The sequence below is a fragment of the Plectropomus leopardus genome, chromosome 16 (assembly GCF_026936395.1).
Source record: "Plectropomus leopardus strain MGB_pleo_1.0 chromosome 16, ASM2693639v1, whole genome shotgun sequence".
NCBI lineage: Eukaryota > Metazoa > Chordata > Actinopteri > Perciformes > Serranidae > Plectropomus > Plectropomus leopardus.
Window position 1 is genome coordinate 16,802,372 of NC_142191.1, and position 140,826 is coordinate 16,943,197.

Below are 140,826 nucleotides of genomic sequence, written 5' to 3' on the forward strand. Positions count from 1 at the left end.
ATCTAAGCAAGCCACAACATGTATGGTGAATTCTGGAAGCTCAGCCTCTAAATCTATGCCAACCAATACTGGTAATTATCAGTTATGCAATAACTCAACAACATGTTATCAAACCTCATCTTTGCTTCACCTGTTGCACACCCTGAGTTGGTGTTGGAGGAGTCACTCTGAGTGCTACCACTTTCTCCCCAAGCAAGGAAATGCAAAGATGCTCTCTCTGGGTTTTCTGCTGCTCCACTGGATAGAGATCAAGCTAAAAGTCTTCCCACTTCTGACACCAAGCAAACTACTGTGTATAAATCATCACTCACCGATGACACGCTGACTTTTGTCCATGGTTTCAGCAGCTTTATTACCTACAGCAAGTTTACACCAGACTGCTCGGATATACATTTAATAGTTAAGAAATGCTTTTTAGCGCTTGGAGGAAGAAAATTCATACACACAACTGAAAAAACCACAAGAGAACTCTCCATTTTAACACAGACAGAACCGTATTTCAATACTCAGTTCAGAAAAAAACAGGTAAGAGACATACAGGACACACCACTAGATATCTGCTCTGTTGTTAACGTAAATCATATAAGGTATTTATCTACTGAGCGCCAGAACAAAAACACTGACACATCACCAGCAGTATGATAATAACATCCAAATCACAGTTTTCACTCTCAATGGTTTCTGGACAAGGAGAAATAAAGTCACGCAATGCCACTGTTTCTATGATTTCAACATGGATCTGTTGGTCTCAGTGGGGCCTTTTTGGGGAAAGTAATAGGTTGTATCACCAGAATGCATCTATTAAGTTTACTGTTGTTGTTTACTTTTAAAGCATCGGGGACGCAGGACACGTACCATCACTGATGTAAAATGCAGGCATTATTCAGTGTACCGTTTGACTACTTTGTGTGAGAGACAAAACAACAATGCAATCTGTTCTTTAAAAATAAAAAAATATATACATTCACATTCTTTCAGGTGTTCTGTCTTTTCCTTGGCACAATGTTTTAGTCACACAACTATCCTTTGCAAACTCTAACAGTGTGTTGACAAATGTATGTTCTACCTGAAATGGATTTCAGCACATTCTGCAGAGGATCAGGTTCACATCCTTGGGCTGCAAGACAAGAGAGGAAACATCTTTGTCAAAACACAGTTGTCTTATAATATTGTACGTCTTCACTGGTTTTGCCCACCATTTATTGCTTCTTTAAAATTTATACAATAGGCTTATGTTTTGCATTTTATTAAATACTGCAAGAAGATTTGCTGAGATCCAAAAAATACATTTAAGTGAATTTATTAATGAAAATGAATCAACTTATTGTAACATGCACAAACTTTGAATGAAAATAATCACAGCAGTCAAAAGAAAGTGCAATCAACAAAATAAACATCAACCCATTTCACCCTCTTTCCTATCAACTGAACACAGGTGAAAACCAGATACTCATATAGATTATGAATGTCTGGGCCCATATTCATGTGGCACAATTCGCACAATAAACATAATCATGAAACTAATTAATAATATTACCCCAAACCCTAACAAAAAACAAGTAAACCAAAATATAAACTCACCCAAATCGTAGTTACAAAATCCTCTCCTTAATAAATTAATTAATGGCTCCTATACTATGTTTAAAACCACAAAAAAGAAACATCACAATATTAATGCTGAATATTACCATTTCTGTGTCCCTTCATCACAGCCCCCTTTTTATGGTGCAGTGATGTTAATGATATCACACGAGACACAAATTAGGGTTAACTTACCGTGCAAACTTTGTCACCATAGCGTGAGCACTAACACACAGTGCAGATGATAACCACAAAGTTTTTAGTCAAAAATCATGTAATTTGTATTTTAACTCGCAATGTCACAGTAAATTCGCAACAAAGTGCCACGGGGCAGGATACGAGGATGTAACGTTAGAGATGCTGTGGTTTTGCTAGCATGACACAACACACATAAACTAGCCTAACCAAAAACTGCAAGTAACACCACTGTACCTTTACCTCCTGATATCACAAAACTTTCAACCACCGAAAAACTGAAAGTGTAAATCTTACTTTCTAGATTACAGCTTCTGAGGGCACCACGCAGATGCGGTGTGTGTGTGTCATGTTTTGGGTGAAGCCATGGACGTATTATGGTGACATGATGCACGCGCTCACTGTCTGCCAAAACAATGATTACGCAAAAAAACTGCGACAGCAACACCTTGGCGATGCGTCGCTGTATTTGGATATAGGACTGCAGCTTAGCCACTAAGATTTAATCTTAAAACCTACATACTTCTTTCTTTTTAGGTGTTTAAGCACTACAGAAGACAGCAGTGTCGTAATTTTGCATCTTTAGTAAGTGAAAAAGAGGCGACACGAGACACATCCGAGAGGCTTTACAGGAAAAATACGGTACTGCAGCACACCCCGAGAAACTTACACAAAAGTGTTGTTTATACACAAAGAAAGAAAGAAATAACTCAGGGTATTACATGTGCCGAATTTACAAGAGGTGACTAATAACTGAGAATTTGTCATAGACAGTGTTTCGCAAACTATATAAAGGTCCCTTGACTCAACAAATCACAAAAGTCAGCAATTTTTTTACGGAGTCTGGTACTTTCTCCCCTGGTAGGCTACTCTTTAGATTTAACCCAATGACTGATTGTACCACAAACACATCGGTCCCCTGCGCAGTAATATTAATCTGAGTTGGGGAGAGGAGTAGAGGTGTAAAGTAGCATAAAATATAATTATCTGAGTAAAGTACAAGTACCACAATTGTATGTAAGTAGAACTACAGTACTTAATTAAAGTATGTAGTTACATTATTCCACAACTGTTAACATAAATACATTTGACTGTCTTTTCAACCTAAGTCAAATGTTCAATGATATTAGTTGTGAAGTATCCTCCTTATGTTTTCTCTTAACCCTTTAAAACCAGAGCATGTTAGTTTGACTTCTTTCAAAAACATAGGGAGAAGAAAAAATAGGAACTTAACAAGTTATAGTGCAAAAAATTGCAAGAAATTAGTAAAAAGTTACAAAAAATTTGACCTGAAAATTATTTTTTAAAAAAAACGTTAAAAACACAAACAAACAAGAAAACGACCCCAAAAAGTGCCGAAAATAAAAAAAGTGGATGCCTTTTTTGTATAATTGTATGTATTATCATAATTATTCATGATTTAGACAGTAATGCAAAAATATAATTAGTATAGTTTTATAGACATTTTTCTAGTTTTTGCTAATTTTCTAATAATTCTCCCTTCTTTTAAAAAAACAATTTGTCAGTTCATTTTCTCCATCACCTTTTACTAATTTCTTGCAATTTATGGGACATTTCTTGCCGACCTGGTCGTTTTGCGCATGTTTTTGAAACATATCAAACTAATTTGCTAAGGTTTCAAAGGGTTAATATTTTGCCCACCACTTTAATAAAGACATTTAATCATAAACGTAATATTATTACCTTCATGAATGGTAGGATTAGTTATATATCTGTTGTCTGTGACTGTAGTAGTTTTAGCTAGGTGCACCTAATAAATTGGCAGCTGTTAAAGTCAAATGAAGCATAGTGTCCACACGGGATATTTAGGCCCAGAATATCCCTCATCAATGGCAATATTAAAATAATTTGTCATCATTTTTGGTGCAAATGTATACCGTAAATCTTTATTTATTCACTGATGTTTGTCAGCTTTTTTTTTCTATTTTGCCCTGATGTGAAAATATGACTCATGGTTGTTTATCACCTCTCCTTTTACTTTATCTGTATTTCAGTCAGAAGAACCTTATTCCAGTAGTTATGACACCTTCTGCATCAACAAGACTTTATCAGCACAATTATAAAGGTGAGTAGGGCTGCAGCTTACTATTATTTTCAGTCAATTATTTTTTTGATGAACTGATTAATTGTTTGGTCTATAAAATGTCAGAAAATGGTGAAAAAATGTCGATTATTGTTTGTTGAATATAATATGATAAGTGTGTTTCCTTTGGTGTACAATCACCAGAAAATAAGTATTATTGTGTTTTTGGTACCTCAGAATGAGCTGTTTACATCTACATAGGGTGTGGACCCTCGTCCATGAGGTCTGCCGTGTTGCATTGCCATGTTTCTATAGTAGCCCAGAACGGACAATACAGGTGATTAAGATAGGGTCATTTCTGTTTTTGCATCTGCCACCATAGTAAGTAATCCCTCTGCAATGAGGGTGTTGAAACAAAATGAGATTTTTTTTTTTACATGAAAGGGAAGCACACATTAGCAGGTGCTGGATGAGCAGCGTGTCTCTGATGATCTGCACAGCGAAACATTGTGAAACTGCATTAAGAGTTTTTATTGCTTTTAATCACCAGTTCTGTGTTGGAGAGGGAGAGACCTCTGCAGTTAATTCGGCTCCCAGTGGAAACCTCCTGAATGTCTGGATCTGAAGTTATCAGCGAAAATAGGTAAGCATACATAAGCAGGTTCAAGGTGAGCAGATAGTCTCTGACAAAATGCAATCAGGGCTTATTGATTTTGGGATGCCTTGTATGTTAAGTTCAATGTTGGAGAGTAACTAGTTTCATGTAACAGAGTTCTGTTAAAATAAAATTACAAAATAAATGAAATTGTAATTTGTTACCGTAAAGGTACATTTATACTCCCTTTATGTGTGAAAAAATTGTAATTCTAAATGTTGTAAACGTCACAGCCCTCATACGTCTTCATCCCATAGATGGCACTAGAGGGCAGAGTCAGGAGTTTCACACAACAAAAAAACGTTGGTAGAGGAGGTCGTGATAATGTATCTTTTGTCGGAGGCAGCGCTGTAGATGGTGTCTGTGTGGTCTGTGAGGTCATGAAATACATCGCTTCATGTGGACGAGAATCCTTTTCGCAGTATTACTGAATTGTTCCATTCAGCATTGTTTAATTGTCTTTTTTGCCTTCTGTGGTCGTATCTTGCTTAAACTACGCTACACTGCCCCCACAGTCTCTGTTGGTACTGCTCTGTTTCGTCCATATATGAAAGCAAAAACAGACAAAAGGACTGCAGAGTACAGCCCCATCTATGTCCTACACACATTTAATGCTGAGTATAAATGAGCCATTACTGAGAAAAAATGATGTGAATAATTACAGTTACTAATCAAAATGTCTGTGATATAAAAGGGGTTACATCCAATTATATTCTAAACTTATTCTTAAAGGTTCATATTTATCTAAAAGTGCATTTATTGATAACTTCCACTTAATCAGTCTCACTTTTCTGTTGATGTTGCTGACTTTTTCATTGTCAATTTTGCTTCTGCTTTATGCTTTTGCTTAATTGATTTTCTGCTTCACTTCTTTGAGTTTTTTGATATCATACGTCCTCATGAGTTTCGAGAACAATGACATCACATGTAATACATTGAACAATATTGATCTGATGTGTTCTCACTCATTTCCTTACACAACTGATCTACCGCAGTGCTTGAAGTGCAGCAGATGATCAGTTTAAAGGAAGAACTTTGACTGCAGTTCAGAGGTCCATCAGACAAAGAAACAGCTTTTTGATATGAAAATTTGACAAAAGTATCAAATGCAATTTTTTATTTCTTTTAAAGAATCCATTGTAAAATACTAGATAGTTTAATGTTTATTCAAAAAAAAAAACTTTTACAAGATATATGTATAAAAGAATGGATGACTTTTTTTCATTTGTGTCATGCAGATAATTGTGCTCAGCCCACATAGGCTTATAAGACATTTTAAAATCAAAAGGACTACAGTCCAATGTACATTTTTTCAGATATTAAGAAGAAAGCAAATCTTGCAAAGCAACAAAAGCATCCCACATAATCAGATCATCGTTGTGTAAGACAGAGTTCATGGATCACTCACAGTGACGTTTACTGTGTAGCACTGAAAAATCAAAATATGTATTAATTAAACAATCTATCTTACCTATTTTTTAAAACAAACTCGGCAAATATGATAACATCAGAATTAAACAACCATTCTAGTTTTTGGTCATCTGAGCACCAGAAAACGTCAGGGTTTAGTCGAGCCTTTTCATAGAACATTAAATTCACTTAAATCATCATAGTTTGTACAGTAGAAAAGAAAATAGGACTCCGTTTCCAAGATCTATGGATATTTAATATTATGTGATCACCTCTTTATCAGTTTTCTCTGATTTACATTAAAAATGCTTGTAATACATCACAATATTCCCTAAATATGAGCTCATTTTCTAACTGCTCTTTTAATTGTCCCACATTTTCTTTGTAATTGCAAAACGTTTAATCACAGCCATTTACTCCGGGCCCAGTGAGATATTTTACTGTAATCACTGTACTCAGTGCTGTTGTGACTCTTGTGCAATGTCAGACCGTCTTCTTCTGCCTGATTAACTTATCTTGAGTTCATCTCTGTTGTAACTGCGATCAAACAGCTGTCATAGACCTCTCTCAGCAGGTGAAAGGTTAACCAAGAACGTTAAGACAACAGTGATGAGACACCAGCTGTTTGATCAACAAAGTTTAACAGACAAAACTTCTACTGTAACATTAAATACACTGTTGAAGAAAATTGGCATACTGGAACTTTCCCATATCGTAAATCTAACATTATGGTACAGTGTCTTGGATGCTGTTTCTTATTAAGCCAAGCAAATACATATACAGTGTATATAAGTCTAAAAACAGTCATGTAGTTCCAGTTGTATTTAAAACTAGATTAAGCTATGAGGGATACAGGGTAAATGTCAAAAATGGTTTATAAGTCATGCACATCATTTTAGTCCAAAAGGCTTAAACTGTCCGATAGTAATGCTTTTTCAATGCACACAGAAACGAACAGCTAGCGGACCATGACGGGATATTTAGTGAATTTGGCAAAAACGTGTATTGGATAAGCATCAATGACTGCAACTGAAATATTAAAGCAGAATTTTACTCTTGTTGTTGGTAGATTTGGGGGTGATTGTCTGTTATTTTAGGAATGTCTTCCACTAATAATCAAATTGATTATGTGAATTAAACAAAGGAAAACAACATATCTACACATTTGAGAAGGTGAAGCCATGATATGTTTGGCAGTTTTGCACAAAAAACAACTTCAACAACAGATCAGTTATCAAAGCAGTTGCTGATATTATTTTTTTTTATAGTTAACCAGCAGATTAATATATTCATTTTTTTACAGTTACGGCTGAAAATGAGGATAGAAATAAACAAAGTCTGCAGATTTCACAAATCTCCACAATTGAAATAAATTGCCGGTTGTCTACCCGGAAGCGATTGCTGTCGTTAGTGTGACGTTACAGTGATTTGATTTACACCAGGGCATCGAAACAGGCACATCTAAATGGAATGCAGCCATTATTAGTGTTATCTGTTACACCTCTGCTTGTAATGCTGTAATAAAACATGATATTGTTTGTGCACAACATTTAAAATCTGATAATCAGCATGTCCTGAAACAACCTAAATAAGATCATGAAAGAGCCGATGCTATAGCTTTAAGAATTTCTATAATATGTGGTGATAAAACTCCAGCGAACGCAGTTAGTGACTCAGGTTTCGATTCAGCATGAACATGATTCATATTGTTCAGCAGTCATGGGGGCAAAGGCTTACTTTTGTATTTTTGTAAGAGGCCATCATGTTTTTGTGAATGTTCAAAATGACCCTTGTATAACCCTTTTCATTTTTATCTTTCAAGAGTCAAAAGTATACTAATCACTTATAATATAATAAACTTTATTTATATGGCACCTTTCAAAACACAGATACAATGTGCTTTACAATAAAACGAAACATATTTAAAACACAAGGAGAATGAAATTAACTTAAATGTCATAAAATGCCACCAAAGTAAAAGATCAAATAAGAAAAAGCCAAAAATAAAATCCAGATAATAAATGAGTTACGGGCAAAAAAGCAAGTGGAATTGGAAAAGTACGTAGCTTACTTTGCTGATGCTGCCAAATTAGTTTGTGTACTTTGAGCACGACAAACAAGCAATCAAAGTTAGTTGATAGGAGATATGAGCTATTAAATGACATTGATCTGATTAGATTTTTTTTTTCTTAGATAAAGATGTGTTACTAACATTAAATATGTTCATTTCTGCATAAAAAAAATGACCTCAGTATTGTCTCGAAAAAGCAACCCCGGACCATAAAACAAAGTACAAAGAGTTAATGTAACATAATCACACAGAGCGCCCCCACCCATTGCTGACATACAAGTCTTAGTTGGTGTTTCAACCTTTGGCCTGCCACAAGGACTGCTCAGACTTTGGAACCAGGGCAACACATTTGCAAGTCCTGCTGATCACTTACAGTTAAGACTGGAGAACTATAAAAGCAGAAGGAACAAAGCACAAGAATTAGTCTTCACAGAAAGAGGAGGACTCTTCTTACCTTAAGGGCTTACAGGAGCTTTTCTAAGCCCATCATGGGGGGTATCAAGCTCTGCCTTTTGCTGCTACTGGGCACCTACACACTTGCCCGTAAGTATTGTTTTTGCAGTTGACCAAATCGAAGGATGCAGTTCAATATTTGAAGTGTTTATCTATTTGAGAAAAAAGTTAGATGTTTATTGCTTGGTTTGTTAAAAAAAAATCTGTTAATATCTCTAAAATCTCTGATGTTTACTGATGTTACTGTTTTTAAATGATGCAAAAACATTAATCTAAGAGTGTGAGTGATACTCATTTTGTCATTCTTGTTGGGATGTTTTTTTTAAATCCTTTTCAAATAACTGACATGTGAAATGCAATATTTTGAGCTAAAAAAAAATAAAGATTAACCCCTTATAGTGGATTAAGTATACTTGTAAATGATGAGTTTGTATTTAAATTGCCCCACTTAACTTTTCGAGCAGGTTGTAGCTTTTGTCAAACAATTTGTTTTTCATCCTTTACAGAGCAAGATGTTGGAAATGTTGAGGAACAATCCCCTGCTTGCTTGTGTGAGTTGCTTTTTTTCTTTTATCTTTATATTTTTTCTATAATTGTCTATTCATGGCATTTATAAGATGTGATTTAAGTTGATAAATACACAACAATGAAAAAAATCACAAGTGGAAAAAGTATTTAGAAAACAGTCAGCATCAAAATATACTTTAAATACAAAAGGAAAAGTACTCATTATGCAGACTGGCAGCTGTTGTAGCTGTTAAAGTTGTAGCTAATTTTAATTACATTATATACTGCTGCGAAGCTTACAATATAATAATACATTGTAATTTATATTTTATTATACTTACAATGATTACAATGTTGTTGTTTATTATCAGTAACAAGTAACAAGCTTTAAAATAAATGAAGTGAAGTAAAAAGTACCATATTTGTCTTCAAAATGTGATGGAGTCTAAGTATAAAGTATCCTAATATGGAAATACCTCAGTTAAGTACATGTATTTCAAAATTGTACTTACGTATGGTACTTAGGTAAATTTATTTAGTTACTTTCCTCCAAAAAAAGTTAAAGTTCACCTTTGAATCCTTACTGATGAGCTCACTCATTTGTAATTATTAACAAGCAATCATCTGATTTGATTTTACTTAATTATCAGAAAAAATTCTGAATTTTGTTGTGCATCCCAGGACCTCAACTGTTTCACATAAATGTGCATATATACAAAAACACAAACAATATTTGACCAAACGATGAACCATCATAATGTTAAACTATCTTTTCAAAGTAAGTAAAGTAAAGTTATATAAAAATAACTTTGGTATGTAAGTGTCAGAAGATGAGCAGTGTATTACATATTAACATTACGGAGCTCTAATTGACTTTTCATGTACGTTTTAGTGGCCAAAAGATTCAAGAACTTCCGGCGCTTTGTGTACAACTACGAAGCTGAGACCTTTAACAGCGTGAATGGAGCCTCTGACAACAAGAGCGGCCCCAAAGTCTCCTGCAAAGTAAGTCCCCACAGCCCTGAACACTACTGCAAGCACAACGTGAATAGAAAACGGTGGTGCTAAAAAAATGTTTAATCTGCCTTACAGGTCGAGGTTGATGTGCCCCAGACCTGTAGCTTCATTCTCCGCACGACAGAGTGCTCTCTGAGCGAGATCTTCAGTGTGGATGAAGAAGGAAACCCAATGTACCGTCCTGCACCCGGTGCTCAGGCTTTCAAAGATGCCATGGCCAAGTAAGTTTACGCAAACATTTAATATTAAGCCGTGTTATTTAGTCCTAAAACTGACTGATCAAATAATGGTACTACTACTATAACAATGGTAGCTAAAATTGAAGGACTTAAAGGAAAGGGTAAATGTCTAAATGATCTGTCCACGTCAACAGGAACCCCTTGAAGATCACAGTCGAAGGACAGACTAGGGTAATTGTCTACCCTGAGGACGATGAGCCTGTCAACATCCTGAACATCAAGAGGGGAATCATCTCCACTCTCATGGTGCCAGTCATGGAAGAGGAGAAAAACAACCAAATGGTAGCTTCCCCTCTCTGATTTATTGACTTATTTTTGTTTTGTCAGTATTTGGCGCAGTCAGTTCAGGCCAGAGTCACTGCATGATTCTGTTTGCACTGCAGACTCATGCAAAGATAAACAAGTTGCTCAATGAGTAGATAAGCTGCCCCAGTCACAGGTGATACACTCCTGTAACATCATGTCCTCACAATGACAATCTTCAGCTGCAGGTCAAAGTCCTAGATAAGTTTATCTTGTTAATGGCATCACCTGCTCTCATAACGGGGGGCAATCTTTCAGATCAATTGATAATAACATTCAGAGAGATTGCTAAAGGACAGAGAGCACAGTTTACCACTTTGTTTTTACTGAACTGTTTCCAACTTCCTCAGTGCTAACGATGACTCTCATCATTTTCAGGCCACCGTGCACGGAGTGTGCCCCACCGACTTCACCGTCAACATCAGAGAGGACATCGCCACCGATGTGACTGTCAGCAGGGATCTCACCCAATGTGACGCTTTCCTTGCCCAGAAGCAGGTCACCAGTCCCCTGGCCCTCATCACTGGCATGGTGAGAGACTAAGTAACACATTGTCACCATCCCAAACTAAGGGCGAGACAACATGCGCTGGTCAATTTTGGGATTTTTGTTTATTTTGCTTCCATAACTTCTTTCAGACAAGTGGAAAGAAAAAGTCCGAAACACATATTTAAGTGTTTATTTAAGTTCAGATTTTTGTTCTGGAAGTGTATGTAAAAACAACACATTTAGTCAAGTAAGATAAAAAAAATTGATTTGTCATTAAACGTGTAATACAAAAAGTAATTGCCTTAATGTAAGAAATCAACTGGGGATGTTTTATGGAGATACCTATTTTGCCCTTTTCCCCTTATTGTAAAGCCAATTTTCTTTTTCTCTTTTTTTCTCATACCCTGAGCCAAAAATCTCCACTTCAGTAGCACCAGACTCTAAACTCTGCTGTAATACACATAACATGACCGAAAAGGAGCAGGGAGAGGAATATTTTACCTGTGCTCTTCTTTATAATATACGAAAAAACACTGGTGTTGTCTTTCTACCATTAGGAATACCCTCTGTCCAAGATGATCAGCAGCACCCAGACTTGCAACTACAAGTTTGACAACCAGAAGAAGCACATGACCAGTGGAACCTGCACAGAGAAACACATCTTCCTGCCCTTCTCCAGCCAGTAAGTTTTAAAACAATAAAGAATCTGCTGAATGATAAAGGAGTATCAATTTAACAAAATCTTTTAGACTTCAAAATTGTAGAGTGGGCAAAGGGCCATGCCTCCCAGTCTTGAGAGCGAAAATTGACAATGTGAATTGTAGATTTTATGCAGAGTTTAGAGAATTTCTTGACTTCTATATGTTTTAGAAAGAACTTTTGGTGATTGCTTTTCCCTGTTATTTCTTCTGCAAACAGGAATGAGTATGGAATCTCCACTCTGGTGAAGCAGACTGTGACTCTGAGAGAGACCGCCAAAATCAACGACAGAATCTTTGACACCAGCTGTAAGTGTTTCTGTCTTTAAAATAGCCTCTAAGATATCAACAGATGATCAAATGTGTCAATTTTTTCTGCATTTTCTTACTGTTTGTGGTATTATTCTCTACAGATCTTATGAACTATTTAGACCTGACCATGACTGTTGCTGAGGACAAGTCCCCTGTGCAGAGCAAGGAAGCTGTCATCAGTACCATGCAGGAGCTGAACACCCTGTCACAGACCACTCAGGGCAAGGAGCGCGCCAGCCTCTTCTACAAACTGGTGACTGAGCTGCGTGGCCTGAAGGTCGATGTCTTGGCAGCTGTTGCTCCTCAGATGATGGACATGTCCCAGTCTCTGACGTGGCAAGCTCTCGCCCAGTGTGGCACCCCAGAGTGCACCAGCGCCATGCTGAAGATCCTCAGGACCTTTGACGAGTCTGCTCTTGAGGTCGATGCTGTTGTGTACGCCCTGGGACTGCTGCCTAACCCCTCCCGTCTCATGGTACAGGACATGCTGGCAATGGCTCAGTACAAGCAGAGCAAACCCATCATGTATGCTCTGAGCAATGCAGTCAGGAAGTGAGTATCACCTTTTTTACATCTGAGGAAAGTCCTCCTCTGTAATGTAGTGGTGGTTTCTTTTTAAATCACTAATGTCTAAATTTTGTCACCAGACTGTATAAGGCTGAGGGCGTCACCCCCGAGATCACTGCTGTCTTTGAGTTCATGTCCTCCCTCCTGGGCGCAGACTGCGCTGGGGACAAGGAGCTGACCTTCCTGACCTTGAGGGTAGGTACCCAGCTATTAGCCAGAGCTGTTGTAGTTTTGTAATTTTCATTAGTTTTTAATACTATTTAATTTATAGTTTTTGTTTTCAGTTCAGTGTAGTTTTAGTTTCCAGATGTGTTTCAGTTCAGTTTTTATTGTTTAAAAATGTTTAGTTTACATTCAGTTTTCATAGGTTTCAGTATTAGCATTAGCTTTTTATTATAATATTTGGGGGTAAAACACAATTACCTGTCAGTTAGTTTTGTTTTTCAGTTACTCTATTTTTATTTTTTGATTTCCGGTAACTGAAAGGGTTTGTTTTTTTGTTGTTGTTTTTTTACAACTAATATTAGTTTTAGTTAGACTGCTTATAAACATACACATTTTGATTGAAACTTCTAATTTCATGTTTTTTTCTTTTCTTTTATTTTTTGTTTATTTTATTTTATTTTATTTTACTTTACTTGCCTAAATATTGCAATGTTTTAAATCCTGGTTTAGCCATGTAAAGCACTTAGTAACTTTGAAATGTGTTTTATAAAGTAAGTTCATTATTACCATTATTAATTGTCTGTTCTGTTTCATCCAGGTTATTGGTAACATGGGAGAAGCAATGGAGGCAGTTGATGCTGCCATTAAGACCACCCTGGTGAAGTGCATGAGACAGCCTGCAACCACACTGTCTGTGCAGCTGGCTGCCATCCAGGCTTTCAGACGCATGTCTGCAACAGATGAGGTAACTGTAACTAACAGCCCCCTCCACAGATAAACAGTGTCCAGTGTACCAAGCACTCTGATGAAACAAGTATGCTGTACAGATCATGTACTTTTTAGGATTATGGGTGTCATTCGTGTAAAATTTCCCATTTCCGTACTCCATACTGCTCAGCTGGGTAGCTTTGTTCAGTCTCTTACTCTTGTGATCAAAAATAATCTGAAGCTCTATCCTGAGGTTTTTCTGTAATAGTTTTCTAATACATTATAAATGTAACGACTTTTGATCAAACCATATCAAGAGTAGGTATAATAGCAGCTTCTGGTTTGGCCCTACCTATTTCAGCTAAACCACGACCACTTTAAACCCCGCCCATTCCCAGTACAGATACAGATACTGATAATTTAGTTGGTAGAATAGATACAGATTGAGATCACGGTGTATTGCTCATACCTATCAGACTCCCATTAGCATAGTGTGGAATTTCCACAATGACAAACATGTTAATTTTTTCCCCTCCAGGTTCGCTCCAACCTGCAGAGGGTCAGCCAGTACCCCAAGGGTGCTGTGCAGAAGCGTCTGGCAGCTTACCTGGTCCTGATGAGGAATCCCCAGGACAGTGACATTGAGATGGTGAAGAAGATTGTTAAGCAGGAACAGAACATGCAGGTCAAGGCCTTTGTGACCTCCCACATCTACAACATCATTTCCTCCACTGATCCAGAGACCCAGAAGTAAGAAAAGAGCACCTTTTATCTGTAATTTATGCTTTATTTCACAGCAATTCTGTAATTGAACTCAACTTCGTATATCCAGCTTATTGTTTTACATTTGATTACTACCTCAGGCTCGGTCAGAAGATAATGGATGCCCTGCAGGACACTGAGGTTGCCACACACAGCGACTACACCACAAAGTCCCGCAGCTACAAGCTGGGCATGGCAAATGAGGACATGCAGGCCGCCATTCAGGGCAACATTGTCTTTGATCCCAGCAGCCAGCTGCCAAGAGAAGTCATGCTGGAGACCACTCTGAAAGCTTTTGGTTTCAGCATGGATCTTTGGGAGGTATGTAATACTATAGTACACCTATATAATCAGTAATTCATTGATATTTTGAATTGTACTTTTACAGTTGCTAAAGACATTAGCAGCATGAATTAGATTTATACGTATCTTATCATTATTATTTTTGGACTTTTTTAGTCCTTGTATCTCGTATTTGGTCAACTTTCCCCATCTGCCTCTGAAATTTGAGGCAAATAACATTTGTAAAATAATTATTTAATTAGTTGAACACAATGAGCCCACATTGTTTTTTAATCTCATTGGGGTTTTTTTCTGATTTTCAGATTGGCATGGAAGGAAAGGGCTTCGAGCCAACCATTGACGCTTTGTTTGGAAAGAATGGCTTCTTCCCTGACACTTTCAGCAAGACTCTGTACTGGACATTGGACAAGATCCCACCACAGGTGAAAGAAGAGCTGGAGAAATGGGTTTCTCCCATGGACGTAGACAGACGAAAGGTATGTCTTGTGTGTTATAATTTCTGTTAAACACTTTTAGTCTGGTGTCATTTCCACTGATACCACAATTATTACAACTGTTTCCTTAGGTTCCCGAAAATCTTGTGAGAGAAATTGTTCGCAACTTCAACAAGCTGGTGAAGGATCTGCAGACTGTGGATTCCCCAGAGGCCATGGCCTACCTGAGGATCATGGGAACTGAGCTTGGCTATATCAAGGGCAACGAAATGAAGTACATTGCTGATAACGCTGTCATGTACGCAGATATTTTCATGAGGACCATCCCCACCCAGGTATTGTCCTGCACTCCTAATAACAATTCATAATGCCTTTTTCTCTACCACAACGACAGAAAATTCAATTTGACACTAATTCTTTTTATCAGATTGTGGCTAAACTGATGTCCGGCACTGACAACGAGATCTTTGCCCATTACATCTTCATGGACAACAAATTCGTCATGCCAACAGCAGCTGGCATGCCTCTGACATTTGCTCTGTCTGGCACCTTCACTCCTGGAGCAAAGGGAGGCCTTCGCATGACTCCAAACATGGTAAATTTTCCATCTTTTGTCCTAAATTTACCCTCAAAGCTCTGTCAAAAACGTCAGTTGTACTTTCATTATTATGCTTTTGCTATTTTTTGAAGTACTTCCTCAAATGTCCTGCAAAGTGTTTGAAAATTCCGTACAAATAGTTGAACAGACTATTATGGTAGCAGTGTAATTGTATATTTTTCATGCCTCTGCAACTTATTTAATGATCTTTTTTTCACAGAAGGAGCTGCTGTTCAAGCCCTCCATTGGAGTTGAGTTTGTGACTAAAATGGGAGTCCATGTCCCTGAACTTGTTGAGTCCGCTGTTGAGATGCACACCAACCTGTACCACGAGAGCATGCTCAATGCAAAGATCACCATGGAGCAGAACCAGGTCAAACTTTCCATCCCTGCTCCACAGGACACCACTAAGCTCTTGAGCATCAGGTAACAAGAAACATAAATAATATTTGATAAATGATATTTGTGCTTTAGCAGTGGATGGTGATCTTTATTACAGGATGTTCCACAAAGTTATTAGACGATGGAAACTGATTTTGCTGTTTTTTTCCTCTCTTTGAAATAGCAACAATGTGATGATTGTGGGTGCTGGTCAGACCACAGTGATCCCTCACACAGAGGGTGAAGCAAGCTGCAGCCCTCTCTTCTCTGGAATCAGATACTGCACCAAAACACTGCGTGCCAACACCGGAGACAAGACTGCTGTTCCTTACTTCCCCCTGAATGGAGAGACCAGGTAAGTTGTCCTTTGAAAAATCTGTGGTATTTATATTCATTTGGTTTTTCACAAATAACACAACAAATATACATAAAGGTCTGCACACAAATGCACAACACACAAAACCAAAGCAAAAACTGTTACTTTTATGTGGCTACTATGCTAAATGATATTACATTATGTTTATGCATTACAACATTTTCTTTCAATAATTCAGCAGACATGTTGGTAATTGACTTTCAAACTATTTAGTAAATTGTCCCCAAATTAAAAAAAAAAAAAAAAAAAAGCTCTATTATCCCCTTGGTACCATAAAGCAAAAACTGAGTGATTATCATTCTTTAAGTCTCAAAGACATGGTAACTTAATGGTGTCTGGCCTCTGTAATGTGACATAATTTCAGTTGTGTGCATGCACTGGTATACCATTCAGTAATGATATAAATACTGTTTTGTGAAAGTAGATAAAGTTTGATGATAATGTTAATAAAACTAAATTTATAGAGCACTTTTCATACAAATGATGTCGCTATAAGTACTTCTCAATAAAGATGCAACACATTAAAACAAAAGCAAAATTAGACAAAGGAAAAACAGCATTTGATAAAATATATAAGTGAAGATTTAAAAAGGACAAAAAACAATTAGGATAACAATAATTATTTTAAAAAAAGAAAAAGAAGAATGGAATTAATTAAAAGCCAATGTAATATGCCTTTTCTTCCTTGTTTTGGTTGTATGTCACAATTCTAAATATGTTGAAATTAGTGATAGAAAATGATTTCTTATTCTTTATGATTTTCTTGATATATAATACAATATCATAGACGATTTATCTGTGACAGACTTCAACTTTGTCTTTTCACCCAAGGTTTGACTTGGACATCAAGCCCTCTAAAGAGGTCTCTGAGTACACAGCTACCATTTCCTACAAACTCCTCAGTGAAGGAAAGGACGGCCGCCAGAAGGTTGATTCTTTGAAGTTTGCCCTGAGAACTGAAGGTACAAACATCATATCTTAGGAAAATTATATCATTGTTAGTTTTTTATATGTAACCCATTTTCATATTATAGGGTTACAAACGTAAGTAATCAAGTTATACTTCCTATAACTTTAGGTGCTCAGTCTACCGAGGCCACAGCCACCATGAAGTACAACAGGAACAGGAATGTCTTCACCACCCAAATTGAGGTACCTGACTTTGATGTTGAGGCCGGCGTTAAGGTTGGCATGACCGACAGCAATACCAAAGGCAAAGCCATTTCCCTGGAGATCTCCAACAAGAACGTGCCCCAGCTCTCTCTGACTGGCCGTGCCAAGTAAGTCAGCCCAGCTAAAATCTTCTATTTAAATGTACTATCGATTAATGATACATTTGACTTAGTCCTGTGTGCTTAAACATATCCAGCATTTCTTTTTGATGTGCAGGCATTGACTTGATCATGTTTTTTTTTTAATTAATTTCAGGCTTCAGGCTATGACTGATGGCATGCTGCAGGTTCAGCTGCTAGTCCCCTCAATCAAGACTGATGCTGCCATCACTGCTACCATGAGCAAAGCTGATGGACTCACCATGGAGATCAAAAGTGATGTCAAACTCCCACTGACCTCCTCCATTCAGGCAGTTGCATTCAAATATGGTACGTCTGGTTAAAAAATACTCCTAATGGACTTCAAAGATTGATAGTTTCAGTTTGTCTCAAACACTGTCTCAAATTTACAATGCTAAATGTTTTGTATCTCAGGTGAAGACCAGGCTGAGGTCCGGCTGATGTCCAATATGAACGCTGATACTAAGATCATGGTGCCTTACACTGTAGCCCTCCAGCGCTGGCTCAGGCAGTTTGTGGAGGATGTCATGGACCAGCAGGTTGTCAAGACTGACATGAAACTGCGTCATGTCTTTAACAAGGCAGTTGAGGTGAAAAGAATATAATCAATATAGAATATAATCATTCAAACTATTTTAGCAGACCTTGATGTAGCTATACTTTTTCCAGACTAAAGCATGTGGTGTTTTTTTCATCAGGCCAGTGATATCTGGATGGACAAGATCTCTGCTGATGTTCCTTATGTTGAGACTCTGAGGAATAGAATTGCCAGTATGGAAATGCCTGACATGCCTGAAAACATTTTCATGAACCTGTAAGTAAACCACACGTTTCATGATAATTTTTCACATTTACTTACCACTCGAATGTATGCTTTAAATGACCTTATAACAAATCTTCTGCTTTAATCCTTTCACCAGGGATAGCACCTTCACATACAAGTTCAACCAGGACCGTTTGACCATCACTGTCCCTCTACCTCTTGGTGGCAAGTCATCTGAGGAGTTGAGGATACCGCCAATGGTCAACTCCCCACGCATCTCAGTGCCTCAGCTGGGCATGGAGGTTGATTCACAGGAGATCTCAATCCCCACCTTTACCATCCCTGCTGAATACGATCTCACCCTGCCTCTGATGGGAATGGTTGAAGCATCTGCCAAGGTCAACAGCAACTTCTATGACTGGGAGGCAACCATGTCTGTTGGTAACAACACTGAAGACTCTCCAAGCTACTTGGCCAAGTTCACCATCATGGCTAAGAGTCCAATCCAACTTCTTTCCTTCTCAACTGAGGGTAATTTAAACTTTATTCTTGTTTTTAATTAGAAGAATTATGCATTTGTTGTTTAACATTAGATAAACAACAAAAATGTTATGCTTACTTATATTTTGTTTTGTCTTGTTTTAAAGGATCTTCAACAATCACCGACACACCAGAGAAAACAATGAAATTTACCGTTGATGGTTCCCTGAAACACATGCTCATGAACACAGGTTTTAATGTGCTCGAAACCATTGCTGTCACAGACAATGTAATGTCAACAGGAAGGTACAACATCCATGCTGATTCTCCCATGGGTCTTGACACTTCTTTGGCTGTTACCACCCAGCTCACCCTTGACTCAAACATACTGTCTGGAGATATCAACACAGATGGAAGTGTCACTGTTGGACCCATGTCTGCTAGTACCACTTACCTCCACACCTTCTCTGTTGAGCCAGCGAAGAAAGAAGCTAAACTGGAGAGCACACTGAGGGTGAACTCTGAAATCCTGAAGGTCGCCAACAAGATCAAGGCATCATATGCAAATGAGGAGCTTCTGATTGAGTCTAACACCAACATGAACACTGACCCCATCAAACACACCACCAAAATGAGCCTTAGCTACAAAGATGTCAAGCTTACCATCCAGTCTGACTCTGTGACCAAGGCCGATGAGCGAATGCTTCGTAGCCAGATGGAGTTCTCTGCCTTTGAAGGACAGGCCAGCCTCAGGATTGAGAATCAAGCTGATGATACAGTGAACCGTGCCTATTCTTTGCTCACTGGGTCCCTAAACCCCTCCGGCTTGGAGATCAATGGTGATGCTTCCTTGAACATCTTCTCACGTCTTGCCTCTCACAAGGCAACGTTGGCCCTGAACATGAATGGTCTGACCACCAGCTGTACAACAACTGCTCAGCTTAGCCCAATGACCTTCGAGAATGTTTTCCATGCCGGAGTTGACACCTCTGGTGCCACCATGTCTCTCACCACCAAGGGAGGCATTAAAGAAAACAAAGCCGAGCTCAACGTCGAGGGAAAGCTTGCAAGCACAGACATGTATCTGAATGGCATTTTTAAGGGTAACCTCTTTGACTTCAACACCAGAAACATTGTCAACTTCAGACTGAACGAAGATGGCTTGATCCTCTCCAACAACATTGTTGGATCTCTCAACAACGTGATGACCGATAGTACCAACTCACTTTCTCTCACCCTGAGATCTTTCACCCTCAGCTCCAAGACTAACAACTTCCTTACCAAGGGCAACACCTACAAGCATGACATCAGAGTTAACATGGAGCGTTTTACTGCTGTGGTTAATGTGGAAAGTGAACTGAAGATCATGGAGATTGACTTAGTGAATGATGTCCAATTCAAGGCAGAGCCCTACAACATGGAGCTGACTGGAACAATGATGGGAGGCCTCTTGGAGCAAGCAGTCAAGCACACTTATGAAGTCAGGTTTGTTGACATGGCCCTCTCTGCAAAGTGCAGAACCACTGGTAAACTACTGGGAACCCAAATAGCGCATGACACTGATTTGGAGGTTGCTGGCCTGACCATGAAGTTTAACCATGACACTAAATTCAACTCGCCAGTTCTTCAACTGGGCAGCACAGTCAAAACTGTTGCTGAACCCTTCACTCTGAACATCGATGCCATTTTCAACACAAATGGTGCAGGGTATCTGTATGGTGAGCAGAGCGGTGAACTTTACGGCAAATTCCTCTTGAAGGCAGAACCCATGCTGTTCACACAGTCATTTGAGTCCAGAGCCTCAACTACCCATCAACTGGAAGGCAGACCTGCTATCAAGACCAATATGGACAACAAGTTCAGCAGCATGCTAAGCCTCCAAGAGCAAAGTGTCACACTGAAGATGGCATCTGCAGTAAATGAGCATACTTTTGATCAAGAAATGAGTGCCTATAACAATAAAGAGAGAATGGGTATTGAGATGTCAAGCGCAGTTTCAACACCCCTCTTCAGTGAGAACAAACAAGATTACGCAGTCTCTGGATTTGTGAAATATGACAAGAGCAGTGACAGCCACTTCATCCAGATCCCATTCATGGAGCATCTGCCAGCAATTATTGAAAATGTTAAGACCACAGTGATGAGGCTGATGGACCAGAGCATGGAGATGCTGAATGACATCAACACCAAGTATGAGATCAGTACTAAGGTTCAGAAGAAAGTGTCAGAACTGAAGGAGGTCATTGACAACTTTGACTTCAACCTGTTTGTGCAAGACCTGAGAAAGTATCTCAATTCCATGGAAAACTTCATGATCAACCTGACATCCAAGTTTCCAACTGACAAAGTCATGAATGTGCTGAAAGCAATGAAGGAAGCTATCATGGACTGGATCAAGAAGTATAACATTGCCCACAACTTCAATGTGATTTATGCCAAAGTGGAGGAGATCCTCTCCGGCTATGAGGTTGAGAAGGTGATTGGTGCCATCATGGATGAGGTTGTTAAAATTATGAAGCAGTATCAGGTGAGGGAAAAGGTACAATCTGTGATTGCTACTCTCAAGTCTATTGACATCCAGCCTTTGCTCAAAAAAGTTATGGCACCTGTTCAGGAACTTGTGGATGAACTGTATTCATTCAACCTTAAACAGCTCATTGATGATATGAGTAACTATTTCATGAGGATGGTGCAGAAAATCAGATCTTTTGATTATGACACATTCACGATGGAATTGAAAGAGAAAGTTTCAGAAATGAGCATGATTCCCTGTTTTGGAAAACTCTATGGAGAGTTCAGAGTTACCTCCCCTCATTTCACACTTGGGACCACTGCTGACTTTGAGAACACTACAACTACATCAGAGACACCAGAGTTCAAAGTCAATTTCAATTCAAAGGCAACATCTACTTTGAAAGTCCTTGACTTCACAGTGGATGCCGGTGCTCACGTTGCTGCACCAAAGATGAGTCGTCTGTCATTCTCTGAGCGCATTAATGTTGACCAGTCATGTTTCACTCTTGACCACAAGGGATCAATGACTCTCTATGGCCTGTCAGCTCAAGCTTCTGCTGATACCACTGCAAAACTCAACACAGAGCTCTATGTTGCCGAGCTTGTCAATAATGCATTCTTCGCCCTGGAAGATGGAGTTTCTGCCACTGTGGAGACTAACTACAAACATGACCTCAACATGCCATTCCTCAACATCTTCAACGAGGCCTCAATGAATCAAAAGAACATTTTCCAGCTTGAGGCTGGCACTGCACGTCTCACCATTACCAATCTGGTCAATGATAAATATGCAGTTCAGGACTTCTCTGATGAGGCAACCCACAAGAGTGACATGGAGGTGGTCATGGATCTCCACACAGCCAAAGTGACCTTCACTGGAGCAACAGACAGCAAACAGTTCAAAATGAATCAAAATGTGGTTGCCGATATCTGCATTTTCCGCCACATAATCGTTGATGCCAAGTTTGAGACAGAAACACCTTTCATGAAGAGCAATGTTGTAGATATCAAGTTCCAGGTTAATGCCGGAGACATGAAAATGGATCTCACTGCCTCCCACAGTGCAGAGCTAACCGGACAGGTTGAGGGAACTCTCTCAAATTCTGTGCTTGCTTTGGTCACACCAAGTGATCTCATGTTTGACACAAAGAACAAGGGAAATGTCAAGGTTGTCCTTCCATTCAAGCTGTCTGGAAAGATGGATCTCCAGAATGACATCTCTTTGACCCTGACCTCTGACGTGCAGCAGGCTAGCTGGACAGGTCTGGCTAGATTCAACCAGTACAAGTACTCCCATTTCTTCAACATGGAAAATGGTGACAAAGAAGTTATCATAACTTCCCAGATGAATGGAGAAGCAAATCTAGATGTGCTAAGGGAGCCTATCACCATTCCTGAAATGACTGTGCCATTTGTTGGTATCAGGACACCAGTTGTGGAAGACTTCTCTCTGTGGGATGAAACTGGCCTGGACTATTTCTTGACCACCACTCAGCAGGCATTTGACATGAACTCCAAGCTGAAATATGTGAAGAGCCCTGAGATGATCACCATTGACATCAATATGGATCCAGTCATCAACTTTGTTAATAACAATGTTAAGACTCTGCACAAGCAAGTGCTTATGGGCAAAGATAAGGCCGCTGCCATCCTGGCTACATCTTACAACCAAGCAAAGGCAGAGTATGAAAAGTACAGCATTGAGCTGCCCAAAACCATCACTATCCCGGCCTACAAAGTTCCAGTGATGAATGTCGAGATGTCCACCTTCACCATTCCCCTGCCCGACGTTAGTCTCATCACAATGCCTACCATGCATGTTCCATCTGCCCTCAGCAAGCTGACTCTTCCAAAAATCACTCTGCCCAAAATTCAGAGCATCAGGATTCCAGTACTGGGTGATCTGATCTATGAGTTCTCCATGAAAACCGCAATGGTGACACTCAAAACCGATGCCAGCATCCTTAACCATGACAGCATTCTCATCAATCTTGATGCTTCCTCAACCTCTAAGTTCGAGGTTCTGACTGGAAAGATTGAGGGCAACGCCAACATGAACACAGTCAACGGATTAAAAATGGCCTCTGTCTTGTCTGTAAAACACCCAATGATTGAGGCAAACCATGACGGCACCATCACCATCAGCTATGAAAATGTGGATACCTCCATCACCAATTCAGCAAAGGTCAATCTGCCTGTCCTGACCATGGAAATCTATCAGGAGATCACTGGAAATCCAGAGGAAGGCCTTGTTGTCTCTATGTCCACTCCATCTGCCGGACTCCTGGCACTTCAAATGCAGACCAAGCGCCCAGCACAAGTGAGAGCAAGAGTCTACGGTCGCTACCCAGTAAGAGAACTTTTGCTTGTTTGTTTGCTTACTAATAACCTTTGATTATGATTTAAATGTTAATATTTTATTCGTTGTATATTTTAGTAATATTTATTCCATGTTTACTTTTTCCTCATAGTCTGAGCCCACAACAGATGTTGACATCCTGGGTCTGAAGATGTCCGTGATGAACTCTGAGAAGCTGAACCTTCATACAACTTGGAACATGGAGATGCCATATGAGATGATGCTGGGAATGAAGAAACAGGTGCCCACAGTCATGAAAATGGTGTCTGATCCTGCTGTCAGGACATATAACACAATCTATAGACAGGCCAGAAGCCTTGAGGGTCCTTTTGTACAGGCTAAAGAGCAGGGTAAAGTGATGCTCAGGGGAGCTGTTGACAGACTTGCAGCAGTGAATCCATCTGATGTTATGACAACGGTCACAGATAAGACCATCTTAATCCTCAAAGAGTACCAGAAGAAAGTTGAAATTGTTCTTGATGCTGTTGTTAAATTCCTGAGAGAGACACAGTTCCAGATCCCTGGGTATGAACAGAGGCTGTCTGGGCTTGAGGTTTACCAGAAATTTAGTGCTTTTGTTGCTGATGTAGCTGAGGAGGCTGTTCAAAAGGTTCCAGAGTACTTTGCCTCCATGTTTGCAGCAGTCCTTGAATATTTCCAAAACATTGAATTTGTCCTTCCTGGCTCTACCCACGTGGTCAGCGGAAGAGAGATTCTTGATGACTTGTTTGTAGCTTTGAGGAAAATTCAGGACCAAGTAATTATCGCTGTTAGAAAACTAGGCGAAATCGAGCTGGAAGATATCTTCAACAAATTCTCTGCATTTGTGCAGTTTACCACTGAACAAGGTGAGAAGTTTCTCCAAACCATTAAATCTCAGAATGTAGAGAAGCTCTCCACCTTCGTGAGTGATGTATGCTATGATGCCATCAACTCTCGTCTCGTGGCTGATGTTACCAAGCAGATGAAGGAGGCCCACAAAATTGTTGTAGAATATCTAAAAGCTGTGACAGCTAAGCTCCAGAGTATTTTGGCTGACATGTCCTTTGAACAGCTCCAAGCTGACATTCAGTCCTGGATTGACTTAATGGTTAAACGTTTAAATGCTTTCCAAAATAATATCATTAGAACACTTAAGGAGCAAAGCAGAAATGTTGAACCATATGTGAAAGTAGGTGACAGACAGATGACGGTTGACATTCCTTTCCCATTTGTTACTAAATCCAACTAAGTGACCATGGTTAACCAGGATGTTCCACAGTGTTTGTATTGACTGTGTCTGTTGTCGCACCATGATGCGTGTCTCTCTACACTGTTTTTGAAATTATTAATTTTTGTTTGTTATTTCACAGTAGACTACCAGTTGTTCTGTTCCTGCTTGTGTCTCATGCTATTTAAAAAAAATATGTGACCTTCAATAAAGACAGTTTGTACTGCATACTTTAAATCTATGTGCATTTTTTGTGTAAATTTGAATCTAAAAACCTAACTTCTCTGCAAGCTTATAAAAGTAAGAGTGTAGGAGTGTGTTCTGGAACATTTTTCTACAGATTTATTATTCCTCTTGAAGCATGAATTGGTATTTTCAGGACAGTAAACATTGAGTCAAAGTTGCTTCCCTCAAACTCACAGATACATACAGTAGCTACTGATTAAGAAAGAACATACAGAACACAGACACAATATGGTATACTTTTAAAATGCTCACTACACACTGCTGTCATAGTCACTTGTATCCTTAGATCTAAATTTAGCAAAGACACAAATAGCTTCTGTGACACACAGGCTCTCTTTTCATAAAACAATGAGAATATGTGAGTCACTTTGACAGTTGTTAACAATAGTAAAATGCCATGTCTTAAAATGGACTCACCACTTTGAATACATGAATTAATTTTCCCAATAATGGCTTTTGGCTATGTGTCATCATAAGCAGTGGTATTCAGATCTTGTGCTTTTGCAAAAGTTGCCGAACAAGGGTATACAATTACTCTATTGCAAGTAGTTTTAAAAATCGTATTCATGTAAAAATGCACAAGTATCAGCTAAATGCATGTGAAGTATCAAATGCAAAAGAACTCATAATACATGAAAATATAGCAGTATTTTAATGTTGTAGTTTGTTGGGGTGGCACTGTTCTGTCCTCCTGCGGGGGAGACTGGGTATGGTTGGCACAATTTTGCCTTTCTGACAAATTTCTCTGTCAATATTTATGCCAGAATATTCGAACTAGCAGCAAATAAAAGGCTGGAGTCTGATTAGATAGTTTCATTCATTTGCATTGTATAAATCTAAAGGCAACAGTATAAAACTATTAATGTAGCACTGCTCGGTGCGATAAGCTAAGGCAGTATCCTACGCCTTTTTGGTCAACAAAATTTGCTCTGGTTTGTCATTGCTTCAAAAGTAAGGACTTATTACTGTCAGTACTGTTTTGGCTTTCTTTCTTGTGTGAATTTGAGTTGTTTATGTTGGGAAATGACTTAAATAAACTAAACTACATCCCTTTAAGTACTGTTACAGTTACAACTGTTAGTTTTACCATTTGTTGGGCACATGCCACCCAACCCCCAAATTAGTTTTCCATCTCAACCTGCTCACGTTTGACACAACTTTGTGATGAAATTATGTTGGCCAGCGCCCATCACTCATCACAGACTTTCAAATCATGAATAAAAATGTAAGTTATTCTTTTGTCTACTAACCAGAAATAACACTTTTTAAATATCTCTAACACACTTTTATAATACATTTAGTCCTCAGGCCACTTTGTACTTTTGATACTATAAAACTAAAATGCCCCCCTCACCAAAAAGTTCATGACTTTCAGATGTTTTAATGTAGTACATGAGTGCATGTGAAGAAAGCAAACATTTTGATAGTGCTTTTTTGTTTGTATGGACGTAAAAGGACCAGAAAATAGCTGCATGCCAACCAACCCTAGTCTTCCCTACATTACCAATCAGCTGCTGGGTGGTGAATTCTATAACCATGCATCTATTTAATTTTATTAACTCATCATGTGTTGGATATGTAAAATATTAACCATCAAATGGTCTACTAACTGTTGCTCTCAGATAGATTTAATGGGCTAAAAAGCACAATATTAAGTATAAAGTATCATGACATGGAAATATTTCTATAAAGTAAAAGTAAGGCCTATTTCAAAACTGTACTTAGGTAGATGTACTTTTCCACTAATATAACCTAGTAACATTATGGATAAAAAATAAAAATATAAAAAAAAACAGGAAAGCAATAGATGATGTAATTCATAAAACAGAATTCATATAAATAAATACATTGGGTTTTTTTCTGAAGTATTTTGAAACTAATGGCAGCTGCAACACCACATTAAGTATTTGTGTTTAGTGTGCGAAAATGAGGCAAAACAATGGAAAAGCAGAGTTGGTGACACACACTGTTTTTTTTTATTGGCTTTCCCAAAACAGTACCGCTTATTCCCTTACATTCTGTATTGTTTTTCCTGACAAAAAAAATCCATTGTTCCATTTAGTCCCAGACATTATGTCATTACAATAATGTGGTCATAATTTAATAAACTCTTACAAACATGTTTGGCACATTGTCAGCATTTTTCCTCTCCATGGTTCCATAGTTTTATTGGTTCAAAAAAGTAAAATAAAGAAAAAGATGTTCTGCTCTTTCTGATCAGTGAATAATAACCTAACAACATTGGAAATCAGAGGCACATGAGGGGGGCCAGTGTGGGAAAATTAACCAGTCCAGCACAATGCATTCCTGTCCTGTAAGTCAGCAAAAAACCCAGCAACAGAAGGCAGGGAGGAATGTGACTTTTACACCATTGTTACTCTAGTGGGATTTACAAAAGATACTCTTTTTAAACTCTGATTTATCTTCACTATGTTGTTTCATGAACCACTGAAAAATGACATGTTTAAAGTGAAACTGAGCTTCTTTTTGTCACTAAAAGAAAGACTCACAGTGAATCCACCAGGGTTGTACCCTAAATTCCGAGTGTTGCAACACCCGCTGTAATTGATGTTCATAGCTGTCATTTGAACAAGCACTGCCACTATGAAGACAGAAACACTGCTGTGGAGAAACATATCAAACATGGCCTGAAATCATTACACAAGTATGGAAAATTTGCTCAAATTAGTTGATGTATGTTGCAAACTTCAAAGCTCCAACAACATAAATAAATCTGAGGTACATTCACAGTCAGAATGGAAGACATTAAGATTAAAAGTTTGTAATTTCTTTTTAAAATCATAATTCAGTTTTACTGCTATAAACTTTTTTCAGCTTCAGAAAACATCTTTACATTTTTAGTCAAAGAGATACCCTTTTGTTTAGGTCTGTATAAAGACTGTGGTTGTAATAACATATGATACAATTCCATCAAATACTTCTACTTGCCACACTCTCCCATAATCCAAAATGAGTGTGTGCTTCTGGCTCATAGAGCCCTAACATAGCCTGCTCCGCTTCTCTGGCACTTTCTAAGAAAACGATTCACTGAGCAAAGCACTCACATGCTAAATCATCTCACATGCTCAATCTTCCCTTGGAAATGTCACCCTCTTAATTGTAAATAAAGTTGCGGATAAGTAGAAAATGTCAAACAGGATATGCCAGCCTGTGAGACAGCTCAGAGACATGGTGAGACACTGTATGTGCTTGAAATGATTTGTTTCAGGTTTATAATTCATGTTCAAAAAGCACCTCATTCATAAATGTCCTTCCAAATCACAAGATTGTGGCCACCAGCAAAAGCATAACATGTGGGGTAGAAGCATGCCCAGCAAACTTTAAATATATATTTATGGTAAGTTTCTGCATAATTAACTTTAAGAAAACATCTGCTTGAAAACTTGCTAAACACTAGACAATATGGTTAGGCCTTTTCAAGGCTGACGTGTGGTCTTGACCTCCGATAGTATCGGGTCTGTTGCATAAACACTAGTAAACTAGGCATTTAAAAGTCTAGCATGTAGTATTTGGTGGGATCTAGAAGACATAACTTAAACTTCTTCATATGCCAAGCATGTAGGAGAACTACAGCAACCAACACAGAGACATGAAAAACACCCTATCTAGAGACAGTGTTTGATTTGTGCATTCTGGGCTACTGTAGAACAACATGGCGGACTTCATGGCAAAGGACCCGCTCCATATGTACACAAAACCAGCTCATTGTAAGGTAACAAAAACAAAAACTCTTCTATTCAGATGATTACAGATGAATAAAAACATAATTGTGAATACTTGGTATATACCATTTCAGCAAATAGATGGCCCTAAATCATACACGCTGTACCTTTAATACGGTGGAGTCCAAAACACACTTTTGGGAAGTTCCAACTAACAAACCTGAGACAACGGATTTCTTTAACTGTAAACTTAAGCTATGTCTATATTCAAAACGGTGTAAAACATATGAAGAAATACAGACCACCATGGACATCCTAGCACCAGCTCATACTTCTTATAAAACTCTCTGTGACTGACTGAAGTGTCCACACGCTGTGCAATTTCATAAACTATATACAGTCATTTTACAATACAAAGTGGACATGAATAACGAGTGCAATTTTTTAATCGCTTTGCTTAATACAAAGTATAACCTTGGCAGTAAGGCAGTGGCCTATGAAAACACTTTGAAACACAAAAAAAGTGAGCAACTGAAACCTTGGCCCGAAAGCTGGCCTTAGGCAAGGCCCACGTTAGATTAGAAGGTGGGTAAATAAGGCGTCCACTCACAAGTCCTTTTAACCCCTCCACCTGTCAGACTGGGATCATGTGACCCACAAACAACATGCTGTAACCAGTGCATTTCACACATACACACACACACACACTCACACACCGATTATCATATCATCAAGTGTGTCCAAAACAACTTGTTTGCAGTCATTTGCCTATACCCAGATCGTCTGATTACAAGGGAGTTTCCAAACCATGGTCACTGCCCGTGCATGTTCAGACACACATCCCAGCGTCTCGTCTGCGCGTCACGGCTCTCCAGACAATCGATCAGCGTCGACTCACATCAAAACACAGCATTTGAGGCAACCTCCTGATGGTGTTTTCCGTTTTTGCAAGGCTGCCCGTGTTGCAGTTTCGAACACCTCCCAGATGCCCTCCTTGGTTTTGGCAGAGCACTCCAAATAGTCATATGCGCCAATGCGCATGGCCATGGCCCGGCCATCCTCTGCCTTCACGGGCTCCAGCTTCAACCGGGACAGCTCGTTCTTTACGTTCTCGTCGTTGCGCAGATCTTTCTTGTTGGCCACTAATATTATGGGCACATTAGGACAAAAGTGTTTGACTTCAGGGACCCACTTTTCGGGGATGTTTTCCAGCGAGTCCGGGCTGTCCACGGAGAAGCACATCAGGATGACATCAGTGTCCGGGTAGGAGAGGGGGCGCAGCCGGTCGTAGTCCTCCTGCCCAGCTGTGTCCCACAGAGCCAGCTGGACTTGCTTGTTTTCCACCTCTATGTCCGCCACATATGTCTCAAACACAGTCGGGACATACACCTCGGGGAACTCGTCTTTGCTGAATACGATCAGCAGACATGTTTTCCCACATGCGCCATCCCCCACCACGACAAGTTTCTTTCGTATGTCGGCCATTCCTGCGTTTGTCATTCGCTTTAACGTGGCATCAAAAACACGGATGTCCCCGGTGTGCTCGCTCCCGCTGCTTATATACTCGAAATGAGCCTCGTCCCGTAAGCCGCTCCCGTCGCCCAACTCCCGAAAATTTACCAGTAACCGCTGCGATCTCTTTATAAAGCATAGGGTGGTTTCCTAAATATAGCAATCCAATCGGAAATAGGGAGGTGAGATCACAGTTTGTAAAGGAAGAGGTGATTGGATCTCATCGAGCTTCCTTATGTAGAGGAGGGTCATGGACCACGAGGACCCACCCGACCCAGGATCAGCCAAAACGGGCCTGCATGATGATATCACGCGATATTTTTTTTTTTGTAATTCTCTCTAGCGCGACTTTTTTAATGGGTTTCACGTCTTTCAATCATTTCCCATGCCCGAAATTTTGTCTCAACCTTTGTTTCTTTGTGACTGAGTCACACTTGTTCAACAACAAGCGTTCATTCAAACTAAGGGACTGTTTGTTATTTATCATTTTTTTTAAGCACTGGGGAGGGGCTTTTTTAAAATGTTGGCTTGGGAGGGGGATTCAACTTCAAATATATTATATTATATTATAATTTTATATTATATTATATTATATTATATGATATCATATTATATTATATATTTTATTGTTATTATGATTATTATTATGATTATTATTTACACATGGGCAGTATTTTGTTATTGTTTATTTAATGTTCGAAATAAAGTTTATTAAATTCAATTAAATGGCTGTATTTTGTATTTTTCACCAGAATTAAACAACTTACAATATCCAGAAACTGTAAAATTGGATCTTTACATGTTTGATGGTCCTAAAACACATTATGTGAGACAAAAACTGAGCTAACCCGAGCATAAAATAGTTTTAGAATTAGATATTTAATCTAAATCACATTATTCTAAATGTTTCATATAATATTTACTGTTTGTTTGCATTAACTAAGCTGAGGGGATGATTAAAAATTTTTTTTTTTTTTTTTTAAAAAGTCACACTCCAGCCATCCCTCCCACTGAGCAATTTACCATTGAAAAGACATTTGATAAATGTCTATAATACATCTGTTTGTCTTTAGACATTTAGATTTATTGTTATTCAAAGTTGAGTGTGAAAGAGAGGGTTTAGTAGATGTCTAGCCTTATGAAAGAGTATGTTTATATGACAAAAAGTCATAATGTGAAGGTAGGGGTATGCAGTCATTTTATTGATTTTTAAAAAATATATATATTTTTAATGTATTTATTGATTATTTTAAGAGACAATGTTTTAATTACTCTATTGCTCAGTGGACTCCTATGATAAATAAACAACAGTCCCTAAGACATGTTGTTCAGCAGTTATATGAAGGCGCTTTAGGGAAAGGTAAATTGCTAAAATGTTAGATGGTCGGTCGCTAAGCACATTAAATACACCTTACATACGTTGCCTTCACATAGTGTACAAAAGGTACACTGGAAAGCAAATGTACATTGACATTGTTATACGCATGTCTGCGTAGTTCACGTTATTTACAGGGAGGGGGCACTAGCGTAGGCAAACTCTTAGCTTTGACTATCAAGCCTTGCTAAATCACCGCTCTCTCCAAGGAAACAAAACAATATAGAATTGGGTTGACGGCGTGCAACAAGCATAGACCCTCTCTCGACACGACAACGCGTGAGTATCTCCTCTTTATTTGTTCACATCGAAAGCGATAGCTCTGCGAAGCGTCTGATTTTAAACGCGGCTGCCGTGGTGTGAGTATTTCCCCTTTTGTTTAGCGGTTAAGGCCCCTCTGTTTGGAACTTGAAGGGGGGCCATGTTGTTTAGCCACTGAGTGTTTGGTTGATGTTTTAGCTCACACAACACCAACTTGGAAATTAGCTAGCTCTTACACTAGTTCTTTTGGGTTTATTTGACGTGTTGCATTCAACCAGTGGGGTATTTTGAGGCAAACAAATAGGTCGTTGTCCGACTATCATGGAAACTCACTAGCTCACTGTAAAACAATGTTAAATTTACGAGTTTAACTTTGATGTGTAACCAATAGTAAATAGAGCAGGCCTGCTCCGGCTAGCTTGAAGCTAAGGAGGCTGCTAATGCTCACTCCGGTGAAGTAACATTAGCTATCACTAAATATGTTCGTTTTCCGTCAGTGCTAAATAAGAATTGGACGTCAATAAATAATCAATGATATGCTACATGGGTATGAATAGCGACATATTAATCATTCAACGCCATTATTTGCGTAAATTTTCAGTCAAAGCCGCTAAGTTAGCTTGCTTGCTAGCAGCGGACTTGCAGCTAGGTTAGCTACGTTAGCTTACCGAACGGCTTGTTGTCGGTTTACAACGTTTTTGGATATATCGGTGTAGCTAAAAACATAATATAAAAGCCAGTGAAACCTCTATTGTGGTTAACAAGTAAGCAATGTTATATGATATGCTGGAGTGATCTAGTTTGTATAATTTGTTACGTTACATCATTGGTAGCGTTGCGTTAGCCACCAGCTAACACTAGGCTAACGACAACGTTACCTAGCATTCTCGCTCTTGCAAGCCATCAACATGCTTGTCAGTTAGCAGTTTTGTTCTTGCATTATCCAAACGTAAATAAATAGACCGCCATATTTATCTAGATTTCCTATTTGACGCTAATTCCATTTTTTTTTAACAAGACAATAAAATAAATACGGTTGTACAGGGCAACATTTGCTAACATTTCAGTCTTCAACCGTGGAACAGTAATGGAAAGAAGCTAGCAACTCGGGAATTAGTCATATCCCGGCGAAGAAAATTCAAGTTGTACCTATTATATTTGTTACATTGTTGTCAGTGCATCATTTTGCCAACGTCTACTTGAAAAGTTCGTATATATCAAGCCTCACATAGAAGTTAGCAATAAAGACCACGAGTATATTACAGTTTTTATTACTTTAAAGGCTACCATAATACAGGAAACTAACTGTCACGTTAAAATGGGTGCTACATTGACTCAATAACGATGCAAAAAGTTAAAACTTGACCCATATATCGGACCAATATGTGTAAGGCAGCCTCTTTAGTAGATGAGAAGTCAATAATGTATTATTATACAGAACAGCGCAAAATGGTAATGAAACAAATCGGCATATCCAGTATGAGTGCAGCAATACATCAACCAGGATCAATATTTCACTGATAAATGATCCAACATCATTGATATAAGGTGAAAATAGGTTATGCTTTTATTCAGAAATTGCCATGGCACATTTGTAGCCCTTTTTATACAGAGATCATACTACAGGGTTGCTATGAAGTACCTTTTTATACCTCCTGTGGATTTTTAATCTGAACAAAACAATGGCAGCATTAATCCACTCCAGTATTTGATTTTAGGAAGCATGCCTGCACAGCAGAATCAGAAGAGGCATGATGGATGTGACACAACAGCGTTGGCCTTTAGTGTACCATATGTATCAGCAGTGATTTCTAAACTACAAAGACATAACATGGAAATAATGATCATATTCAGCCTCTGTTTAAAGGTGGCTGATTTCCTTCTCTGCTTGAAGGATATGGAGCTCCTGATTCTCATGTTTACCCAGTTGGCGGACATTTATGGTCACTGTTCTTCTTCTTTGAGTTAGCTGCTAACTGCTGCTAGTAACTTTTTAAATCACCTGCAGTCGGTCGCATGCATAACATGTCATTAAAGTAACACACCTGTGCTGCTAATGATTCTGTCTTGCAGGCTGTCCTGTTTATACAGACACCATTTAGGTGCTGTTACTATGTCCTGTTGTGGCTTAAAGGCGAGATCACTCTGTCCCCCATTCCATGATCGTACCTTATGGACAGTACAGTGAGGCAGCATAAGAGGGCTTTATTCCTGCCATGAACAGGCAGCATAGAAGGAGCTTGTGTGACCATTTCCATTTAAGCCTCCTGTAAAAACATTTAGACATTGCTCGTGGTGTAGCGCAAGGCAGACAATGGTAAGCAGCAAAGAAAAAGATGGAGGATAGTAACTGAGATCGTCTCGTATTGATTGCAGCCCCTTGAACTGTATCAAATCCAAATTGTATTGTCGCAGATTTTGTGATATCAGCAAATATTGTAATGCTGTCCAAAGAATCGATATATTGTATTGTGATGAAACTTGTGATTTAGACCCCTAATATTCATATTTTGTTTTGTTCAGGCTTTCCCGTGGAATGAGCGTTCCATGCAGCATCCTAGGTATGAATGACGTGGCCTGGCAGGAGACAAGAGGTGGGATGCTGCATGCAAATGGCGCTCCTGAGACTGGAGGTGTCAGAGTTCATGGCGGAGGGCCCCTAGCCACAGTTGGGGGAGCAGGACAGGCTCCTGGAGTCCCACATTTACAAGGCATGGACAGGGTTGTTAACCCCACCCCAGGTACCCCGCAGCCACCGCTGAGTGGACGGTCGCAGGATGACGCCACAGTTGGATACTTCTTCCAGAGGCAGCCTGGAGAGCAGCTTGGAGGTTGCACACCCAGTAAGCATCGCTGGCCAACTGGTGATGCCAATCATGTTGATCAGGTAAAGGGATTTGAAACACTGAACACTGTTTCAAAATAAAACAACATGTCGTTACCTATGGGTAATTCCAATTTTACCCTTTATCTGAGCACCTTTTTTCATGAAAAGTGCCCAGCATACATATGGTTTAGATGCGCCAACCACAGAAAGCAACACATGCAGAAAATGTGCATAAAGCTAAATACAAGAACTTGCATGTTAAACAAGTAAGTTCTGCTGTATAGGATGCATAATAAGGATGCATCCAAACAACAAGACCATACTAGTCACACTGGTCATGTATTTCACATTTTCAGTTAATCCATGATTATTTACACTAGATGCCAGCCATTCATCTATAAAAAGCCTTCTAGGCATGTCTTATTAAGTTTGATTAAATAGAAAATGTCAGTGGCTTTGGTTGGAGCTTAATGTTGTGAGTGGAAGCAGTAAAAGAATTTCACTGAAAATGTCTGTAAATACATTGATGACTTTATCTTCTAGAAAACAGTGTGTAAGATTTCTGGAGTAAAAACAAGTACTAATTTGATGTGAAAATGTAGGTTTGTGCACATTTCCATTTTTAAAAGCCAGTTTATGATGAGTGCAATGTATGAAAATAACTGAGGAAACAAGAAAAATAGCAGTCATTACAGCTTTATTTTTTTCTCCAAGTGTTTGTTTCTGAAAGAGCACATCCAAGAAAAAGTAGCATCTATAAAATGATAAAATTAATTCTTTTAATTCGTTTATCTAGATTAATTAGTATTAAGTGTTTCCCTAGTTGAATTTGAAAACAGATTCTAGACAAATGGAAATATTTGCTACAGCTGAGTTGAAGCTTTATTTGTGTACACCAAATATTTATTTCAACTTAATCAGCCTCCTCCTTCAAGGCAAAATTAGGATAATTGAGATATCTTCCATAAAAGCAAACCCATTCCAGTTCTGGGTCAGTCCACCCCCCATATTTGGTTATCCCAGCACACACTGGTTGAGAGTTGGGGTACACTCTGGACAGATCAACAGTCTGTCTCACACATGGGCCAGGTGTGCTGGGATGGCACAGAAGTGCTTTTTATAAAATGCAGCCTCCTCATTTGCAGCAGGCAAATTTTGTGAGACGAGTGCTTTGACACAGCAGGAGTCTGACTGTTGCTGTGATAACCAGCCAGACTTGTATTATCATGTCCTACAGTATTAAACTGTCATGCTGTGTTTTGGTATCAAAAAAGTCTTCGATTTCTGGATTTGTTACACAAACTGGACTTCCTGGTTTAGATTTGATCTTCTTTCTGGTGGTACCTACGTACTAGACCTGCAATGATGTTGGCAATGGTAAAGAAGGTAAAGAAACCAACATTGACATCAAAATGCTCTTTGATTTTTATGGTTTTAGGTGTATTAACCTCCCACAAAACTGGACTGGTTCCAGTGGCCCTGTCCCACACACACACACACACACATATATGCTACCAGTCAAATGTTTTAACAAAAAAAAAATTGCCTTACCATACTTTATTCAAAATTTTTAACTCATCAAAGTCGCTTAAACGCCAGCCAAATTATATTGGTACTACTGAATACCGACGTTGACGTTTATTCCGTTGGTGCCTGATGTTGGCACCTAAGAGCACATTTCATTAACGCAGGGTTCAGACAAGAGATGAAAGTGCAGCAAACCACCCAAAGTAAACTTGAAGTCAACCACAGAGCCACTGTTTTCAACTAATGACAGACAGCAGAAGCACTAAGTTGCCAGCCATGAAACTCCGTCGGCTGCTTCCAAGCGAGCCAAAAGTATCACTGCAGCGCTGATATGAAGCAATTGTTTTGGCCTCTGGTCTTTTTTCTTTACTTCATTTTTTTTAGTAATGGCCTATTATCACTGCTGAATGAGCAGACAAACGCACACGTACACTCATGCAAGCAGACAGAAGATTAGTGTTATGTGTGATTAGTAAAGACCATTAGTAAATTATCCAGACTTCTTATTTCGACCTCCGTGCTTAAAGCTGTTGTCCTGTGAGCTGTCTATCATGCAAGCTGTTAACTCTCAGAAACTGTTTCTCTGAATCTGTTGTGGCTTTGTGTCCTACAGACCTTTTCCTGTCAGTGTCCTCCAGTTTCTATTGTCCTTTTGACGTAAGACTGTACTAACACCTTGATTTTTGCTGCAATCTCAAAACGAACGATCAACACAATTTTTAGGGTCATTAGTTGCCTCTTTGTTACTATTATGAATGCAGTATACTACTTTTGGTAGTTCATTATTGTCCAAATAATGCTTCAATGGGTGTAGCAACACATTCTGTTCCAACACTATTTCCATACAGAGGGTTTGTAAGGAAGCAGTGAATGCTGGGACACATGTAGGAATTGTCTGCATCTATTTTGAGTGCTTAATTTGCCTCCATCTCTGCAGAACAAGTTGTGAATTGCTAACCCAGCATTTTTATAAAACAAAAATTTACACAATTTTTTAGTTTTTGGTCAGCTAAACTTTTGTTTTTAAAGCAAGATTATGCAGCTTTTAGTTGATAGTTGAGTCTCATTTCCTAGTCATCAAATTCTGATGCCTTTGGTTGATGGTCAGACCAAAGCACCAGCCCGAAACGTTGGTTTTTAACGACTTGGGAATGAGACTTAGTAATCAACTAAAAGTTGCATAATGTTTCCTTAACCTCTGGCAGTTTATTGCTTACCTTTTGTGCCATTTCAGGTTGCTTAGTGGACTTACACTTTTAAATTGAGCCTATTACTTGGATTCCCTAATGTATCACCTTATTGGTATACACTACTGGTCAAGTGTGTGCATTTGTGTATATTTGTCCTTTTACCAGTCCGCATTTAATTTATGCAAACTTACTCTAACTATTGAGACACGTGGCCTCTTAATCTCTGTCTCACTCTTTTGACTGTGCAGTGGTCCCTCTTCATTTTGTATATTGGGCCCACTTTTCCTATGCATGTCTGAGACCTTTGTTGAAAAGGCCCTCACGCATACTTACAGTGGGTGAGGCATGGGCTCTCACTCAGCCTAATGAAAAGGATGCTGTGACAGAGCCACCCTTCTTTAAAGTTTTTCTTTAAAAAATTTCGATGGTTTCACCTTTTTAGTGTTTTATGCGAAAGGTCTCCATTTGAGATGACAAAAAGCCCTCAAGCCAGAGTGACCTCTGGTATTTGACACCCATTCTTCTCACATGCACACAGGTCAGACTCAAGTTAAAGAAATTGGGTGCAGCACCACTGTTTTGTCTTGCTCTTTAGTGTAATGTTAAAATGATATGATTATAATCTTTAATGTGCTTGTAACTTAACATCAAAATTAGCTCGTCTTACTGCAGAAATAAATCATCCATTGTATGAAAATAATTGAAAACAGTTGTACTTTATTTATTAGCATAACTTATGAATAGCTTATTAGGCGTACACATTTCGAATTACACATTTGAGGCAAAAACTGTTTTCTTTCTTTTCATAGCAAAACAAAAGATGGTTGTATTGTGTTGATTATTGAGATATTCATGTTGATTGCCTCTGAGCTAAAGAGCTTTTTGCCTCCAGAGTGGCCCTTTAAAACGGTATCGAAAACCATATTTTTTGTTGGTGTGTTTTTTTTTTTTTGTTTTTTTTTTTTACATAATCAAATTGTTTTCAGAGTAACACCGAAAAAAAGGAAAACCCATGTTAGTTTATTCCACTCTACAGTGAGTGGAACAATTTCATATCTTTTTCAGTCTATTTTTGTGGCTTTCCATTTAGTGTCTTTAAATGTATGTTTACAGTCCTGTTTGTCTTTCTTTGTCTTAGGTCCGTGCTGTGGATGAAATGAACTATGACTTCCAAGCTCTTGCTTTGGAGTCAAGGGGCATGGGAGAGGTAAGGTCCTGACATTCATCTTTTTCTCCATTGTAGTAGAGCAATACATCAAAAATAAAAATCTGAATGAACAGTCACCCTGTCTTGGCTTCAAAGACAGCATTAAGACATCTGTGATTAACTCTTTAACACCGATCAGATAGAGCCAAACCAACTTGCACTTGTGTGTGCAATCATGGCAGCGTTGTAGGCTTGTACTGAGACAAAAGTAGGACATGTATAGTCATAGTTTGTAGTTGAGCATACACATGGGCATCAGAAGAGTGAATTATAGAGCATGGGGAATTAATCTATGTGATTATTTTTTAAAAAGCACTGTATATCAGCTCTGCAGTGGTTGCAATCATTAAAGGTATACTATGCAGGAATCATTAATTACAGTTTGTGAACACAACCTTCAGACTTTGCCCCTCCTTCGTACCGTGCTTGTAATGAACACTGCAAACTACTGTTACATTTGCTGCAATGGAAAGGCAGATACTCAAGCAAGTTAATGAAGTTAATCGTCAGCACCTACCTGTTCAAGGGAAAACAGGGAAACTCTATCGTTCTTCACCCCCATCCTGTCCTTAAGCGCTTGCCAGCAAAAATGAAAGTGAAAGTCAACCCCATGTACTCTTTGGTTTTACAACAACCTTGGTCAGCTTGGTATTCCATTAAGCTGCATTTTATGCTTTTATTTGACAAGGGGTCTGTGATTTATGTAGCTCCTTCTTGGTTGCATGCTACAATTACCTGGTAATTACCTTTTTACAAAATCCCAACCTCACTTGCATGCTGTTATTGGCTGAGGTCTGCACACCATTGTCTGATTGTTGCAGCCCAGAAATGTTCAAACCACTGCAAGAAATTATGAAAATACAGGTAGAGGGTGGAATCTCTGCAGGAAAATGCAATACGCCACCACAAAGTTTTAGTTTGTTTTAAAGGAAAATCCTGCATAGTATACATTTTTTTATGATTAAAAATGCAGTAAAGTGTTCTTTCTGAAAGAGCAAACTACCATCTCTACAGCCACCTCAAGTCTATAGCCATAAGGGTTCACTGTCTAAGGATTTTTTATGGAATATATAAGTGAGAAAGTGTTTGGCTGAGCAAGATTACAGTAAACACTTTGAAGTTCAAAATTGTAAACTAAACACTGTACAAGTTTTCAAAAATGCAATGGTTGTTGAAAGTGGTGTATTTTAAGTGTTACGTTGCAGTAGCAATAATCCTACAGATGCTTAGAAAATATGTACAATTTATTTGTAGCTTCTGCCAGCAAAAAAGCTCTGGGATTCTGACGAGTTGGCGAAGGATGGAAGGAAAGGGATGCTTCTTGGAGAGGAGTGGAGGGACAATGCATGGGGATCGTCTCGTGAGTGCCTCCATATCTTTGTGTATTGTATTTTATTCACACTTGGCTTTTCTTTCTTTAAGTTAAAGAATCAGTTAGAAGATTTGAGTGTGCAGAATTTATTCCAAGTCAAACAACATGATTGGATATGGCACATGCCCCACCGTGTGCCTTTGATTTTCAGTGTTGGCTAAATCTGAGTGGGTGTTTACCCAGCTATAGCTTATGTACACAACTATTTAGATATTTGATCACGGCTTTCCATTCAGATCATTCAGTGTCTCAGCCAATCATGGTGCAGCGGCGACCTGGCCAGAGTTTCCATGGGAATGGTGATGCCAATTCTGTGCTTTCACCTCGCTCAGAAGGTGGAGGCCTGGGGGTGAGCATGGTGGAGTACGTCCTGAGCTCTTCTCCCGGTGACAAGATGGATGGTCGCTACAGGAATGGAGGCTATGTAAGTTGAGCTTCTGTCGTTGTCTTTCTTAATGAACACTTATTGACTTGGCAGGCACATAGTTTTACCTATTATTTTTTATGAATACAGGGTGGAGGAGATGTTGACCAAGATGGGAGAGAGAAGAGTGATGTCCAAGAGAAAGTGTCCCCCTTTGAAGAGGACAAGAGCCCAGACTTGAAGGTGGGAGATGAAAATGATCCTGCTAAAGCCAACGGAAGAGGTCTACTAAACGGCATGGACAGAGACTGCAAAGATTTCAAGTATGTTTACTTTTTACATTACATTACAATACAAGGTAAAATGCTGCAAGTGTTGGGTGGTATGAACAAAAATGTATATCATGATATTTATTTTTTTATATGATTCTTGCAGTTTCACAGTATATCACAATATTTTACTTTAATTATTTTGCATGACCTGGCCTTTTATACGGTGGCTTAATCTGCTGTCAGGAGCACGTGGAATATAAAAACATACGAGTGTCATCATGTACAGCATTGAACACAGAAATTGTCCTTCACATGAAAATGCTTTTTAAAAAAAAAAAAAAAAAAGTTAAGTAACTGCTTCAAAAGCACTTTTACTATGTATATCCAGTAAATCTGTGCATCCCTACTTATAGGTGTTTGTAACAGGGTACACAGTAAGCACTTGACACAGCGTGTGCATACCGTGGTGAAGCCTTTTGAAGAGTTACAGAAATTTCAGCTATGCATCGGTTTAGCAGTTTATGAGTAATTTATATCACACGGAAAAGTAAAAAAAGGTACACAACCCAGCACTAATGGCTACCTATTGTTTAATGCTTTAACTAAGGTGTTTAAAATTGAGCTCTTGTTGTAGATAATCCTCCCATTTCAGAACACCAAAAGCTATTTTAACAGGTGATACTGAAGTTCTTCTAATGTTGAGCATTATAGTGAAGTGTACGCATAATTGAAATGTCCAAATATGTGACTGAACATACATGTACAGGCGTACAGTCTCATTAATGTTGCTAGGCTTCTTGTCTGAGGCAAAGTTTTGTATTAATATGCCATTATGCGCTTCTTTACATTACCAGTCCAACCCCAGGAAGCCGCCAAGCTTCCCCCACTGAGGCTGTGGAGAGAATGGGTCCCAGTCAGACAGGTTTGGAGATGATGGGACAGCACCACCAGCATGTTCTTCAACAGCACAACCCTGCCCAAAACAAGGCACCCGAGGACTTCCAGAACCAGGAGGCCCAGAATATGGGAGGCATGGAGCAGCAAGCCGGTGTAGAGTCCCTCCAGTTTGACTATGCTGGGAACCAGATTCAGGTGGACTCGTCAGGGACTCCAGTAGGATTGTTTGACTACAACTCACAGCAGCAGGTTTGTTTTAAAACAAAACGCAGATTTCAAGATCTAACTGTAAGTTTGCTCAACAGATTGTGATCCTTGTTATTTGTTTCTGTTTTTTTTCCCCAGTTGTTCCAGAGATCTAATCCCCTGACCGTTCAACAGCTCACTGCAGCTCAGCAACAACAATACGCCCTGGCTGCAGCCCAGCAGCAACATCTCGGTAAGTGGGGCTGTTTGTCTTACTCAGTGTGTAGTAGTGTGTTGTGTAATATAGTTAACTGCTTTTTGTCTCTAGAGATCTGTTCCTTACAGTTGCATACTCATTTGGATGAGATTTGATATGGAAATATGATTAACATGACTACTCCTCTTATTACCCAGCTGGCCTTGCTCCTGCATTTGTGCCAAACCCTTACATCATTAATGCTGGCCCCCCTGGAGCCGACCCGTACACTGCCGCTGGACTGGCAGCAGCAGCCACACTTGCAGGTGATCATGCAGCACAGTTTCACCCTCCAGCTCAAGCCTTCATTTAGAATAAAAAAGTACTTTTTTGATCAGTGGTGCAAGATGTATCTGCAACATAAAAATGTCTTTCTCAGGCCCCACAGTGGTTCCACCGCAGTACTATGGTGTTCCTTGGGGTGTTTACCCGGCCAACCTTTTCCAGCAACAGGCTGCATCAACTGCCAATCACTCAGCTAATCAGCAAGCATCCAATCAGGGACCAGGGCCAGGCCAGCCACAGGTAGGAAGTGACTTGCTCTTTTCATCTAAGAGGTGTTTCATAAAGATGGCTCTGAGAAGCAGGGGTCATCGTGAAAAGCCTGTCTCGACCGACCAATTCCACCAGGATTAAACTGGTTCATAAGCACATCCCAAAGTTAATGTGGGCCGACTTACGCAAGTCTGGTTTATTTCTTGACTTAACACTCATTGCATCATTTCACAGTGAAGAAAATGCCCACGTAAAGGCAAAACTATGATGTTCAGAGCCACAAAGCTGTGCATTTTAAAATGCGTAATATGGATAGTAGAATATTACAGTAAAACAAAAAAACCCTGCCACCATTTGAATGCATTCAGACTGACTGGCTCTCCCTCTTATGTAATTTGACAGATTTCTCGGTGTCTGTTTTTGTGACATTTAAACCCTGGTTAAATCAAATCAAACTTTTACTTATTTAGTGTTAAATATTTAATGTAATAAAAAAAGGACTTGAAACTTGAAATCAAGTTTTCAGGTGCTTTAAATGCAGAATATGTTTGAAAGCTTTGAATGCAGTATTATTTCTGCAGCCTGTGGGTGTGACAGTATCCTCCTTATCTTCTTCAGGTGATGCGCACAGGAACCAACCAGCGACCTCTCACACCTGGTCAAGGCCAACAGAGTCAGCAGGAATCTCTAGCTGCAGCAGCTGCTGCAAACCCTGCATTGGCTTATGCAGGAATGTCTGGTTGGTAGACCACTTTATACAACTACTTTATTGCCAAAAACAGCCAAGCACATTTATCTTTACTGCTTGTTATCATTTGAACTTAATATTAGATTAGATTTAGTCATTTTTAAAGTCTTTCATATGTCATAATGTATATTGCTGACTCCATTTTGGGCTCTTCATCTTTTCAGGTTATCAGGTGTTGGCACCTGCAGCCTATTATGACCAGACTGGGGCCCTGGTGATGGGCCCTGGTGCCCGAACTGGTCTAGGTGGGCCAGTTCGTCTAGTTCAGACCCCTCTCCTCATCAACCCAGCAGCAGCACAAGCTGGTAAGTACTAGTCCACCTCTTATTATAATGTTCGATATGTGGATCCACTCCTCTTTGTTACTTAATTGATACCACTAGTTCAGTGTATCACAAAAAAACATACAAATACAGGTACAGTTCATTAGACATCATGCAGACGTGATATAGGACACCATGATCAGAGTTCTGAAGACTGCAAATAGGGGCCCACACATTAAGCAGACAGTATGTTTACTACCACGTTGTCTAAATTTTAAAACACTGACCTCAGCTCTCCTTTCACCCCTCACACTCTCCTCTCTCCCCCTACCAGCAGCTGCGGTGTCAGCATCTGGCTCCGGTAACAACATGTCTGGTCCTCCAGCCAACGGGCTGTACCGCTCCATGCCTCAGCCTCAGCCCCAGCCGCAGCAGCAGCAGGCCCCCCCACCCAGCAGTGGCCTGCCCTCTAGCTCATTTTACGGCTCTGGATCAGTCCCCAACACTTCTCAGAGCAGCTCCCTTTTCTCACACACCTCTGCGGCGCCACCACAAAGCTCCTCCCTGGGCTTCAGCAGTACCGGTGGTTCCCTTGGCGTAGGCCTGGGCTCTGCTCTTGGAGGCTTCGGCTCTTCTGGTCAGTGACTTAGCCAAAACCACTTGACGATTAAATAAATGTATTTGTCCTTTTTTCTCACACTGGTTTTCCATTGTTTGTTTGTTTTTTGCAGTATCCAGCTCTACCAGTAGCAGCGTGTCTCGCAGGGACTCCCTGCTCGCAAGTTCTGATCTGTACAAACGCGGCGGCAGCAGTTTAACCCCCATCGGCCAGCCTTTTTACAACAGTCTGGGTTACTCCTCTTCACCCAGCCCCATCGGCCTCACACCAGGTCACTCCCCGCTCACTCCTCCACCTTCTCTGCCCTCCTCCCATGGATCCTCTTCCAGCCTTCACTTAGGTAAACCATATATTTATGGGAATAATGAATGATCTGTTCTGACATATTTGATCAAAGAGAACATTTAACACTCAGTAATGTTTTTTTTTTAAAACCTATTCAGTGTTAAATTACTTTCTAAGGTCAGTCACTGTCCAGCCCCTTAGACAAAGAACTATTTTTTGTGTTTAACATCAGTGTTTCCCACTGGTTCAGTCATGGGGTCCAGATTGCTCCTTAGTCAATAGTTCTACATCCACACGCAAGATATATGACCAAATATTCAATTATAGTTCACAAAATCGAAACACATCAGCCTACAACACAGTGAAATAAAACATATAGCGTAAGAATAAAGTGAAATTACTTAGAATTAAATAAATATATAGCACCGCAACCAAAAAAGTGCATATTATTGCTTCAAGACTGGTTATATAAAAATGCTGCAAAGGCAAATCATGTGAATAGGCCAAGTAATACCAAGAACAGGGCAATAAATAGTTGCTGTACTTGGAAAAAAACAGGTTGATGTGATAATTAAGGCCCTCAACAAAGTCAGTAGGTCTGTACTCTAATTAAGTGTTTTTACAAACTTGACTCATTCATGAGTCACTTGCGGGCACTGCGGGACCACGAACCACCAGTAGGGCACCACTGTTGTAAATGATCTGATTTGACTTCATTAACAGAATATTTTTCTGAAATGTGTCTTGTATCATAAGGTGCACAGTGTTATACGTACATAACAATTATGGTCAACTTTTGCCATCAATAGAGCTGTATCTTGTCACTCTGTAATCTTAGGTGGCCTGACAAATGGCAGCGGGCGTTACATTTCTGCAGCGCCTGGAGCTGAGGCCAAGTACCGGAGCACCGGAGGGACGTCCAGTCTCTTCAACTCCAGCAGCCAGCTGTTCCCTCCGTCTCGGCCCCGCTACAGTCGCTCTGATGTCATGCCGTCCGGACGCAGCCGCCTACTGGAAGACTTCAGGAACAACCGCTTCCCAAACCTCCAACTCCGTGACCTGCCAGGCCACATGGTGGAGTTCTCTCAAGACCAGCATGGATCCAGGTGGCTAAGATATACTGTCTAGCTTAAAAATACTGCTTTGTGTTGTTTTACTTTAAAACTTAACACGGATGCATTTCTCTTATGAACCAAGAGATTTTTTTTATCTTACATCTGTCCAGATTTATCCAGCAGAAGCTAGAGAGGGCCACCCCAGCTGAGAGGCAGATGGTGTTTGGAGAGATTTTGCAAGCAGCATACCAGCTGATGACTGATGTTTTTGGAAACTATGTCATCCAAAAGTTCTTTGAGGTTTGGATTGTTAAAAGTTGATCTTGGTGTCATTTCACTCACAGTAACAAGAACAAAGACGTTTTTTCTGTAGCATTTATGCAATGGAGTTTGTGTTTTGTGTGTTACAGTTTGGAAGTGCAGACCAGAAGCTGGCTTTGGCAACACGTATCCGTGGTCACGTCCTTCCCCTGGCCTTGCAGATGTACGGGTGCAGGGTCATTCAGAAAGCCCTGGAGTCCATTTCCTCAGACCAGCAGGTAATTGTAAGTGAGATTATATTTCTTTTTTAACAATGCATTATTGAGTTTTTTATTTTTTTAAATTAAGCCAACATATTGCAATCCTCAATTTCAACACAGTGACATCTGTTACAATTATCAACCGTCCTGTAATTTCTTCACTTTAGAGCGACATTGTCCGTGAGCTGGATGGCCATGTGTTGAAGTGCGTTAAGGACCAGAATGGCAACCATGTGGTGCAGAAGTGTATCGAGTGTGTCCAGCCTCAGGCCCTACAGTTCATCATTGATGCCTTCCAAGGACAGGTAAGTTTATTATCGTAAGCAGTGACTCAGCTGTTAGTCATTCCCCTTTTGTTATCCACATTCTGAGTTTGTGGAGATGGGAATATGAAATGTTTGAGAGTCCTGTACATGAATCCAGATGTTCCCTATTTGCTTTGACAAGTTATTTTTTTCATATATAAATGCAAGAATGTATTGTGAAGAAACAAACAGATTGCTGCAACATTATGCGACAGATCAGAGAATCATAAGAAACATTTATGCATCCATGTGATGGACAGGCAGGAGACACACACAGGCAGTGTGGCTGCTCTGGCTTGTTAACATGAGTGCTGAAGAGAAAAAACGGGTTAAGCAACGCTCATGTACTGCTCAGGCAGGGAGTGTGTTCCTGGTGTCAAATGATTAAATGCCAAGTAAGTGTGATGACAGGAATATTCTTACACTCAGGTAAAACATTGAGATGTAAAGTAATTGTAAGACAAAAGAAACCATGGTTTGTTGGATTAATCTATATATTTTTTGGAAACTGAGTTATTATATTACATTTTTTTGTACTTCCATTTGATAGCCATCATATGAATGGATTGATTTACAGTTTAGTCGTTCTTCCAAATGTTTTGGTTGCATTTCAGCATGCTGAGCTGCCAACTCAATAAAAACACCACATCCCAGACTGTATGGATTTTAGCTGATGTGGCAGTGGGCCAGTCACGCATTGAAATTGAAAAATTGCATTGAAGATTGCTTGCTGTGAATGGCTGCAAGCAAAATCACAGAAAGTCTTTTTTTGTCTTGATCTGTATACAAAAAGTCTAGTCTGTTTTATTTATAAAGCCTGTTTTCTTGAAGTACAATTTGCCTTAGAGGGCTTTACAGCATACGACATCCCTCTGTCCTTGGACCCTCACAGTGACTAAGGGAAAAAAAACGAGTTGAATGCAGGTATTGTTTTACTGGAGAAGTTTCAGTATGACTCGGTTCTGGGTGATAAGGAGTCAGGTAATGATACCCAGCCCAAATAGCAGTCATGCCATGTGTATACTTTGTGTATTTTGGTTTATTGATCAGTTCTTATTTTACTTCTTTCTGCAGGTGTTTGTTCTCTCCACACATCCCTACGGATGCAGAGTTATCCAAAGGATTTTGGAGCACTGCACTCAGGAGCAGACTCTGCCCATCCTGGAAGAGCTGCATCAGCACTCTGAACAGCTGGGCCAGGTGAGCACATCTGTCTCCAATCTGTCCCATTTCTAAGCTCACATTGTTTGCAGATGTTTGTTAGATGTGACGGACCTTTAATGTTGAGACGTGTGCTTGTGTTGTGTATTTGCATGTCTCCTTCATGTTTGAGCATTTCATATTTTCAGCTTGTCATTGTTCCTGTGTAGCTGTGGTCTGCTAAGTGTAAAGTGTAAGGATGAATGTATTTTCACTGTTAGCTGTCATTACATCTGACCTATGTGATTATTAAAACATCCACCCTGCCCCCTCACTTATTCCATCTAGAAATATCAAGGCGTATCATTGGAGATGACACCCAAAACATATTATACAGTGTCCCGCGATGCACTGTTCAAGGTCAGAGCAATTTGCCTCTCTCTCGCGGATGTCCCCGTGCTCCCTTCCTCTTTCCCTTTTTTTTTTTTTTTATCTTTTCTTGTGTAAAGAATCTAATTTAACATTTAGATAGTTCTCAAACTCCCAGTTTCCAACTACAGGCCTTCTCCTAACCCACTGAGCCGCCTCTTTCTCGCCTTTTCCCCTTTTCTTGCTTTATGCCACAGAGGATTCACATGGCACATGCTTCCCTGCTGTCTGATGATTCCTCTCTTTTGCCTACAGCATCTCCTGATCAATCTGTTTTTCTGTTTTCATTTTCTTGATGTCACTGTCAGGATTTGATCGAAGCTCCCCGAGACGAGAGTTTGGACATCTAAAGTGTTCACAAGTAGTGCTTAAATCACTTCACCTCGAGTACTTGACTCAAAGTCAAGTCCAGGAGCAAAATAATGCAGTTTTTTGTTAAAACAGATTGACAGGAAATGAATTTGATGGCAAATACTACCAAATTAAAGGTGGAGGTCATGCTACCGACCCAACAAGTTACTACTTTAACAATATCAAGTCAGAGTGGTGTTAATTTGTTGCTTGGTCAGGTGAGTTCCTGTCTCCATCTTGTCACACTAAAATTACGCCCATAACTGTCTATCACCCATTTCTGAAGGGGCAAAGATGCTATTGGTTGTGTTGTCTGGTCGTCAACACTCCAAACCAGCAGCATCTGTTTTGTCTGACCTTCCGCAGTGATGACGTAAGGGTATTTGTAAGACTACAAATGGGGGTGTCACTCATTCGTCTACCTATCATTGTAGAAATGCATGATTTTCTCACACCAATTAAGACCCATGGTGAAAAGTAGTGCATGAGTATCAATCAAAGTAAAGGGTGTCGCACGGATCCTTTTGTGATTGATCAGCATTGAAATGACTTTTTACCCCGAGCTCACACTTCCACACCCTCCTGCAGGATCAGTATGGAAACTACGTCATTCAGCATGTTTTGGAGCATGGAAGACCAGAAGATAAGAGCAAGATCGTCGCAGAGGTCCGTGGAAAGGTTCTCGTCCTCAGTCAGCATAAATTTGCAAGGTAAGCTATGTATTAATGTAGTGACGGGGATATAAAGACTTTGCTTTTGTCACCATAAGGCAGATCTCAGTAGTGTTTCCACCAGAAATTCTTGGACCTTTAATTGCCAGGAATTACTTTTCAAGGAAATGAAAAGTTTCCTTCAGAATCAGAATCAGAAAAAGATTTATTGCCAGGTATAGTTAACACAATACGAGGAATTTGTTCTGGTGGGTTTGTGCAACATAAATATAGAAAAAAAACCAGATAAAATAGAAGATAAAAATATAAAATATAAAAAATACGAGTCTAGCAGTGCAAAACAAAACAAGTAACACAAGTAACAGTGTAACAGTGCAAGAAACAGAACCATGGAATTAAAGTGTTATATACAAGAATGGTTGGAGTGCAAGATATATATTGATATTTACATTGAAATTCACATTTATACAGGTTTGAGTGCAACTTTATTACTTCAGCCCAGATTTCTAAAAAATGGCCGCTGATGAGTCTTTGCTGGGTGTACTTGACCAGTCACTCAAAGCTGAAAACCCCACTCCGAATGACCTGTACTTTAAGAAAGTAGTACCCCTCAATCAGGGATTTTCGGGTGTTAAAATAATGTCCTGAGAACTTAATTTAGACCGTGGTCCCTGTGGTCGAAACACAGTTAGTTCCTCAGAGGGCTTCTGGTTCCTGAGAAAAGTTCCTACAATCAAAAAGGTCCTAGAATGTTCAAGTTTTCACCATCAGACCTCAAATATCTCATAAAGCAGTCGACAGTTTAATTTATCTGAGCACAGTGCAGTGATCGAATCAAAATACATATCAGTACTTTTTTTACCATTAATGGAAAAAAATGATTTAATTTGAACTGTTTTATAATTCAATCATAGCTACTTGACCACTAGAAGACTGAAAATATGATCCACTAAATTATTATGTTCCATAACTGCTAAAAAATATTATTTTAACAGTGCTTCATGAAACTCCCACATTTAGTGACCATAGATCTTTTGGCCTGGTTCGATATGTCTGGTTTGGAGTCTGAGGTGCTTCCCTAATGGTCAGTCAGGGTGTCTGCACTGATGCTTATGTTGATCCAAAGCACCACCTGCAAGGGCACACTTAAAAAAATAAGAGAGCCTCTTCGCATCATGGAAAAGATTGCCAACCATAAAGCTTTATTCCAACCACATAGATATCAGAAAAGTTTGTTAGTGAGTGACAGGCTTTTAACGTTGACAATCGCAAATGTCAGTACACCACCCACTGTTTGAATTTCAAAACATTTATCCAACTGGTCTTTCATTATAAAATGTCACAAAGAAAATATAGTCCTAAAAAAAGAAACTGATTCAAACATTCAGCCTTCCAAATGTGGGCATAAAAAGCACCCACCACGACCGGCCAGTGCTGTAACTCTTCCAGCTCAGTTATAAATTTGTTAATTTTCTCTCTGTGTTTTTCCATCAGTAATGTCGTGGAGAAGTGTGTGATCCACTCTTCGCGTGCCGAGAGAGCTCTGCTGATTGATGAAGTGTGCTGCCAGAAGGACGGGCCCCACAGCGCCCTGTACACCATGATGAAGGACCAGTACGCCAACTATGTTGTCCAAAGAATGATTGACATGGCAGAACCTGCTCAGCGCAAAATCATCATGCACAAGGTTGGTAAACTAAGATTGTGTCATCATGGAGATATGGAGAGAGGGAGCTTATATGCCCAACTAGTAAGATAGTTCATATTATTTGGACAAAGTGCAAAAAGTCTGAACAAATTTTCCCGTCTTAATCCATAAGTGTAGCAATACTAATGGTTAAGTACAATGTCTTTGGTGACTTGGACTCTTAACATTAAAACGATTTGAACGTCTAAGCCAGTTGTGACAACAATATTCGCCATTCTTGTGTAACTTTTCTGCAAAAATTGACTATATATCATGATTATTTCCTCCCATGTTTGTTTGTGTTCTGACTAGATGAAATTATTTGTTTTTTGTTGATGGACCATTTTGTTAAAGAGAGAGATTATAATAAACCAGAAACTGCTTCAAAATAACCATTGCTAAAGCCACCAGCCTCTGTTTAAATAAACATAAATGTATCATCATAAAACACGCATCAACTCACAAAAAATGTCTTGGTTTGTCTTTCCACTGTTCCAACAATCAGCAACTCTAGTTTGGTTAAAATAAACCCTTAATTGACCCAGTTAGATGTGAAAATACGCCGGCTCTTTTCACACTAAAATGACTATTTAAATGTAGTCAGTCAGGTTTGGCGATAGCAATTTTGGGGCTATTTCTGGTTAAACAAAAAGGATCTTACTCATCAACTTAAAGATTTATTTCTGTCAGGTCCTTTTCACAATGTTGTCAGACACTTAGAATAATAATCTGAACCTGTTAATGGCAAAAAAAACACCTTTGTTGGGCGTAAATTGACGGTGCATAATCACCCTGAGTGGTGACACTGCAGCCTGTTTTGCGGCTGCCAGCTGCAGTACTCTCGCTCAATACTGGACCACTTTTAAAAATCATTGTTCCCCTTTGTCACTTAAACACAACAGCATGGGAAAAAAGGGTCTAGGTTGAAAATACAGAAGTTGCTCTTTATCGACGATAAGTCTGCCCATCGTTTTCTTAAATTGGTCAATTGATTGTTCATTTAGTGAAATGCAAGAAAACTGAGAAATGCCTTTCATTTAAGAGTCCAAGTTGTTCAAATGTCTTGTTTTCATCTAACCAACAAAATATTTAATGTCTAAGAAGACTAAGAAAACCAGTAAGTCACATTTTAGTATCTGGAGCCAGTGAGTCTTTGGGATTTTTGCGTGAAACTTTTTAGAAACGATTAGATTTGCTGACCTGTGCTGTCTCTCCCTCCTCAGATCCGGCCTCACATTGCAACTTTACGTAAGTACACCTACGGCAAGCACATTCTGGCCAAGCTGGAAAAGTACTACATGAAGAGCGGATCTGAACTGGGTCCAATTGGTGGCCCCACGAACGGCCTCATGTAGTCACATCGACACCATGAGTCCCCTGAAGAAGTGGAGGAGTAGGAGCCCCCCCCCCTTGTCCTGTGAGAGATGCTCCTTAGCCATAGGGGTTAGCCTTTGACACCCTCTGATATCCCATTTTTGGGGGAATTACCAAAAAAAAGAAAAAGAAATAGACAACTTCACCTAAGAACGCTGTGACAACTGAACCCTGCCACTCTGCCACCCCTGGTGCAGGTTCCCAGCGTGGCCCCCAGGGGACGCACAGTCAGCAGGCCGATAATTTTTTTTTTTTTTTCTGGGTAAAGCACAAACCCATTGTTAATGATGTAATTGATGTATTTGACTGGTTTTCATATTATCTTGTACATTTAGTTTTTTACCTTGTAAATTCTCTGTAGAAAGAAAAACTTATACACATTTGCTGAAATTTACAATTCCTACAATTAACACCAGCAAGTGATTTTATAAGGCTAAACTGAGTGATCCTTTTAAAAAAAAAAAAAAACAATTCCATTTGTTTTTGTAACCAGACTTAATATGTCAGCTGTTCAGATCAAGTCTAGGCAATTGAATATTATATTTGTATATTATTATCCCATGCACAGTTAAAGTGTTTTCCCATGCCAAAGCAGCTGATGGATTAGTTTTCAAATAGCACTGCATAGTACGGATGGATATTAACCCCTCCGTCCACAGGTGAGTACTATGTGTCCTGTGCCACAGTCACCCTGAGGTCTTCACGACCAGATTTGTGAGCTTGGCTTTGGGGATTGGTGCTTTAGGGTGGTGTGTTTCCAGCGGTGGCTTATTCTCGCCTCCTGTTTTTCCAGGCTAATAGGGGGTAATGTGTGTTTACCCCAGCAGCTTGTAGTCTGCCGGATGTAATTATCTGAACAGTTTTCGGTACTTAATATTACAGACTGACCAACCTGAGCTGCTGCATCCACTGAGCCCCATTTGAGCCGTCTGTCCCTCATCCAGGTGATCACTCGGGGTTTATGCAAAATATTAAAAAAAAAAAAAAGCTACCATTAACTTATAGAAGCAGAGCATGAGGTTTGGTTGTACAGTGGGTGTGTAACCTGGTATAATCTTAACATGAAATGACCGTAGTAGGGGCTTTTTTTGTGGGGATAGTGGGGTGGGAGCGGGGTATGTGTTGGCATGCTGTGACAGATTTTAATCCTTGGAATGATTTTTTTCTTTATCATGTTTTGTGTAACATCTTATCTGTCTTGTACTTTGAGATGAACACTGCCCTAGAGACGGTATCTTTATGTACTGAATAATCATCTCTTGCGTAGAAGTAGTTTAGCGATGTATAGCATCTTTATGTATGAGTAAATTGTTGCTTTTGGGTTTCGGGGGCTTGCAGCGATGATGGGACCCCCACCGCCTGAAGGTCAGAGTAGTCCAAAAAAAATTGTGAAGTGGAGCTTATCCCAGTTTTGTATATCTGAGGTGAAATGAACTAGAAGTAGCGGGGATAAGAAAGGGATGTTGAGAGAACCTTTTTTTAATGGTTCTGTTTTTGTTTTTTAATTTTTTTTTTTTTTTTCATTTGGTTGGGTATGCAAGTGCATTGGTGGAGGCCGGTGGGGCCATCAAAAGCTATACAATTCACCTGTAATGCTCGTAGTGATGGCTTCTTTGCTTCATATGAATAATTGTAGAATACATGTAGTATATGTGCAGTTAATAAGTGTAAGATTATTAGTTTAATTGAAAAAAAAAAATGTCTAGTCGTGGTGTTTGACAGGCCTTGCTCTAAATTTGTAGTGATGCTTTTATTTCGTCTGTACAGTTGTACATTTGTAAACGTTTATGCTGTAAATGGGATGTCTTTTACACTTTTTTGGGGAGAAAAAGGCAAAAATGTGCATTTTGATGTGTGTATATTCATCACTCCTTTCCCCTTGAATATAATGTATACAGTTTTATTTGATCAAGTGTTATTTTAAAGGAAAAAAAAACTTTATGGCTTCACAATCTGGCATGGTTTTTGTTTTTAATCTGTTGTGGGAAAGGCCAGCCTCTATTTGTACTGGAGCTGTAACATCAACTGTTGATAGTCTTTCTGAAGTGACAGTTTAAAAAGAAGAAGAAAAAAGAAAAAACACTCTGTACTAAAAACTGAGGCTGCATTTAGTCCTCTCTGCTACCATGGAAACTTCACAGGATATGACAAGAATTATTTTTGTACAGAAGAGTGCTGTATTTTGGAACAGCTTCTACCTTGTAAGCAAAAGCAATGTAAAATATTGTCAATTATATAAATATGAACATATGAGTTTTGTCACACTGTCAAAGTCATGTACATTTTCAGGTGGCCTTATGTACATTTCCAGATGTTAGATGAAGAAAACAAACTCATTTTTGGAAGCAGAATTGTGACTATGTATGATTAAACTGTTCTTCTAACATTTGACCAACATTGTGGTGGTTTTTCATGTTTGTTATTTTTAAAGCAGTATCAGCTCCTTTTTAATTTTCAGAAGCCTGAGATACTTAAAGTAATCTGTGTCCAAGATAATCTTCATCAGAGGTGTCCAAACCTTTTTGAATGCAGAGCCAGATGTGTGATGATACCTGAGGGCCAGCTGCTTCTCACAACAAAAATCCTGTAACAAATGAGACAAACTCAACTGCGTCATAATCAAAAAAGTCCATTTTTTTGCCCTTGCTGAATCCATTACACGTCTGTGACACAGGATTGTGTATTAGCAATAATCTAGGGATACGAAATGTGTCACAATACAAGGCACAATGTAGATTTATTAGTCATTTTTTAAAAGTTTTAAAAAATGAACTTAAATTTTTTCCTAAAAAAAACTAGGATAGGGTAGGGCTAGGATAAAATATATATTTTGATAGATTGCAATACTGTAAGTGAGGCTATAAATTCTATTATATTCATGTTGTTACGCTGGAATGGAAGGGGTCAGTTTGCATGAATACCAGTAATTAAAAATCAAAACTGTCTTTGAGAATAAAATTGCAGTATTGAAGTATCAACATTTTCATACACCCCTACTCTGCTGTGTGTATGGCTGCTACCTAACAGGAAACGTCTGTGGTGAGGTAACTGTTTGTTTTTTCACCCTCTGTTTAAAACACATTAGTTCTACCTGCGTAGTTCCAGCTCAGTGCATGTCTACAAACTGTGATCGTCCTTCCATCGTGACGTAAATGGAAAAAATGCAAAGTGATCTTGTTTGATTTACAAATATTGTTTGATGGGCCACATAAAGTGTATTTTTAACTACAAGCCGATGGCTGTTTAAAATTGGTCTGCGGGCCACGATTGGCCCCGAGGCCAGACTTTAGACATACCTGATCTACATCTTTGAACTTCTACTCACCTAAATTGTACTTCTACTCACCTAAATCAGGGGTGTCAGACTCATTTTACTTCATGGGCCACATAGAGCCCAATTTAATCTCCATTTTTAATATTTTATTGTGATGTGTACTGTAGTATGTAGAGTGCATATCATGGCTCTTCAGATGTTAACACACAAGCACATTATACAAGGGAGTAAAAAGTGTCAAACTAAAAAACACTCAACACAAATCATTTTAATACTGATGTTTTGGCACTCTGAATTTTGGAATGCCTTAATTTTAAAAGTAGAGGTGTGGACTCTCATGACTTGGACATGAGACTGATTTGAGTCACAAAATGACTTTTTATACGCAACAAAATAAAAGAAGACTTGGAAATAGACTTGGACTATACCACAAGTGACTCGTGACTCCACCCTGGACTTGAACCTTTTGACTAGAAAGCCTTGATACCTTCACACAAACACAAAGATTAAAAAGCGTGTGTTTTGTGTGCCACAAATCAGTTCATTTCCCTTCATTCCCTGAATCGGCTAAAGTTAACACGTCATCCCCAGCAAGCAGACACTTAATTCCTCAGATGGTTCACTTTGTTTGAACTGATCTGATCAAGATGCAGGTGAGAACCATGAACAGCTGACATAATGTTACTGAAACCCTTTTCCATCAAATTATCTCTGGTTCTTGAACCAGTTCTGTTCAGTATTCTCTGAACTTTGGTGTTATCTGGTGAACAAATCTACATTTCCAAATTTTTTGTACAGAACCATTGTAATCAAGTATGTATCATCAACTCAGGGCGTAGCACAGTGCACAATAGAAAGTGACTGATTGCATTGATAACCTCACATTTTTGTATTGTTATTAGATATTTGTTTTTTCAAAAAAAAAAAACACGTACTAGATCACTGAGTGCTCTTTTTTTCTGATGATTTCTTACTTAATGTCTCTATTGTTGCCTACTCCATCACCAACTGACATCTTCATTGTTCACTCTTCTGGTCGCACTATTTTTTGGTTCCAGCTGAGAACCAACTATTTGGATCCTCTGCTTCATAGAGCTTTTTTTTCCTGTATGACAGTTGTTTTTTCTATTGCTGATATAGACTTTCTATACATGGATGAAAGGTGTTTTTTTGTTTGTCTTAAGGAAAATAATAAAAGAGAGTTATGTTCAGGTTCCCTGTGTAAACCATAAATTGTAAATAAAGATTATATTATATATATATAATATTTATATACCTTCATCTAGTAGCATCTAAAGTTCACATCTGAGCGTGTTTTATTGGTGGGCGGGATTTCAGCTCGGCTGAGGCTGGAGCTTCAATCAAAATACCTGCGGAGGACCTGAGAGGAGGAAGAGGACAAAATAATCTGAACACCAGCTCCACCGAAACATGAGGATACATTTGACAGTCTTTTTACTTTTAATTTCGGGATCAATACATCCTATCATTGCGTGGGTAAGTCGTTTTCAGCCTGTTAGACACATTTTTACCAGCAGACGTTACGTCAGTCTCGTGCTCACCTTTCTCACTTCCTGAAGACAGTGGTTAGACTGTATCACTGTATGAAGGTGTTTTTGTTTTTACGAGTTTATTTTACGCAAAATCATGTTAGTTGTTGTCACAGGGATTATTTTATTACTGTTTATTATTGTTATTAATCATCAAAGCCAGTGTTTCAGCAGAGAACATCACATTTCCCATTTTGTGGATTTCACACCTAGTGCCACATGGCTTTCGGGGTGTTAAGTAGGAATTATTTATATTTATAGCGCAGAAAACTCTTTGCATATCTATGTTTCAGATATTTCCACCCATTAAATATTTTTTATTATAGCCCTATTGGCAATGGTAACAGTATTCAAAATAGAAACAGCAAAGTATAAAATGTACAAAGTCCAATATATTCCGTAAAAAAAGTACTGCATTCAAATTTATAGTTTGAAAGTAGTATACTGCTGTAACCTTACTGTCAAAACTACTAAAATGTAAAGTCAAAAGTACAATATTTCCAAAGATGGAAAAAGTGCTTAAGATAAAAAGTTAAAAAATATATAGGTAAAATAAATAATAATAATAATAAAAAAATAGAATAAATAAATGTAAAAATAAAAAAGTAGCACCGTAATTATAAAAAATACTCAGTAACAAAGTTCATCATCCAAAATCTTAAAAGGACATAATTGCACTTAAATTATCAAAAACAAAAACTATCCATTATGCAAAAAAAAAAAGAAAAAAAAGAAAGAAAAAGCACCCGTGTGCATGTTTTATTGCCATGTCGTGAATTTAAATTATTGTATGTTGAGTTTTTAATGTGTGAGCACTATTATAATGTGGCTGATCGAGGTGGAACTACTTTGCCAACATTATATAAGACTTTTTCACCAGGAACATTTCTACTTGTAGCTGCAAGAAAAGATGTTAGAAATAAAATGAATGATGACTGAATTCCATTCGTATCTGCATGTTGGCTTGCTCTCATTACCACAACACCATTGTTAGTGTCATTAGTAACACTTGTGCTTTCTGACAGGTCAAAATGTCTGCTGTGAAACACAAACCAATAAGAGGCATTTCTCACAAAAGAAAAATAGGAACTATGTTATATTTGGTAACAAGCTTGTGTGTGAGATTGCTCCACACTTTGCTGCTGCACCTGTTAAATCCAGAACTTTGAACTTGTCTTTCAGGATCAGAGTTAAGTTAAACACAAAGTTTACTGCATCTCTTTAAGCATTATTGCTGCCTGATAAATGTTTCCAGGAAGGGACATTTTGACTGCTGTCAGGGTTTTCGCAATATGACTGTTCAAATAGTTTTATGCTCACTGAGCCTGTAGGTTTGAGTCATCAGCAGTACAAACCCTTTTTATTCCTCCACCAGTCCCCACCCAACATAAGTATCACTTAATCCCTGCTGCAGGCAATAAAACTGCAAAACATTTGTAGTTTTTCTACTAACTATGCTTTAAGTAATGTATATTGGTTACAGTAGATACAGGCCAGTTAGTCCACATGAATGAGATTATCCATTCATTTTCATATATATGCCTCCTGTTTAAAAAGATATTATTATAAAGGATCAGTTACTTAAAACGAAATGTTTGTAAGAGCTTTTCATCATCATATTGACCTTTTACATGCACTGGCACCATAACAAAAGAAACAAACAAAAGATTATGTTCTTTTACTGCTTTGTCAAAATGGTAGAGTGACTTTACCATTTAATTAAAGCTGTATTCTCTACTCATTAAACTTTATTGGTGATTGGGTTTGTCAACTACAGTGTGCTTTTGAGATTGTTTTACGTCACTGGGACTTGGTATCCGTGACATGATTCATTTCCTTGTTGTCCTACTTAGAGAAGTACATTTATAGGCTTTATTAACCTTTTTTCTGTTTTTATATGTTTGACAATAAGACAGGAAACAGTATTTTAAATATCCTCTTCTCTTTTTCTCCATAAAATTCATTTATTTCCCTTCCTGAGGACTTGGAGGGATCAGGATATGACTTGGAGGGCTCTGGCTCTGGGGGTTGGTCAGAACAAGGTAATGCTGAGCACCAGAGGTATGGCCTTGAGTTACAAATTTGATGACTTTAGATTTAAATAGACAAAAAAAAGGACATGCATCCTGACTTTAAAATCAATGACTCATGACTTGAACTTGATTTTTTTGACTTGAAAATATTTGATACCTTCCCCAAAGCCCCAAAGACTTAAAAAGTATGTTATTTATAAAGTGTGTTATAGATCATGTCATTTCCCCTCATGCCCTATATCAGGTAATGCTGTTGCTTTTCTTTGACAGTAAGTTTAAAGTTACCATAATTCTCCAAAATCCACTTTGTTTGAACTCGTCTGACAGTATCCAAACAAGTTTCAGAAGAGGACCATGAAGAACTAATGTCATGTTACTGAGTGCCAGTTGGAAAATTTATACAAAGGATAACTCTGTTCACATAAAAAACTAAGCAGTGGTCAACAACAACGACAACAACAATAAAATGTTTTTGCAGTATTAAAGAGGTGGGGGTTTCAAATCATTAATGAAGATGCAACAATTTCCAACTTTGTTTGGCATTTTAAGTTGCACAAGAACAGTAAGGGGCTGTACTTCATCAGAGTAAGGGGTGGCTGCTATGTGACATTGTTTTTTTTTTTAATATCATGACCCTCCCTGCGTGACTGGAGTAAAATGCATGAAACTCCCTCCACTCCCACCATGAATAACCAGCATTTCATGTTTTAAGAAAAAATGCTTCTAAAACCAACTTGTTGGTTTTGGGCCTCTGATGATATTCAAAATTAATACAAAATTCAGCAATTTTTGCACCACCCCCTCCCCTCTCACACATAATAAACACTCCCTAAGTCAAAGTTAATATTAACAAAGCGAGTTAATGCTCAGCTTATGTTATTACCCTGTTGTTAGAATGGCATTACGTTTGGGAAGCGGGCATCACGACTTGTTTGGCACTTGATACAACATGTAGGACTTAGGACATGAATGCAAAGACCTCAGACCTGTGACTTGCAAAGCAATGACTGGATCCCACCTCTGCTAAGCACCACACACAAAGACTACAAAATGGGTATAATCAACCTCTGTTGTTCATGTCACTTTTATTTCGCAAACCACATAAAATATGTCATGCTCTTTGTGTCACCAGGTGAAACGAAACATACCAAGGATCACCCCAACACCAAAGATGTCACAGTTTTTCCAGCAAACACAGGAGGAGAAAATAAGAATACTTTCCATGTGCGGCTGCTTTCATGAGTCTCACCACTTCTTTTACTCATAATGCAGATGAAAGAGCAGGAAATGAAGTTGTGCAACTGTTTCTACTTTTGTCTTCAGGGTTCTTCAGTCCTGAACTTTGACAGTACGCATGGAGACAATGGATCAGGATTTATTGTTATGGCAAACAGCAAGAGTTTACTGGAAAGCAAAGAAATCATTGCTGGTACTGTATCAGCGCGGTGCACTGAGTATGACAGAGCGATTCACGGTGTGTTTGTGTTCTAACTCAGTCATCTGTGTTGACAGGTGTTATTGCAGGAGGCGTAACAGGAGCGGTTCTTGCAGCTACACTGGCAGCACTGTTAATCTACACATGGCAGAAGAAAGATAATGGAGGATACACTCTCGGCCACCAGAAGGCTTCAGACTGAGATTATCACAGAGCCAACAGGGAAGAGGTTGTTGTGTGACTTAAAACTTTAAAACTGGTGCTTTGGTTTCAAGGCAGTGGTTCCTAACCTTTTTCCTCAAGGGACCCATTTATTTATCATTGAGTAAATTTATGACCCCTGACTGAGTGACATATTTTATGGATATATCCAAATATATCAACTGCATTACAATAACAGTGCAGAATAGCTGATAAAGTGTATAATTAACACAAATAGTGAACAAGATGACAGGAAGTTTGGAAGGAAGTTTGTTTAAAATGAACAATTTGGATGATGATCAGAATATTGAAATCCTGATATATTTTTAGGATTTTTTTAAATTCTTAATTCAATTCCCGGTCAAGCATACACTCTTAATAGGCTTATTTGTTTTGACAAATTCAGTGACTACTTTTCCCCAATGCTTAGCCATTGCTCTACAAGATCTTTGGTTGTTGTAACTGCATACTTTTCTAACGCAGGATGAGTGAATAGCAGATAGTGAGTGCTCTGTGAATGTACAGCAGCTTGTGTACATATTATCTACGAGCTCTTTTTTAAAAAAAAATTCTATCTTTAAAAAATCTTGACTTTAAAAACTAACAATTTAAATGTTTTCTTCACTGAAGTGAATGAAATGCTGAAATGAGATACACAGGGTTCCACATTTAGCATAGATCATCTAATCTTTTCTTTTCAAAAGTGATATGTGACAGAAAATATTTGGGCAAAATAAAATTGTTCTTCTTCAGTTTTGATTATTAGAAAACTGCTCTAAACAAAATCTAAGTGGCATTCAAAAGTCTTAAATCTGTTTTGCAGATTTGCAGTAATCCTGGAGTTAAATTTTCATACACCCCTTAAAATCAAGAAGGCCTCTTGACCTCCCCTAAAGCTTTGGCGACCACTACGTTGGGAACCACTGTCCTAAGTTGAAGCGGCCAGGCATTGACTGGACCATGGAGCCTCTGTAAATGTATTCTTTTCTTATATTTTTGAGGGGAGGGTCGGGGTCCATTGGAAATGATCGTTATTCTTGCACTTTATGTAAATGCATCTGCAGGTGTTCATTGATAATTTATTTATATGTTTGAAAAAATATGAAGAATTGTCTTAATTGTCTTGTTTCAAAAAGATTTTAGTCGAGGTTTGTTGCACACAGGCCTGTAGTAGGTAACGCTCAGGTCACATCCTCTGTATTTTAAGGGATGTGGGGTATGTTACTGTTTAACCTTATTTTTTTTGTGGAAATCAGGTGGAGTCTGCAAAGATAATGATCAAAGACTTAATTGACTTTTAATTGAAATGTATATCTGGCTTCAGCAGGTGTGTATGATCCTTCATGACGTGTGATTGAATGAAGATGGTCACAGATGCAGTGTGTGATTATCAACCACGTATGATACACTTTGATGTGTATTGTTTTAAAGGGCAGCTTTATTTGCTTCCATGCACATATGTAGCATTTAAATTGAAAAAAAAAGACCTAATCACTTTATGACAACTGTTTTCCACAGAAAATGCTTGATAGCCCATTTCCATGGATGACATGTCACAGTAAGAAAAGCACAGATGTAAATAATATAAATAACAATGGCTGAATTCCATGTACTTTAGTTTCAGGTTCCTGGTATTGTGCATGCTGGCTCATTGTCATGTCTCACAGGGACACTTGGATAAAGCAGAGCCATGTTAATGTCATTAGTGACATCTGTGCTTTACTATGTCAAAATGTCTGCTGTGAGCACCCCTTGTCACACCCTGCAAGAATTAAATGTTGGCATTGTACGTTTCTGAAAAACCATGGATATCTTACTTTTGTATGTTTCATATGTATAATATCAACATTTTGAAGTGATGTAATTCAGATTATATGTATATGAAGTGAGTTTCTAATCAGCAGAAGGCGATGTCAGATGGTGTGACCTAGGTGAGAAGGCTGCCAAGCAGCAGACAACAACAATCACTATTCAAGACCAAAAAACAGAAATGGGTATTTTTAGCGACACAGAACATTTCCAGCCATGTTTGTGATGATCAAACTGTGAATTTTATTCCAAAACTTGTTCTCCTTACCCTAAGTAATAGATTTTTGTGCCTGAATCTAACCACATGTGAACACGGCATTGTCACATTAAAATTAAAAATTGAAAGTTTCAACAAATCTGCCACATGTGAAACATACAAAATTAACATATTTGTGGTTTGCAGAAATGCACTATGTCAACATTTATTCTTGCATTTGGATCCTAGGTGTACTGGGGTCTTTATAAGCTATATTTTAGGACTTATGACCTCAATATTTATAGAATCCTGTCTACTGCATTGGTGTACCAAAAATATTTGATCCACAGCGTGTTAAGTAGGGAAACCTCAGTGTTAGCCCTCATTAGAACTAGCGAAATTATTCATGTGATCTGAGATAAGAATGAGGAATCTGGGGAAAACTCACTTGAGGGTGTGTATTAAATGTAAATAACAATAATTCTGTAATAATAATAGGCTGCTATAATGTAGCACACGTTATCTCCTTGAGATGTGCCATAAAATGACATTTGCTATTTTTTTAAAAATTTCAGATTTGTTAATAAATGAGATTTATAACAACATTAATCCACCATGTGTTTTATGTTTATGAGTATATATGTAGAGTATATACATAGCCTGTTTAAACTTATGACAATGAGAAGATATTATGTACATGCTATTGCACGGTGTGTGTTATAGCCTACTATAATGCAGTGCAGCAAAATGAATGCGTTTTGTAAATTTATACTGTTTTCTAGGAATTGCTCTGACATCACATAGCTATTTAAGTGTTGATAAGTGATGGCATGCGGAAAGAGTGTATTATCCATATCTGTGTTAATTTACATGAGGCCCCAGGGCAGTAATGAGTGGTGGGCCCCCATCTAACCTAGCAACTGCTTCTTCCACTCTTTGTACATTATGTATGTATGAATAAGATAATTAATTGATCGGATCAGTAATGGAAAAGCTGCCTTATAATTTGCTTCAATTTGGCAGCATCATAGTGCAGAAAACTTTTTTTTAAAAATACAAATAATGAAATTACTACAAACTAAATGTCCCACTGTTTTTTATTTTGGCTTAGGGGAGGGGCATAAAAATTTAAATGGCTTTATTTTTTTTATGTATCTTTGCTGTGTCTGAGCAAAGCCAAAGCCAAATTTCAATTGAAGTGGACAATAAAGTCTGTCTATCTATCTATCAATCTATCTATCTATCTATCTATCTATCTATATTAAATGTGCCACACAAATAAAGCTACACTATATGGACAGAAGTATCATCACACTTACAGGAGCTTTTATGACATCCTATTCCAAATCCATTGACATTAATGTGGAGTTGCTCTCCCCTTTGCAGCTGTAACAGCTTCCACTAGTCTGGGAAGGCTTTCCACGAGATTTTGGAGTGTGTCTGTGGGAATTTTTGCCCATTCATCCAGTTTTTATACACCTGTGGCAATGGGACTGAATAAAACACCTGAATTGAATGATTAAGAGGTGTGGCCCAATACTTTTGGTCATATAGTGTACCTTGTCTTGGGAGTTAAAAGAAAAGTCACATCCAGCCACCCTCCTCTTGTGATAAATAAAGAACAGTCCCATAGATCCATCCATCCATCCATCCATTTTCTTCCGCTTATCCGGGGTCGGGTCGCGGGGGCAGCAGCCTAAGCAGGGAAACCCAGACTTCCCTCTCCCTGGCCACTTCATCCAGCTCTTCCCGGGGGACCCCGAGGCGTTCCCAGGCCAGCTGTGAGAAGTTGTCTCTCCAGCGTGTCCTGGGTCTTCCCCGGGGCCTCCTACCGGTGGGACGTGCCCTGAACACCTCACCAGGGAGGCGTCCTGGAGGCATCCTAATCAGATGCCCGAGCCACCTCATCTGGCTGAGATGAGTCCCATAGATGTTTTATTTATTGAAAAAAATCTAATTAACTTATCTCCAACATGGCCTGAAGGCTGGGAATTCCTTCACGGCCATTGGTTCAAACTCCTGTCAGTCAGAGCTAACCGGTCCCCGCCTCTTCCTGCCCGTCAGAGCGTTTGTTTTTATCCGCGGTGTCGTGCAGGTCGTCGTGGAAGAGGTGGGCGTTCCTCGGTGTCCGTTGACTGACTGTTGATGCTGAGAAGATTTATCTCGTCCTCGACCAGCTCTCCTGATGTTTCTTCCCACGCTCGTGGAGGACATGCATCATTTCAAACCTAGTCGAGACAGACTGTACACCACCAGGTGTTGCGGATGTTGCCACGTCCGGACGGGGACCATCATCCTGGGAACATGGTGCATGGTACGTAAAATGGTTGATGTGGGGCTAGTAAGCTAATGTTAGCGAGCGCTGCCTATCAACTGTGTTAAGTTCACCAAAGTAGCAGCTTGCATAATGAGTGTCAACCGCAGTGTGTTTATGTCGTTTTTTGCATCTTTAACATCAGCTATGCGCTAATTTTGACCACTTTTAAACAGCCGCTATATGGCGAATTGACATTAACAGAACGCTAGCGTTAGCATTAGCATGCTATCGTTTCGGGTCAGTGTTCCTGTCGATACAGCTCGCACAGCCGTGAGAATACGGTTAGCAAACGGACACAAGCACAACAAATGGGGAGTTATTGTTAGTTGCCAGCCCCTGCGCGGCCTCTAAATGGCTATAGTATGTGACATTTTGAGTTAACGTTAGCGCAAGTTAGCCGACAGTCCGCTGACTTGCTAACGGTTGTCAGATCACAACACTGTGAATGAATCCACAGTAACATGATTGTCTCTCTTTAACACACGTTAAACAGCGTTATTATCTTAGAAATGACTATAGTTGTAGTTGGATTGAAGAAACTGTAAATTATAACCACGCTGAAGTAGTTAGCTGTTGACTAACGTTAGCTTTCATTGCACTGTGCACATTTTGGTCATTCAGCACACACTTGAATTAATCCCCTCTCGTGTTTTTTCACGTCACTTAACAGATGTTTCTGGTTTTAGTTGCATTTTTTTTCCTGCCGGCTGGACAATACGTGACACGTTTAAAGCAGATGAGCTGTGTTTCTCTATTCCACGAAATCACTGCTTTCGTGGTGATTTAACACTCTGAAACCTGATGCAACATAAGGAAACCGAAAACCTGACACAGCAACCACACACAACGTGACAGTCAGGGGTCAGGAAAAAGAGTTGGTGGGGAATTTTTGAGAAGATTGTAATGTGGGTATGTGCCAAATTATAACAGTTAAATAGTATCAAGTGTGTGCTCAAACTCTGGTTTGCTGGAAAGTTTACATTTAATCTTTTCCGTAATGTTTTATACTTTGTTTTGATAACAGTTGGGGGGCGACTGATGTTGTTTCTCAGGGCTGATGCCAACTATTAGTAGTTAATGAGAACGATACTTTTGGGACTAAAATACATTAAAAATAAAAATGAAAATCTTTCTGAATATAACAGACTCCAACACAAAATTTTGTTGAAATGCCTTTAGCACATGTCAAATCAAAACTGAAACTCTCAACATTACATTCAGCAAGTTCCAGCTACTGTTTTTATAAAGTCAAGTATAAATTTAAATAAAAAGTTAATAAAAATAGCTCCTTTTTTTCCAAAGTAAAAGTTCCTCCCATGCTTACATTTTCTTTCCACTTTTATATTAATTTTATCAGATATCATTTAAATACAACCCATTACAGATAATCAGCAAAATGCCAAATATCAGCCCTAATAATCGGCCAGGCTGATATTCTGTCAGTCCTTAGTTACAATCATGATGAATCATGTTGCTTTAATGATACTCTAACATTAAGCTTTTACATCTGTGTCAAAAAAAGTTGCAAGTAAAACACAATAGGCCTTTTTCACAGAAGACACTTTGACTTGTCACAGTAGAGAAGAGCTCAGGTAAATCATGAAATAAACAATGGCTGAATTAGCTGCTTTGATTTCAGGGTTCTGGTATTGTGTATGCTTGTGTAAGCTCACTGTCACTTTCACAGGGACTCCTGAGTGGAGTAGAGCCATCGTCGGTGTCATTAGTAACACCTGCTTCTCCTACTCTGCCAGTTCAAAATATCTGCTGTGAAAAGGTCTTTTGCTGGGAATAACAACAGAACCCTGCTCTGTTCATCATTTGTAGGCTACTCACTTTATTAACAAAGTTTCAGTCCTTAGAACTTTATAAGGAAATATTATTACACAGGTAGGCCCATTGGGAGTCAGGTACTGGGTCACAAAATCTGAAGGGTCACGGATTTCATTGTTAAGAGAGTCAAGAGTTTTTGCTCCACCAGCCTGTAGGACTTTATGGTGTACAAGAACTTCGTCTAAAATTGCGACCCAGAGAACACAATTGCTAAAAGACAATATTACAGTTTTGATTATGATACCTGATGGTCAAACGGGTGAGATTGCTTCCTCATACGACAAGTCTTTCGGTACCATTTTAGGCTTGTCTGCGTGCTAAATGTTTTTACCTGGCTGTACCAATTGGACTTGTATTATTAATATTATCTGCTCTTTATCTAAATTATCCAGATTAAATCTCACCAGAAATGGTTATTTTATGCTCTCTCAAATATTTCCTCCTTGAATTTGTCGAATACACGAACTGTCAAACACAAGCAGCCTGCCCACTAAACGTGGCAGCGGTTCAACTCGTCCTACATAGATAGTCTTTGCAGAAGTTGCAGATAAGATGTTGACGGTGGTGAAAAGCTTGACATGTTTGTCTGGTCAAGGACGTTCCTGAATCAGCTCATTAGTTTCTAGTTCCACCTCTCCAAAGCTAGTTTCTCAGTGAAATAGTTTAGATTTTGAGTAAATGCCAACTGTTTTTCTTAGCACATAACTTTTGTTTTCTTTCTCCCAGATAACCATTAGTTCTATTTATACCAGCATGTGTAATGTGTCTTTTAACAGTAATTAAGATCGCTTGTTTGTCTTATGGACTTTATTTTTCAAACACATGCTGTGTCTTGTGAATGTGACTCCTCTCAGAGGCTTACATGCTGGAGCGTCCTTGAATCCTTAAATGGTTTCTCTCCATGGCTACATTCCCACATGATGCTAAAGTACCTCTTGACAGAAGAGGGTGATAATTGTTCACTTTGCTGTTCCCTATTTCCTCCATGTTTCCACAAGTTGACCTCCCCACAATATTTGCATGAACTGAAACCAGTGTGTCACTGTATGGGGAGAATTCGATCTAAAACTCACTCCTAACTGTTTTTAGAAAATGTTGTTCACTGTGTTAAGTATAAGTGATTTTGTGCTAATACAGGGATACCCAACTTGTTTTGCCCAAAGGGCACTTTTGCAGTGTGACAGGAGGCCAGTTAATAAATAGACATTTATAATATTTCTCAGTATATAATAATTGAATTGTTTTCGACGATTGGTGACCTTACTCATTGCCTAGAGGCAAATCCAGTGGTAGCGGCCCCACACAGGTTAGGCGTTTACAGGGGCATTTCTAGGATTTAAGGACATTCAATGTTTAGCCATGACCTCTGTCATGGTGCAGGGGAATCCTCACCTGGCTCTTTTTTTTTTTAATCAAAAAGCTGTATTTTTATGCTTTTTATGTATTCTGGCGTTTCATCTACAAAGTCATGTCATGTACAAAGTACAAAACAAAAAATATCTACTGTGAATCAATATATTTTTAATTGTGAATTAGAGAATGGTTGGCAGGCTGCCCGGCACCCTATCAAGGGCCAGATTTGGCCCAGGGGCCAAAAGTCACTGTGTTACACATGCAAAATTACTGCAAGTTCTTTAAAAAAAATAAAATCTCCTCTCTTCGCTGTTTAGGTGGTCAACCTGTTGATGGGCATCCTGCTGACCGTAGCTGTGACCCACCCAGAGAACGTGCCCACTATTGACTTGCAGTATGAGGTCATCGACCATTACTTTGCCTCTGACAGGATGTCTGGTAAGCAGTTAACCTACATACACTGCCCGGGATAACAGCCTGCATTATAAACATAATGCATTTTCTTGAGTTTATCAAATATTTATTTACACATCTGACATATTCTGTTATGGTTTTGTGAGAATGGTTTGCCCACTGAAACATCGCTGAGTGAATATTCTCTGCACTGTATTTAGCAGTGTCTCGCTGCTGTTTTCTTTAACACATGAGCTGCTGTTACGCTGAGATTGAACATGTGATTCATCTTCCACAGGGAGCACAACTCCCTGGTGACTGCAAAACATAGAAAAGAAAAGACATCAGAACAGTGCTGCGCTGTGTACACGTTGTCTAAAAATGTGTTGGTGTGGTGGCACTGGTGTCGTTCCTTTGTGATTCCTCAAGGATTCATATCCGTCCAAGGTGTGTGTAGTTACATGTGCCAGGGCCGGGCTGGCAGGGACTACCGGAGTGCCTTTTCTTTTCTAGCTGGCGGTTGTTTTGTTGATTTGGCTTGTTGAGGGCCTCTTCATTTTTCTGAAACGGTGACTCAGCTGGAGAGGAGGGGAAACAACCGTGGTGGGTTGACCTTCCCACAGCAGGCACATGCCAGCACACAGAGCAGTGGAGGTTGTCCACAGCCTGCAGAGGCAATGTTACCATATTAGTGCAGCTTCATCAGGCTGCACTCATTTTATTCCAGGTCACATTTAAAAGTTATTTAACTAATATAGAGATAACGTGGAAATGATCTCCGGCTTTTCGTTTGAATTAAACTGAGTATTTGTCTTTTATTATAGTTAACAAAATGTGAAATGGTCTCTGGTGCAGCTTCTCCAAATCTTCAATTTTCTGCTTCTCATTATCTTAAGTGAATATTAACAGAATGTCTTTGTGTTATGAAAACTGTCGTCATAAAAACGCAAAATTTCTTTCTTTTTTTTCCAGTAAATATACACACAAACATCAAAGCGAACACAGTCCACCCTCCCCGGACACCCAAAAAGTAAATAAATCAAAGAGAGAGAAAAAAATACAAAATGGTGACGAGTAAACATAAATAAATAAAATAAAAGATAAAAATAAATTATCCTTGAGAAAGGGGCACTTGGTTAGTACTGTAAATTGAAACTCTCATTAGTTTACCTATAAAAATACAAATACACAAAAAGGCACAATTTCTGACATTTTATAAACCAAACACTGCTTAATCAAGGGGAAAAAATGACCCATAGAGAAGGAAAAGTAGAGGAGAGATTGTATGAAGGCTGTGTTTTAGCGCTGCTCACATTTTTGGACAGTTGATATAAAATAAAATTTCTTTAATACACCTGACCCTCCACAATCATATACCTTAAAACCAAATGCAGGTAAAATACCACACTGACAAAATCCAAATCATGGAATTATTAAGACTTGACAAAGATCCATAATCAAAATTTAGTTTTTAACACACAAGGAAAGTGGTGTTTCCATCAGGCCCTTTTGGTAAACATAACACCAGAGCTTAACTCCTGAACAACAAAGAAGTGTCTGCGGACCGCATCGCTGCAGCAGCTTCCTCACAACAAGCATCATCTCTCCAGTGCAACAGGCAGAACAGTTTGAGGAAGCGAGAGGCTGAGTGATGGAGAGAAAAGAGGATATGAAAGGCAGGGCTTTTAATTATCCCAGGCTGAATTTCATTGTGTATTTACCATCGCTATGCAGCCGGGAGGGAGAGGCTTAACGCTCCCCAGAGCTGGCCATTAAAAAGGAGTTACAGCTGGAGAGAGAAGAGCCCTGAGACTGCTTGCTTAGACTGTATGCAAATCACTGCTGCTTCAAAGAGAGCAGGCGAATATACATTCACACACACACACACACACACACACACACACACACACACACTGATGTATACATTAAAGCTGAACTGAAATTGCAATAATTCTTTTAGTGATCAGTTTACCTATTCTCATTGTTTTCTCATGCAGAGAATGCCTGTGTTGGATTTGCCATCTCTCTGCTGATGCTCACTATCAGTGCCATGATGGTGTACGGAGCCATTACTGTAAGTCTGCACACTGAATATGTTGCCTTTTTAAATTCTCTTTTGACAGCATGCACATGATGTAAAGCTCTGTCATGGTCTCTTATGCAAATATGTAATCCCAGAATGTGCAGGCATAAATAAAAAAAAAAAAACATCGCTTTCAAGTTGTATAATAATAGCACCAGAGTTGAGAGGTAAGCAAGACGTAACAGGAAATGCCACAGCACCCCCCCCCTTTTTTTTTTTTACTTCAGCTGGATGTTTGAAAGAATCCTGATGCAGTGGGAGTATAGCACACATTGTTATGTTCTCACTGCCTGTCATCTTTACCTCACAGGCCTGCCTGATGGCATCAAGACTAACAGGTTTGATAGCCTTTTGAATGTGGCCTTGCATTGAGCTGCCAGTAGTTAAAGTATGACATGTGTGCAGGCTGTGCAGGCGTTCTGCTTTAGCTGTGCAAGTACATGGTCCCAGACAGCAGTAGTAGAAACCTCTTCCTGTACAATGTGGTGGTGCAGAGCCGCGGTTGCTTTAGTCTCGCATTGAAAAACCCTAAATGTGTTAACCATGATCATAATATACAAAAGACGTTCAGTATTTTGCTACATAATGTAGGAATGTAGAGTGAAGGAGTTTATTGTGCTTTTGATAGAAAAACACCCAGAATGCCTGTAGAGATTCTTGTAAAGTGACCCAGTTAAAGGACTGCTTTGCTGATTTTTCAACCTTCGCTTTGTATTTATTACAGCACAGACGCTAATACACACAGTTTCAGCGTCAGCACTCCCGGTCCCCGCAGGCAGGCTCTTTTCATTTACCTCAAACCACATCTGATGATACAGCCACATCCTGAGCAGCAGGAAAAAATGTTTTCAATCCAGGAAAAACGCTAATTAGACCTTTAAAACCAAGGTTAGTATCAGATTTAGAACAGACTTTAAAAAAAATGACATGGACATAAATAACCCAAATATGAGGCTCCTCCTGGTCATGATCATATAAGAGAAGTGGTGTCTTCATGAGCACAGAGAAATGGGCTTATTAATATCCCCTGTATACATCCTGTTATCTTTCAGGGTACTCAAGCTAGTATGTTTGGGTTTTCTTATAAACAGAATATGGTGTTTAAATGCTCAAACAAATAAACAGGATACTCCAAAAACCTGATAATACACACAATACACTATGATTTTCTGGTTGCTGCTCAGGCTGTGAATCTTCTTCAGCTGTACAGTTTGTAGATGGCAGTCGAGCCTACCTGCTGGATACAGACATGTAAGCATCTGTGTGCAGATAAGGTTGAAAAAATGCAACATGGTCCTCGTACATGATGACCTCAAACAGGATCTGCCTAACTGATGTATGCTCATACCATCACTTTCTCTCCTCCTCCAATCGCTTTCCTCAGCACCGCGACGGCTGGCTCATCCCGTTTTTCTGCTACCAGCTGTTCGACTTTGCTCTGAGCTGCCTGGTGGCCATCAGCTCTCTCACGTACCTGCCCAGAATCAAGGACTACCTGGACCAGCTGGTCAGTGCCAACAGTTACAACCAGTCACAGTCCACAGTCTGATCCTGATGATGTTATGAACCAATCACACTATTTCCTCAATGTTTATTTTACAACAGAGAATCCTGACTGCACAGACAACATATTATCGTGTTTATAACCCTCTCTGTTCTAATTCTTACTATTTTGTTGCGTGATATCAGACAAAATAATCAATTTGTTTCACCGCTCTAACCGATTTCTGTGGGCGAGGAGGATTCAATTTTCTCTTAACCAATCATGAGAGGCCAGCGTATCCGCCTGAATCTAATGTCATTTTAATTCCACAGTGATGCAGTCACGCCAGCATACTTGTTTTGCCAGGGCTTTAACAATGGAGCAGAGTAAAACAAACTACTATGTCAGGTGATATTGAGAAGACATGTAGATATAGCCTCTATAGCAGCGTCTATCTAGTCTATAGCACTCGCCATTGTTGTTTTTGCCCCTCATTGTTTCCGGGTCATCGTTTGTCAGCGGTGTAACTCCAGCCCATGGTGCTGATTGACTAATCTTTAGTCCTCTGCGGCACTTCTTGGTCATTTTTCATTTCAACCAAGAAACTGCAGTTTAGGGTCACGATGCAAGACCAATCAATGAACTCATCTGAGTCGGCGAACTTCAGGGTTTGGACCCAGCCAACTGTTTGTTTAACCCAAAAATACCAAGTTTTATTTAAGGAAATAAAGGTATTTTTTCCGTTTCATTATCATTTAGTTGTTTTCTCCTACAAGAGGACTTTGTTTGCATTTTAGACTATGATCCACATTGATAGACACTGAGGAGAGAAGTGCAGTAAAAACAAATGAGCTACTGACTATGATGCTGTCAAGTGAGAGTCTCAGAGTAACTAGGAAAACTGTTATTGCATTCATTATGTCTTGTGTATGTTTTTTTCTGTATTTTAAAAATACTAAATAGAAACACTTGAAAATGACTTGATCTGATATATTTTTTAACAAATAGCTGTTACAGCAGGCTCATGATCTTTTTAGGTTAGGTAGTGTGGTAGCGTTGATGGTGATGTGAGCTGAATGAGTATAAAAAGGTCTTATTGATTATCTGACGTTTGTTCTGGTTTTCCTCAGCCGGATTTTCCGTACAAGGATAACCTCCTCTCCCTGGACTCCAGCTGCCTGCTGCTCTTTGTGCTCGTCTTCTTTGCCTTCCTCATCATCCTCAAGGTAAAACTATTGCTTATTCACTATTATTATCTGGTTTATTCTGTGTGTTTGTTGATTTGTTTTATATCCTTCTAAATCAAGCTAATATAAACAGAAATCTAATATGGTGTGGTGAGAAGATTGATGTTGTCTGTGGGTTCAGTAAAGGGGTTAGTGTAAGACATGAATAATACTGTTGTCATAGCGCTTTTTACAAATAGTCTGTCCAATATGATTTCTCCTGGTGTATTAAATGAAAAAGAGACATTATGTTTTAATGAGCTGAAGGATATAAAGTGTTATTGAGTCATGCTGCCTGATAAAACCATAAAATTATAAATGCAACCTTTGATTCCAGGCTTACCTGATCAACTGTGTGTGGAACTGCTACAAGTACATCAACAACAGGAACATGCCAGAGATTGCCGTCTACCCGGCCTTTGAGACCCCTCCCCAGGTATGCAAGCTGCCTGAGCTGCACTTTGGTTGACCATTCTGAATTTTATAGTATCTGATGTCACAAAAACACACTTGAGTCTATCAGATGCAGAAATATGCAGGTCCTTAAAACGTCTTAAAATTCAATTTAATGAATCTTAGTCTTTTAAAGTCATCAAATAGTCTTAAATTTGAATATATGAGGTCTTTGTGAGGCTAAATGTAGATTATCCTAGCTCACACTCAGTAACCAGTTTCTTAAATAAAACTTACCTCTGCACCAGACAACATACCAATATATACTACTTTCTTGAGATGTTTGAATAAGACACAAAGATGTTCAAAGTTAGATAAAAGTATCTTGAAAAGGTCTAAGAAAGCATTAAATAAAAGTGTCTGGCACTCTAGACACCCTGGTAATGCTAACGTTAAGCCAGCAGGTGGCATGATGTCCACACATTGACGGCCTAAGAAGCAGAACGAGGTCAGTCATTACATAAAGTGTCTCTTCAAAAGAGTGTAAAACATTTATCACCAAACACTTTAAGAAAAATTCCAAAACACAATTTAAGGAGGATCATTTTCAGATTTTCGCTAAAAACCAAACCATTTTCGCACATTAAAAAGTTGAGTCTTGCTGATGGAAAAGAACACACTGATGTTAACAGTAAACAGAGTCCTGTTGTCGTGCTGCAAACTCAAAATTTAGGTTAACAGGGTGGGACTGGCAGAGCATGTACCCCATGTAAGCTGCGTCCACGGCACTGGCCCAGGTTTGATTCAGAGTCTTCTAACATTACATAGACCGAACAATAAATCAATTAATTAATCAGCAGATTTACCAAAAATAAAAATGATAGTGAGATGCAGCCCTAATCTGCACCCACACACTCCTTTTGATCTGTGTGCATCTACATTTCTGTTCTCAGAAACATCACTTATTCATGTATCTTTATGTTATAAATATTTATAGTGTCCTTTATGTTTTCTTTTCTTTCTCCTCCAGTACATCCTGCCCACTTACGAGATGGCAATGAAGATGCCAGAGAAGGAGCCACCTCCACCTTACATGCCCGCTTAAGCACCAGCCCTGTTGCCAAAACACACACATGCACACACACCCCCATATGCATTCCTGTCCTTCCCTCACTAACCCTTCCTGAACACCATTACGCCCTTATTCCCCCCCTTTCTGACCCTACTGTGTATGTGTAAGGCCACTGACAACGTTTTGTCCAAACCCTCCCGTCTGTGTTTCTACAGTGTCTATAGAGCATCCTGAGGTTTGAGAGGAGAAAGGTGAGAACGACTGAAATCTGTGTGAAATGAATGAATGTGATGTTTGAAGAGCAGTGGAAGCTATCGGCCCTCCCAACCCTCTGGCCTTTTTTATGTCTTAGTAAAAGGGATACATGTGAAAATTAAATTGCTTGAAATGCTACCATCAATCCAGCACCATCCTATCTATAGATTGATATATGAAGTGTAAAAAAAAAACTATTATGACAATCCACTTATTATAGCTCTTATTGTTGAATTGTGTTATTTTTTCAACCTCTGATTATTAAGATCTAGATTATTCCATCTCAGTCTTGAATGGAGTCTGTAGCACTTTTTCGTCTGTTATTTATTTAGCTTTGCTGTGGTTCAGTTCACCGCACCACCCCTGACATTTTCATCACTCTCTGCTGCCCTGATGTGTTAGCAAAGCTAGTGAATAGTTTCCCAGCTGAGACTGAGAGACGGACGGAGAGAGAGCAGAGGGCACTGACGATCAATCATTTTCTCTGCTTCTTTCTCACCCAACATCTGGAGCAAACCGCTAGTCTCGTGAACATTAGTATTTGCATGCTTATCAACAGCCTCCCCATTACTTTACTGGTAATAATGATTTTATTCTAGTGGAAATACATTTGACTTCAATAAACGTTTCAGAACATTTATGTCTTTATGACTCTTGTTCATGTCAGATTCACACTGAAGTAAATTTAAAATGATATCAACAGCTGTCTGTGTGTTGTTAGAAAAATAATCTCACCTCCAGCTCAGACAGCCACATATAGTTGTTCTGGAGCTTTCAATTCTATCTCATTTTCATCAACAGAGTGAGTTGCATGGAATTATCTGTCTGTCTGTCTCGTGACTTTTTCAAAGTAAATAACATGAGCAATAAAATTAATTGGAAATATTTAGTGACATTTTTGGCAGTATGAGTGGTACATTTTGGGGGCTAAAGGGCCCTGAAGCACACTGAATTGGAAGTGGTTAAATATCTGTTGATATAACTGGGACTTAAAATTGTCCTCCACATCGTGCACATTAGACCGGATATTTGGGTCGTCTTCTATACTGTCCTCCATACCATCTTTACGGCGGCCTGGAGGTCATGTCCCACCTCTGGATTGGGCAGCTGGTTTGACGCATTGGACTGAAGCTCCTCATATTAGGAGGCGGTCAGTCAAACCCCCGCTGAGCTGAGCAGGACCCTCAGAGACAGAGAGACAGTCCACTGGAGGACTGTGTGTGCAGATGAAGATGAAGTCAGTCCTCTGGAGCCTCCTGTCCTGCGCCTCACTGCTGCTGTCTGATGTCCTGGCCACATACCACCTCAGTGCGGGGGACCCTCAGCTCACAGCCGCACAGAGCTTCGCACAAACCAGGAACAATGGCCGACCACCGTTCAGGACCCTCAATCCAGCAAGTAAGTTTGATTGAAACGTGTTTCAAAAATACTTAAAACCCCAAGTATGAAAAGCAATAACATCTGTGGTGCGGAGTATGCTCTTTAGTTAGCCTACAATACATAAAACTATTTTTAACATAGTTTTAAGTGCAGTTTTGGGGTAACGTTTTGTATATTACTTTATATTTGACTATTTTTCAGTATGAGATATTGTACTTTTTACTAAACTAGTTTTTTTGACAGCTCTGATTACAAATTAACTGATTTCAAAATAATGTTTTAAATTTAAAAACTGCTAAAAGTTTGCACTGCTAAAAAAATGACCCCTTATTAAAAAAAGGCATTACTTAGGATTCCTTCTAACTTTGATGACAAGGGCGTCTGTTAGTTGTTAGCAGTTACAGACATTAGACATTATATTTAACATTTAAGGTGGTTTCAGTTAAACTCATATTCTAGACCGTAAGAGGTAAACCTCAAATTTTAACTGAAATATAATAGTAGTAGTAGTAATAATAATAATAATAATAATATTATATCAAATAGCTGAGAAAAATCCAAAGTATGATTGCATTGCATAAGTTTTTTTTTTTTTTTTGTTTAAATTTCCTTTCCTTTTTATAATCTTGCATCCTCCAAGATTCATCTTTGCAGGGCCCTCACCCCTAGGTTGAGAACCACAGGACTGAATTACTAAACAATATACAAAGTAGTTAAAATAACTCTACTTCAACCAGCTACAACAGAAAAATACAACTTACACATTTATCCATATTATTAAGCAATCTAACAATGTCATACATAATAACGAATAACTCACAGTGACCCTTTTTCCTTACAATGAGTATTTATACTTTGATACTCTAAGTACATTTCGTTGATAATATGTCTATACTTTTAAGTAAAATTTTAAATTCAGTATTAACACACAATGGAGTATTTTTACATTGTTGGACTGCTACTTTACTTGCTACTTTTCTGAATACTTATTCTTACCTTTAAACACACTTTCACGTAAAAGTCCTGCATTCAAAATTGTACTCTCAAAAGTACCATAAGTAAGTAAAAAGTACTTATTTATGCAGAAAAATACCCCCTATCAGTGTTGTGTTTATCAGTAATTATAAGCAGTGTTTCAATGTAGCAGTTGGTCAAAATCATTATTGGTCAGATAAATGCAGTGGAGTAAAAAGTGCAATATCTCCCTCTCAAATATAGTGAAGCTGCATAAAGTGGAAGTTGTAAATTAAGTACCTTAACTATATATAATATACTGCTCTATAAGTATAGTACTTGAATAAATGCACAAATTACATTACACAGCTGCTTTCTATTCACATTAGAGGTTTTGAATCTTTTGTAACTAGTTTGAATTTGTGTACATAAAAATGCAAATTGTTTTGTCATGTAAGTCAATAATTCTTGCAGATTACATTTAAAAACAGTATTTTTTGTAATTTAAATATTATGGTCTAGATTTGGCAGACGAAGAATTGATATTTCATTTTTCAAAAATGTTATCTTAACAGGCATACAACAACAAGATTTTACACTTGTCTCAAACACAACATGCATGAAATGTGAAATTCTGAATTGGGTGTTTCACAAGCTTTATGTATTATTATCCCAGCTTGTTGCAAACAACCCAAGTGGCTGAACTTACACTCGTGCTTCAACTAATAATTTGTCTGTCTGTTGTTGTACTTTCTTTACAATGTCAACTGACACAACTTTCCTGTACTTTCAACGTACTAATGATCTCTATCACTTTTCCTTTCTGGTGGCGCTGTAGTTCACAGAAGTGATTACACGTATAGAGGAGGGTATCACTACCACTACCAGCCACCAAGGATCCCTCCACCGGTAGTGTATCAACCTTTTCCTCTCTCTCCTCCGGTGACTTACCACAGGCCCTCACTCCCCGTGCCGCCCTATCACCACAGATTCAAAGGGCCACCAATGCACCACATATACAAAGGTCTGTCTCCACCTGTAGCTCACCATCCCCATCAAAGGCTCAAAGGCCCGTTCCCTTACAAACTGAAGGGTCCCTGTCCCACAAAGTCAGACCCAGCAGTGCCCACAGCACCTGTGCTACACCTCCCCACTGGCCCTCCGACTCCACCAGAGCCAACAGTGCAGCCAACAGTGCAGCCAACTCTGCCAGCAACTACAGCTGCACTGCTGACAACCATCCTGCCAGTGGTGGTGACCACTGTGCCGCCAGTGGAGACCACCACTCCTGTGACGCTACCGGTCAGTACCCAAAGCGGCTTCATCACCACCGTACGTCCTGTGGAGACAGGTAGAATTTTACCAGTTAGGTTTGCTTTCCAACCAAAGTCCTCAATGTTTTCCAGGTCAGATCTGTTTGTTTAAGAAAAAGTAGGAACAACAGTTCAATCAGATGTCATTTTATTTAAAGGAATCAATCGACATTTTGTGAAATATTCTCTTTCTTGCTGAGAGTGAGATGAGAGGGTCGATACCACTCTTATATGTGTCTGTTTAATATAAAGCTACAGCCAGCAGCAAGTTAGTTTAGCTTAGAGTAAAGACTGGAAACGGCTTGAAACACATAGCGTGGCTCTGTCCAGAGATGACAAAATCCACCTGCCAATTCTGCATTGGTCTGATGTTCAACACCTACTCCTGAACCAGAACTTTAAGATGCAATACTACTCCTGCCCTGCAACCTGCACATATGACCGCACCCGAACCGACCCGTCACCACAAGATCTGCTCAACCTAAAACCAGAAATCTTACAATAATCAAGCGCTGATTGATCATTTTTGGACAATTTATACATGTGAAACTATAGATAATATATTTTTAAAGGAAGGTTATTCAGGAAATACATTTTAACAACTTCTTTGCTCATTCTGATAATATTTAGCAGCAGATCTCAGTTAATGTTCCTGTCAACACACCTAATTGAAGTGGCTCTCATATTCAAGCTGACGACAGAGCCGAGGCACAACATCAGAAGATTAAAACATTGAAACGTTAATTTAAATTGTTATTAGTTTTATTTTATTTAAATATTTTTATTATCCAAAACCTAAGATCCAACCCACATGTTCTTTGTTATACGCAGAACACCATCAAAATGAAATTATGACAAAATGCAACCCGGGAATCACCTAATTTGCAGTTTGTACAGTCGGTACTTGACCTGATGCAGGACTCCTAAAGCTCACTAATCAACATTTCATCTGTATAAACTTCGCGTGGAAACTCTGCTTTTATATCAGGGCTTCAAGCATCACAATCACAAAATGTTTCATGAGAACTGTAATTGTTTTAAATAGAGAAGCTTAATCTCTCTTTTGACTCTAAAGTCATTTCATTTGTTTGTGTCATCCTTGATTGTTATGAATTATTGATGTGCGTCTCCAGTCTTTGTGCTAAGCTAACCATCTGCTGGCTGTAGCTTCATATTTGTTCTACAGACGAGAGAGTAGTATCAGTCTTTGAATACAAGAAAACAAATAAGCATATTTCCTAAAATGTTGAACTATTCCTTTAAAGCAGATGCCATTTTATATAAAACTTGTAGAATTTAATATTTTAGGGTATTTTAGTGGCAGGAGACAAAAAAGGGGATTCCTCTAAACACAGTGAACTGCCATTCTGTTCGCGTCATTAATCATACTATTTGAATTCATTAGATGTGGACTGATTAAGATAATGTAAAGCTGAAAAAACAGGCCACTTTGAAATGTGCATTTGGAAATGTAAGATATGGTAAAGTAAGATGAAATAAAAACAGTATTTTTTTCTTTTAAAAAGTAGAGAGAATTTGACACTAGATTGCAGAAATGTAGTTTAGTATATGTGTAAGTGATTTTACAGGCAGGGCTCCTAACACTGTCTCCTTCTTTAGGTGTGATGTTTATGTGTGGGCGTCAAACATCCTCTTCTTTCAGGGAAATGAGATAAAAGGATGTGTCCGATGATAAGTCTCTGATGGCCTGTTGAAACACTGAAATGATAGTATGTAGTATGACATACGATATCATTTCACCAGAAACACAAGCTTTCGTTTCACCACTGCAGTGATGCACAACAGCTCCCTTTGTTGGAACATGTGTTGTGCATCTGAGAGTGTCCTGTATTTTGTGACAGCTTAACCAACAAGCTTGAATGTTTGTCTGAATAATGAGCTGGGTTTTGTACTTAATCCCGCCATGGTTTGGTTGCTCACCAGAGACAGACTCTCAGTGCAGGAGCCGTCCCCTGGACCTGGTCTTTATCATTGACAGCTCTCGCAGCGTGCGTCCCGGTGAGTTTGAAAAGGTGAAGATATTCCTGGCTGACATGGTCGACACGTTGGACGTCGGCTCGGAAGCCACCAGAGTAGCTGTGGTCAACTACGCCAGCACGGTCAAAATCGAGTTCCTGCTCAAAAACCACTTCAACAAACCTGACATGAAGAAAGCCATTTCCCGCATCGAGCCCTTGGCAACCGGCACCATGACTGGCCTCGCCATCAAGACGGCAGTGAACGAAGCCTTCACAGAGCAGTCTGGAGCCCGGCCTCGCTCAAGGAATATCTCCAAAGTGGCCATCATTGTAACAGACGGGAGACCACAAGACCAAGTGGAAGAGGTGTCGGCTGCTGCCCGGGCCTCAGGCATTGAGATCTACGCTGTCGGGGTGGACCGTGCCGACATGCGCTCCTTGAAGCTAATGGCCAGCATCCCTCTGGAAGACCACGTCTTCTATGTGGAAACCTACGGCGTTATCGAGAAGCTCACCTCTAAGTTCAGGGAGACCCTGTGCGGTAGGACAAGAGACCTGCACAACCTTTTTCCCACCATTAACCCTGGTTCTAGTTCCTCAGTAAGGGGCACCTTCAGTCTACAGGGGGGTTGTTGCAGATTGTGGATCATTTACAGTGTTATTCATGAATTATAAACTCTGAAATCTTGAGGAAAAACACCAGATGTTCTTAACCCCCACATGGACTGCAGATGTTGGACCTAGAACCTGCTTGTAGTCGCAAAGTCAAACTCATGCAAAGTATTAGGGCTGAGTAGCCCTAAACTTTCAGCTTCTTTTTTTCAAAGCAGAAAATTATATATGATGATTATTAGTAAATTGTTTTGCAATTCAAAGCATCAATATAGCGATTGCTTTGAAGGTATCCCCTTTTATTTGAAATGATTTAAATACACAGTAGAACCTCACCTTTTTTTTTTAAACCAATCTGAAAATTAAGACATCCTATTCAATATTGGAATGCACTTAAATATAGACGTGTGCATGGAGCTTATTCTTTATAGGGTTTTTCTTCGTTCTGTTTTATAACCACCGACATGGAATATGCAGTTGTCCAAAATCATTTTGTGTTGCTGGTGAAATAACTTATTTAAAATACTAGATTCTAATTCACTATTGTACAAGCAACACAAATGCCAGGATACATTTTGGCATTGTGTGTTTCTGCAAACCACAGATATTACATTTGTATTTTTGATCTGGAGCTAATATCTTGAAACCTTATGTTTCAATTTAGAAATTTGCTTCGACAATGCTGGTGTTACTGTTTGGTTAGGTGTAGAAACAAAATCACTTGGTTATGGTTAGGAAAATATCATGTTTTGGCTTAAAATATGTGGTTGTTTTAGCAAAAAACACAGCTGGAGATGTGCCTATGGTGTCTGAGAAAATACCTGTTTGTTGTCACCACAACCACTACTGGAAAACATGCCAAGGGCTTCTTAAAAATGCCCGGTTGATGTTGACTCAACCACCACTAATGATGTGCCAGTGTTGCCTTAAAAAGACCTGGTTGTTATTACCATAGCCTCCACTGGAAATGTTACATCGTTGCCCGTGGTGTACCTCAGGGCTCCTTTTTAGGTCCTGTATTGTTTGCTTTAAATGTGCTTTCACTTGGACACATTTTTAGCTAATTCAGAGGTATATCCTTTCACTGTTATGAGGATAACATTCATGTGTATGTCCCCTTTAAGCCTGATAACACACACACCCTTGGTTTTGCACAACTGTTTGGTTGCCATGAAGAATCTGATGTCCAACAACTTTTTACAGCTAAGATCAGACAAGACGGAGAATCTAAAAATTGCTCCAGATGGTATTGCTTGCAAGGTTGCCACAACCACCACTGGAAATCTGCCAGTGTTGTCATCATAACTACCACATGTTACATCATGGTCTTGTACAGTGGTCTGCTGCTTGGCCGCTGTGTTACCTAGGTATCACGCTATCCATCACTCCCCTCTTCTTCTTGATTAAATACTCAGCTCATATAAATGTTGTCAGAACTATGCCACTTTAGAAATGTTGATATGATAAGTATGTAGCATATCTGTGGAAAGCAGAAACATATAATGCAACATTTTCTTCTTATGACTTGTACAAGATTTTAAAGATTTGGGCAAATGAGGTTCTGCTGTAAAGTTGACCTTTGTTCATGTTTCTTTCTAATGTTTTTCTTGTCCCCCTGGTGCTTATGAAGTCATTTGTCCATGTAACTGTCATTACAGTTGTACTTCAAGGTTCTGTGATTTTACCTGTGTTGTCCAACACACAGTGAACCTAAGCAGTTCGCAAATGACCTTGGCTGAGATGTGGTGAAGGTGTATGAACAGAGTTTTCATCGCAAGTGACGTGGTCAAGTACAAACACACAAGACAAGCTTGCAATTTTTTTTCTTTTGTACAAGCAAATAATATACCAAAAAATATATACTGATTACCCTTAACTGCTTTAGTGGATTTTTGCAACTACCTTACCTTTCACAAGCTATCTACCTATAGTTCATTGTTTGCTCATAAAACTGTACCAATGCTGCCATTTTGATAGCGCCATCCCTTAATCCCGGCTTATTCCAGGTCTGGACCCCTGTGCCATGGGACATGACTGCGAGCACATATGTGTCAACAGCAATGCCTCGTATTACTGCCAGTGCCGGAATGGTTATATCTTGAATGCGGACAAGAAAACATGTTCCCTGAAACGTAAGAACATACTGTGTGGATTCCTGTAGCAAATTTGACTTTTTGCTGTGATATTAACCCTTTGAAACCTGAGCAAACTGGCTTGATTTCTTTCAAAAACATTGGAAGAAGGCAATGAGCAATGAAAAAAGAAATGACCCAAAAATGAGCAAAACAAAAATAAGATAATAATTCTGTAACATAATTGTATATGAATAATTCTGACCATTAATATATTTGCTCATTGCCTTTTTTCGAATGTTTTTGAAAGACATTGCAACAATTTTCTCAGGGTTTAAAGGTTAAATACTAGTGAAAGGCATCTGAAAGCAGCACAAAAAGGTGCTCCAGGTTTCAAAGGGTTAATGCTGCTAAAAGCTTTTAAAGCATTGTGCAAAATGTTTTTGGCTTCTAAGCAGATCTTCACAACATCGCAACCAACTGGTGCATGATAATTCACTGTTGACTGTTGCATTTGTTGGACAATTACTGGGTAATATTATAGAATTGATTCACTGTAGTTGCTTTATTGTTGTGGAAAAATGGCAATGGTAAATTATTTTTGAAAACTGTAGAAAGTGTGCTTTCGAGCTTTGGTTTGTTTTTCAAACAGAAAGTGAGTGGTACTGTGTGTGCTTTTCCACTTTCTACATGTTCTGTGACACGAGTGCTGAAATTTGCTTTCTCCTGGCGCAGAGGTGAAGGCAGTGGTGGTGGAGGATCCCTGTAAATGTGAAGCCAGACTGGCCTTCCAGAAGCAGACACAAGCTGCCATCCAGCAGCTCACAGCCAAGCATATCCTTCCTGTTGTTTCAGATGGAAGACATTTTATTATAAACACTCTCTGCAGCACATTTCTCTGAGGTGAAAGGTGATTATTTCAACCTGCTGGCTTTGTTATTGTAATGTAATATAACAGTGTCTCGTGTATGTTTTCATCATTTATTTTGCCTGCAAACGAGTTTCCTTGACTGATCTCACTGGCCGATGTGTCCGGGAGAATCGAGAGTCTGGAGAACATGGTGGGCCGTGCTTGAAGTTAGACTCAGTGGTAGGTGTTGACAGCTTTTTTTCCTGGGGTTGATTTGTTGTAAAAGCCACCCACACACACAGTTTGACCTTTTGTTTATTTGCTTTCTGCAGAGACAGCCCACCGGTTTACCTCCTGGACATGGACATGTGCTTCTTGTCATCCACCCTCCCAGAACGTCAGTATGGACTTCAACTACAGATGGAGTAAAGCTGTGATTTATAAACTAATGTCCCTCACATTACAGACTGTAGTGGACTGTTGAGTAACATTATCTACAGCTGAATATGGGCATTAAACGCAACATTTTGAAACTGCAGTTAAAGCTACTTACACTGTTTTCTCAAAAATTAAACAAAGTGTGACTTATAATAACCAACTGTATTTTCGTTGTTTTTCCTGTACTGTATTATGTGTTTTGTGTCCTGTTTGTACAAAGTTGCATATTGTATATAGTACTTTTTATGAAAATATAAAACTGTATTTACTTAGTAACCAATTTTAATAGTAAAATGACTTGATCTTCTGAAGCGTTCAACCAGTAGAATGTTGCATATTTCTTTTTTGACCTCTCTGTTACTACAGTTTTACTTTTGAAAGATTTATTGTTACAGGTCTTTTCATGTGTTGTGGATGATAAATGATGTTATGAGATTAAGCATAATGTTTGCTAATAATTATTAATGTAACCAAACATACAAGTTGGTCAATAAAAATAACCACAACAGAAGATGTTGTGCTAACTGTTGTCTTTTTTGAGTTAAGTATGCGGTATTGCTGATGACAATATTATTAATCTGAATTCAGGGTTGTAAAGGGGCCACTGAAAACTACTATACAGGGAGGTCATGATAGAATGTGGATACATTAAGATAGTGCCGACCATAAATAGTAAAAAAAATGTGGCTCATGAAAGTTTGAATGATTGTCATTTAAAGGAGCTGTATGCAATATTCAGAACATTATTATAAAAGGAAACAATTGCTTTGGAAGGGTCCATACACATGCATGTTTTTGCACCCTAAATTCCATTGTTGTCAGTATAGATATATGGAAGGTGTGCTAAAAAGTTAGATCATCACAGTCCTAGCACACATGTATTCCAAAAGCACCAATTTTTCAGGGTGCAGCCATTGTGCCCTGAAACAAACACTGCATGTCATGTGATGAGGAACAACCAATCACAATCAGCAGCTTCTGGACAACATTTTGGGTCTAATACACACTTTACAAAAACAAAGCCTGAAAGAAGATCAGTACCACACTCAGGATTTCTGGTAAATTAGCTATGATTTGGTCACTTATCCCCTGCCTCTCTCCGTGCCCTTTAAAGTTGAGAGAACATCCAGCACCTGAAATTGCATATTTCAAGAGGTAAAAGATGCAGCATGTGTCCTGGACCTGTATGAATAATGGAGTAATGACATACTGAGCAGAGAATGAAGTCATGCTCCTGTGTGTGTTGTAATCCGAGCTTCTCTGTTCTTTGTTGTGGTAGACGGTCCGGCTGCATGTATGTGGTAGTGGATGTTTCCTGCACTGTGCTTATACAGTGGTTACTGCTGATAACATCATTTCGACCCAGTGTTGCTGAGCAGCAGTGTTGTGGAAGCTGAACGCTCACCCATTGGTTTCCTCCAAGGTTAACACTGCTAGCTCTGTCAGCACTGTTGCCGTTAGCACTGTTAGCACCAACCCCTCAGGAACAGTGCTCGGCTTTGAGGCCAATTTGACATATTGGTCAAATGTAGAATAACGATGTGTGGATCGGTTATATGATGCTGTGGGGCCCAGAAAGACTTATCCCATAGTCATATGTTGGGAAAAAGACGTCTGTAAGTCAGTGGATATATATTTTTTAAGCGTCACAACCCCTGCAAAATTATTTGTTTCACTATCGGAATTAGATCCATTGGGTTCAAAATATTTGAAAACTATAACATTTAATCACTTTTATCCCCATTCAAGTTAGGGCAGCACAAAATTGGAAGTTGACAGTTTGTTCGCTGTAAGTCTCTAGTGCTCTTGGTGTATGGGCCCTGTGATGCTGAAGATTAAGGCAACTTAATTCCAAGGATATCAAGCTTTTTTGGCTCCATGCACCACCGATCTACTCTCAATGAACGGGGCCCCACCCTCAATGCTGTATCTAGTTCTCTTTATAGTAGTTTAGTTTTTAGCGTTGTTGAGAGCTGTGTGCAGACAATCCAGCTCAAACTCTGAATGATAAATAGCATATTTATAAATGTTGAATCTGAATGTTGCATACAGCTCATTTAAACTTTACTTCTTATGTTTTTAAATGGTAAATCTTCCTTATTAAGAAGCATTTTAAACATGCATTTTCTTCTGAGGACAAAAGCATTATTCAGACTTGATCATAATCATTCAAGTCAAATTTTATTCATAAATTTCCTTAAAAAAAAACAAAACAAATCCAAAACATAGTCATAAATCCCACATTGTATGAAACCTCAATCCTTCAGTCTATACTACTGTATAAGGTATTTGGCAGCATCAACATATCATCCCAAAATGTGTTTCTGTTGATACAAAGGAGGAATTGTATCTGTCTCTCTTATATAACTGTATATTTCAATGTCATGTATGTATCTCTGTGTCAATATGGAAAGGTAGGGATGATGGTGGAGCTCCGACATTTCTAATAACAATGTGTTATAATTTACTCTGGCTTCACAGACACAGTCGGTGCACCCTGATAGCTGAGGTCAGGGGAAAATCATTTCCTAACTCCAAACCCTTTTTACTCAGAAACGCACATTCAGTCAATAAACAAACAAAACAAGCCACATTGAAGCCTGAAATGTACCCACAACTTAGCAGAGCTGTTAATATGACTAACCTGATTTGATAAATTAGGGGGTAATTATTTTAAAAACTTTCTTTCACAGTCATCTGTTTGTGTGCTCTGTTGTAACCATCATGTCTTTTTTTACACCTTCAGCAGTGCCAAGAACAACAGAGCGGGGTCATCATGTAACCCCTGGAATGAGTCGCTTATTTGCCTGAAACAGTGCTGACAACAGAGCTCCTCTGTCTGCTCTGTCTGTGTGAGGCAGAGAGTCAACATGCCAACGTTTACCTCTAGTCTGGCTCGGATCCTCTCCCTCCTTCCTTTAACCGGACAGATGCTTTATGTTTGTTCGCTATTTCGCTGGCTTTCATGGTAACCACACACATGGGCGGTCGGGGAGGTGAGCCCACTGGTGTTTAGGGAAAGAAGATGAATGGGACTAACACACCTCTGAGAAGGGGAAGAGACACATAAAGTTCGGTGTGTGTTCCTGCTGTAGTGGCGCCCCAAGAAAAATTTCATAAGGGGGGCCAGATGGGGCCCCTGAAAATCTGGAAAAAAAAGCCCAAAAACCATAATTTTCTTTAAATTTCAGGAATTCTTTAATACTGTTGACTTATGTAGGCTTGTTGAAAACTATGTTAATATTGAGGAATTGCACACTAATATACTTGTTTTTTGTGTGTCATCACTGCACAACAGTGATAAGAGTGATGTGCGCTGCTGCTGTTCGTCTGTCAGTGAAAAGGATAAAGATGAGTGATTAATGTGCGTCCTGGTTCTGTAGACTTTGATACTTTGTGTTAAGTCTCTCAGCAAACAGCAACATTTAGGGCGCAACATGAAGGGCTGTTGAACATACCAGTCTTTGCTTCAGGTGTCCAGGTTGTCTCCACCAATATAAACCTTTTAAGACTTTCTATAGCTTCCAGGAGTTTTAAGTGCCTTCACATAAACAAATGTGACCTATATAGACAAACTCAGTGGAACCAGATTACTGAACTGAATTTTGATATTGTGGGCTATTTTGCTTCCATACCACATCTTCTTTCAGTCTAGTGGAAAAAGACGATTCTGTAAATGCATGTAAAAAGCACACATTTAATTTTATAATGTCTATCTAAACATAACATTTCAGTAAACTTGCAATGCAAACACGAATTGTCTTAATGTAAGTAATGACCTTTGGAAGTATCATGGGGATATCTGTTAGTTAAAAGTTTCACCTAATTCACCTGGAGTGTCTCCCCAAAGCACAAAAAGCACTACAGTCTTGTTATTGAATGAATTCTGAGGTATACACTTCCTTGTGTTTCCTTATTTGATGATTTTGGGATGCAGAAATCCCCTTAATTCATGTGATGTAATAGTCTATAGTTTAACCTACACTTGTGCATGTTATTGCCATTTTCTCAGCAGTGTCAACAGCCAACATACTCTTCCTCTGGGTCAAGCTGATCTCCGTTTGATCTGTTTCAGCTCGTCCACACAGTCTGGAGATAAATGAGCTGCAACAGGGAAGTGCACGGTTACTGAGTGACCTCTGCTTCCTTAAGGTGTCATTTTTCACCAGGACTGTTGACTTCTTCACCAGGGAGATCACTGGGAATTTCTCACCAGTTTGCTTATGGGTTGGCCCCTTGTTCTGTATTTACTGCAGCGAGTGTCCACACTGTCCTGAGATCGGTGTGACAGCTGTTTGAGTCTGTGGGGGTCACACTCCTTTTCTTTGAAGATGAAAAACAGCCCCTTCTTACATTATCAGGATGATATTTACCCAGAAAAGTAGGCCGCAGGCTGAATTTTATGTTAAAATGTCATGCTTATACTGTATAGAATTTAAACTTGTTTTTATTGCACCTACAGCACCTGCACTGATCACTTCACTGGCTTGTTTCTATGAGATCTGAGTCAAGTCTGCCACCTGCTGACACCACAAATCAGTTATCCTCTGTGTTGAACTGATTTCTGATTTTATGGTTCAGTATGGTCTGAATTTCACCACGTTATTTCAGGTATTATAACAGGAAATAATATTGTGGGACATGAGGATAATAGTTCATCCACCTTTTTACTTGTAGAATAGCTCAACAAACTTTTTCCATCTTGCATGAAAACATATGAAAGCAGAATTGATATAAGAAAATATACTGTTGTACTTTATTAGTCTCAGAGGAAATGTTTGTGTCAAAGATGCTCACTATAAATTGTAAAAATAAACAAAAAAAATAGTATATCTATATATACATAATTCAATAAAATGCACACATATTAAAAAGAAAGAAAAAAATAAATGTGCACAGGAAGTGCAGCATGTTAATAAAAGAGTATTGTACTGAAAATTTTGCCATAAATGTAACAGAAAATGTAAAGGAGAAAATTAATCTATGTCACAAATTGCACAGACACTGCAGAGAAAGGGGCATCTGTATCATTATTTAAAAAATAATATTAGCGTATAGATATAATTTAGCCTATAATAGTAAAAGTAGTTATTTTTCAAATAAAACATAAAATCAATATGGTAAAATGTCAGGAAAAATATACAGAAAAATACAGCAAAAGATAAATAAGAACAAGGGGCCTACTGAGCAGAAAAGTTACCAGTCAGTGAACAATAATACAATAAAAAAAAAACAAGAAATACACAGAACAAAATGCAGAGAGAAGACTAAACAATATACATACACATCAAAAAAATAGCTAATTAAATGTAATGGTAATTTCCTTTTTAAAAATTCAAGGGACAATAATATATGTAAGTAAAATCAAAGTGATAAATTATATATTTACCTCTATTTTCGACTGTCGGTTGATGCTAAGCCACGCCCACTATAGACGCACTAAAACGTGATTGGATGTTCTTGCGTGTGACATCACATCCGCAGTTGTGAAAACACGACCGACAAACCTGTACAGCTCATGGAGGAAGATAATTCCCAAATACTTGAATATGCTCACTCTGAGTTTAAAAAGCACAACTTCAAACAGGCAGAAGATCTGTACACAAAGTTTATCTCTTCCTGCTTACAGTCCAGGTACCGTTTGTTCCTTTTTGGAGACGTTAAACGAGCTAACGGTCAGAAACTGAAGTCGAACTGGTGTTACACAGTTTTCTGTTACCTGTCAGATTGTGACCCGGGTTTTGCTAACAGTTAGCTAACCTTAATCATGTTTCTCTCTCTCTTTGCTGTCATTTAATTGCATGAATTAGTATAGAGGCGGTCTTTAACGGTGTCGTATTTTCTCAGGGAATGTGAAGCTAGTAGTTTGGCCACTGCTTATAACAACCGCGGACAGATAAAGTACCTGCGGGTGGATTTTCATGAAGCGGTGGAGGACTACACCTCCGCTATACAGACTGACAGCCGGTTTGAAACACCTTTCTACAACAGAGGACTCATCCACTACAGACTAGGTAAAGATACAAAGACACAATTTTTTAAAAATGTGCATATTTATTTAACCAAAAGTACCCAGTGACATAGTAGACAGCTCGATCATCTTCAAGCCTGCCATAGCTAAATGACTGACTTCCGCTCTGCTTCAAAATAAGTGTCAAAATTATGAGATTCAAATTTTTGCCCTTTGTGTTTCATTATTTAAAAAAAGTCCAATTGAATTAAATACATAAATGAATGAATAAGTATATGTATATATTCAAGGAAGACTTCATAGAAAACTAAACTACAGTTGTTTGATGCTATTACAAATAACAAATCCATACCAGTCAATGACCATGCCAGGGAATAAGTAGTTACAAGTAACCATTTGCAGTAATTAAATTGAAAAATAAATGTATGAATGAAAAGTCTATATCTATCAGAATGGACTACTTCCTGTATAAATGTAGTTATATGTGACATAGGTCATTTGGTCAAGTTCAGTAAGTCATTCTATCAGTCTGTTCATTCTGGTGCTTTACATCTTTTCTTTTGCTTTACACACACATATATATATTTATATATATATATATATATATATATATATATATATATATATTTATATATATAAGCATCGGATGTTTGATGTTTAAGTTAATCAAAAATGAGGATTTAATAATATGATAGCAATGGAGAAAAAAAGCAGCCTGTCTGTACTTGGTATCTGAAAGAAGAACAGTGAACTCAGGTTACAGCACATTATCACTCTCTGAAAGGTCAGAATTAGGTTTCTATAGAGCTTTTCTAGTAGACAAACTCCTCCCTGTGATACACTAGATACTGAGATTAGTGAAACAGTCAATGAAAAAATACAGCACTGGCTTAGCAAAGGAACAGTTCACACCACAAATAAAAAATATGCTTCCCTTCTGTGCTGTGATACAGTTGGTGTGTGTCATTCTGTAGAAAGAAAATAGTTCCTACATGAAACTGCTTGCAACGAGGGCTGCGGATTATCTTGAGTAAGCAGGTCATGATTTCTGAAAGGAGACATTGCTGTTTAGATTATCAAATATGTTTTTGTGGTGCAAGATTGATAAATAACACTACATGTAAGAGGAAAAATATGTACTTTTTAATTGTGAGTTGAACTGTCTCTTCAACGAATGCCTTTCCCACAAGCTTCCTGTTGGCCCTTTTTGGACAATATTTCTGCATTTTCATCGAAATGCATTCTGATGTCACTGATTGTTGGTGATTGAGGTGTCACTTGATATAGTTCAGAGAATATATTGAGTTTGAAAATTATTACTAAGTTCATAACCTATGGCATGATCTCAACATAAGGTTGGTTGATGCTGCACTGTATGTGTGTGGAGTCATTTTACTGTGTTCTTCTTGAAGACACTAGATGGAGCTGTGAATTCGCTGATAGCACTTGTGCTCATGCTGCCCAAAAAATAAAACTGCTGACTCTCAGCATGCCAGTTTGGCAGTGTTTTACAAATTATAAAGTCATAATGTATTTACTTTTTTTTTGTTATTTTAAAGGCTTTTTTGACGATGCCAAGAGTGACTTCCAGCAAGCATTAAAGCTCAATCCAGATTTTGAAGATGCCAAAGTGAGCCTGCAACAGACACTTCTGGACCAGCAGCACAAGATTAACAGGGGATACTGACAGAGTAAATATTTAATATATGCTGAAATCTGACGCATGTTTTGCCATGTGTTGTCAGTTTCAATTTATGTACACCTTTCATATAACAAATTTGGTTATTTAATCTGACACTCAATACTTTGATTATTTAGAGATATCAGCATGAAGATACACCTAAAAGTGAAATGCAAACAGCATAAAGCAACCAATGACACAACTAAAAATCAACCTATATCTTCAGAAACATTTGCAGTTTGAACAAATGAAAGGAAGTAGACATCCCAATGGATCAGGCGCGACGCTTATATGGATTTTTGTTAAGTGGAGCATTGATAATTCCTTTTCTGCACTGAACTGAGACTATTCCTGTTGGAAAAAAAACGTAATGGCCTCATAAAGGAAAGTATATCATTGTGTAAGTCTGCGAGTGGACGGTGCAGACTAATCGACCCAGGCAGGCGCATCATGTGGAACGATGAGCTTGAGTTTTACTGTCGATAGTAAATGTCAGTGCACCATCTTGAAGACACTGGGAGGAGGTTTATTATAAACAAACTGTAATCATGTGTTGGCATACAGTAATGAGGAGTGTCTCAGCTGCAAAAGAAAAATGTGTTTCATGTCTTAAATTGGGTATAGATATGTAAATTTCCAGCATACCAGCTACATAATAAGGTACAAATGTAACATATCTGCATTTGCCGGACTTTTTTTTTCTGGTCATTAGGTTGATTTTAAGGAAAATTCGTCCTAGATTCTTTTGACACAAGTTAAATAATTAAAAGAAATATATTTAGGTTACCAAACACAAATGTATATATGTTTGTAATGACTGAACAATAAAATTTTTTTAACACACTACTGATTAATGTGTATTTATTCAGTCTTTGTTGTAACAAACAGGCACACCTCAGCTCTCCCACAACGTGTGAGGTGGGTGGAGAATCACTGATGTCCCTCACCTGCTCATCGTCATTATCTGAAATATAAAACTGCTGGTGAGGCTTCAGTAAAGTAGTCAGCCCCATCACTTCAGAGGTGGTTAGTTGGGTGTGCTGGGGTTTCGCTGCCAAGCTCTGATAGTGATCGGATTCCTGGAGTTTTTTTGTTTGGCTGTGTCAAGACTGCAACATGCAGATGCTACAGAACATGTATGTTCATTTTTATGTATGTTTTTTTTTAAAGAATTGCAGCTGCCTACTTTCATGATTCTAAACTGTGTTTTGTTTGTTTTAAGTTTGATATGGAACGTGATGGCTGCAGTAATCCTCTTGGGTCAAGCAAGGCCAAATGTGAAGCTTAATTTGCAGTCAAGTAAGCTTTCACTCACATGGAAACACTTTCACCTTTTAAGCCAGTTTACACTCTTCCTCACGAGCTTTTTCTTTAACAGGCAGTGGTCTAATGTCAGACTGTGCGGCTAATCTCATGAGGATTTCGCTGGACGAGGCTCTAGCAGTGGGGAACCAGCTCGAGGTGGAGGCCACCAGTGAGTATGACACCTGCTGACAATGAGCAGATCGGTTCCTCACTGAGCTGATCCCTGTCATTTTTGCTGTTTTTTCTGCAGATGGCACGCAACACATTGTGTTAACACCAAGCCTTGCTGCTCAGTGTGGATATAGCATGGAGTCTGACCCATGGGGTAACACCAGAATCTACACGTCTCTAATGGGCTGTTATGTGGACAACAAAGTATGTTTGAGCTCAAACATTTCTTTATTTTATTTAACTTTTTCAGAAAAAATCTTAAATTTGTGCTGTGTCTCAAGGTGTACACTTTAACTGAAATGCAAAACCTTGCTACATTTCACATCAGACTTTATGAAAAGTAGATGCAATGCAACACATTTAATCATTCCCAATTACATTCAGTGTTTGACTGAGGTACACTGAAGAGGCTTCGAACCTAAACTCTGATTTGTAAAAGACTGATCATACTGTTCAACTACCCTGTGATCGTCTAAACTTTCTTTGTGATGGCAAAAAACAAAATGTTTGACATATTACCAATCAGACAATATTCTTCGTATACACCACTCAGAAACTTGACTCAAGTGTCTGACCCACGGTCATTAAGCAGATCTGTAGCAGTCTGCTTCAAGCTGAACAGAAAGACAACTGGACCATGCCATGGCATTAATTGTAATTCTCTAGCGAGAAAGCACTTGGTATGGTCCACATATTTCCTCAAGAGAGATTTAACTGGCAGGCAGCATTTCCCTTTATGTGCCTCCATGAAAGTGTAAATCAGTCAGTGTTTCATTGTGCTGTTATCTGCTTTTCTCCCACCTTCTGTATGCATGAGTCTTCTAGGACACAAAGTACAATTTTGTTTCGAGTTAAGCGACAAATGTCGAAGGAAAAAAAATCAAGGGGATTGTCTACAGGAAAACATACTTTTTTTTTTTTTTGTCTTTTACTAAATTCTTGCTAATTTTGGGGTCTTTTTTTTTTTTTTTTTTTGTTGTTGCTCATTACCTTCTTCCCATGTCTTTGATAAATCAAGTCAATTTGCTCATGTTCAACATGATGAAACTTTGAATAGTAAAGCAGCTGGAACCAGACAAAATTACTTGAAATTTTTGACCCCATTAATGCCTAAAATAGAGGCAAAAGTTACTGCCCTGATGCATTTGTTCTTTAATTTGTAGGACGATACAACATTTAACGTTGGCTTGAAACTCCGAATGTACGACCAGAGTCCATCCAACATGGTTACTCATGATGTGAAGCAGACTTGCAGCTACACTCGGTGGGCCTCCAGAGAGATTCTCTGCGACAGGAACTACATGGAAGTGGGTCATTTTATATTGATGGTTCTGCCTTTTTAAAATGTATGTGTGGTAACAAATACGTAAATTTTTCCTGTTTTTAGGTGTCAAATCACATGGCTAAACCTGAAGCACAAGCTGAAGCTAAGGGGCAGACTCAGGATGTTAAGGACAACTCCCAGATCAACACCATTCCTGATGTATGTTGCCTACAAATCGTTTGACTCAGTTCATCCTGCTCCATTTTTCATCGCCTTTAACAGTTTATTTCATCCTGCACTAAGATTTTTTTTCCCCCCTTCTCTTCTCCATAGCCCTCTGGTGCAGCACACGGTATCTGGAAGATGACGTTTTTCACCCCTGAACCAGTGTCAATGGTGCTAAAGGAGGCTGAACAAGCTGGCTATGGCGCCATGACAACTTCAACTCGTCTGGTTATGCGAAGCCCGTACAACACAGCAGAGACTTACTCGGAGGATGTAAGTAGCATGCACCCATCTCCAGTGTTTTTTTTTTTTTTTTTTTTTTGTCTCATAAATGAACTCGAACTTGACATCTTTTAGGTGGCTGGAGTACCTATGGAGGTTTTCAGGGTGAGCACTTACTACAAAGCACCACATGGTCTAAGTGTGGTGAACTTGGCAGCAGCTTGTCCCACAGGTGAGTCTCGAGCAAACAATGGACCTCAATCACTAGCAGTATTATCACTGTCTCAAAATCTTCGTGTCTTGTTTGACCAACATCTGAACTACAAAGCTCATATTACAAAACCCATCCAGAACTCTTTCTTCCAATTTAGAAACACTGCAAAAGTCAAACAAATACTATCAGCAAAACTTGGAACTGCATACTTTAGCCTTTTCTTGCTGAGGCTGTTGCAACTCTCTTAACTTGTATTGGTCTTCCATAGCTCGACTTCAAATGGTACAAAATGCAGCAGACAGTTTAACAATATTGAGTCTGCATAACCCCAATTCCTGCCTCCCTGTATAAGCTTCCCGTTAAACATTGGTTTTAAAATTTTACTTATCACTTACACGGACTAGCATGACCTGTCCCCTGCATATGTCGAGCCCCTGTTCCACTTCAAAGTCTCAAGGCTGCCTATCGGTTCCCTGCTATTTTAAATCCAGAAATGACCAATATTTTGCCGTTACTGCTCCCAAACTCAGCAGTTGCTTTGTCGTTAACAGGTGGCGTCCTCTTTACCGACGACGTCATCTCTTGGCATGTACCTCGCCGTGTGACTCCTGTGGTCGATGGCAGCTTTAAAATCCTAGAAATGCACATGGGCATCAATGGGCAGCGGCTGGATAAGTCTCAGATGGCTGCACGGGGGTACACACTGTCCACCACAGATTTTCACATCGTGATTGAAATCCCAGTGGGCTCGCCTGATGGTTACTACAAGGTGGGAAAGTCTCTAGATTTGACATGCAAGACTCACTAGTCCATTTGCATGTTTTATTAAAATGCCATGAATAATTGCAGAGCCATGCCCCAGATTACCAGTACCACATCATCTACATCGTGGAGCCCATGTTGGAGGTGCTGTGGCGGGCAGATGACACCCAAGATGATACCAGATACAAGGTTTTGTTCCCTATTACAACCCCTCTAATGCCTCGACCGCCTCATGTCCAAGACGGTAAGTCTGTTTTCTGGTAGACTAAAGAAACCTGGAACAGCTGCAAAGGTTTAAGCCTGTTTTCTGTCTTCTTCAGACACTGTCCCAGAGGCCCGGGTGTTCAGCGTTCACTTGGGGACTTTCCTTCATGATGTGGAGCTGATGAACATCACCTTCTCCACCGGGGTTCTGACTGTTGAGGAGAGCAATGCCAGAGGTTTCACTGTCCAGGAGCACAGATTCCCCAATGGATCAAAGAGTTTCTCACTACAAGTGCCCTTTGATGCTGATGTTGTCCTGACACACGTGTGTAAAATCACAGATGAAAAACGCTCAGCACCAGCTTGTTCTGCTTTAAAGTGTTTTCAGTGACATGACTACGCTCTTATTTTTTTTTTCTGCAGAATCCTGAACGTTTGGTTACACACTACTTCCTCCCTCTTATCTTTGGGTTTGTGATCCTGCCTGAAGAAACTCCATTCGCACACCCAGTGGATGTGCAGGCATCTCTGCAGGATGTTGGTGAGCTCATCAAAGCACAGCTGTTAAAAGATTTTAATATCAATCACAATGATCCAGATTTGTAAATCATGGGTGCATTCCAAATCACCTACTTTTACTTTGTAGGGACTGCAGCTGCTCTCAAAGTATGTAATATTGCATGAAGTATGCACACAATCGGGACATACTGCATCATAACGGATTTTATTTGTACAAAACCCCCCTTTTTTTTTTTTTTTTTTTTTTTTGCTTCAACTTTTGCAGTAAGACATTAGGCTGCCTATTGCACCTCTCACAGTATAACAATTTGGGTGCAAAATATAAATACTTTTAAATGTCAAATATATAATACATTTTCTTGCTGAAATCAATCCTGCTTGGATAATCATGGTTTTGTATGTATTGTATGGTTTTGGATATAAAACCAAGCTACAACCCCCAAAACATATGGGTGGAAAAACTGCAACACCTAAACAGTTACTACATTCTCTGCTTTTAGTGCTCCCCACCATCACTGGCACCTGTGACCAGAACCAGTTTTACATCAGCGTGAAATTTGGGAGTCATGGCCCAAATTTTGATGCCATAGTTGGACCTCGACAGCTGACACCGGACATGGCGGAGGAATACCACTTCCAAGAGAACAGCACACACTTAAGCCTCATAGTGCCGTACACTGCCAAGGACACAGTGTTCGAGGTATGTCAGGTAACTAAATATTCTCATCATAAATCTTCTGCTCTGGATAACTTCATCTCCTGTTCTGCAGCTTCTTACCACAGATTCAGTCAGAGCCAGACTTGACGTGCATCTGTTGGATCGCATCAACAGCTGGATGCTTGCTGATCTGTATCTGGCCTGCAATTTCCCCTTAACAGCAACGAGTAAGACATGAAGCATTTAGCATTTATTCTGCCTGGATTATTGAAAGTTTTCTTTATCTATTGTCTCTTTGACCTTCAGAGTGCTACCCCAACGGAACAATAACCGCTTTAGCCCTGAAGGTGGAATCGGTGCCCAATCTTGAGCCAAGTTGGCTGACTCTAAAGGACCAGTCCTGCAAACCGGTGTTCAGCGACGATCGGTTTGCCTATTTCTCCTTCAGTGCTGACTCCTGTGGGACCACTAGAACAGTGAGTCTAAGGTCACCTTAAATCTAGAAATTGAGTGCTTTTGTTTGATACATCTGTTCTCTTTTGTAGTTCTTTGACCACTACATGCTGTATGAAAATGAGATTAGCCTGTATTACAACAACAACAAAGGAGCAGCCTACACATCACCAATCGATCCTGAGTACAGGTAGATTTAAATAATCCCTTGATGGTATCATGTGATCAGTGACATAAGGTTAATGCCTGCAATGAAAGCTCCTCTTTTCTCTTCTAGGCAAACTGTTTCCTGCTTCTATGTGGTGAATGAAACTAAGACTGTTGCATTCAGCTCGAAACAAAGAAGCTTTGAACCCACAGCAGAGATTGGCTCAGGGCAGCTAATTGTCCAAATGAGGCTAGCCCAAGGCAAGATTCTGCTAAATCCCTTATTTTGTTTCCATACATAATGTACTAAAACAGAACTCCAGTGTTTTTCAACCCTGACTTATTTTTTTCCTGTCTCAAATAACCTATGAGAACATTTTTTTTTTTTTTTTTTTCAAACTGGTCCAGTATTGAGGCTATACCAGCTGCAATATAACAAAGGAAATTTTGTCCCTTCATGTTCACCAAAACTGCTTGCTTTTTTCACTGACAGGCTGATTGTTTGTCTTACATTATGGAAAGGACACTCTTGATTTCTCCATAGGGTTTTGAGAAATGTTAATGTGGGCCAGCCAGTGGCAAAAACATGCAGTATGTTGCATTGACAGCCTGTTTCACCACTGCAGCACTCTCACTACTGGAACTTTTTTTTTTTTTTTTTTTAAATTGTTGTTCTCAGTCACTTAGAGCCTGTTTAGACCTGGTACTGGCATGCTTTTGGTGATAGGAACACAAGTGGACAGCCGAGACGCTTCGCCGTTCACACCTATGCCTATTATGTGTCTCCAGCTGACCATTTGTGTTCAGATTTCATTACGCATAAATACCACATGCAAACAGGGCCTTGGACCCAAACATGGAGAGATTGAGGTCAAGATTGAAAATGCAGCGTTCCCCTTACCAAGCACTAAATGTCTCTCCATGCTTTCTTTTTAATTAATGGAACTGTTCTCCTCCAGATTCATCATATGATCTCTTCTACCAAGCACAAGATTATCCAGTAGTGAAATATCTGAGGCAGCCTCTATATTTTGAGGTGCAGCTGATGGAGTCCACTGACCCACAGTTGGAGCTCATTGTGGAGAACTGCTGGGCCACCCTGCATGAAGATAGGATGTCTCTGCCCAGCTGGGACATCATTGTGGACAGGTAAATGGCATAATCTTACACAGAACTGAAGTACCACTTTCAGTTTCTTCACAATTTTTTTTTGCTTCCGTTAGTTTTTTGTTTTTTTTTTTTTTTGTCCTGTTTGAATGTAACAGTTTTGAGTGGGTTGCTCAGAATATACTTTGTGGAGACTGAGACTGATGTTCCATAAAGTAAAATCCCAGTTTCACAAGTTTGAAAGCTATAAAGCTTTGTTCTTTCACTAGCTGTGAGAACAGTGAGGACAGCTACTTGACCATTTTCCATCCTGTTGTGAGCGATGCCAGGATTTCAGTCCCATCCCACATCAAACGTTTCTCTGTGAAGATGTTCACCTTCACTCAAGAGGAAGAAGTTCTAAAAGACGAGGTAAAACCCTCGTACATTCAAATGAGGCGTCTGTTGGTCTCAGCATGTGGTGCAGTTTCATGTAGCCCTGTGTAATAAATCCCTCTGTCTTTCCACAGATTTATGTCCACTGTGATGCAGTGATATGTGACACAAACAGCCAAGCAGACGGTTCCTGCAGAGGCCAGTGTGTGCAGCCTGCAGGCGTTGGTAACTCCAGACATCAAGGGATAAAAGGATTGAAAAGGGGTAAGTTTTGGACTAAAACTTTTGAGTGAAACTTTTAATGTGAGCAGTTGGTGATCTATACTTGTCTTGTGTTTCAGAGCGAAGAAGCTTGGACTCCACCCTCCAAAGGCAGATCTCGTCTGGACCTATTCTCATATTGAACACAAGGTCAAAACTCTGAATAAACGGCAAATGTTTCTTAAAACTTGTCCAGAATGTTCCTTTGTCTTAAAGATCCATTTTCTATCAAAGCTTTGAATATATCCTTCGCTTTCCAACCTGCATCACATACTGTAAAGTCATACTGTTATTTGCATGTAACATCACATGCTATCATAGATTGCAGTTAAATTTATGTCTACCACTGTGTTGTGTAGTTACCACCATTGCTGTGCATCTCTTCTTCACTTCTTTCTCTCTACTGTAATTGTTTTTTACAACATCTATTGCATATGTCTGTCCTGGAAGAGGGATCCCCCCTCAGTTGTTCTTCCTGAGGTTTCAACCATTTCCCCCACGTCATAGTTTTTCCTTAGTTGATGTGAGGGTCCAAGGACAGAAGGATGTCTGACACTGTAAAGCCCTCTGAGACAAATTGTGATTTGTGATAATGGGCTTTATAACTAAAATTGACTTGACTTGGCTGAAGTAAATGTTGTCTGAAGCCTACATGACCTAGCATTCCTGCTCCTTAATGTTTTTGGAGTGCTGTTGCAGATTGGCCAGATCAACAATAAGTGACTTTATGTATACAGACAATGTGAACACTTAAAGGCTTCAAAGAGCAATTTTTATAAATTGTTCAAGGTTAACTTTGCCATGATATGATTCCATTTGGTAGCTGAGTATGGGCTGATGTGCACTTATAATGTAGTCATTTTACAGTTCTTTAAAGGAATGTTAACTCATGGAGCATCTCCTCCGGAGCTAAATTAAAATGTCCTATGTACTTTCACTTTAAACATCTAAAATATGGCTTTGTGTGTCTGTGCAAAGCTGGCCCAGAACAGTGAGGCTGCGGTAAATCCGGTATACATTTTTCACTCTTATCGTCGTGGTATCCAGCTGTGTAGATGGTTATGATGCCAGGCTTATCTGCCTCATCCCAATATAATGAATGTAATTGGTGCTCACAATTACATTTGTAACCTCAATGACTGGTCTTCTAGATATAATGTCCTAGTAACCCTGGATAATCACAGTTTCCACTAGAACTGCTTTCTGCAAAAAATGGTTCCAAATATTGATGGTAAAGGTAAAGGATATTTATATAGCACATTTCATACCCAGAGTGCTTTAGATATTAGTCAAGTCAAAGTTCATTATCACAAATCATACCTCAAAGGGCTATACCAATTTCAATTTCATAGGTAAAACACATTATCACAAATCACAATTTGCCTCAGAGGGCTTTATAGCCTACAAAGTCCCTCCAGTGTCTGGACAGTAGTGTTTGGATTATCAAGTGGTTCAATGTTGCTGAGAAGAAATAAGTACATATAAAATTTGCCCTCTGTATACTGTGTCCACGTATTGTGATACGTGAATGTACAGCTTAACAATAGACTGAAATGCATTTCCTGATCCATTTGGAATATGTACTTTCTGTCTGTTTACACACTCAGGCACCCCAGACATACATCAGATATCAGAGTCAGGGAGCTGCCACCTCTCCAGCCACCAGTCCACACTCTGCATCTGGTCCATGCTACCTCCTCCTCCCAGTTCCCATGACTGAGGTACGAATGCTCCTGTACAGATTATGCACTCTCTAAAATCACTTAATTTAATTTTCACATAGCAAAAACTTGCATTATGTGTGATTTACCTAAAATTTAACTTTCATCTTCACATGTAAACATTTAAACATTTAAATGAACTGCATCTTAGTTTATAGTTGCAAGTATCTGTAGATCTTAAGGTTTTTGGTAAAATCAGGTATTTGCCATACAGGGTGCTGATTTTACAAGAAACTCAAAGTAGAATCCTGTGACCAAATATTTATGTAAGTTAAAATTTACAAGCAAAAGGTCCATTGTTGCTCCATAATTTACTTATTCACTAAGGTTATTTTCTCCCTACATTTGGAACAAAAGCTGCACTAAGATGTTGTGGGAACACTTTACAACAAATATGCAGACTTTATTCCATGAAAAACTTTTGCATATCATGAATTTAAACTTGTTTGCAGCCTGTTTCACAGTGGTCACCTGCTGTTCTTTGGCTTGTTTACACCTGTTCATCCTTCACTGCTGTATATCAAATTAGTATAATGTTCAGATACAGATAGACTCCCTCTCCAACTAACACTTCATAGCTTTAAGTTTAATTAGTTACTCAGATGGGACGTCATCTGATTTATTACAGTATTTCTGAATTACAGTTGGGGAGTAAAAAAACAAAAAAAACCCCAAACAATTCAAAGAAGAACAAAGCAAATATGAAGTCTTTTTAAAATCATTTATTTTGTTAATTTATGAGTATGGGTCCTGTTGACACGTGTTTGGAACCATGGCCGTCTGAAACAGCACGTTTTTGACCTGTGGAAGAAAAACAAAATATCTCAGCAACTTCATACATGTGTTTACTCAATCGGACAACACCAACTATGTAGTATTTTAGGCTTTGTCCCATCCCTTATATGATCAAACAAGTGGAAACCTTGTGCGTCAATGAGGTCATACCTTTTATCCTGTCGTCTGGGTTTGAACACTGCACATTACAAGCTCCACCCACTGGATTTCTGGCATCACAGACCTCCACATCACAATGGACAAAGACCTAAAAAATATGAATGGAGATTTGTTTGTTTTCTCAAACCTGAAGCATCTAAAAAGGAGCAGAGGAGTATAACTGTTGAAATTACCTGCTGATTTAAATTATCTTTGTCTCTGGCGAAGGCAAACATTGGTACCTCAAAGCGCTTAAAGTTAGAAGGATACTGAACTCTGGCATCAGGCCAAACAGGATGGAAGATAACCTGGTTAGGGTCCTTTGGGTTTGCACAGCTGGGGGAAAAAAGACAAAAGATAAAATACAGCTTGAAAACTTTAGAAAGTGCCCACAAGTCAATTTTAATCGGTTAAAGAAGTTCAAGTCTGCAAAATGAGCACCCCCCTCATTGGAAACTGTCCATTGCCTATATTTCAGTGTGACTGTTACATTTTGTATATGTGGGCAAATGTCCCAGCAGGGCAAGATTAATAAGTTACCCGCCAACGATGAGGTCCCATCTGGGTCGGGATGTCCTGTCGTCCTCCAGCGTCGCCCAGCAGTACACCAGCTCCAGTGATACATCAGGGTTTGCAGACGCCATCAGTTCCACCTCAAAATACAGTGGTTGTTGTAGGTACTTTGCCAAGGGATAATCCTCGACCCTGTGAAACACGCTGTAGGAGTCGTCTAAGTGGGAACAGATAGAAACGTGCAAAAACTGTGTAAAAAGTACATCATCGCACTTGCCAACTTGGTCATCATGATGAAAGATTTAAAAATGAGTCAATTAACTTTATGTCAGAAGTCAAATTACTTTGACCAACATTATTAGTTCAAAATCAATTTGTGGGATTGGCTCCTGGCTTTAGAGGACACCATTGGTTTACTGATTAAGGATCATGTCGTTTTTAATAACCTGTCTCTTTTTGTCTCTAGGAGAATTTCATCACAATCCAAGATACCCAAAAGCCTCCATTTCAGGTTAGTGAAAATCTGATCCATGTCCCTTTGCATGAAGCTCTGTGTTTAACATGTTGACATGACAGGAAGCAGTATTATTGTCCCCAGTTCTTAAATATTTGCTTTGGCTTCAGTTTGGGAGAGAATAAGAATCTAATGTTGGGAACATGCAATCTTGGAACCTATCGCCCATCGGTCTGGTGACAATAAAGCCTCTGGTGGCAATTGCCAATTTTCCCCAAGAGATCCGGTGAAACCAGCAGATATCTGGGCCAGCACTTCCTTATTCAAGACGCAGTCATTGTTTAGTTTGATCAGCAATTCCAGACAACATTTTTGCCAGTGCGTGCCGCTTCTTTTGCTCTTGCCATGGACTGTTGACCTGTAGGCAACCAAAGCCCACACAAACATGATTGGCCAATAGGACTATGAACGGAAACTCAAAACCCCTCCGATTCCAAAATGTTGCGCTGTGCCCACAGATTCTGCATACTTACGCAAATATCAATTTATAGAGGTTAGGAAACATTAAAATAATGATACAATGCATTTAGAACTTCTTACCCGTAGCAAGTCTAATTTCAACTTGCAGCTCCCCTCGTGCATTTTCAGCATATGCTTCACTCCTGCGAGGTCTGGTGTTAAAGGCCACAGCGTGGTTTGTGCTGATGTCATAATAACATGAAACCTTTAGCCTGAAAGAAAAAAAGGACAACCCAAAAGATGAGACTTGACTTAGGTGGTATAATTGATCAAAAATGTTAGTCATATCCATGATCTGACTTCTTGATTCATCTTTTGTCCAACCTAAAGTCCAAAAACACAAAAGATTCTCAGTTTATTGTCACATTAAGATAAACAAATGCAGCCAAAGCTCAAATTAGAGAAGCTGGGATGAGGGGATGTTTGGCACTTTAGCTCGGCAATGACTTAGAGGATTAATCGGCAAGAAATTAGGTGATCACTTGTTTGATTATTGACTCTCAGTACAGCTCAGTGTTTTTAAAAGTTTCAAGACACTCACTCATACTCCGGCTCGTCTGACTTTGATTCCCTCTTTGTTTCAAGTTCATCTGGCAGAGAGATTTCATTTTCATACCGCATCATGTTGGGCAAAAACTGAGAGAAAAGAAAAACTTAGGATCAGTTTCAGTGTTACCATGTTACAGAACAGTTCTTTGATTGCAGACTGTTACCTTTCTGGTCGTCCCACAAGAGTTGGCAGTGAAGACAAAATAAGCATATTGGTCGTTGCTGTAGATGGGACCACAGCTGGGGTCACTGAGGGTGAGCTGACTGGGGTTCAGACTGGGTACAGACTCCAGTTTCAGAGCTAGAGCTGTCATGGTTCCATTAGGGAAACACTCTGAAGGACGAGGATCAGACATTAGTATGCATTGGGTGATCCGTCTGACATTAGAAACATTATTTTGTCTAACAAACCAGTCAGCGTTGTGATGAAGTTGCAAGCCAAAGAGAATTCTTTGATATTTGTGTTGGTTTCTAGATTCCTCAGAGCCACGTCGAGTCTGCTCCTGATGGATGATGACTCAATGGCCTGAGAGTTGTCAGAACCAGAAAAGGTTACTTTATGTGAAGGGTGATATCTCAAACAAATGTGCAAGGATTCATTGTAGTGCCATTTATCACTTTGGTTAAGAAAGCACATTCTGATTGTACCTCAATCACAACATCAGGGGAGGAAAATGGAACTATAAAACTGAAGTGTGTGCCGTTATCCATGAAACCGTATTGCTGAGCCAGGATGGGGGTCAACATCTGTCTTCCCACTACGGTTTGAAAGTTGATGTTGTGGGTCCCGTATTTCACCAGGACATAGAAGTTTTGATGATCACAGCCACCAGAGACAGAGGGAGGAACTGCAGAGGAAGAAAAATAAAAATTTAGAAGAGTTTTGCCCAATTTTTATGAATGAATCCATCATATCTGTGAGTACACACCTATGTCTACTAATCTAGCCTCCAGATAAGCAGTGTGAGAAAATGGAGCAAACTCTGGAAGGACCACCAAGCCAAAAGTCAGGTGAAGAGAGTAGACTGTAATCCCCATTTCCCTCTGTCGGGAAATACAGAGCAAGATTAGCAGCCATTATTAATTTTTTTTTTTTTTGCATTTTATTCCCCAAGTTGAAAGTAAAGCTTACCATCTGTAGTACGGCAGGGTCCGTGAAGGGCAATTCAAGTGTGAAGACCTTCGAGCTGCTGTTAGGGGACATGTGTTCCAGGACATTAAAGCCTCTGACAATGCAGTCTGCCACAGACAAGACCTCAGAGGGGAAGGTGATGTTTATTAGCGCCACATCAGAGCCAAAAGACCCGAGCAGCACTTTAAACATCCGCTCCTCCGGAACAGTGTCTGCAGGGCAAAAATACAGAGGTATGAAGACAGCTTGCAATGTATTCAAGAGAAATTCAGAGTGAGGATAGTAAAGACTCACTATCAATAACTTGTGGGGGTTGAGACAATAATGGTGTCGTGATGGGAAGGAGGACTTTGTATCTTGTGTCCTCGTGAGTAGTGTCTTCAGTCCACAGTAACTCGAGCATCGGCTCAATTGTATAAGTAGTAAGGTAATGACCGTCCTGAACGTGACTCTGCAAAATCAAAAATCCTGCATCCATTATTGTGTTTACAAACCCAGATGTAAAAAAAGTATATGCATATGTTAAACACACTGAGGGATTCACAAAAAGACTGCATGACTTTTTTTTCTTTTTCTCTGTGCCATTGTGCTGCTCTAGACGCATTTATTCTTTGCCCTTTGTGTATGATTGCAATAACCCATGTGGCAAATTGCACTTAGCTGCTAACCTTTTTGGGCTTGTTTGCGCTGTAGCGCAATCTTTTGTGAATTGGCCCTTGAGACAGTGCGCGTAGTGGTTATAATAAATCCAATTCATGTTCCTGTCGGATGCAATCATTCCTTTGAATTTGCCCGTCAATCTTGCTCTACCAAAGACATATTAGTTGCACAAAATGGTTATTGTCTGATGTTGGACCTAAAACATTTGTAAAAAATAAAATCTGACCTTGAAGTGGCCTCCAACAGCCCCAACAGGAATTTCAACCATGATGTAAACGTCATTGACAGACAGGGAATAACGTCTGGAAGCCATCTCAGCAGCATCAAGCCTCTTTCCATCCACACCCATGTGCACCTCCAACAGTTTAAACTGGCCAGAAGAGATCAGAGGGTCAATGTATCGTGGCAGGAACCAGTTGATTGCGTTTGGAGTGAAGAAAACACTGCCTGCACACAAATAAAAAACACAGAGCACTCATGAGGAAAGACCAAACATGGACACAGACGACCTACAGTCAGGGCCAAAGTTTTACATAAAATGAGGTCATGAGTCCAAGTCCTTCTAGTGGAGAAATTTAATGGCCTCATACTTAATTTGAGCATTAAATCTAAAAACACTGGAATCAGGAATAAAATACTGTCATGTCAAGTGTAAAGGGGACCTACTACTACGGCCCTGCCTACTGTTCTCCAAACATTACCCTCCAGTATTGGGCACGCAGCTCCTGCATCGATTTGAGTCGCCAGCCACTTCTTCTCAAATATTGTTGAGGTTTTGAGCACCGTCATAGGCACCCCTGCAACCTGTGGGGTGAGGTTACAGAACATGTAAATGCTTCGTTTAGTTCATTTAGTGCCGTAACAAAAGATCGTTTTATCCCTCACGATATGGGTAATTCAACATAATGGGGAATATAAATAAATAAAAGTAGCCTACTAAATGTGTTTTACCGTGCCAACTGGATTTCAGACAAAGTAATCCATTTAAAAGGCAGCCTGATTACATTACGTGATCTAAATCCAATAGTTTACTGGCTGCAAGTGTAAGCAAGTAGTGAGTTATCTAATGGGCTGTGTGTAATTTAACCAGAGGCTGCCCGAGGGGCGACATATCAAGTGAGGCTTGTTTAAAATTTAGTGAACCGCGGTCCACTTACATTCTGGGTGTATGTTTCAGCTGAAGTCTTTGGGCTTCGCAGAACCAGTCTTGTAGGGGTGTTTGTGATCCCGTAACCACTTCTCTGGGCCTCGGTCACCTTCATGATCCTCTCCTCAGGAGTGAAGAACACGAGGGTTGTGATTCTGTATCCTGCATCTATGGGCTGTTTCTGTGAGGGAAATAATAGACGTTAAATATATATAAAAAAAAGAGGCTTTTAGAGTAAAATAAAAAGGGCAAAATGAGCTCATCTAACCTCAGCAGCTCGTCGAGGATCACCAAACTTTGAATGAGCCCCTGCGATGGGATGCTCAGGTAGGGCGTAATCATCCGGAGCTGCCCTCTTCACAGACACCTAGAAAATGAGGGCACTCCATAAGTGATGATCAATCTCCCGCTCTCCCGTCTGCAGTGACATGAAATGTACCAGCCTTGATGCTCATATGAGACATAAAGCCACTTATCATATAGACTGGAACATGACCCCTGAGAGTCCTGCTGCGTTCACTTGCCTCCATATAGTCGTGGTCACAAACTATTTCCCTGGAGGCCCAGGCAGCATAGCGGCAGGTTTCAGACACCTCGTACAGCTCATCTACCATCCGGTTCCCATGCAGTCGAAGATTTAATTTTGTTGTGAATGTTTGATCGCCCTTGCAAACCCACAAGACTTGAAATGATTAGCACGTTAAAATATACATTTGGTGCTCTGTTAAATCAAATCTCCAGTCTTGTTTACCACATTCTGAGCAAAGCAGTTTTGAAGGGAGGCATAAATCATGGTGTTTCCCAGCTGGTCCATCTTCATCCTGAAGCCACACTGAGAGGCTAAACTCGGTGTGAGAAGGATTGCAGAGTTATCTGAGGAGGATAAAATGAACAGTTAGAAGGAAGAGTTACACTTATTTTATTCGCTTATATAAAATTGTGATTCATGTGATCTGTTTGTTTTGATCACTGTATTTCAATTGTAATTTGGCAACGCATGTCAAATGTCCTGCCAGTAAAGCCTATTGATTTGATAAATGAAATGGGAAAAAAAGTTAGACCAAGTGAAAAAGCACAATTCATTCAGAAATCTGTCTTTGGTGAAAGCGCTTTTGAAGTTTTTCTTCCTGCATCTTAGTTTCAGCTACAGCATCCCTTTAAACTAGATTGTGTTACAAGCACAGGAGATTTTAAAAACAGGATTAAGGACAATTTGACCACCAAAAGCATACATCTCGTAACTCAACACTGCTAATATATATATTTTTTTTGTAAATCGGCAGTTTGTTTCAAGTCTATTGCTTGCTTGGGTTGGGGTTTGTTTGTGGATTTTTTTATGCTCTTTTAATGTCTGGAGTTGTGTTGTTAGTTGATTTATTCCTTTATGTCAGACTCTTTCTGCTGCCATCTTTCTCTGACTCCCCTGCTTTTGAATCTCAATGGGATTATTCCTGGTTAAACAAAGGTAAAAATAAAAAGTGATCTGAGCTTACTAATAACAGCAGACACTTCCAGAAGATTTCCTCCAAGTGGACTGAGATCCACACGCATGACGTTCCCCAGGCATTTTGAATCGATATCTGTTATCAAACATTTATATTAGTTGGCTAAACAGCATAAAGTCAGATTAAAATCATATTTTAAAAAGTTACAAAAACATACTTATTGAGGACTTTTTTTGTGCCTCTATGTTCACGACAGCTATCATGAGGGTCAACCACCTGAAAGAGATTAATTTTCAAAGTTAGAAGAAAAATCTAAAACTTTGAGATAAAGTAATAAATAAAAAACAAAACCACAAACCCCAGTCCAACTAAACGACCCATGGCACAGGAGGTGGGAAACTGGGAACTGCAGAGTTCCTGCTTTTGCTGTTTTTAAATAAGCTCGTGGAGGTAATGAACTATACTCCTCCTTTGGGCAGGAGGAGGCAGGTTCCTGCTCAACAAATACAGCCAAACGCAGGTGGCTCCTATTACAGCCTGATGGGGATAATTGTCTGGGTCAGTGTCTTGTGATCTGAGGTGAGTCTGAACATGCTCTGCAAAGAGGCTGATTGTTGTAGGTGACTTAAAGGTGCAGTCAGCGATTCTAATTCATACCCAGTCCTAGGTGTCATTTATGCTGGGGCTATAGGGGACATTTTGTCTGATTTTGTCTTCATCACTTTTTAAAGGAATAATTTGTTAAACAGAAAAATAGTTTGCACCAAAAAAATGTTAACTAACAAATGAGAATGCTTTGATAAATAAGAAAACATTCAAATACAATGACACAAATGTGTATTGTCCAAAAAAGTAACCTAAACTTTAAAGAAAAAAATCCCCCCTCACCTACTGATTCTAAAATGACCCCAAAAATGCGTCAAACATGTTCTTCTTGTCCAATTTTTCTGTTCTCTCTCTGTAAACATAAGAACATGAGCTATTCAAATCCAGGCATTTATAAATTAAGTAAAATGAACTGATGCAAATGCAACAGGAATAAATTAGATGAAAAATAGTTTATCTGCAGGAGAATAATCTTTTAAGGGCAACATGCCCATGAGCCTTACTGCATTATATTTCATTGTATTTTTCACCTGTTGCCTGAATACTGCGTTTCTCTTTACATAAATAATTAGATTAGTTAACCTCTTATTGTCTTCCATGACCTACCTAAAATGATTTCACAAAAGCACCATACAACATTTTTTAAATTATTAATTATTAATTATTAATTATTAATTATTGCAAATGCCCTAAACCAAAATATAGCACATTCCCCTCTCCTGACACCCACACACAGAGGCATTTCTACCATATGATAAACTTGAAACTTAAAATGCACCAGAATGCAGGAAATTAAGTATTTCATGCTCAGATTTTCTTTCAGGAGAACCCCAAATATCTTTCATATGTGTCCCCCCATATCTGAAACAAAACCCAAACCTCAGACTGAGCTACACACCACTATTACAGCTGAACAGCAACAGGGGGCGTTATGCTCGTGCAGATGACAAAGGAAAGGCCATGTATAAAGAGAAGGGCAGAGGGACAGTAAAACTTGCAACTGGTTTTACTTATCTGGACCGCTAAAATATTAACAATCTTTCTTCAGATTCACTGACTGCACCGTTACATTGAAAGAGGTCAATTTTATGCGAACTTTGTCATCCCCGCTATATGTAGATGAGCAAAAATGTGTACTAAATTACACAATACATCTTTAGAAAATATTTTTTACAGAGAGAAAATGAGGGTCCCCAGCTACACTTAAAGACACTGTGCATCCTCAAATCTACGTTGTTTTGGTGTGAGTAAAAGAGTGTTGGAGATGTCGGCAGTAGAGATGTCTGTCCTCTCTCCCATATGATGGAACTAGACACGTCTTAAATCCAGAAAATCATAACCCTGTTACTCAAGATAATTCACAGACCTTGATGTGAAAAATTGAGGGAACTTTTTTCTTTCTACTGAACTACACCTAACATTTTTTGAGGCTTTGAGCATCACAAGCCCAATGCCATGTAGTTCCAATATATTGGAGAAAAGTCAGACATCTCTACAGCCAATATCTCCGACACTCAGCAACACACCAAAACAATCTAGATGAATTATTGGACCAACAGGTATAGGAAAAAATATGTAGTTTTTTGGTTGAATTTCTGTCTCAAATTATGGATGCTGCCAGTTATGGTCAGCGCCTTAACCCCTAATCTATGGAGAACCACAATTTTACGATTTTCATGAGCCAAGACAAAGCAAAATATCTGAATTCTTACAGCATTCTTACATTCTTACAGGAGATCATGTTTTGGATTTTTGCCTGATAAATGGCTTAAAACATACAGTGTTTATGGAGAACTACTGATTTATATTATGTTGCTCAAATTATAATTCAGCTCTCAGTTCAGGGTACGACAGCAGACAACTTTTATCAACAAACCCTAAGAAGATTCACGAATGTGTGTTTACCCTGATGACACAGAGAGATGATAAAACGCCACATTGATTTTAGGAGTAGAACAGAGACAGTCCACAAACAGCCTGGAAAGGTTTGATGCTTTTAGGATTTTATTTTTATGCTTTGAGCAGCACATCTGACTTGGAGATACTGAGATGTTTTTTTTTTTTTTTTTATGGAAGTCATAAAATAATGGATGGAAACCCCCTCAGCTATGACACAGACAGAAAAGCTACATTATTTCATACATTGCAAACTGTCAAACTGAGTGCAAAAACTACCAATAATAGCTTCTATGTTTTAATGTGCTGCCACTGTAAAGGTATGTTGTATCTGCCCTTTGCTGCCAAATACTGTGTTACTGCCTTCTTTGGCAGCTAGCCTGGCAGCAGTGCTTTCTCACAGAGGATTGAAACGTCAGTGTGATTTTACCTCCTTTCCCCTCCAGCTGCAGACAAGCTTTGGTCAGCTGCCTTTAGTTGCAGCACAATCAAGGGATTAGACGTAATTTTAAAATTGTGATGACGTATGTGAAACAGGGAAGGTCAGGGGTTCTTCTCCAGGAAATATTAAGCATCAAAGACTTAAAGGGATACTTCACCAATTTTCAACCAGCTTTGTATCAGAACATTGTGGGTAATATGTTGTTATGAACTGTGTTTCACTTTCCTCTATCTAACCAGTATCTCGATATCCATCCTCCTGCACTGCCTATTTCTCCCATCAAATTTTTTTTCAGAAACATCTTTTGATTCCCTGTTTAGCCGTAATAGTAAGAGTTTGTTAACAGAAAGTGGACGCCATACTGTTTCCTGCAGAATAAGAATGAAGGCTGAAAAAAAACTGAGATCAAACTGTGAAACTAAGCAGCTCTGATCAAATATAAACCAAGTTTCTGGTACTGAGTTGCATATTTTCTTGCCCCAAATGTTTTCAGAAACATGTTTTAGCTTACCGTTTACCGTTTGCAATATGACATCATTTGTTACCAGTGGGCCATGCTTGTGTCAAAGTTCACATTATGTCACCTTCCAGCAGGCACTTTTATTGGTGTGGTGTGGCGCAGTGCATTTCCAGGCATTACATTTTCCTATGAAAAGTAACGCACCCAAAATTGTACATATCCACCTTTATTATTAGCCAGAAATTTGTGTATATCCCATGTATTTTGAAAAACTGTGATCAAGTCATCAGTGTGCTTATGGTAACTGTACCACAGTAGCTGTAATTGTCTAACCTAACCTCTGCAACTTTATGTCAAGGATGTAACATTATTCAGTCAATTGTAGCTTTTCCTCTTCTTGTACAAAAGTGAATACCATCGTCTTTTTTTCCTGTTTTCTCTCGTCATGTAGCACCAATTCCAAAAGTGTTTTTGCATCTCTCTACTGCATAGACAGTATGGTTTGATGAAAAGACCATCCTTCTAGTAGAGGAATACTTCTTTAATTTCCTACATTCTGGTTTTTACAACCAAATTTGAACCTTTCCAGCATTAATTTAGGGTAAAATGCCTTGAAATGTTGAAAGGGAATATGCCCCCCCCCCAAAAAAATCTACACCTATGTCCAAAAACACAAATTGATGCATTTTGCATCTATTTGTGTTGCATAAAATGCATAAAATTTTGCTCTCCTTACAAAAAGAAAATGATATGATCTCACATTAAATCGCAGATAGGCCTATTAAATATCTCAACAGACCTAGAGTTCAGCTTTATTTAGGGTCATCAGGAGGCCTATTACAGCAATTTCTCACAGGGTGTTCCCGTGAAGTCCCCCTCCCTCCTCTCCTCTCCTCTCCTCTCCTCTCCTCTCGTCTTCTCTCCTCTCCTCTCCTCTCCTCTCCTCTCCTCTCCTCTCTCGCCCCTCCCTGTTCCCTGTAAAAGGGAACAATCTGCCGCTGTCCCGCCTCCAGCTCGTCTTGTCCCGTCAGAAGCAACAGCACGGCTGCTCTGCCTCCACCGACCTTCCTCTCTGCTGCACTTAACAACAATGTGAAAACTAAACCACCCGGATAAAAGTTATTTTCATGGAAAGAAAGGCTCCAAGTGCAGGTACGTTTCAGCTTCATGTTTGTATTCACTTTTAGTAAAATTAAAAATAATTGACTTATTTGTAAATAGGGTTTGGTAAAGAGAAAAAAAAAATTCATGCGTGTGTGCATCCAAACCAGCAACCAAAGCATGTTGCTCTGAATTTCTATAAGAGCAGATATGAGGAGTATAGTACAGAAAGCAGCACATGCTTGTAAACAGTGTTTGACTTTAATAATTGCTTGAAATGTTGTGTGGGTTCAATTTCAACTTGTTGCCTCTCATTTCCTCTGAATTAGTTCGGTCCGCTCTGTAATTTGATTCTTCTGGTGATAATCCTGTACTTGAGCCCTGGAAGAAGTGACAGCACCTCACGCCTCCTCACTCACTCCAGCTCAAGCCATTTCCTGTGTGTGTTGTATTGATTTTTTTTTCCTTCAGAGGACTAATGTGTTCTACAAACAGTGCAGTCAAATATGTCTTGATCGACATCACCTCCACATAAGCGTACCACTTACAATCTTGACTGTACGTGCTTGTGGGGCATAAAAAAATCTATGAAGCTGACTTCATTTCTGGTCATAATGTCTCTACGTTTTTTATCAGGACCATGGGGTATGGGCAAATCCTCCACCGGCGGGGGAATGAGGAGGACCAGGTCCACCTCAACGTGGGAGGGGTTCGACATGAAGTGGACGCGGACATGCTGCTCCGCTTCCCTCACACGCGCCTGGCTCGTCTGCTGCGCTGCCAAAGCGAGGCGGCAATCCTGGAGCTGTGTGACGACTACAGCCCGTCTGAAAAGGAGTACTATTTCGACAGGAACCCCCGAGTTTTCCTCTGTGTGCTCAACTTCTACCACACAGGGCGCATCCACATGATGGAGGAGGTGTGTGTGTTCTCCTTCAGCCAGGAGATCGAGTACTGGGGGATCCAGGAGCTCCACCTTAGCCCCTGCTGTAGCTATTGGTACCACGAGAGGAAGGAGTACATCGAGGACAGAGACTGGGATGTCAGGAGCGACGACCAGCATCAGCCGAGCATCGACTCCTCTTTTGAGGAGCTCTCTGCTCTCGATAAAGACCTGGCCAAGTTCAAAGGTGCCTGGTGTGCGGAGGTGAGGAGCTACGTTTGGCTCAGGCTGGAGGATCCGGCTCACTCACGAGGCGCAAAGATCATCGCCGTGGCTTCCCTCAGCCTGGTGTTGACCTCTATCATTGCCATGTGTGTCCACAGCATGCCTGAGTTTCAGCAGGTGGACGACAATGAGAAACCCATCGAGGACCCCGTCCTCACCATCCTGGAGGAGATCTGCATTGCTGGCTTCTCTGCTGAGTTCATCATCAGACTAATTGTTGCTCCTTCCCGCAGGAAGTTCCTCGGAAACCCCCTAAACATCATCGATGTTGCTTCCATTTTGCCATTTTACGCCACTTTAGCTCTGGAGACAGCTGACGAAGAGGTTGCAGAGGAGAACGAGGACATAGAAAACGTTGGGAAGGTAGTGCAGGTTCTGCGCCTAATGAGGGTTCTTCGAATCCTTAAACTGGCCCGCCACTCAATTGGGCTGCGAGCGCTGGGTGCCACCGTGCGCCACAGCTATCACGAGGTTGGTCTGCTGCTTCTCTTCCTCTCGGTGGGGATCTCCATCTTTTCCGCCCTCATTTACTTTGCAGAGAAAGAAGTAGAGAGCTCAGATTTGGGGACCATCCCGTCAGGGTGGTGGTGGGCCACGATCACAATGACCACAGTCGGTTATGGCGACACCTGCCCGGAAACGGTAGCAGGGAAGATAGTGGCCACCTTGTGTATTGTGTGTGGTCTGCTGGTGGTGGCTCTGCCCATCACCATCATCTTTAATAAGTTTTCAAAGTACTATCAGAGAAACAAAGCCATGGAGGGAAAGTGTATCACTAAACCTGAGAGACAAGACCCCGAGCTCCCTCATTACAACATCAGAGACCTCTTCACAGGAAGCGTGTATCCCTTCATAGGAGGTATCGCGTTCAGGAACAGTGTGAGCAGCGCTGGTGACGACACAGATGCCTCCAGTCTCCAGGACATAGAGGTGTATGATAACGACACTTGTGAAAACGGGGCAGCAAAATGACATTTCCTGCCATTTCATTTCCTTTATGACTACAAGTCACCCCGTGCCTCTCAGGGCAGAGCGCTCCATCACTGACCCTGCCCCCCTGCACTGTCTTCCTCCTGCAATTTGACAGAGAATTATTGTGGCCGTGAATTTTTTTTCTTTTTTTTTCTACGAGGGAATAGCTTGTGAAATATACGGTGTCGCTAAAACCAGGAAATCTAAAGGGAATTATCTGAGCCTTGCTCAGAGGTTTGAAAGCCCATTTTCTGCTTGAGGAAACGGCAATGATGCATGTAGGAGGCCATAATGTTAATGTTTTTTCAAAGTAATGCCCTGTATTGATTTGGCTGCTCGCTGAAAGTTCAGACTGAGAATTCAGCGAAAGTCTAGGATGACAACAACACTGTTTGATGTTTCAAAATGGTATTATAGACCTCTACGTTGACTGATGTTACACAGTCTGCATGAGCAAAAATAAATGCATTTTTGAAAGAGTTATAAATTATGCAATGTTATTGATGCTGATGAAGAGAGGCCACACAGCACAGCTGTGGAGAGCACTGATTTGCCAGGTTATTGTTATTAAACTTTCCTGTTGGACATTTTTTTGGCATGCAGGGTGACTCCTTGGGGGTTACTCATGTGGACATTGAATAAAACTCAGAAAATCTGAAGAGAAATGCCTCTTATTTGTGACATGCTCATTTGACATGGCATCTAGTTTTATGCTACTAAGAAAAGCCCTTAAAGAGATATTCCTGTCTTTTTGATGTGGGGTTGCATGAGGTACTTATCCACGACAGTGTGTTACAAACAGTAGATGTTAGTCGGCATGCCCCCAATTTGGAGAAGCAGGCAGGAGTCCGACATGGAAGCTTAGCAATGTACTGCTGTGCAGGGGGTCAGCAACAAAACGTATTTTAGCCACCTAAAAAAAAAAATCAATATCAATTCAAGTGTGTGCAATATTTAGGGTATTTGCAATACTTTACTTTTCTGTTTATTTCACTGAACACAGGAGCTGCTGATATACTGCTGCTTTGATCAGTTAGTTTACGTTGTAAACCTTTTAAATGTCAAAATCACACTATAACACAAACTTACTAACCCATTAGGCAGCAGTGGACCTGCGGCTGTGATGTAAAATCACTATTTTTCTCAGTGGAGTCTGGCTTTGAAGTGAACGATATAATGGCCTCATTTTTTCGTTGAAAATCACTGTCTGACGTTAGGGTAAAGCAGTGAAAACATTTTAAAGATAGCGTACACTTAAACTGATATAATTTTTAGGTGCCTAAAATACATTTTGTTGCTGACCCTTTCACAGTTGTACTTGCTGAACTTTGGTTTCAGACTCCCTAAACTGTGGGTGTGCTTACTGACATCTACTGCAAGTAATATACTGTTTATGGATAAGTACCCCATACAACCCACCTTAAAAATATCTGAACTATTCCTTTAAAAAGTATTAAATTACAATGAGTCTGCATTGATAAAGTGGGGCCTTGCTAGCCAGCCTCCTTGTTAACTTTATTTTTCCAAGTTTGGGTGGTAAGCACAGAGAGTATCATCAGTGTCATATTACTTTACTGTTCACTCTGAACTGACATAAATGGGTTTCCTTACAAAGAGTGTATTCTCTCTTTTGGTGTGTATTTTCATCACAAGTTTGGTCTTAAGTTTTATTTAAACTGGAATGAAAAAGGTCTCAAAATGTCTTGAAATTAACTATTTATACCTGTAGACGGCCTGTATTCACTTATCCAGACAAGGCTTTCAGCTCAGCTTCTGTGCATTTATTTATCGCCCTAGGTTCTTCACTAAAATGACTATAAAATATAAATAGAAATCATCAATAATATTTTTTCTTCAGTGGTGAAATGCACTGAAACTGTTAAGGGAACTTTCTGTACCTCTTCAGTCTTTTCTCTCTTCCTGTAAGCATTGATTTCCTGTCCCCTGTTATCATCTCCGCTTGGATGAGCTGCTGTCCTGCTTAGAGCGAGACATGTAAAAGATTCTTACCCTGCAGGGGTCTCAAAGGTGTTCATACAGCCGACCAGAGGCATTTACTCTCAGAGTTAAACACTCCAAAACATTTCTCAAGCCATTCATTTTTAAGTTCAGGTGGTTTCTTATCTAGACAGGGATATTTGAGCAGAAGGTAACTGCCCTGGTTCCCTCTACAAAAAGCCAATGGGATTTTACCATTTGCTTTTGGTTTGTTGCAGGAAATAAGCTCTGTGGAAAACAAACATTTATGATATTTACATGTAGTGGTGTAATGTAACAAAGCAATTGTACTTAGAGTACTTAAGTATTTTTGGGAGTATCTGTACTAACTTGAGCTTTTATATTTCTTTTAGTGTTCACATTTTCTCTTTATTTCCCCTGAGCGTTTTAGTTAACTCGTTTCCACGTTCTAGAGATTTTAATTATGTCTGTCAAAATTATAGTAAATAGGTGTAAATGAGGAGGATGCTTTTAGGACAAACAGCAGCCAAACCTGAACAGAAAGCCTGTTTCTCTCATTTCTTAATAGTAGAAATGTGTGTTTAAATTTCTGGGCTTCCTTTATCAGGTGTGCATCCCATATTTGTACACATTAGCATATTGCTTAAACTGCACTTTCTGATTTTAGCTCTTATCAGCTGCCATTGATTTTGATGAAAAGCACAGCACATAGGTACAGACATGCATTGATTTGCAATAGTAATTATACAGACAGATGAAAAGCAGTTATGTTTGCAAAAAAAATTGAAACTTGTGCTCTATTCCCCAAAAATATGTTTATTTGTCAGATCTTTCTCTAATTCTTTCTCCTTTTTTTTGGTTAAAATACTTAATACTTACAATTTCTTTCTTCAGATTATGTGATATGAAAAGGAAGAATCATTCTTTGGTTGTTGCGAATAGCTTGTGTCAACATCCAAAAGTTTGAAAACCATTGCAAAAAACACCCCAAAAAAACAAAAAGGGTTGAAATGAGGAAATATATTCAAGCCATTTCTGAATTATTGACAGTAAAGTGTAAACAAAAGTGTTAAAATGAATTATGGGTGGCATGAAATGATAATGGTTGCATATAATAATCATTACTGCAGCTATACTGACACTTTGATGATTATACCTTAACACCACTTTAAAGAAAGACTAACAATATTGAAAGCTGTGATACAGTTTGTGAGGTAAAACAACATCAGCTGATTTGTACTCAGCTGAAATTACGTTTAAATGCTCTCTGGGCAAAACTCTTTATTCAACATTTGCGTATGAATAGTGATGTTAGTCTTTTGTTGAGGAATCCATCGCAGAGGAAGCAGATGACAATGCAGCGCTGTGGGCAACAGATAGTGATAGTTTTACGTTCCTCACCATTACTTCCAGCCTCGTGGCTTTGGGTGTGGGTTCTGTGGGTTTCAATATCCTGTCACTTTGCCGCCAGCAAAAATGCATTCACTTATTCAACTTATGTCTGGATTGCATCTTATATTTCCCATCATTTCCCAGCAGCTGCTGTCTCTCATCTGACTTTGAAAAAGTTTGTTTTTTATGAGCGTAATTGTCTTTGTACCATTTTTGACTTTCCAGTTCTTCCTCAGAGGTTGTCACTGCAAAGATGACCTGCCATAGGTCAGTGGTGCAAATTTGCAGCTGAAAGTTAAACATGTTGAACATGACAAGAGATATTGTGCACATTCACTTCACCTATGGAAGCAAATCTACAGATTGTCCTGAATCTGTTGAAATGGAAAGACTTTAATATGGAATTTGATGTAATTGAAAGCAGTAATTGTGACTTTAGCTCCTGCTGACTCTCCATTGTTAGTGAAGACCAAGATAGTGGTTTAGAGCACTTTGAGCCTTTAGTTTAAGATAGTGAGGACGCGGCAGAGGCAGTGGGGGGTGTCAAAACGGGAAATATGAGTGTTCATTAGAGTGTAAATATACCAAAGCTGTAAGGAGAGGTAGTATTTCTATGAGGGCGGAGTGCCCCAAGTTACATGATAGATTTTTCATAAATCTTTTGAGGGTCAAGTGGACAGAATTACTGGATTTTCTCTGGAAAGATTAAAATCACTTTTGTGGCAATAAGGGTCGATAAAAAGTGCAATAACGTAACTATGCTGTTCTGTAAAGGATTCAGGGTTAAGTTATTTTTTAAAATGTAACTAAACATATATTGCACAGAGAAGGAAGGGACGGAGGAGTCAGAGTGTTTTAATGTATAGGCGAAAAAAAAATCCAATTACTGTTAAAGGTCACAGCGAGTGTGTCAGCACAAATGTCAGTGTTGCAGAACTGACGAGGTGAGTTGTGTCTCAAACTTACCCTCCAGGCTTTTTTTTTCTTTCTTTGAATGAAACAACAGCCTTCATTACATCAAGGCCGAGGTGAAGTTGCTCACTGTAATACTTCAGCTGGGTCAAATGAAGTCTTAATCCGAGCTGATTGGATGCAGCAGAGCATTAAACCGCCGGGATAAAAGGTGTCACTGAACAATCGAATTCCTGTCAAAAGGACTGTGGCTACTTTCATGAGTGGGAGGTAACAACAAATCAATACAATTTTATTTCAGAAGTTTTTTTTTCTCTCTCTTTGAGATTTCCGTTTGAAATCTTCGGTCACTTTGATGCTGATTTGAAGTGAGCTGTCTGTACGCGGAACAGAGACGGTGATGTTTCTCAGCTCGCAGTGCTGTCAGGAGGGGATACCTCTGCAGAGTCTGCTGGACATCAGTGTTAAACAAAAGTCACTGCAGAGGAGGATGGAGAGTGGAAACATGGCAGGCTTTCACACTGAGCCATATGTGCAGTTTGGGTGTACTTCAAGTTTCTGAAAAGAAAACATTAATCTTTCTATGAAAAATCTGACATTTGTTTTCAGGTAACAGTATGATCTTGTATATTACATAAAGCCCCAGGGCCTGTGAAGGCTTTTGTCCCTTCACCTCAACACAGGAAAAGGTCACTGCGTTGATGAATGTGCAAGAGGCAAAGAGGGACGTTTTATGTTCTGCGAAATTCTGCTGCAGCCAGCTCATAAACTGAAGCTTAACTTGTTACAGTTTTAAGTGATGGAGATTCAGTAAATAAAAACAGGCTGCACCACAACTAATCATACACAGATGTTAGTTCGTCTCTGTATTTACACAAACAGAGTAAAAGCAGCCCAGTCGACAGAAGAAAATGATTGCATTTCTGTAAATCGCAGATTTACATATATTTGTATACATTTATACATATATATTTTCCAAAGTAACATAGTTCTGTTCACAGGAAACAAAAAGTGGCAGTGGAGGTATTCAGATCTTTTACTTGAGTAAAACTACTAATACAACACTGTGAAAATACTCTATTACAAATGAAAGTACTGTTTGAAAATGTTAATTAAGTAAATGTAGGAAAGTATAGTCAGGATAATGTATAGACAGTAAAAGTGCCCAATACAGAAAAATCTAAAAAAAAAAAAAACCTCTTAATTTTGAAAGATATTCAAAATAAATTGGGAAATGACATATTTTTGAAAAAAGAATGAATTAATGGATTAATTGACTTATTGTTTTAGCTCTACTTGTATAATCGGTTGGGTTTATTTTATAATAAAACATCAAATATTGTAATTATTGTAAATTAATCTTATGTTTTTTCATGTAAATATCTTAATTTGTAAAGTAACTTGTAACTAAAGATTTGAGATAAATGTAGTGAAGTAAAAAGTACTTCTGAAGTGCAGTGGAGTAGAAGTATAAATCTATGAAAAGAGTAGATTCAAGTAAAGTGCAAGTTTTTATGCTCACATGTAATTTGTATTTCTAGGTTGTAACCGTTAATTGCTGCCCATGTGAAGTGACCTAGATTAGTTAGAAAAGTTATTTATTCACTATAACCCTGAAAACAAATCTATTGAAGCAATGTTTTTTTGATTGGTGCACAAAAAGCTGTTAAAGTGTTGTTTAAATGCTCTGATCAATAAAATACTACACGTCCTCTTTGTCCATGGTGTTTTCACATTACAACTTGAAGCTCGTGAACACTCTGAGGCGCCTGAGGCGCACCTGAATGCAGCTTTACATCCCAACACTGGTCAGGTGACCTGTTTCCTCCAGAAAGCCCAGGTTTGAGGGGGCGTGGCCTGAAGGTACAAAGAGGAAGAGACATGTTTGAATAGGAGTGTTTTTTTGTTTGGTTTGTGGTTTGTGAAGGTAGATGTAAAGTTAGTAAGGTTAGTGGGGTGACTTGGTTTGAAGCCAAGCAGCCTTGAGAGAAGAAAAAAACATTCAGCTTTTTCTTTTGATGGTAACTTATTCCACTGAAGATATAAAGGAAGTCACTGTGTGCTGAGGACCATAGAGACTGAGCCACTGACTGGAAATCAAGCTAAAGCTGGATTATTTTTTCCCAGTACTACTTTTGGTGAGTTTAATAACATTTTGGACAGTGTTTTTTTTTTTTGGAATGCATTGCTTAATTTAAATATTTGCATTTAGAAAGGAGGCAAATCTTCCAGTTTTGTGTCTCTGGACATTTGGTGAACATGAGGTCTTTTTAAGTAAGACAGCAGACAACTTCTCAACTGTCCCCTCAGCATTTTGGACTGGTGTTGTTGGCACAGTTAGATCACTGTCCATTTTCATCAGTCTTGCAACTACCACAGTTATTTTAATAGTTGTTCCACCATCTGCCATTTCTGTTACTCATATGATAGTTTCTGGCAACAGATGACAGCTACTGATAGCTACCTGGGAAAACAAAAACAATATCCTTTTCCTGTTTTGGTTGAGCAATATTTTACGTACCTCCTTTGTGCCTTAAACTGAGCCTTAATTTTTTCTTTGAGATTTAACAGACAGAACTGCACAGTGAAAGCAAGGTGTATAAGGAACCAATCTAAACCCAGATAACAATTACACCAATCAACATTTACCTCATAATGATAAGTTAAAACAAAAGAGAGAAAGAAATATTACTTTCCACTTTAAGTTTTCAGGAGGGTTTTAAAGGCAACTGAAATTCTTTAAATTTTCTTTTTTAATCAGGTCTCAGTATCACAGGTGCTCTGGGTTTAAAATAAGAACCAAACATAAAAGTTTGGCTGTATGTTAGGTACATTTTTATTTTTGTCTTGCTGGTAAAGTTTATGAGAGAAACATTGGTGGTGGAATAGAACATTTGACAAGATAATGACCCGACTCTAAAAAGAAAAGACTTAAATGTTTCTGCGTTTGTGAAATGTTAATGAGCTGGAACTTGATTTTGTGATGCCGTCTGGACAGAAAAAGAAGACATGACGAGTGGTGTTATTGTTTTTCCTGAGGTGAATCAAAGAGTGAGGAGACCCCAGCTGGGAGGTACTGTTTTAATATTTCCATTAGCTTAAGCTAATTTGTAATGTTTTGAGTCATTACATGGTACTGCTCACCGCAGAGAACAGCCAGATCACTTTCACTCGGCCATTACCAGCAGCTGTGTGGTTTCAGCTCAGGGTCAGATATAACAAAGAAACCACTTTGTTTATATTTGAGTCCTGCTTTTTTCACTCATGCAGGTTTATAACAGCAAGGCTGGATGGACATTGCGAGAGTGCATGTCCATAATCGTTTATTACTCTGACAGAGGTTCAGTTCTTGGCTGGGAAACATATATATAAATCTACTCTAATTCAGTCAGGCATATACGCCTTTACATCTATTAACTTTTATTGTAAACAAGCCATGTACAAGTCGTCCTTTAAGCCACCCAGAGGCAAGGAAAATACAAAATAAGATCTTTTCTTTAGCCAGCCTATTTCTCCTAGACATAACTGAGCTCAATAAAACATCAATATAAGATTTTGACCATTTTCTCATACTGCCTAAATTCAGCTAATGAGAAACAGCCTTCTTCTCATCTTAGCCCAATCATAATTTAAGATCTTATAATGTTTTTTTCTCTTTCACTGCATGATCTTTATTTGTCTGAAATAATCTGCTCTTGATATAACAGTAAAATCCAAAAGAAAACAAATCTCAGTTCTGTGTATTTTAGTTGTTCTCAAATGTTGAGAAACCTCTGAGAAGCCAATGAGCACAGAAACAGAACTGCTGCTGATTCTGTTGTGCCTTATTTCTCCTAAGGAGGAGAAACAGAACAGAGTTTAGTCATCTCTGTGTAAGAAGCAGGTTTATTTATCAGAGACAAAGCAAAGACTATTATGAGCTGCAAAATTTTACTCTGAGCACCTACTCCTCCTCATTTCAGAATCAGAAAAACTTAAAATCACTAACTGATGGATATTTGTCTTGGATGTGGCTTCTTAAACAGTTAAAACACACACTATTTATTTATTTAATTTGTTTTTTGTGTTTCTTTAACTTTGTAAAAGTTGTGCCTGAAAGCTCCAGAAAAAGTTAAAAGTAGGTCAATCAATAAATCGATAATTTATTTGTCACATTAAATCTTACAAGGTATAAGTCAAGTGAATGCAATCCCATCAGCTCCTTCAACTTGGGCACTGACATGAAGTCCTTTTTGCCTCTTCTGACATTTTTGAGCTATTGCTTTATTATTAACGAAGTTTGCAGACTGTCTGAAGTATGTGTTTATGACGCCTGTAATAGTTTTGGTAATTCATGGTATCTGTTTGTTTAATGATTTAACCACAGTTATAGGCACAGTTGCTTCTGTTGTTTCACAAATTAAATCAATCACAGCAAGATTCAGTGATGTTGCTGGTGGTGGTCTGAAACATGCTCCGAACTTTGATTGGCTCCATCTCTTGCATCACAGTGGGCATAATCGTAGTTTGACCTTAACAAGGTAGCTGCATGGTTGCTTCTCTTTAGCCCAGGCAGTGCCGCTCTGCAGCTGCCTCTGCATGTATAGCAGTGATCCTGTGTTTATTCTCCTTGTGCTGCAGCATGAGCAGGAACAGGACAGCACCTCATGTTGCCTCAGTACCATAAAGCACACGCTTTCTTTTCATCTCTCACCAGGGTCCTCTCTTCTGTCGGATTGACATATAGGAAATAGTCACCTGGTTGAATGACACTGTCCAGAATTCAGGCACGTTTTAGTAAATCAAAGGATATTAAAGTTTCTAACATCTGCTGGAAACTGATTTGGGTGGTGGAGGCTGTACAGTTTATTATCTCATGCCACAATGACTAGAAGAATGCTATCAGCTGGTGCCCATCTTCTCCATATTTATTGATGCTTACATTTAAAAATGACAACCTAGCCAGCTAGCAGAAGTCAGCAGAGGAGAGTTAATTCCTGAGAAATTTACAATGAGGTGAAATTTTTCTAGCAAACTATTTAAGCTGCAGAGTAAGTTAAGTGTCAAAGATCATGGGATCATATAGGCTAAACTATGCATTTGTTAAAGAAAGAGTAGATTTCAACAAAGATCCCTGGCCAAAATCAAACTGTGGACTTTGCAGTTCATAGTATACACATTAACTACAGCATCCTGAAACCACTTTAAATCATTTTCCATTAACCTTTAAATTCAACTTCTTAGCCTCTCATGAGGCCTGGATGTAAAGCACATCGACCCACTTCCCTTAATGTAGAGTGATACACACAGACAAAGATAAAGTCAAAATATATATAGACACAAAATTATCAGCCAGGGCCGAACTCACCTTCACCTCACCTTGGCCACTGCAGCGTGACTTATCCCTTTAAGAACAAGAGAAGACTGAAGAATCTTAATCATCCTCTCTGGACATGCCTATTGTCCGCCATTACAGTCGTACTCTCAGCAATTAGGAAGCAGAGATAAGCAGATGATCCAGTGTCCCGTGTGTATCCATCCCAGAGGGGGGTTCAGACTTCGACACAGCCCGCCCTGACCTCAGTCCTCTGCTCTTAACACGACTCCAGTTCACCACTCACAGCATTATGCGCTCCTCTGGGACCTGCGGTATTTGTCTTAGCAGGCAGATTCGATTCCTGCTCGGACAGGTTACGTGAGGTTACAGCCTAAACACTGCAAGGTTGCTGCAGAACCTAAAACACCCCAGTATACACGCAGTGTGGAGACACTGTAGTGCTCAAAATTCACAAAAGCACATTTGACTTAACCCCTTGAAACTTCTGTTTATATTGCATCACTTTTCTTGTGCTGCATTGAGATGCCTTTCACAGGTATTTAAAGTTTGTAAAGAGTTTGTAATGACAGACCAACCAGCAGCATTTAACTTTTAAGCTTTGATTCGTCTCCCACCACTAAGCACTCCAAACTGCACATTTGTTCCTCCTCAATTAATGTTGATGGGGTATTTCATTAGCCGCAGCCCAAATCCATTATTTACTCAAGTAAAAAAACTGTGTGTATTTATGAATTAATATATTTTATGTACCCCCTCTGCAGCAGGTACAAGGAAAGACATACTTTTTATAAGAGTTTCAGACATACTGCCCCTCTCCTGGTGTTAATCACAGGCTCACGAGCATTATATAAATTGAATTTACATTTCATTAATGTGTTACAGAGTGACAGAGTGCTGAGCTGTGCTGTGCTGCGCCTAAGTAACGATAAAGTGGGTAGGATGAGAAATGTAGCGAACATGGCTGCGGCTCTTAGCTGGGATGATGAACGGAGGCACTCGCTAGCCATGGAGAGTTGCAATGGAGAAATCGAGGATTTAATGGAGGCAGTAAAAGAGTGCAGGAGGGCTCAAGTCCTGCTAATGAATCAGAGGATGGGAGGATGGGGGGGCAGTGAAAGACACGAAAAACATGTTCTGCAAAGCACCACTCTTATGTGGCAAATTCTTTGTTTTTTAATTTTAAAATCTTGATAGGCAGAATACAACAAACAGCGAAAGTGTACTTCGATTAATATTTGTTTGTTTATCTATCTATCCATCTATCTATCTATGCTCTGTGATTAATTCATCTAAATTAATAGCGTACATCAATCTTTGCTGTGAAAGTATTAAAAATGGTTTAATTCAGTTGAATTAATTAGCATTAATTCATTTAACGAGTTATTTTTTCTGTGATTAAGTAATCAAAATTAACACGTTCTCAAGTGACGCTACCCATGTGTGTATCATGCGGACACAGCAGGTGCGACTCGGCTGTCAGGCAGCATATAATAACATTGTTGCCGGTTATGGTCCATAAAGATAACATCAATTTTGTATAAATAAACTTCTACCTATTAAACCCTGATAACCCTCAGCTGCTGCAGTACTCATTTCATGATGGAAATCCAAAAGCAGTGCTCTGAAGTTTACCTGCACACAGTCTGCAGACAGATGTAGGATTTCATTGCTTTCATCCTGTAATGATAAAGAGCATTCATGCATCCATTAATCCCATTAGGACTGTGCCTGGAAGTTACTGCATTTTTTTTTAAACCTTGACTACAGATTTTATGGTCTTGAGATGTTAACTGTCTGCACCATGTGATGCCTGTGCTACATAATTGTGTCCATGCAGCCTTTCAGAGCATCGATAAATGTCTGTAATTAAAAATCATTGAGAATCTGCACCTTTATTGAGTTCTATTTCAGATGTAGTTAGTTTAATGCAACATGGTTTAATCTATCTCTAATTTGATTTAGTGAGATCTTGTGCATTTTGTCTTTACTGCTGCATCTCTGGAAAAATGACTGAGGAGAGATTTTGGCAGGTCTAGGTGTGTGTGATTAAACAGATGGATGGTAACATCCATCTCGTGAAGTTAATATTAATGATGTTGATGTTATGACCAATGCCCTCAGGCCTTACTGAAGTGCTTTAAAAATGGAGTACATCAGGTATCTATCTCTCTATCCAACTATTTATGGTCACTGATGGAAGAAGTAAAAGCACAAAAGTATTAGGAAGCGTTGAAATATTATCAACTTAAATATATACCAAAAGCAAAAGCACCCAATTAAGCTGGATGGCTCATTTCAGAGTCATATACTGTATATGACAATACTGGATGATAATAGTGGTGCATTAAAACTCGACAAAATGCTATTTAGAGTTTTTTCAGTGATTTAGAGGTTGTCTGCACATGGCCCTCAACATGGAGGTGGCTGAGCTGGCAGCTAGCAGTTAACTGTGCTAACAGCACTAGCATTAGTAATAACGGCAACAGTGCTGACAGATCTAATAGTTTTAACTGGCGGGGAGCATGAGGATTAGCGTAGCTGGTATAGGTGGGGCTAATATTGATTACTTTATATCTTGCTTAGTAGTTTAAATGAGATATTTTTCAGAGGAGAATTTTTTTTTGCTGACTTCTGGGTCATCTCTTTTGTTGCTCATTCCCTTTTCCCCATATTTTTGAAAACATAAATAAAAGAAAATTTGCCATGGTCTCAAGGGGTTAAAAAAAAGATTTTATTTTCCATCTTTGGTGAACAACAGTTTTGTATGAAAGTAATTAAAATCCTGTCTCATATAGACGCTTGTCCCAAACATAAGCCTGTTGGGCTATTAATTGTACCCCTGTTAATATATAATAATACATCAAAATGTATCACTTGATTTATATTCTGCATTAATAACCTAAATCTGCAAAAGAAGTAGTAACTCGAGCTGAAGTGTAGTGTTATTTACTTATAATAGAATGGAATAGAAGTATAAAGTAGCATAAAGTGGAAAAACCTAAGGTAAGTACAAGTGTCTCAAAGTTGTAATTAAGTACAGTACTTAAGTAAATGTACTAAGTTACACTCCACCATTGTTTATGATGCAATAACAATAGAAACAAAAGTGTGAATTCTGTGGGAAAAACCTAGCGGGCCTGATTAATGTGGCACTATTTAGATAATCTAGAAATCACACTAACAATGTGGAATGTGGTTTCTCTGTCTCTCTGACTAATTTGCTGTTGAATTCCTCCTCTGTTATAACACAGCAAGCTCTCAGAGTCTCTTATATACCATATCAGGTTTCAGTGTATCGTCATCAGTTACAAGCATTGTTTGCTGTGCGTTGTTGATTTAACATTAAAATTGAAGTCGACGTTGATACTAAAAGCACTTAACAGAGCTCGGAGGGAATAATTCAGTGACTAAATGGCCGCTGTGTTGCTGAGTCTTAATGTGCCTGGGTGATTGCTTTGATTACCCAAAGATGACCTTGGGTATAATTGATTTGTGAATTTTATTTCTTCCAGCATGATTGATGCCACTATAAATCTTATTTGTAGATGGGAAAGTATCTTGTCTCATGTGAAGTGTGTTCCTTCTAATTCTGCTCATATTTGTGCACCAGGGCCGTGCAGAGAACTTTAGAGGGACAGGTGCTCAAAGTTTAAAAAGGGGGCACATGGTACAGTATTTTAAAAAACAAACATAGTTTACAGCAAAACTTTTTGAATTATAGCAACTCATATTCAACCAGGATGTAACATGGTACTTTATAACTAACTAAATCATATTACTGTCATTTCAACCCACACAATGTAATAAGAGGGGAATTATGAAAAAAAAATGAGCAAATTGTGACTGTTAATTTGATCTATATTTCCCTTTGATATTTTCAAAAACTGTACAGTGATACCACATGCATTTTGACATGGACATAGTCAGGGTCATCCTGTACAAGAATCATTTTCATATTTCAGATGACCTATTCAAGATGTTTTTAAAATTAAATTTCTAATATGAGGAAATAAATAATGTATCTGCAGAAAAAACACATGAATCTTTGTAGGGTAGTCATCAGGGTCATCAAACATTTGGCCGGCAGCCAGGTCATGTTATTTATAAATTATTAATTGTTAAATGTCCCTCTTGATAAGAGCCACGGGAAGGCCTTCCCAAAAAAAAGCATGGACAAAGGGGTAGGTGCCCCCCAGCTTCCCCCTCTGCATGTGCCTGCTGTGCACTTTTAAAACTACTTGTTCCTGCTTTTATATGAGTAGATTTTATCTTTAGATATAAGATAACAGAAAACAACAAAGTAATTTAAAAGAATCCTGTGCTTCTGTTCTGGTCTAATGATCCATAAAATTATTTTTGGGGGATCTTGCCAAAGTGATTAATCAGTTAATTTGGGGCATTTTCTTAAGATAGCCTGAATCTGCAACTAATGTCTTCACTGTTCTCAGGAGACTATTGATTTACATTGTCTTGATTCGTTTAATCAATTCTTTAGTTCCTAATGTAATTTTGTACTAACGTCAATAAAGTGCAGACGACATTCTACTGAAACGCATGAAAAGAGATGACCCTATTTCCCCCATAATGTCATATATTCTGGAGGAAGAATGATCTCATACATTTATTGCAGAATTTTTTTTATTTTATTTTATTTTTTAAAGTTTTTGGGGGGGGCATTTCCCTTTATTTATACAGGGCAGCTGTAGAGTGACAAGAAAGGTGGGAGACAGAGGGGGAACAACATGCAAAGGGCCACAGGCTGGACCCGAACCCAGGCTACTGCAGGAGCCTCAGGCGTATGGGGTGCACACTCTACCTGGTGAGCTAGAGGCCATCCCATTGCAGTATTGCAATATTCTGTGCTTGCTGTGCATGTACCAACCGACCCACTGCCACATATTATTATTCAGGGAACTTTATCATGCATGCATCAGTAAGGTAGATGGTGTACAGATTGTGCAGACCACTTCATCCTCATGACATTAACAGTGCATTGCATAACGTGTTTCTAAAATCCATACACTGTTACAAACACAAATCCTCATGGCTGTGGAGAATGAGCACTGTTGTTTATGTTGGAGCCCAGATACGGATAATATTGGAGTTGTCAGCTCAATTCAAATAAGAGCCCAGAGAGCAGAACAACAGTCTCTCTGTGTAATGGACAGCGACAGTGTATTTACCTGAATATGTAAACAGAGAAAGCGCTCTTGGACAGAGCAATCGTCTTGTCATATAACAGACAGGGTGCAAAATGTAGCCACAGAGCAGAGACTAAGACAACAGCTCCCGTGTGGTCATTAGGAGGCAATAAGTCTGATTTAGATCGTTCCTAGGCACCAGAGAAAATGTTCCTATTGATCGAATGTACAATAAAGCGTAACTAAAAGAAGATTTATGTAATGTCACTTTCATTTCTGCATACAAATGTGTCAAAACAGAAATGAAACCAGGGCTATGAGGGGAATGTGTATCAGTAAATCAGTGCTGTCAAATTACTGTCTGCTTTTAAGGATGAAAAGTGCAATTTATGATTTCGTATGTAATTTATCGATTTCAGTCCAATACAGCGTAGACAGAAACTAGAGCACAAAACCCAAAAGTTTTGCTTTAAAGTTGTAAACTCAATAAATTCTAAGTTGTTTCCCTGGAAATCCTGAAAATGCTGATGTTTATTTACAGTGAGAAAACTACATTCTGCAGGTCTGAGTCAGGGTCATGTTGTTCAGTGAGAGAAGAGCTTCATGTTTTATGTATTAAGGCACTTCCACAAACTGTGAATTGGGAACCTGTTCAGATAGGTGAAGGATGAAAATCATCCTCCTAAGACATGAAACTTAGAATAAGCCTTTATATTTTAGTCTAAGTCACATTATTGTTGCCTGTAAATGCTGTTGCAGGCTGGAAATGTTATAGACGTTCCTCAAGAATGATCCAGGTAGAATGGTAAATATTGCACAGATAGAAAGAATAGATTTATCAATATGGAGTGTCAACACTGAGAGCTTATGTACAAAAGTCAGTCAAGACAACGAAGATGTAAAAGACAAACAAAAAAAACTTTAGAATTAACTGAGATGTGCGAAGTGAAGAAATATAATTGAGGAGGGGATAAAGAAAGAAAAAAAAAACAGGCAATCTGGAAAAAGTGCCAAAAAATCTAATAATATTGTAAAATAATTTTCTGATTATGAGGTTGCTCATTGCCTTTTTCCATGTTTTTGAAAGAAATTGTGTCACTTGTAGACATTAGCCGTAGAGATGTCTGCCTGCTTTCGAAAATAATGGACCTACATGACACTCGGCCTGTGGTGCTCAAACAGGCAAAATTTCAACAGTGATGTCTAATTCCAGAAATTATGACAAGGTTACTCAAGACAATTCACAGATCTTGTTGTGAGCAGTTTCATGTAGGAACTACTTTCTGCAGACGCTTGCTAACCATATCACTGCCCAGTGGAAGTGTGCAAATTTCTTTTTTTTTTTGCTGTGAGTGCCACAGGCAGAGTGCCATCTAGTTCCACTTCATTGGAGAGAGGGCAGACATCTTTACGGCTGATATCTCCAGCATTCAGCAAATCACACCGAAACAATCTAGATTGCTAAATAGCTCTACAGGTAAGAGGATAAATATGTATTTTTGATTTGGGGGGGAACTTTTGCTTTAAGTACATTTAGCTGTTTCATACATTTATCAAGTAGGAATTTAAATGCAAGACTTATCATCTCTGTTGTATACTCCCATAATAGCATTTTTTTCAAACTGTTCATATCTTATTTTAGATTTTTTTCCCTAAGATTATGGTAAAACATCCCACTAGTATAAAAGTGTCCAGTACAATATATCCTCCTAAATGAGCAATATTCCTCTTTAATAAAACCAGAAAAAAAGGCCCATATGTCTTAATGCTAAAAAAAACTAAGCTCATACTTTAATGAATAATGTTGAAGTTGTCAAACTGAGGAAAGCCCCTCTGAGAAACTGGTGTCCCATCATGCTGCTCTGAGTTCAGCTTGTTCACTAATGGAGCTCTGGCTGTATGCCTGGATCGATCACAACACCATAACACTGAAGAAATCTTGATTTCAACAAATCAGGACCATTCCTCCAGTTTACCTCTTGCAGCGGATGTCGGCTGACACTCCATCACCTCTGGATGCACGAGGGCAGCTTAATCATGACAACGGTGGTGGAGGGCAGGTGCAGGTGTGACGGACGGGGCAGGGAAATGCAAGGCAGGCACAGAGTACAGGGAATCACGGGGATAAATCAGAGCATCTGAGCCACTACATCACCTCCCCCTGTGAGAGGAGAAGGCTGCATGTTGATGACTTTATGATGGATGACTGGTTCAGTACGCATCAGATCCAGAGATGGATCACAGTGAGATTGAACAAGACGTTTGGCCGAGCTAAAAACTGTTGGCTCAGGGGTTTGAGGGGAACATCCTCATGCAGAAAGAAACATGCTGAAGTGGTTTATGTATATCAGCTGTGAGTTCAGTGGAGCGTTTGTTTGCTTTGAGTGATTTTTCATATTTTCACTCAAATATCTTTAAGATAAAGTAAGATGGAGTGTTGTTTCAATTTGTATTCATAACACATGAACAAGACAAACCTTTTTTATTTGCAGACTGCTTTTTTGCCAATTTTAAAAAGGAACACCTCCTAAATTAAGACGTTCAGTATGTTATTTTCATGGCCTTGGAGGGTTCAATCAATTATTGTGAACATGAGCTATTCTCTCTCAGTGCCAGAAACCAGATAAGTAAGTCTCAAACTTGTGATGTCATCAAGTATGAAGTCTGGAGCTGCTCCACGGGAGACTGATTTTCTGTTTTTACTCTTTTTTTATTAACCCAAACTAGCTTTATTATATTGCAGAGTTGTCAGTTCAGAAACAGATAATGTGCCCGAATGCTCAGACCATCCCTTTCGTTTCCCTCGGTGTCATCTATAAGATATTTCACCATTTATCATCGAAGGAGCAGCTCCAGTGCCATGCCATTGTCGATGGCCCAAAAGTCAGTCTGAAAAATGGACTGAAAGCCCATTTCTTTGATGGTGTGTTATCCCAAATAGAAACGACCATTTCTCCAAAGTCATATTTCTCCAAAAATACACACTCCTTGCAGTTAGTTTCAGTTTAGCAGCGGCTTGTGAGCCACAGATGCTGGATGTTTTTACTGTCCCTTCACTGCGTTTCTCAGCAGTGTTGTCACCATGGATCCTGGGTGTTATAATCGAGCCTTCACCATGTTTCTCAGTGGCGTTTGAGCCACAGAGTCTGGATGTTTCACTCCAACTCAACTGGGCTTTTCCAGCAGCTTTTGTGCCACCAAACATTGGTGTTTTAAGCCAAAACTTATTTTCTAACCATAAACAAGTGGGTCACCACAGGGTAGTTGAGAAATGTAGGCTGAAGTTTAAATGTATCCTCTTCAAAGTAAAGTTGCTTTAGCACTCGAAGGAATGTTGTTCATGGTTTTTTCAGACAATAGCAATAAAATGTATAGTTTTCCTTTAATGACCTTTTAAAGCAACCACAAGGAACTTTCATTTTGTATTGACTTTTGCACCCCCTGTGGACAGAAGTGGTAGTGTTTCCATGAGCATCACCCCTCATTTTGTAAAGATCTTGTATTTCTGTTTTTCTTTTTTAAACACACCTGTCTGCAAGATGCATAGTGATAAGGTCCTGGCAACTTCTGTAGCTGAAAAAAGAAGCAGATGTGGGAGTGTGTTGTAACTTTTACTAATTTCTTCTTCTTTTTTTTTGCCATTTCTTAAGTTTTTCTTCGCCTTTTTCTTTTGCTTTAAAAGTAAATCCAATTTGCTCACTTTCTAAAGGCTTTAATGGGACTGTTTTATAAGCAGTTAAAAACCTGTAGCGGCTTTAAGGATGAATGAAATCTCTGCAATATGAAATTAAAATCAAACAGATGTGAGTTACATGAAGGTTGGGGCCTAATAACCTTAAATGAGACAGATTGACGCTTCTCTTAAAGTATGGCAGTTGATTGCCGATGAAGCTTCTCACATGGGAAAGAGTGTCTGGCTAAGACAAAACAAGTTTATTTTTACAGCACATTTCATGCACAATATACTTCCCTGTCATTGTGTGACACCTCCTGAAGTGTCCTGATGTGTTAAATATTTAAAAAGTGCCTTTAAAAATGTATCACAAGGTCACTGCTACAATGCCAAGATGTTTTCATGGTGTTCTTCCCCTCATTTTTAGTGAGGCAAGTCTGTTTTATTGCAGTGTAAGCATTAAATAATGTCCTTGTCTATGGACTGTCTTTGTTAAAGCAGTGACTCGGTGAGGATGGGCCAAAAGCTCTTGTTGTCTCATGGGAAGATTGGCAGGAGTCAGGAAATGAGGACTGGATTGAGAGCACTTACTGTACGGTGAGACGGTGCATTTGGCAGCGCTACAGCCACCACTTCTTTCTCTCCCGGATAATTTCAGATTTCAGCAACGTGGCCACCCAAGCTGCTTATTTTGCAGAGTCATGACAAAGGGTGTCTCCTGTAATAAACAATAAGTGACTTTATTAGGGGAAGAGGGCGGGCAAATTGGCACAGCATCCCTGATATTGTTGCTGCAGTGATTTAAATCCTTCTGTTTAGAGTGTGTTTCACTATTCAAGCTAGATTAAGTTCTCATTTCTTCGTCCTCCACAGCTGGTGGCTGCATTATATGACCTAAATGTCAAGTAGCCCTCCCTTCTCTTTATGTCAAATTACAGCACTCCACAGTGACATATTTAAAGGAACAGTTTGCAATTTTGGGAAATATGCATAAGATTAATATCAGTCTCATATTGATGCTGTAAGCTCCAGTCACCAGGCAGTTAGTTTAGCTTAGCATAAAAAATGAAAACAGCGGGAAACTGCTTGCATAGCTCTGTTGGAAGTAATAAAAATATGCTGACTGGCTCCTCTAAAGCTCAAAGATCAACATGCTCCTGTGACTTTGTAACACTACAAAAAAAAATACATTCCAGTTTTTGTGCAGACAGACTACAACGTTTTTAGTGAGCAATACTCGTGCTGGTACACCGGTTGTGTTTACTTCATAATCAGTGCAACAAAAAAAAAACAAGCAAGTAAATTCAATTATCAAGTGTCTATTTGCATATGGATGAGAATATTCACACTGAGGCTATTTGGCTATTTACACTCAACCCTACAACACTTCATTATGGATATCACTGCATGCTGTGATTGGCTAATACTTGTCATTGTGTAGATGATGGAAGTGGTTAGGATTAGGGCAAAGGGGTCATGGCTGGGGCTCGTACCAGCCAATCTCAAATATTCCTTGAAATAAAAGTGATAAATTTACAGGAAGTACAAATGTACCACCAGAGTCAGATGATGTAGTATAAGAGTGACACATGCAAATAGCATCTGCCTTAAAATATACGAGTCCATCTATGAGCCTATCCATGCTGACTCCAAAGCGTTAGAATTTTGTAGGGTTTTTTTCTGGAGCTGTTTCTATTTTTGCAAAACATTTAGATGCTAATTAAAACAAACCAAGCAATGAAATACTGACTTGTGGTCATGCGATCAATAGATTGTCTTTGCAGTCAGTGTCATAACATCACACAAGAATATGGATATTGATCTCACGAAATAGTACCCCCCCCCATTTCCAGTGTTAATGTTAATTTAAGATAACTGGCTGCTGGTGTCATATTTACCAAACATGCTTGAGTGAGTTATCCATTTTCTTTTCCAACTCTTGGCAAGAGAAAAACTTCCTCTAATTTAAACCTATATTTGTCAAGCTCCTGGAACTCAATGTCTTCCCCCGGGGGAAGCTTTGATGGACTTGGGACCCCGGAGAAGGTAATAAATCCCTCTCGCCGCAGCTGACAGCCACATACCGAGCCTCTTCACTCAAAAGCAGAGGCAACACTCTGAGGTGCAAATTGAGGCCAAGATCTATATGTTCCATTAAAATGAGCAGAGATACACATTTCACAAAACATGCCAGTGTCAGTCACCAGCACCTCGTATTTCTGAGCTATCACAGCCTCGCTGCAGCAGAGATGAATGGACTTGAGTCAGGGGCCATTTGCATAACCGTGAGAGAGTAATGCTGCTGACTCCAGCTGAAAACCTGACAGATGGGTTTAATTCCATTATGTGAGCTACTGTGTAAGGATGGAGTAGCAGCTGACCCACAGCAGAGTGCAGGGCTTTCTGCACTGAGCCTGGCTGTAAAACGCTGGAGAGCTGTAGGTAAAGATGACAGACAGATAACCAATCGAAGCCAGAGGTGTCATGGGTCGAGAGGTCGACCTGGTAAATTACATCCCTGAAGGCCATTGACCGCACATTGAAATTGGGCTGAGTGGTTTGCCAGTTATATGGCTGCTGTTGTCATTACATGAAGCGGTTTTGGTTCAAGGACGACTGTATGTAAGCAATGCTGGGGAGCTGCTGTGTGTTAGATACAGGAGAATGTCCTCAGGGTACATTAAAGAGAAGCAGCTTCTTATCTATGGAAACAAATTAGGTCAACAGTACTGAAGGTGTGTATCACCAGATCTAAATGTGTGAAAACATTTTATATTAGGGGCTTTTTTTTAATTTCAGAATTTCTACTGTTAATTGTGATGAACATTTTTATTTCCATTATTCTGAATTTTAAAATGGTTTTGAAGTCCATATTGACGAGGTAAAGCAATTCTTACCAGATCTTGATTAGGAATCAGATGACAACAAAAAAACTGCAAAATATGGCCTTACAGTAGGCATGTCTGTAAAGGGGAGACTCATGGGTACCTACAGAATCTATCTTCATTCAGATATCTGGAGATCAGAGGTTAAGGGACCCCTGTGAAATGGCCATGCCGTTTTTCCATTGCAAAAATTTAGCCCAACTTTTGAGCATTATACAGCCCCCTTCCTGAGAAGCTAACATGGTGAGACACATGAAACATGACATGGCTGGTACCGCTGAATTCCTCAAGTCTTCTAGTCTCAGATAATACCAGTATCATCACTCTGGCTTTGATCGCATTGTGATTAACGCATTAACACTAACAGCCCTATATTAAACTACTGAAAACATAGTTAATCACTTTCTTTCACTTTGCCTCCAAAACAAATGCATGTGTTAGCCAGATCAATATCTTAAGGAGGCGGTGGTGCTCATGGAAACAGTACCACTTCTTAACCACGTTGTTTTTCTGTAATTTCAAGCTTCATGTCTGCCTCACTTACGCATCTTGCTGCTCATTCTGACCCCCAGTCACATTACCATTACTCCAAATGTCCCTTCATTGCCATTTTCCATCCATTCACTAGATGCTTGCAGACTTTCCCGCCTTTTCCCAGCACCTGATTGCTCCACCCATTTACACACCTGATCCCACTTTCCCCATCAGCCTTGAGCCCTTTTTCCACACACACTTTGCCAGTTTGTTTAAGTTGTCGTGTGCGTCTTGCTTTTGAGTTCCAGCCTTTTAGACATCTTGAGTGGGGAGTAAAGGAAGTGGCTGCCAACGAAAACTAAATATACAGATATTGTTCAGAATGGTAAGTTGTATGCGTGTAAGCTTTATGAGCACTTAAGCATAGTCTGCTTGGTGCTTTTTGTTGTTCACTGTCTTTGTGTTTATTGATTACACTAAACAAATCTAAGTTTACTTTTATTTATTTATTTTTTTAAGTGTTTAAATGTATCAACCAATACAGCTTCAAAAATGTTTTCCTTATGGGAAAATATAGGACAGAGGCATCTAGACTGCATTACCACATTTCTGCTAATTGTACTGTTGACTATTTCTCTAGCTATTTTCTTTATGTTTGGATAAGTTTGATTGAAACTTATTTTATGCAGCCTAAGCATGAACATTTTATATCACATTGGTCATATGTAATTAAACACGTAGCCAGGTTAATATCTTACTGTATATTATTATTATTATAATAATTATTACTTTTTAATTCAGTATGTATTTTAGTTAGTTTCCTTTAATCTTTTTGACTTGTAGTAGCTAATAAAGGAGAAAAGCATGGCGGCATGGCAGAAAGTTGGTGGTAAAATCATTGTATCGGTTAGTTTTCCAACATAAGTTGCCATGGTAACTGAGCTTGAACTTTGTTGAATGTTTTATGGAAAAGATTAACTGTAAATGAGTCAGACAAACCAAAATCAGCATGATTTATTTGGTAAACTCGCTTTATGAAGTAAGCCCCTTTTCTGGATTCATATGGATTTTCGGCTGCCTGTTAATCACCTACTTGCTCCTCATTTGTTGACCTGTTTGGATTGATTTCCTGCTTTTGACCCTTTTCTGCCTCACAAATCTGTGAGCCTTGTCTCAATGAATCATTGTACTCAACCAGCCTGCACTGTCTGCATTTTGGGTCCTAACCCTGTTTCCCGGCACACGCCAGCTTTAACAAGGAGACAAAGTTACAGCAAGTTTTCCTGCTATGGGCCGTTTACTGACAGCTTTTCATGTTAAGATGAAAACTGGTAAGATTTTATTTATACCAGTGCTTTCGTTGATTCTGCCTATTGATCTGATTTATTATCGATTCACTTATTGATTTCTGATCAATTTCACATGTGAGAAAAAAAGTCAGCTCAGCTGATTTATTGTCTGTGTCTGAACACAGAGTAGAAAAATTAAAACATGCACGTGACTCAGGTGTGTAAACGCTCCACTGTTAAATCATTTTCTCTGTCAACTTAAAAAAAAATTCGCTAAGCCTGCCTGCATGGTGCTAATGTTATTATTAAAGTATATTTACTGTCAGTAACGGTAGCTGCTCGACTGAGGAGTGGAACTTGTGTAGAGTTTGCAAGGCATTCCTCGGACTTATGCCCATGATGCACAGTAAGATGTTTAAGCATATTACTGGTGTTTGCACCCTCACTTGAAATGATCATTTAACAGACAATACAAGAGCAGAGCAGCACTGTTGCCGTCTTTCTTCATGAAATGAAGCCACGTTTGGACCATGTCTTTCTTTCCACCATTGCCTTCCTCCAATGGTTTTGAAAGAAAATAAGCCAGTTTGGGTTTCCAGGGGTTAATCTTTACATTTAAAAAAATAACTGACATCACTGTCCAGACATTTTACCATCAAAACTTCGATTTCACAATGATTATAGTTATATTTAACCTTGCAAATGAGAAAGGAGCCTTGGTGGTGGATTAAGGTGTGTCCTATGAGAAGTTATTCTGTGAGCGTGTTGTAGACTGCGGTCCGTGTTTCTTTCTGTGCACTTATTGCAAGAATGACATTGACCCGCAGCCCCTCGGGTCAGAAAATGATCAAAGTTTTATTGCTCAGTGGTTGAACATAAATATTTTTAATGTACCTTATGCTTTGCATCAGATTGAACCTCGGCCCTGCTGGAGGAGAAACGTTGATGTCATCATCTGTCTTCCAGACATTTAGTGACATTGATCCAGAGTTTTGCTCTTGTCTCCATTGCTCCACACCGGTCTGCCCCTTAACGTCTTCATCTTCTCCTCTGTCCCTAACCTATTTTACAGTGTTCATGTAGCTTGGTTTCTAATGGGGCCTTATTAGCAGGCCCACTGCTCAGGGAAGACATTTGATCCTCGCTGTAAACCTCTGATGCTTCGTCACAAACCTCAAGCTAAAAAAGACCCTCTGAGGACAATGAAAACACCACACTGTCGGTTACATTTCGCTAATTCGGACATGACCATAATAAGCAGTTTATACTGACAACCATAAATTTACACAATAGAATATTTCGTTTTATCATTTATATCAGTATTTTTTTGCCAATTTTCATGACAGATAGACATCCATACACCTAAAATCACAAAGAACAAGTATGCTTCTGAAATTAAGCTCTACCCAAAATATTGAATATTATAATATTAATAGAATATTAAATTATAAAATTATTTTAAGGATGGCGCGATGATATGCAGCAAACAACAATCATGAGTTGGATAAACAAATAATTAATAGTACCAACAGGTCCGTTTACAGAATACTCTGAATTTTTACAGATACAAGTGATTTAAAAAAATGTTCAACCACTATTCTCACTTTTATTTTACTCTGAATTATAAGGGAGTAAATAAATAAATGTACCACATAAAGTGGACCTTTAAAGGTCCAGTGTGTAGGATTTAAGGGTATCTATTGACAGAAATTGTATGAAATTTTAATGCTTTTATTGGTTAATCCCCTGAAACTTAATAATATTTTATTTTTTAACCTTACAATAAGCTGTTTATACAGAGCAGGTCCTCTTCCATAGAGCCTGCCATGTTGTTCCTATAGTAGCCCCGAATGCACAAACTTCTGCATTTTGGCCGTTGCCATCTTAGCAGAAGTATTTAAACGAGAGGGTGGAGCTCTGGAGAAGTCAGGGGTGGATCTGACTCACAGACAACCTGTAACTCACGAAGCAATGCCCTTATATATGCGTTACTTTGGGCCTTGATATAATGTAAATGGA

At 39.1% G+C, this 140,826-nt stretch overlaps 10 protein-coding genes across 16 annotated transcripts; 8 read left to right on the forward strand and 2 right to left on the reverse strand.

Moving 5' to 3' along the window:
- Window positions 1-8,321: 8,321 nt before the first annotated feature.
- Window positions 8,322-25,114, forward strand: LOC121955843 (apolipoprotein B-100-like). The gene is made up of 26 exons (XM_088089258.1): window positions 8,322-8,499; window positions 8,916-8,960; window positions 9,809-9,921; window positions 10,009-10,154; window positions 10,307-10,454; window positions 10,854-11,006; window positions 11,522-11,646; window positions 11,883-11,971; window positions 12,076-12,526; window positions 12,622-12,736; window positions 13,305-13,451; window positions 13,953-14,164; window positions 14,278-14,497; window positions 14,782-14,955; window positions 15,045-15,248; window positions 15,341-15,508; window positions 15,732-15,937; window positions 16,077-16,247; window positions 17,100-17,230; window positions 17,347-17,548; window positions 17,697-17,869; window positions 17,975-18,150; window positions 18,259-18,374; window positions 18,481-18,854; window positions 18,971-23,667; window positions 23,789-25,114. Exons 1-26 carry the CDS (start codon window positions 8,445-8,447, stop codon window positions 24,905-24,907), a joined length of 9,930 nt encoding a protein of 3,309 aa, XP_087945384.1. The 5' UTR covers window positions 8,322-8,444; the 3' UTR covers window positions 24,908-25,114.
- A 1,971-nt stretch (window positions 25,115-27,085) lies between these two features.
- On the reverse strand, window positions 27,086-30,444 carry LOC148186868 (rho-related GTP-binding protein RhoB). Its single transcript, XM_088089265.1, has one exon. It carries the CDS (start codon window positions 30,313-30,315, stop codon window positions 29,710-29,712), a length of 606 nt encoding a protein of 201 aa, XP_087945391.1. The 5' UTR covers window positions 30,316-30,444; the 3' UTR covers window positions 27,086-29,709.
- Window positions 30,445-31,824: 1,380 nt separating this feature from the next.
- pum2 (pumilio RNA-binding family member 2) lies at window positions 31,825-54,399 on the forward strand. 6 transcript variants are annotated; one of them, XM_088089259.1, is made up of 23 exons: window positions 31,825-31,981; window positions 34,487-34,850; window positions 38,646-38,714; window positions 39,969-40,074; window positions 40,323-40,510; window positions 40,601-40,773; window positions 41,577-41,868; window positions 41,965-42,058; window positions 42,220-42,327; window positions 42,441-42,586; window positions 43,175-43,295; window positions 43,469-43,609; window positions 43,902-44,204; window positions 44,299-44,526; window positions 45,310-45,577; window positions 45,697-45,826; window positions 45,937-46,071; window positions 46,215-46,352; window positions 47,427-47,552; window positions 47,841-47,912; window positions 48,861-48,982; window positions 50,438-50,630; window positions 51,854-54,399. In XM_088089259.1, exons 2-23 carry the CDS (start codon window positions 34,500-34,502, stop codon window positions 51,983-51,985), a joined length of 3,636 nt encoding a protein of 1,211 aa, XP_087945385.1. In that variant the 5' UTR covers window positions 31,825-31,981; window positions 34,487-34,499; the 3' UTR covers window positions 51,986-54,399. The 6 variants fall into 6 exon arrangements, with proteins under 6 accessions (XP_087945385.1, XP_087945387.1, XP_087945386.1 ...); XM_088089261.1 differs by having other exon boundaries at window positions 45,937-46,065; XM_088089260.1 differs by having other exon boundaries at window positions 43,905-44,204.
- Window positions 54,400-56,625: 2,226 nt separating this feature from the next.
- On the forward strand, window positions 56,626-63,111 carry LOC121955380 (uncharacterized). 2 transcript variants are annotated; one of them, XM_088089644.1, is made up of 6 exons: window positions 56,626-56,775; window positions 58,810-58,870; window positions 59,994-60,085; window positions 60,185-60,290; window positions 60,374-60,525; window positions 61,321-63,111. In XM_088089644.1, exons 1-5 carry the CDS (start codon window positions 56,710-56,712, stop codon window positions 60,496-60,498), a joined length of 450 nt encoding a protein of 149 aa, XP_087945770.1. In that variant the 5' UTR covers window positions 56,626-56,709; the 3' UTR covers window positions 60,499-60,525; window positions 61,321-63,111. The 2 variants fall into 2 exon arrangements, with proteins under 2 accessions (XP_087945770.1, XP_042359247.1); XM_042503313.2 differs by having other exon boundaries at window positions 60,374-63,111.
- Window positions 63,112-64,570: 1,459 nt separating this feature from the next.
- laptm4a (lysosomal protein transmembrane 4 alpha) lies at window positions 64,571-75,546 on the forward strand. Its single transcript, XM_042503312.2, has 7 exons — window positions 64,571-64,816; window positions 68,323-68,443; window positions 70,396-70,472; window positions 71,866-71,988; window positions 73,095-73,190; window positions 73,528-73,626; window positions 74,614-75,546. The coding sequence occupies exons 1-7, from the start codon at window positions 64,688-64,690 to the stop codon at window positions 74,686-74,688; spliced, it is 720 nt and encodes a 239-aa protein (XP_042359246.1). The 5' UTR covers window positions 64,571-64,687; the 3' UTR covers window positions 74,689-75,546.
- A 554-nt stretch (window positions 75,547-76,100) lies between these two features.
- Window positions 76,101-84,997, forward strand: LOC121955844 (uncharacterized). The gene is made up of 7 exons (XM_088089468.1): window positions 76,101-76,308; window positions 78,083-78,595; window positions 80,502-81,077; window positions 83,155-83,280; window positions 83,956-84,053; window positions 84,240-84,310; window positions 84,403-84,997. Exons 1-6 carry the CDS (start codon window positions 76,137-76,139, stop codon window positions 84,294-84,296), a joined length of 1,542 nt encoding a protein of 513 aa, XP_087945594.1. The 5' UTR covers window positions 76,101-76,136; the 3' UTR covers window positions 84,297-84,310; window positions 84,403-84,997.
- Window positions 84,998-89,979: 4,982 nt separating this feature from the next.
- On the forward strand, window positions 89,980-93,003 carry ttc32 (tetratricopeptide repeat domain 32). The gene is made up of 3 exons (XM_042503781.2): window positions 89,980-90,142; window positions 90,356-90,522; window positions 92,039-93,003. Exons 1-3 carry the CDS (start codon window positions 90,027-90,029, stop codon window positions 92,164-92,166), a joined length of 411 nt encoding a protein of 136 aa, XP_042359715.2. The 5' UTR covers window positions 89,980-90,026; the 3' UTR covers window positions 92,167-93,003.
- Window positions 93,004-93,141: 138 nt separating this feature from the next.
- zpax1 (zona pellucida protein AX 1) lies at window positions 93,142-100,234 on the forward strand. The gene is made up of 21 exons (XM_042503847.2): window positions 93,142-93,296; window positions 93,383-93,459; window positions 93,539-93,634; window positions 93,716-93,840; window positions 94,800-94,943; window positions 95,024-95,119; window positions 95,234-95,398; window positions 95,483-95,579; window positions 96,113-96,330; window positions 96,411-96,567; window positions 96,644-96,852; window positions 96,951-97,068; window positions 97,547-97,746; window positions 97,817-97,931; window positions 98,011-98,180; window positions 98,250-98,347; window positions 98,435-98,565; window positions 99,264-99,453; window positions 99,681-99,822; window positions 99,921-100,050; window positions 100,128-100,234. The coding sequence occupies exons 1-21, from the start codon at window positions 93,277-93,279 to the stop codon at window positions 100,208-100,210; spliced, it is 2,781 nt and encodes a 926-aa protein (XP_042359781.2). The 5' UTR covers window positions 93,142-93,276; the 3' UTR covers window positions 100,211-100,234.
- A 2,241-nt stretch (window positions 100,235-102,475) lies between these two features.
- LOC121955951 (uncharacterized) lies at window positions 102,476-109,636 on the reverse strand. The gene is made up of 21 exons (XM_042504049.2): window positions 109,479-109,636; window positions 109,338-109,396; window positions 109,169-109,255; window positions 108,427-108,548; window positions 108,200-108,340; window positions 107,944-108,042; window positions 107,686-107,856; window positions 107,230-107,332; window positions 106,755-106,975; window positions 106,163-106,319; window positions 105,869-106,080; window positions 105,666-105,780; window positions 105,385-105,584; window positions 105,148-105,262; window positions 104,901-105,070; window positions 104,729-104,823; window positions 104,269-104,399; window positions 103,242-103,431; window positions 102,896-103,037; window positions 102,714-102,810; window positions 102,476-102,569 (listed from the first exon to the last, which is right to left on the reverse strand). Exons 1-21 carry the CDS (start codon window positions 109,499-109,501, stop codon window positions 102,499-102,501), a joined length of 2,721 nt encoding a protein of 906 aa, XP_042359983.2. The 5' UTR covers window positions 109,502-109,636; the 3' UTR covers window positions 102,476-102,498.
- Window positions 109,637-109,766: 130 nt separating this feature from the next.
- Window positions 109,767-116,480, forward strand: LOC121955644 (delayed-rectifier potassium channel regulatory subunit KCNS3-like). The gene is made up of 2 exons (XM_042503683.2): window positions 109,767-113,676; window positions 114,262-116,480. The coding sequence occupies exon 2, from the start codon at window positions 114,266-114,268 to the stop codon at window positions 115,763-115,765; it is 1,500 nt and encodes a 499-aa protein (XP_042359617.1). The 5' UTR covers window positions 109,767-113,676; window positions 114,262-114,265; the 3' UTR covers window positions 115,766-116,480.
- Window positions 116,481-140,826: the final 24,346 nt, after the last annotated feature.

Coding starts and splice junctions, on each gene's coding strand:
- LOC121955380 (XM_042503313.2), top strand. CDS start 56,710: ATGAGGATACATTTGACAGTCTTTTTACTTTTAATTTCGGGATCAATA. Junction 56,776..58,809: donor TACATCCTATCATTGCGTGG/GTAAGTCGTTTT, acceptor TCCCTTCCTGAG/GACTTGGAGGGATCAGGATA. Junction 60,086..60,184: donor AAAATAAGAATACTTTCCAT/GTGCGGCTGCTT, acceptor TTTTGTCTTCAG/GGTTCTTCAGTCCTGAACTT.
- pum2 (XM_088089259.1), top strand. CDS start 34,500: ATGAGCGTTCCATGCAGCATCCTAGGTATGAATGACGTGGCCTGGCAG. Junction 40,511..40,600: donor GCTACAGGAATGGAGGCTAT/GTAAGTTGAGCT, acceptor TTATGAATACAG/GGTGGAGGAGATGTTGACCA. Junction 42,328..42,440: donor AGCAGCAGCCACACTTGCAG/GTGATCATGCAG, acceptor TGTCTTTCTCAG/GCCCCACAGTGGTTCCACCG.
- LOC121955951 (XM_042504049.2), bottom strand. CDS start 109,501: ATGGGTCGTTTAGTTGGACTGGG. Junction 106,081..106,162: donor ACCCCCACAAGTTATTGATA/GTGAGTCTTTAC, acceptor TTTGCCCTGCAG/ACACTGTTCCGGAGGAGCGG. Junction 102,570..102,713: donor CCCAGACGACAGGATAAAAG/GTATGACCTCAT, acceptor TTTCTTCCACAG/GTCAAAAACGTGCTGTTTCA.
- ttc32 (XM_042503781.2), top strand. CDS start 90,027: ATGGAGGAAGATAATTCCCAAATACTTGAATATGCTCACTCTGAGTTT. Junction 90,143..90,355: donor TCTTCCTGCTTACAGTCCAG/GTACCGTTTGTT, acceptor GTATTTTCTCAG/GGAATGTGAAGCTAGTAGTT. Junction 90,523..92,038: donor ACTCATCCACTACAGACTAG/GTAAAGATACAA, acceptor GTTATTTTAAAG/GCTTTTTTGACGATGCCAAG.
- LOC121955644 (XM_042503683.2), top strand. CDS start 114,266: ATGGGGTATGGGCAAATCCTCCACCGGCGGGGGAATGAGGAGGACCAG.
- LOC121955844 (XM_088089468.1), top strand. CDS start 76,137: ATGAAGATGAAGTCAGTCCTCTGGAGCCTCCTGTCCTGCGCCTCACTG. Junction 76,309..78,082: donor CAGGACCCTCAATCCAGCAA/GTAAGTTTGATT, acceptor GTGGCGCTGTAG/TTCACAGAAGTGATTACACG. Junction 81,078..83,154: donor GTTCAGGGAGACCCTGTGCG/GTAGGACAAGAG, acceptor GGCTTATTCCAG/GTCTGGACCCCTGTGCCATG.
- LOC121955843 (XM_088089258.1), top strand. CDS start 8,445: ATGGGGGGTATCAAGCTCTGCCTTTTGCTGCTACTGGGCACCTACACA. Junction 15,509..15,731: donor TTCGCATGACTCCAAACATG/GTAAATTTTCCA, acceptor TTTTTTTCACAG/AAGGAGCTGCTGTTCAAGCC. Junction 16,248..17,099: donor CCCCTGAATGGAGAGACCAG/GTAAGTTGTCCT, acceptor TTTTCACCCAAG/GTTTGACTTGGACATCAAGC.
- LOC148186868 (XM_088089265.1), bottom strand. CDS start 30,315: ATGACAAACGCAGGAATGGCCGACATACGAAAGAAACTTGTCGTGGTG.
- zpax1 (XM_042503847.2), top strand. CDS start 93,277: ATGCAGATGCTACAGAACAT. Junction 97,069..97,546: donor GGCATCTCTGCAGGATGTTG/GTGAGCTCATCA, acceptor CTCTGCTTTTAG/TGCTCCCCACCATCACTGGC. Junction 98,348..98,434: donor CCAATCGATCCTGAGTACAG/GTAGATTTAAAT, acceptor TTTCTCTTCTAG/GCAAACTGTTTCCTGCTTCT.
- laptm4a (XM_042503312.2), top strand. CDS start 64,688: ATGTTTCTTCCCACGCTCGTGGAGGACATGCATCATTTCAAACCTAGT. Junction 64,817..68,322: donor TCCTGGGAACATGGTGCATG/GTACGTAAAATG, acceptor TTCGCTGTTTAG/GTGGTCAACCTGTTGATGGG. Junction 73,191..73,527: donor CCTTCCTCATCATCCTCAAG/GTAAAACTATTG, acceptor CTTTGATTCCAG/GCTTACCTGATCAACTGTGT.